Source organism: Pelobates fuscus, chromosome 2, assembly GCF_036172605.1.
Source record: "Pelobates fuscus isolate aPelFus1 chromosome 2, aPelFus1.pri, whole genome shotgun sequence".
Lineage (NCBI taxonomy): Eukaryota > Metazoa > Chordata > Amphibia > Anura > Pelobatidae > Pelobates > Pelobates fuscus.
In genome coordinates, this window is record NC_086318.1 from 249,630,375 (window position 1) to 249,770,303 (window position 139,929).

At 42.8% G+C, this 139,929-nt stretch overlaps 1 protein-coding gene across 2 annotated transcripts; it reads right to left on the reverse strand.

The window, feature by feature from the left end:
• Positions 1-7,602: 7,602 nt before the first annotated feature.
• On the reverse strand, positions 7,603-78,897 carry KATNA1 (katanin catalytic subunit A1). Of its 2 annotated transcripts, none has more exons than XM_063441218.1 (11): positions 78,709-78,897; positions 56,509-56,671; positions 42,782-42,939; positions 41,975-42,158; positions 33,017-33,135; positions 31,222-31,327; positions 30,522-30,680; positions 26,218-26,344; positions 19,066-19,200; positions 13,556-13,682; positions 7,603-8,438 (listed from the first exon to the last, which is right to left on the reverse strand). In XM_063441218.1, exons 2-11 carry the CDS (start codon positions 56,668-56,670, stop codon positions 8,240-8,242), a joined length of 1,476 nt encoding a protein of 491 aa, XP_063297288.1. In that variant the 5' UTR covers position 56,671; positions 78,709-78,897; the 3' UTR covers positions 7,603-8,239. The 2 variants fall into 2 exon arrangements, with proteins under 2 accessions (XP_063297288.1, XP_063297289.1); XM_063441219.1 differs by lacking the exon at positions 78,709-78,897 and adding an exon at positions 54,889-54,915 and having other exon boundaries at positions 56,509-56,550.
• Between the last annotated feature and the right edge of the window lie 61,032 nt (positions 78,898-139,929).

The following is a 139,929-nucleotide window of genomic DNA, read 5'->3' on the forward strand; positions in this document are numbered from 1 at the left end:
TTTCCTCTCCTCCTTTCTCTATAACAGGGGTAGTCAACTTTTTAATACCTACCGCCCACTTTTTAATTTTTTTTTTTTTAAAAAAAATGTACTTAAATGTATCATTTTTTCTATTCTATTTTTTTCTATGTGTGTGTGTGTGTGTGTGTGTGTATGTGAGGGGTGCAGTGTGTGTGAGAAGGCAGTGCGTGAAGGGTGCTGTATTTGTGTGTGTGAGGGGTACAGTCTACAGGGAGTGCAGAATTATTAGGCAAATGAGTATTTTGACCACATCATCCTCTTTATGCATGTTGTCTTACTCCAAGCTGTATAGGCTCGAAAGCCTACTACCAATTAAGCATATTAGGTGATGTGCATCTCTGTAATGAGAAGGGGTGTGGTCTAATGACATCAACACCCTATATCAGGTGTGCATAATTATTAGGCAACTTCCTTTCCTTTGGCAAAATGGGTCAAAAGAAGGACTTGACAGGCTCAGAAAAGTCAAAAATAGTGAGATATCTTGCAGAGGGATGCAGCACTCTTAAAATTGCAAAGCTTCTGAAGCGTGATCATCGAACAATCAAGCGTTTCATTCAAAATAGTCAACAGGGTCGCAAGAAGCGTGTGGAGAAACCAAGGCGCAAAATAACTGCCCATGAACTGAGAAAAGTCAAGCGTGCAGCTGCCAAGATGCCACTTGCCACCAGTTTGGCCATATTTCAGAGCTGCAACATCACTGGAGTGCCCAAAAGCACAAGATGTGCAATACTCAGAGACATGACCACTGAACAAGACACACAAGCTGAACCGTCAAGACTGGGCCAAGAAATATCTCAAGACTGATTTTTCTAAGGTTTTATGGACTGATGAAATGAGAGTGAGTCTTGATGGGCCAGATGGATGGGCCCGTGGCTGGATTGGTAAAGGGCAGAGAGCTCCAGTCCGACTCAGACGCCAGCAAGGTGGAGGTGGAGTACTGGTTTGGGCTGGTATCATCAAAGATGAGCTTGTGGGGCCTTTTCGAGTTGAGGATGGAGTCAAGCTCAACTCCCAGTCCTACTGCCAGTTTCTGGAAGACACCTTCTTCAAGCAGTGGTACAGGAAGAAGTCTGCATCCTTCAAGAAAAACATGATTTTCATGCAGGACAATGCTCCATCACACGCGTCCAAGTACTCCACAGCGTGGCTGGCAAGAAAGGGTATAAAAGAAGAAAATCTAATGACATGGCCTCCTTGTTCACCTGATCTGAACCCCATTGAGAACCTGTGGTCCATCATCAAATGTGAGATTTACAAGGAGGGAAAACAGTACACCTCTCTGAACAGTGTCTGGGAGGCTGTGGTTGCTTCTGCACGCAATGTTGATGGTGAACAGATCAAAACACTGACAGAATCCATGGATGGCAGGCTTTTGAGTGTCCTTGCAAAGAAAGGTGGCTATATTGGTCACTGATTTGTTTTTGTTTTGTTTTTGAATGTCAGAAATGTATATTTGTGAATGTTGAGATGTTATATTGGTTTCACTGGTAAAAATAAATAATTGAAATGGGTATATATTTGTTTTTTGTTAAGTTGCCTAATAATTATGCACAGTAATAGTCACCTGCACACACAGATATCCCCCTAAAATAGCTGTAACTAAAAACTACTTCCAAAAATATTCAGCTTTGATATTGAGTTTTTTGGGTTCATTGAGAACATGGTTGTTGTTCAATAATAAAATTAATCCTCAAAAATACAACTTGCCTAATAATTCTGCACTCCCTGTATGTGTGAGGGTTGATGTGTGTGGGGGGTGCTGTGTGTATGTGAGGGGGGGCAGTCTGTGTGAGGGGTGCAGTGTGGGTTTCTGTGTGAAGGGTGCAAAGGGTCTATGCTGTGTGTAGGTGGGTGAGGTGTGAAAATCTTAATGTCTCCCCTTCCTTTCTTCTTAAATGTTACCAGGGAGGGGGGACATAATTCTGCAAGCCCTGGTGTTCCAGTGCTGGCATGTCCACTTTAGCCTGCAGCTCCTCCGGCTGTCCTTCTGCGAGCACAGCACTGTATCGAAGAGTTGCCATGGTAATATGCGGCAACGCTCCAACCAGCCTGCTCATGGGAGGAACACAGGGCCTCCCAGGCCCTTCCCTCCTTCTGCTGGAACTAAGTGCAAGCGGGACAGTGAGGGAGATCTCCTCACCAGCCCGACAGGGCTTACAGCAAGGCTGGTTCTGCATGGGCCAGCAAAGGAGATTAAAGGATCTTCTATGCCGGCCTTGACCCATGGCCATGAAGGCCCACCAGGTGATTTCAGCAGAACCCACCACCACCCACCTGAAATCCCAAAGTTGGCGGTAGGGACCAGGATTGACTACGCTGCAGCATGACTCATCTTCCTGTCTGCCCACGCCCACCCTATGTTAGTCCCTACATTGGTTTCCCATAAGATATAGGGCTCAATTTAAGATAATGGTAATTGCTTACACATGTATACACAATGCTGCTCCAACCTACCTGTTGGGAATAATACACTTTGCATATACTGACCCAAAGCTCAAGCTACAACCGACAGGATGTTCAGTCTGTTTAAAATTGGCTAACTTGGAGCATGTCAGCTATTTGAAATAATATACTTTATCTATATACAATGCTTAGTAAATATACCCCTAGACAAGAGCTATAGAACATCGTGTAACAAGTGTTAGTGTTATATCCTGTGTGTTTCTGCTGTTGAGCTTATTTCCTGTTTTTCTCTCTTTGATCATAACTGCTTAGTAATGTGTAATTTAGAACTGAGTAATAAATATATTTAATTCTTAGTGCGCATGCATATTAATTTGAAGTGCGTAGTTCTAGTGAAATTTAGCTTTGAGCAAGGCCCGAACATGAAGATACACCTGCAAGCTTGCTATAGGTTAAGATAAGATAGTTGATTTTATTACGATTGGATAATGCTTGTAACGACCACCCCTGTTTCCTGCTGTATATAACCTGTTACACAGCTTATTAAATGCTCAGAAGTCACGTTGAACCTTGCATTGTCTTGTCTCATTCATTGGGGCTCCTCCAAGCCATGTGGTTTGGAGACAAGAAGAAATAGTTGCAAATTTATACAAATGGAAATTCCTGACAGATAAAATTCCTCACAAAGACTACCTATTTTCACTATTACACAAATATGTCTAGGCCTCTAAGCTCTGTCGAAGACCTACGTTTATCCTCTGTTTGTACTCCTACCTCTGATGCACACCTTAAAGACTTCTCTAGGGTTGCATCACTCATATGTAACGCAATTCCCCTCTCTGTTAGACTTTCACCCAGTCTCTACTCCTTCAAAAAAAAAAAATCTTTGAAAACTTACTTCTTCAGGAAAGCATATCAATCAAACTGTCAACAGCTTTCCCGCCCCACACCCTAATTCCTCTCTTGCAACTGTCATGAAAACAAAAACACTAACTCCTCAGCGAATACCATCCTAGCAACCTATGTTTTTACACTACCCTTACCTTTTGAGTCACTTTATCCCACTAACTCTAGCATGTAAGCCCATTGAGCAGGGCCCTCAATCCCCCCTGTTCCTGTGTGTCCAACTCGTCTGGTTACAAATATGTGTCTGTTAGTCCACCCATTTTACAATGCTGCGGAATTTGTTGGCGCTTTATAAATAATAAATAACACTTTAACTATTATAAATAGTATGGCGCAAATGGGAGAAGGATCTTAGTACATGCAGCAACCAACACAAACAAATCCTGGTAAAACGATTTGAACATAAAATAACTGACAGTAGTGATGGTGCGCAACAACAAAAATCGTATTCACTATGGACCTCTCAGAGAGTAAAAATACTCCTGTGTACATGAAATGAGGTGTATACAGAGTGAAGGTATTATAAGTAATTGAAACAGAAACAGTGGTTGTGGTAAAACAAAGCACAATCTGTAGGTATACTTGCAAACATGGAAATCACGCTGACTGACACCTATTAAGGAGAAAAAAACAGAGACAGAGCTCCTAGTGCAGCATAGTAATTCACTTATATAATGAAGCAAACAGAAGTGCCCTTAAGGTATTACACTCACAAGATTGGAGTGGTAAAAGCACCATTCGTTGCTATAGCACTCAGGGAGGATCAGCCCCTAGAGCATGGGCCCTCAAACTCCAGGCCCCCCAGATGTTGCTGAACTACAACTCCCATGATTCTCTGGCTATCTATGTAATTCAAAGAATCATGGGAGTTGTAGTTCAGCCACATCTGGGGGGCCGGAGTTTGAGGACCCAGAGAGGGTGTGGGATCCATGGAAAAGAAGCTTGCAGAACGGATCTCAGGTAAGTATACTTTATTAGTAGCAATTTAAAAACAGCAAAACTTGTTGTGGAGGTAGCTAGTCCGCTCACCAGCCTCAGAAAACCGCAAAGAAAGTTCCATATACTCATGCAATGTAAAAATCCTCCGGCTGCTGTTGCTGACTGTCTCCAATTCACTTACTGGTTCCGGGTTCGTGACGCGTTTCGCTCCTCCCATGGCGCTTTGTCAAATGCCCGTTTGACAAAGCCCCATGGGAGTGGCGAAACACGTCACGAACGGCCATTTGACAAAGCCCCGTGGGAGGGGCGAAAAGCGTCACGAACCCGGAACCAGTAAGTGAATTGGAGACAGTCAGCAACAGCAGCCGGAGGATTTTTACATTAGAGAAAATGATAAATAAAAATCCAGCTCAAAGTCAGATTAGCCATAAATTTTTTTTTATTTTTTTTTTAAAGAAGTATGCTTAATCTGACTTTGAGCTGGATTTTTATTTATCATTTTCTCTAATTGGATACTCATTTTTATCTAATTCATCTTTACTTTCATTTTATCTTTTATCTTTCCATTAGTAATAGGCTATGCCCTTAGAAATGCAGGTAGGGTCCCTTTTAGAGAATAGATCACTCTTATGCTATAATGAAATGGTTAATAATTTTTATTTATTTTTTTCTCATTATATACTAGCTCACTCATAATAAGGAGTTAAGTAAGCTTAGGTCACATACTCATCAAGATTGACTTATTTTTTTTTTTTCCCATGATCTGAACGTTAGGGATCGACCGATTATCGGTTTTACCGATATAATCGGCCGATATTCGGTATTTTCGGCAATATCGGTATCGGCCAATAGGGATAACGATATTGCCGATAATACCTCCCAGGACCGCCAGGCTCATTACAAGCCAGGTGGTCCTGGGGGGGGGGGGGGGGGGGAGGGGGCGGGCAGCAAGCGTTTACTCACCTTCCAGCAGCTCCTCCAGCTCCCCAGTGTAAATCTTGCGAGACCCGCGGCCAGCTCTGACGGCCGCGGGTCTCGTGAGATTTACACTGGGGAGCTGGAGGAGCTGCTGGGAGGTGAGTAAACGCTTGCTGCCCACCCCTCCTCCCCCGCCCCACAGCTAAGCCAATGCCACTGGACCCCCCTCCCTGGCAAGGCAACAAACAGGGAGGGGGGACAACAAAAAAATAAACAATAATAATTAAACATATAAAACAAATATTAATTTAATATAAAAAAAAAAAATTAATAAAAAATGCCCCCTCACACATACACTCTATTATTATACACATACAATATACAAACACACTGTGTATATAATTCAGTGTGTTTGAATAGTGTGTGTGTATATAATGCAGTGTGTTTGTATAGTGTGTGTGTGTGTATATAATGCAGTGTGTTTGTATAGTGTGTGTGTATATAATGCAGTGTGTTTGTATAGACACACACACTATACAAACACACACACTGCATTATATACACACACACACTATACAAACACACACTACATTATATACACACACTATACAAACACACTACATTATATACACACACTATACAAACACACACTGCATTATATACACACACACTATACAAACACACACTGCATTATATATACACAAACACTATACAAACACACTGCATTATACACACAATATACAAATTGTCAAACACACTGCATTATACACACACTATACAAACACACTGCATTATATATATATATAAACACTACACAACACACTGCATTATATAAACACTGCATTATGTACACAGTGTGTTTGTGTAGTGTGTTTATATAATTCAGTGTGTTTGTGTAGTGTGTTTATATAATTCAGTGTGTGTTTGTGTAGTGTTTATATAATGCACACTACACACACTCTGCATTATATATACACTATACAAACACACTACATTCACTATACACACACTACACAAATACACACACTCTGCATTCCTTATATACACACACTACACAAACACACACACTTTGCATTTAGTATATACAGCATTCACTTTACACACACTGCATTCACTTTACGCACACTACCCACACACTACACAAACACTCTGCTTTCATTATATACACACTAGACAAATACACACAGCATCCACAACACTCACACTACACAAACACACACTAAACAAACACTGCATCCCCTACACACACACTACACAAACATACACAGCATCCACTACACGTGGCATGTATATTTTGTGCATTTACCTTTAGAACTAGTTTTTATTTTCCAAAATGGTAAATGTACAGAATATCGGCAAATTATATCGGCTATCGGCCTGAAAGTTCACAGAATATCGGTATCGGTATCGGCTCTAAAAAATCAATATCGGTCGATCCCTACTGAACGTAATCATTTATCTCTTCGGTTGCAATTTAGAAACCATCATTTCTTTTAGCTATTATATATTACAATAAGATTAGTGGAAGGAATTCGTCCATTAAACTTCCTCTCTTTCTACCTTTATCTTACTCTGTCTAAATGGATCGTTAAATAAACAGCAGTTACATTTAAATCCATTCAAGCGGGTGTTACTATAGCAACGGAGCTAAACAAAGTGAAAGTTAAAATGTGCCGATAAGAACGGCTAGTAAGAATGCATAATTTAGAGTGAATTATGGTTTATGTGATAAAAGCTGTCAGCAAATACATCGTTGTTACACTGTAATTGTAAGACACACTGAGATGATTTGAAATGTGCTCCGGGTGAAAGGAAACCGGCAGATGCTATATAAACGAAAGTAAGCAGACAGACCGCATCCATTGATAAAGCCGCCGAATGCGGAGAAACGCATCTGGAGGGGTCTGAATCTTATCACTATCAGCCATCATCTATCATCTTTGTTCCAGTAAAGACCATTGTTTGAAACCTCTGCAGCACCAATATTCAGCTGTTTCGGAACGCCAAACATTTTTAAATAAGGTCTGGACTTTTTAGTCGCTTAATCTGTGATTTTTAAAAGACCAATTATACATACAAGTGGAAAGTTTTTTTTCTATATTTTTTAAATATCGTTAGAATAAAACTGATTTTTAACTATCAATCTTCAATGTGGTAAATGAAAAGTACATGGTATATTGAGACCCCTTTTTTTCTATCTTTTACATATATATGGATCCATGTGATGGAGTGGACAGCTTAACACATTTCTTTGGGACACCCTTACTGGACTTTTATTCATTTTCTCACATTATTGTATTGAATTAAGGTTTTTCTGTATTTTCTGTGATATATGCTACTTGCTATACAGCATTATTTAGAAGAGAAGGGTTTTTAATAATTGAAATTAATAGTTCTAAGCATACTTATACACCAAGTCAAAACAGACTGTGATTTTATTAAGAATCATGGTTATTACAAAAGTTATTTAAAAAAAAAATACAGCAGCTAGTGTCTTACAACTACAAAAACCAATACATCACGTTGATCTATTATGTAACTCATGTGATGTTTAATGTTGTAAATCACACACAACTTGTTAATATATTAAAGTGTATTTTTTAACATTGGGTAGATACACTTGCACAAACTGCCAATATTCAATAAAATGCAGAGGTAAAACCTGTCTTAAATGCTGCTGTCCTTGTTTCCATCAGTCACACCCTTTTATTCACTGAGCTAATGCACCCAATATCCCAGAGCACCCTCTTACATTACAGGTTACATGCATTAGACCGCCATAGAACATTATGTATAGCGAGTCCAATATAATATGTTCAGTGAATAGTAGGGTATGACAAAAGATGATAAAGGCAACAAAATAAAAAATTTAATAAAGTGCCTCTCTCAAATATCCAGATTATCGTAGTGTGAGAGAGAAGATCCACTAGTCAGAAATGTTATTCAACATTATTATAAGCTTGACTGAATATATCTACAACACAGTAAAATAAATCAGCAACCAGATAAGTTAATTTGTTTTCTTAATTTTTGGTAGTTATTGGTTAATATACTAACAAGATCCAAACTCTTCAATCCATTTTTCATATTTTTCTATGTCCAAGGCAGAGACAGATTTTGATACTTTCTTTAAAGCCATTTCAAAATCTTCCATTGTGGTAGGCATATGCATGTCATCTTTTGAAAGATTTCGTATTTGTTCAGGTGTTAAGCCTTCTATTCGTCTCCTCATTGCCATTAAGGATGCATCTCTGTGAATGAGTAATAATTTATTATGAGTAATCATGATTTTATATACAGTTTTGTTGCTGAGCCTCTTCTGAGCTTGGTTTCATGCCCGTGCTGAATAAATTTTATTTTACTGGGATCAGTTCACTTTTCTAGAACAATCTAGAGCAGGGTTGGCAACCTTCAGCACTCCAGATGTTGCCTTAATGCTGGCAAAGCATCATGGGAGGTGTAGTGCAAAACATCTGGAGTGATGAAAATTGCTTACCCCTGATCTAGAGGGTAATACAATTGTATCAATTATCAGACATAGATATTTACAAACCATGAAGAAAAAAACAGTCTGGATTGATACACAAATTAAAATGATGTAACCGGATTTTATAAATTTGTAAAAATAATGAAAAATGTCAAATGGCATGGGATACAGAGTTTTTTTATACACCTCTCCACATTTTGGAAAGAAAAAAAAAAAGACCAAAATAAAAGTTATAGAAAATATTTTATATCAACTAAATAATCTAGCGCTAAACATCCGGATTAATAAAATACACTTGCACAGTTCCTCAAATAAAACAATAAGTGTTTACTTATGCTTTACAATTCCCATACTAAGTGTACATCTCAAACCTTTATGCAGTCATTTATGGACTGTCAAAGCTTGTAATATATGAGTTACCATTATGTTGACTATCTCTTTCTGAACTAAGGCGTCTCTTTAGTAAAGAGTAGTTTTTGGTTTTATCAGAGTCTATAAGGAATTATAAACCGCGGCTAGCAGAATTCTTGCAAAGCCAGAATATTCATAGATATAATATTTGATATGGAGGGTGCTTTTTAATGCAAGGAGATATATCACTGCCATTCTGGGGTCGAGAGTTGTTTTTTTCTTGTTGCAAAATTGGAACCTTTTTTTTATTTTTTTGGATCAACAGCAGAAACAGATGTGAGAAAGGCTGAAATAAAATGTGTCCATAAAGTTCAGCCTATCTAACTATATATGAGTTAAGGATTGATTGGCATAATTTAGTTAACACTAGCAGAGACTAGGAATCTATTGAAATTGGAGCCCCTACCAGAGCTTTTACACATAACCAAAGGAAAAGCAATACTACTTCTAAAAATGTAAATTAAAGGGACTCTCCAGGCAGCCGAATTTACTTACCTGGTTCCAGCTCCGGGAGCCTCAAAATGACGAAATAGGCGGGCGCGAGCAATCCCTTGTGCGCATGCGCGGCTTCGCCACACATGCGCACATACTTCAGAGGGCGGCATTCATGCCGCCCTCTGAAGTCCTGAGTGCACTACCGCGCATGCGCGGCCGCGAGCTGAGCTGACTGACAGCTCAGCTCGCGGTCTTTGCCCGCACCCCTCCCCTGCTGACAGGCTGGAGAGAGAAGGCGCGCACACAGTGCCTTTCTCTCCTGCACACGTCAGACTTATTTTAATACGTCTGACGTGTACAGGGCCTTTTTAGGGCCCTGCATGATAGGAAGTCCCTCTGGTGGCCGTCTGAGTGAAAACTCTGAAAATACAGTGTTTACATTAGATTGCCTGCAGGGAGCTATAGATCTCACCTGAACAAATACATTAGGCTGTAGTTGTTCAGGTGACTATAGTGTCCCTTTAAGATTCAGTGTCTACAGTGTGACAAACAGGAATATTAGAGGGGGAAAACTCTGGAGAGAAGCCTTATTTATTATTTTCCATGAACTCTTATTTAGAAAATCTCTAGAATAAATTCTCTATCAAATATAATTTTGGGCTACTTTTATTTAGAATCAACCCATTGTGGAATTTATATCAGAATAGACTCTCTATGAGCATATACAGATAGTTAGATTTACAATGTATTTATTTTTTTAATCAAAAGTCATTTACTGACAGTTTAACATGTGTTTTAAATATAAGAACCAAAAAAGGGGGGGGGGGGGAGGGGGAGGGAGGGAGACCCTATTAAAACATACAGAGAAAATCCCTCTCGCCCTATATAGAATTCATACCATGCAAGTTTCTATAGGTGACAATAATACACCAATCATCACTGGCAACTCCATAATTAAAATAAATCATAAAGTTACTAACAAAAATATTTGCATACATAAAATTTAATACATAAACAGAAATTGTGTGTGAATGTATAGTTTTTATATATCCATATCGTCACACAATTTAAATTTATATACACACACACACAATATTTATATACATGCATTCAGTTTTATATATGCAAATATTTTGTTTAAAACTATTTATAATAAAAAAGAAATTTAAAAAAAATGAAAAACAAAAAGCAGCTATAAATATTTTTGTGCACGTGTATATTTTTGTATTTAAAAATGGAGAATTGCTTCAGGAACTGGACAGAAGAAGTCCAACCCTGTTGCAAAGATGGACTGTGTGGATAATTAGGGCATAACCCAAATATAATTCAATGTATACACTAATAAGGAAAAAAGCTCCAAAACTGGAGCTAAAACCTCAAAAAATGACCACTAATATATAATTTCTCATGGTAAGAAAATCGTAATTAAAAATATTTGAAGCCTTTATTATTCAAAAATAATGCCACGCAACACATACAACATAGACGGTTGTGAAAAAAAGAATAAGTAAAATAAATTGTGAAAAAAAGAAAATTATAATTAAACTAGAGAGAAACAAATAGCCAGAACAGTAATCCTTACTAACTTAAACATTCAATGTTTCTTTTATAGCATCCACTGGCATAAATCTGTTTATATAGTCAGCTTTATAAAATGAATTTGTAAGAAAGTATCTTTAGAAACAAATCAGTCCTTACTTGAATTTATTTGAAACAAAGTAACTACGGAGTATATCAGAATAGAACTACAACTGTATAACCCACTCTCACTTGAAGGGGCCTCCTATGCAGATGGCAGATAGAGCACTTATTATAGAGTTAAATTAGTAATTTAGGACTTAATTACAGTAATATGTAAGATATTACAGATATATAGGAAGTTTTTTTTTTTAGATAGCACCTGTGGTCACCGGTTGCATAATGTTTCAAATAGTTGCATTAGTTAAATACATTCACAAAAATTGCAAGACTAGCCACTAGATAAGATATATGATCAAGAATGTATCTGCCACAATTAAGGTGCAAATCTACTTCTCAGATTGTTTATGAGTAACTTGTTAAATCTATAGAAATAGTACCTGTGGCAACTGGTTGCAGTAATTCCAAAACAAATTATTTTTAGAAATCACTTATTAAAGGGCTAGCAAACAGCATTTGTAATCCACAATGCTCTGCCACAATAGAGGCACACATCTAAGTGCTAAGAAGTTAGATTAAATAGTATTCAAGAGTTGCCATCAATTACAAATAGTAGGTACCCTTTTTTATTTTTTAAATATGAGTTACACAAATTAGAGGAGATTATAGTAGAGGTATAATCTAATATAGCATACCAACATGTATATGGCTAAGAGTATCAAGATTCCACCATATGAAAACTAAAACCAGGGCACCCGTTAAATCTTTATCAAGATCAAACAAAAGACATTAAAATAGCTCATGAGTTGCATTTTCAGTTGAATTTGGGGAAACTACTTGAAGCATTTGCTGTGTTGAGCTATTTCAATAGCTTTTGTTTGATATGTTTAAACTTGCGAACTATGCTTCCAACGGTTTCTCTAGGAACATTCAGTGCCTTAGCTATCTTTTTCCTTGTTTGTGAAGGGCGATGATCTCTTCTCTCAAAGGGACACTATAGGCACCCAGACCTCTTCATCTCATTGAAGTGGTCTAGATGCTCTGTCCCAGGTCCCTTAACTCGGCAAAGGTAATTACTGCGGTTTTTAAGAAACTGTAATAATTACCTTTCAGGGATAACTCCACCTCTAGTGGCTGTCTACCAAACAGCCACTAGAGGGACTTCCGTGCTGTTAAGCGACCTTTGGTCGCCTAAATGACACTGGACGTCCTCACACTATGCATGAGAACTTTCAGCGGCATCCGAATAGGAAAACATCGTGGCCTTTGTGAACCATTCTTTTAAGTTAGCCATATTTCTAACATACAGTCAAGCATGCAAACCCCTGACCAGTTGAGGTATTTCAAGTGTTCCAGTTCAAGCCCACCTGGTGCAACTAATGAAGACCTTTATTATTTGCATCAGGTGTGCTTGAGACAATACCTGTTTTGCATATTTGTTCTGTTGTGAGGGATTCTATTCAGGGGGTTGAAAAATTTTGAGACTGGAGAAACTGTAAGTTTCATGTTCAGTTGAATTTGGGGAAACTACTAAAATTTCAATTGCTTTTGTTTGATTGGGTCTGGTTGTCAACGGGAGTGGATTACAACTGTTACATATTTTTTCACTGGTTTAGTCATGATGGGGGTATTATTCACCTCTATTTGAATACATAACTGTGTTTTCCTCCTTTCTCATGGTTTACTAGATATGACCCTTTGTTTCATTGACTATCTCGCAATCCTGCATGCATGCACTACTGAGGAGGATTCTTTGGTGGGATGTGAGGTATTTCTTACGTCACTCAACCTCACTACCACGTCCTGGTGTGCATATAGTTTTGGTGGTAGCATGCTTTATCATCTTGATAAAAATCTATGTCAGAGAATGAAACGTCAACTTATTTCATTTGGATATATTCGCTGAATGAACAGCATAATTTCATCACAAATACAAATCCCTGAGTCTGCCTCTTCTTGGTGTATATATCTATTTATATATATATATATATATATATAGACATTTCTCTCAGGAAAATACACTGGAACTATAAGAAGTATGAGGAAGACAGTTGTTTAATGAAAGGGTCTATAAACCAATAAATGGCAATTGCTTCTTTATATATGCCCCCCCCCCACTCCCCCCAAAAAATAATTAGCAATAAAACAAAAGTAGCAATTTCTCGTGCTTTCAATTCTCTGATTTTGTTACTATGACATAACAAAAATGTGCCATTTAATGTGACACTGCTTCTTTATTCAGGCATAGAGAAGAGTCAGCAACCAACCATACAACATTTCAATATTAAGCATATATATTCCCTGTATGTGGGGGCACAAGGAATTTCTACATTCGTGTTTTTTGTAAATTCTGTTTTTCAGGTTTTAAAGAACGGCAGTTTTCTTCCTAAGGCATACCTGCAAACATTTGTAATATCTGCACCAGAATAACCATCCATGTTCTCTGCGATGTTCTCAATATCAACATCATCTGCAAGTTCCAATTCTCGAAGATTTATTCGTAAAAGCTCTCCTCTCCCTTTCGCTGTAAAAACATTCACACAATAGAAACATGTTACACTTTGGAAGAAAATGAGACAAGTTAAAATAAATACTACGTGAGCCATTCAAGACCTGCTTTAGTTTATAGTTTGTAAAAACTACTGTTGAATTCATGCTGCTTGTGTTATAGAATGCATTCTTTGTAAGCAGTTTGTATTATAGAATGCATTTTTTCATTTTTAAGAAAAAAGGGAGGGGGGCACACACCTTCATATTGATTACCTCTTCCTTCCTAAGGTAGCTTACATTTTAATTAAATTAACCCACTAAGTAAAGCTTTTGTATTCATGTACGAGTACAGCAAACATTCATCACACCATTAAGCCTTTTAACCTCTTAGTATGTGTCCAGGCAGGGCACAGAAGCACAGAGCTAAATTTGCTCGCCTCAAGGGTGAAATTCTAAAATATTAACACTGACACCGACAGCATTAAAATGAGTGTGCCTGCTCCCCTAACAGGGACAAAGAGTTCCTGAGGCCTGCACCTTGATCTTGGGAGGCATCCGTGGTCTGTCTCCCGCCGAGTCTGCGACAAAACTGCTGCATGGGTCCTGCTTCCCCCTCTCTGAAATGGTGGGACCAAGCCGACCACATTGGCCTATAGCACTATACCATGGCTCAACTGGAGGTGTTTGACACATTCGGGGCTACTTTAGAGAAGTGTAAGAAGCTGGCAACTTTAGACACTTTTCGACTGGGGTATTGGAAAAAAATCACAGGGTGAGGCCTGAGAGAACCCTCACAGGTGATTTGACTTCAAGGACAACTGTCACGTCCACTCTATGCCTACCTGGGCCTAGGGCAAACCAGGGATCAGCCCCAACACACCAGCTACACAAGCAAAGGAGCACAATATACAAGCGACGACATCTACACAAGCCTTACAGAGCATTCCCCATTTTGCAAGATGGGAACAACTTGGTCTCAGGGAGTTCCTTTTTGGTGGCATTGCAGTTTTGCTGGCTCTAGAACAGGCCTGGGGCAGAGGGGTACCTCACCTCGGTACTGCTGTGCTACTCATCTTAGAAGTCTGTGCAAACATGCAAGACATATGCCAAGCCAGGGCATTGGCTGACTGTCATTTTCTCTGAGCTGGCCTGCCATGATTGTTATTGATGCAGATCCCCTCTCATTGACTTGTATACGAGCGATATATAAGAGGCATTTCATTCTCATACTCATTAGGTTTTGTTTTATTTTGTTTAGTTGCTTTTGTTTTCTCCAACACCTGTCAGCTAGTTCAGCTTGTATGTCATGTCATTCTCAGTGGTGTATTTAAGATTTGTGCTGTCCTAGGCATGTCGAAACTCAGGCACCCCCCCTAATCTAAATTTGCCCCACCCCTTCCTGTTTAGGACCAAAATGCACTTTGACTGACAGGCACAAACTGATACAACCACTCAGTGACATGCACACCCTCTCAGATATGCATACATACTCATTAATTTGACACACACAATCACCACACAAACTAACAGACACATGCACTTACTAATAGACACTCACCCACAGACACAAACACACAAACTCACATTTACACACACATTCACTCACAGACACACACACACTGACATACACACACACACACTGACATACATTGCCTCACACACTAACCAATTTATTTTTTATTTTATTTTTATTAAAACCCACCCAGCCTCCCTACCTTTGGGAGAGCTGGAGTGGATTCTTTACCTGGGGGTAAAAATGTACCTGGTATCCAGTGTAGGTGCTGGGCTGTATGGCCAGCTGAGCAGGCAGGAGTCTGGTCAATGTTGGCGGTGAGGGAGCTATGATCTTCCTGCTCAGCTCCCTCGCGCGCTGCTTAGTGATCCCGGAAGCCGCAATGATGTCATATTCCAGCTCCCGGCATCACAGCTGAGCACTAAGAGCTCAGAGGACAGTGCTCCCTCACTGCGGTGATGCAAGGCTCCTTGACCCAAGGCTCAAGCTACAGATGACCTGATGTCCAGTCTGTATTTACTTTAAAGGATCACTATAGTGTAAGGTTTTAACCTCTTCAGCGCCACAGGGCACTATAGTGTCAGGAAAACCGCTTTTGTTTTCCTGACACTATAGTCATCCTTTAAAGTAAATACACTTACTTTAAATACACTTCCCTCTCCTCCCCCAGCGATGTCAGCTCCCTCTGCAGACGTCATCGGAGACGAATGTGCATGCACGGCAAGTGCCGTGCGCGCATTCAAGATGTCAATAGGAAAGCATTTCTCAATGCTTTCCTATGGACGCTGTGCATGATGGATGCATAATATGTCTCCAGCGTCACAGATGCGCCTCTAGTGCTGTCCGGAAGACAGCCACTATAGACTGGCTTAACCCTGCAGGGTTAAAACCTGAGGGGCCTGGCACCCAGACCACTTCATTGAGCTGAAGTGGTCTGGGTGACTACAGTGTCACTTTCATGTTATGCTTTGAACTTTTAGTCTAATTTTCAGTGTCTGACAAGTAAGCATAAATTCTTTACTTGTGACATTCTGTGGTTTCTGAGGAGACTATTGCAGCTTCACCCTCAGCACCCCTTCTTATGTTCCAACTTATGTACTAATTTTTTATATGTAACCATTGTAATATGCTTAGTTCTGTAAATTTTATGGTACAAAGAGCCTTCAAGCATCCTGTTTTTGTCGCGCAAGTCACAAAGCTGTTTTACCAAGTACTATATAGTCTTAAAGCAAACCAATAAAAAGAGGAAGTAATCTTTGAATCACAAAGTGCCTGGTTTCATTTGATTGCTTCACTGAGCGGCTCGAACTTATGTCAAATTTGGTTTCCCCAAATTTGTTTTTTTGAACATATCTTTGGGTAACTTTATATCCGTATCACCGCTCACCTGTAATATTGGAAGCTACCCACCTTTTTTTTTTCGTCTTTTAGTCCCTAACTAACCTACTACTAAATTCCCTAGTTTACCCCTAACTTCCATCTACCACAGCCAACTAAATGACACATTTAAAATGAATCAAATTAAAAAGTTGCAATCTGGTTGTCTATTCACGGTTGAAGAAATAACCTTTAGTGTTGGTTTACTTACAGGTGATACTCGAAAAATTAGAATATTGTGCAAAAGTTCATTTATTTCAGTAATGCAACAGAAAAGGGGAAACTAATATAGGAGATAGACACATTACATGCAAAGCAAGATAGTTCAAGCCGTGATTTGTCATAAGTGCGATGATTATGGCTTACAGCTCATGAAAACCCCAAATCCACAATCGCAGTGAATTAGAATATTACATGCAATCAATAAAACAAGGAGTGTACATAGAACAATATCGAATCTCTGAAAAGGTTGATAGCTTGATAGCTTCCATGCCTCAATGCTGCGTGGCATGGAAGCTATCAGGCTGTGGCACTGCTGAGGTGTTATGGAAGACCAGGATGCTTCAATAGCGGCCTATAGTTCTTCTGCATTGTTCGGTTTCATGTCTCATCTTTCTCTTGGCAATGCCCCGTAGATTCTCTATAGGGTGCAGGTCAGGCGAGTTTGCTGGCCAATCAAGCACAGTAATCTCACGGTCATTGAACCAGGCTTTGGTGCTTTTAGTAGTGTGGGCAGGTGCCAAGTCCTGCTGGAAAATGAAGTCAGCATCCCTGTGGCGGAACCAGCCTCGTCCCCTGGGCATTGGAGAAGACTGATTGCCAGCCTCCTGCCCTGTGACTATGGCCCCATGTTAAAATGCTTGATTTTCCCATGCAAAGACCCGAAAGCCGGGTCATTCGGTACTTTCCCTATTTGAACAGTGATACCCCAGATAGCTATGCCATGGAGCCCATTCGTATAACGAAAGACTATGTGAAAGACTTTGGCTCCATGGCAATTAAACTGTATGTATGTTATCTGAGCGCCATTCAGTAATAATGTGCGCTCAGATCTAAGCTATCAGGGGATATGCTGAATGTACCTGTTTTATGCAATAGCTGCACAGTTTATGCATATTTATGTATTTTATTGTCTTTTGCTACCATGTGGCTAATGGAGTGTTGCCTCTGTCCTTGGAGATAATTGGATTACTTCCCAATTATCTCCAGGATAGAAGACTCTGTGGAACCGGTTTTGGGCAGAAAAGCCATGCTTCATTTGGTCACAAAGGACTTCGATCTAACTTTTGACTCACTGGACCAATTTGTATGATTTTGACGTATGTTTGTATGTGGAGTATGCTGATTCTGAAAATGTAAGTTATGTGAATGTGATGCATACTTTTATAGTTATGAATATTGTGTAAAACTGTGTATTTTCCTGCCTGTGATAATTACATTAACCCATTGTGTAAGGTAATTGTATCACAGGCAGAGGGGAGGATTTTGTGTGGGAGTGTCTGAGTGTATTGTACGTGTTTATTGGTTGTTTTACAAAACCTTGTGGGTGGTACTAATGTGTAAGAATGTGTATATAAGAACAATAAACCCACAGCTCTTTGAGTTCTACTTCACCCTCAATTTGGAGTGCCATTTCTTATTGGGGGAATCTGCTACAGGGATTGCTATGCTTGTCATACTCCCTTGCTATGTCACTACTAAGCTCTTGTAAGAGCTTGTTCCTGTCTTGCTCAAGAGGAATACGAAATCTGAAGCCCATGTCCAGGATCCGTCTGTATGTGGTGGCTTTTGATGCACTGACTCCAGCCTCAGTCCACTCCTTGTGAAAGTCCCCAACACATTTGAATGGCCTTTTCCTGACAATCCTCTCCAGGCTGCGGTCATCCCTGCTGCTTGTGCACCTTTTTCTTCCACATTTTTCCCTTCCACATAACTTTCTATTAATGTGCTATGATACAGCACTTTGGGAACATCCAACTTCCTTCGCAATTACCTTTTGAGGCTTTCCCTCCTTATAGAGGGTGTAATGATGGTTTTCTGCACAACTGTCAGGTCAGCAGTCTTCCCCATGATTGTGATTCCTACTGAACCAGACAGACAGAGACCATTTAAAGGCTCAGAAACCCTTTGCAGGTGTTATGGCTTACTTAGCTGATTTGAGTGGGACACTGTGAGCTTAGAATATTGCACCTTTTCACAATATTCTAATTTACTGAGATTGTGGATTTGGGTTTTTCATGAGGTGTAAGCGATTAGCATCGCACTTATGACAAATCACGGCTTGAACCATCTTGCTTTGCATGTAATGCGTCTCTCATATATCAGTTTCCCCTTTTCCGTTGCATTACTGAAATAAATGAACTTTTGCACAATATTCAAATTTTTCGAGTATCACCTGTACATCAAAATATAAACAATGTTTATCCACTTGTTCAAAAAATAATTTCTTGTTTTATAGATGAAAGTACCACCATTTATGACAATATATAGATTTTTTTTTTTTTTTATTATAGAGCTGCAGAAATACCTGATGGCAATGGGATATATATCCGTTTCTCCAAGCGCCTCCGTAAGGCCTCATCAATATCCCACGGAAAATTAGTAGCTGCAAGCACCATTACCATTTTTGATGGATCTTCGCTCTCCGTTGTACCACCAACACCTAAAACAAATAAGAAATATAGATTAAGTCTCCAAAACAAATGTATATCCTGTGTACATAGTGGACCTTTCTTACAAAAAAAAAAATATACACATCTAATCTATAGATATATTTTTGCCAGTTTAGTGTAGGACTAATGATGGCCATCATAACAATCTGTTCTTTAAAGATTTTATTCCATAACAGGATGTTCTTCTTTATCATGAACACCATGACCACATTGAGCTGCCATGCTAAAGAAGCAGGGCATCTTATGCTGGCTTAAGTTATTTTGGGACCAGATTGAGATGTCAGCAAAATGTTCTATTAAGTCCTCAAAGAAGAAACATTTATTATACCGGTGCAAACAACTGAATTTCACCCCATCAAATGAAATATCACTGAAGCAATTACTGTGGTGAAATGTAAGCACAGGTAACTAAAAGCACTTTAACTGGGCCTAGACAATGCAGGTAAGTTGCTAATATCCCAAGTCACTAATGTATATGCTTCCAACAAGAAAGTTAGAAATAACACATTTCCTCTTATTAAAAGCATTAATATATGGGAACGAGACCTCAATGAGACGTTCCCTCTCCCCCTATGGCTAAAGGTCCTCCAAACCACTCGCTCCTCCTCTCACAACCTCTTCCTCTGGGACTCGTTAATTAAGGAAGCACAGAGTGCCATACATATAAATGACAATGGAGAGGGATCAGATGTGACTCTTTGGGCCACTTTTAAATGTATAATGAGGTGGTGTTTTTGTATTGAAACTGAGAGGCAACAGAAGATTAACCTTGACGATAAACTACTTCTAGATCTAAAGATCATTAGACAACAAATAAACAAAAAAAACAAAAGGATTTAAGAATATAATAATATTCAACGAGTAAAACAGAATTGGCATTACAGTAACAACAGAAGTGGAAAATCTCTAACTAATAAATTAAAACAGAAATGTGAGACAAAAATCATAAAAAAGATCATTGTAAATAATCAAATACATCTTAACACCAATAAAAAGTCAAGGCAACAAAACAATTTTCTTCTCGCTGATTAAACTCCGAAAAACAACTAAAGAACAGCTAGACATCTCAAATAGACCAATATCGATAAGCGTAATTAAATATGTAATCAATAATTTAAAGCCAAACAAAGCGCCAGGACCTGATGGATTTACGTCTACTTTTTATCGTAAATGTCATATAATAATAACTCCACTATTAGCTCGTGTTTTTGCTATACTACCAACACAACACCATTTACCAGAGGAATATATCCAGGCCTCCATCCTCCCTCCATCCTTATTACAAAAGAGGGTAAAGACCCTTCCAAAACATAACTATAGACCAATATCATTGATAAATTTAAAGATCTGTTCAAAGATTTTATCCAGATGTAATACCATCACTAATTCATGGAGATCAGGCAGGGTTTGTCAGGAATAGAGGGGCACCTTACAACATTCGTAGAATCCTCAACCTAATCTATGGAGTCGAGGCCCGGAAAATCAAAGCAACCTTTTTTGCCTTTGATGCTGAAAAAGGCATTTGATAGACTGAACTGGCAATTTATGGATTTGGTACTACAAAAATTTGTTCAAATAGGCAAAATTAGAGATAGCATTATGATCCTGTATACAAATCCAATGGTAAAGGTTTTTGGTGCGGTTTTGGAGTCAAAGTATTTCAATATTAAAAATGGGACAAGGCTATGGAGCCATTAGTAGTTCTAATTAGACAATCAAGAGAAGTACATGGACCACAGGGTCACTGTTTGCAGATGATTTCATTAATACCCTGTCAAACCCCCTTGACTCTATACCAGCTGTGATGAAACGGATTAGGGAATATGGTGAATTTTCCAAATTAAAACTAAATAAAACTCAGACTTTGACAAATGAGGTTACTCCTATAGATATTGGTCAACGTTAAGCTTTCTACAAATTTAAATGGGATGGCAGAAAAATTGACTATTTGGGAGTGAAAATTACTCATTCCCTGGATGATGTAATTAATTCTAATTATCTAAGCCTCCTAGATGAATTCAGAGAATATTTTAAGAAAAGGAGCAAGATCAAACTTTCTTGGATGGGTAAAATTGAATCATCTATAGCATGTTTGCTCCCAAAACTAACATATTTGTTCAAAACTATGCCAATAAGAGTGAGTAATAAAATATTGAGTGCTTTCCAAACTGCCATTTCTAGATTCATATGGTCAAACAAGAAACCTAGAATCTCTCAGAAAATTCTCAAAAAGATCTTAAATCGGATAAACTATATGAGTGTTTTTGGATAGACCCCTGTGGGAAACAATCACGACTCTCCTAACCAGAATACTTGACAAACCTGTACCCCTGGACCCGTGGGCCCTTCTACTCTCCAAACCCTTAGACACCTTCACCCGTAGCGAAAATAAACTCATCGCAAGAGTGGCCCTAGCCACACGCAGAGCAATTGCGGAAACATGGTCCACACAACGTATACCCACTCACCCTCAAATGCACACAAAAATCACGGACAGCGTAGATATGGACAAACTAACAGCGCAAATACACGACACCCCTAAATCATTTCACAAAGTCTGGGACCCGTGGCTAGAAGGACACATCGCCCTCCCATGGTGACCTACGAGACCCCACGAACAAACACCACCACCACCAACATACAACAAGCGATGCGACTGACGCTCACCCAGACAACCCCCAACCCAACCCAACCTACCCGGGGCTCAGAGAGCATACCCAGGAGGGCAGCATTTCCTCCCTCTAAGTAGTCTCTCTCCCTACCCCCCTAGGCACCTCCCCCATCTACCCAACAATCCTCTCGACTATAGCACCCAACCCAATTGCCAGGCTCTGCTGACATAGCCGTAGCCAACGAACAACCTAAGGCTGCAACCTCTACAACAGCTGATCCCCCCCAAACAAAAGAACGACCACCACCAAAACACCTGGCTTAACAAACTCACAAACTATACCACCTTCAACCTGGACCGCTACCTAATTAGAAACATCATAACCAAACCAAACCACGACCTCCTCAACAACACATGACCATTGATAACATGACCTGCAAGGTCGCACGCACGACCTCTCATACACGAAGGTCCTCAAAGGAAGGTATAGTGTAAATTACCAAAACACAATGCCAGATTTATGTGCAAACAAAACAATGTCGTACCCTACTGTTATCACCTAAATAACCAACTTCTTTTTTCTGTAAAAACGTTCATACGACTTTTGAATATGAAAAATGAAAATAAAGAATCTTTAAAAAAAAATTATAAAAACATACACTAGAGGGTGCCAAACACCAGGAAAAATAAACATCAAAGTGGGTATTAAGTTTTAGTAGAATTGTAGCGCCATCAAATTCCATAGCGCTAGATATATAGTTATATACATAGCACGATGGGATCTATTGATTCAGAAAAGAATTGTATAAAATAAATAAAATAACAGATCATGGTACATTTATTTAATCCACACATTTATAAAAACTATAAAAATTAACTGACAAACAAGTATGTATGTGATGATACAGACCCCTGGAGCAGCCTCTCTTTTAGGTGTATATGCCAGAAGGGATCATTGCTGAGACCGGGGTCAAGCAAGTGACTACATCTATCCTAGAATGCTGGTCTCAGTAGGGGAATCTCATGGAGCGATGCTAAATACATGGTAGTAGCGAAACGGAATAGGGTTATAAACAGGGCATGGGTAGGCAAAGAGACCTCAACAACTAGAGCAGGAGCCAGGTATTGCCCCCCTCCCCCACCCTCTAACCCCTTGTCCCTGCATTACAAGCCAAACTACTGGGAGTTCATAGAAGGCAGGTACCAACCCATTTTTCTCCCAGGCAAGTATTGACCCTCTCTGCCTGTCTTTCTCCCAGGCAGGTATCAACCACTGTGCCCTGATGTCTAAGGACACTGCCTTTACAAAAGCACATGTAGCTCATGACCAAGTGAATCGCTCAATGCTGGCAGATACGAAGGTGCTGCCACAATCTTACCAGGAAAGGAAAGCAAATCAACATGAACATGAAAATTAACCCATTTAGGACGGTGTGATTTGATTCCTGGGGCTCCCCTTTGTCACCTGGGGCCAAAATTAGTGTCCTCAGGCTGACCGATGCCCTGTTTGCAGGCGTTTAGATTCAAACAGGCAATTTAATTCAGAATGGCATGTAGCTCCTTAATTAAGCTTCTAAATGCCTATAACTATATTGTGGTGTTGGCAGTATTAAATACCTGCTCACACCAGGAAATCCAGGTATCAATAGATACCTGGGGGTCCACTCAGTCAGTTGGGGCTACTTTTGTGGCCCCAGACTGACAGGTGAGCTGCATGCATAGCTCAAAGTGAGATTTGCATGCAGCTCTTTAAATGGGGATTTAAATCCCCATAGACAGTAATGTAGTGTAAGCAGGGTTAAATCCCTGCTCACACCAGGACACCCAATTATCAATAATTACCTGGGGGGCTTCTCTCTGTCACCTGGGCCATTTTTAATGCCCCAAGCCTTTCTGATGAGCTGCAGGCAGTGCTGAACGCCATAGAGAACCCTGCAGCTGAGCGATCAAGCTCAGCTGCAGTAATTCTCTTACCAAATGTGGTGCTTTGCGTTGCAAGGGTTGAAAAGATCCTTGACAGTCACCCACTATGCCTCAATGCCATTCTAACCAGTGCTGGGCATGGTCAGTTGCCCAGCACAGATCACAATGCATTGGGCATACAATCTTCAGTGTGTATGTACATGTGTATGTACAAATAAAAAATAAAATAAATAAATAAATAATTCGGTAAAAGTGCCCCAGTGGCAATGTTAAAGGGAAACTCCAGTGCCAGGAAAACGATCTGTTTTCCTGGCACTGGAGGGTCCCTCTCCCTCCCAAGCCCCAATCCCCGGTTACTGAAGGGGTGAAAACCCCTTCAGTGACTTACCTGAGGCAGCGGCGATGTCCCTCGTCGATGTCTCCGCCTCCGCGACGCTCCTCCTCTTCATTGGGTCGGCCGGTGGGCGAGACTGATCTCGCCCACCGGCCGAGGGGACCTAATGCGCATACGCGGCAATTCCGCGCATGCGCATTACGTCTCCCCATAGGTAAGCATTGAAAAATCATTTCAATGCTTTCCTATGGGGTTTTGAGCGACGCTGGAGGTCCTCACACAGCGTGAGGACGTCCAGCGATGCTCTAGCACAGGTTTCCTGTGCTAGAACCCAGGAAGTGACCTCTAGTGGCTGTCTAATAGACAGCCACTAGAGGTGGAGTTAACCCTGCAATGTAATTATTGCAGTTTATAAAAAACTGCAATAATTACACTTGCAGGGTTAAGAGTAGTGGGAGTTGGCACCCAGACCACTCCAATGAGCAGAAGTGGTCTGGGTGCCTATAGTGTCCCTTTAAGGGGGTGTCGCCACCAGAGCCAGATGCCATAATCTGTGGCTCTGATGGGACCCCCGTCCACAAAGGATATCTCTGCCAGCTCTAACAAATGGACTCACTGGATAAGTTTACAAAATAAACCGCTAAAGTGCAATGTGTGTATTGAAAAATAAAACAACACAATAAAATTTGAAAGAAATTGGTGCTAAAATGGATATACAATGTATGCTCAAAATATACAACATAACTTACCCCATTTAGTCTACTTTCACAAATTGTATGCATTTATAGGGTATTTTGAACTGTGAAACTGCAACAATTAGACATAGACCCAGCAAATTAATCAGTCTTGCAAGAACATTTACAACTAACAGGTGGCGCTGCACAGGCCCCACAGCCAAATTCACCTAGTTAGTACAGAGCAACAGCAGGACAAGAAAGCACACCAGACACTTAACAAATAACATTACAATAAAACACACCCTGCACCTATAATGTGCACAGGGCGACAGACATCTGGGGAACCACATGAGGTGCCAGACATACAAAATTCCACAGCTCCATCCAAACACAGTCCAACATAATCTCAGTCCCAAGTGGAGCAACTCTGGGAATAATGGAGGCCAAATTTGAATAAAGTAGTTGCCAAAGGGAAGGGAGTTCATATGTTTCCAGCAACTGTCACAATGCACATAAAGAATAAATGTGCAAAAAAAAAACCCAGCTCAATCTGTATATAGTAAATCCCCACCGCAAGTAAGCTAAACAGAAGCTCTCCAACTGATACTGGAACCTCCCAGTCGCGACTTTTGTTTGGAAGACTGTGCGGTGGGATCTACAAGCATTTTTTACACGTTATTATTTATGTGCATTTTTGTCTGTGAGTGTGCTTTATATAGTATTTATGAATGTGAGGATTGAATAAACATACTGTAGCATGATTTTCTCTATTTTATCTTAATTGATGCAATTCTGCAAAAAACAGCTTGAGAATTGAGCGGGGACCCACCCAAAGTCAGGCTATTTCAGCTGCTGCCCGTTCTCAGTATTCTCTTGCGACCCATTTTTTTTCTTCTTTTTTTTCCACTATATTTAGGGAAGCTAGATGGTAGTTTTAACACTATAGGGTCAGGAATACATGTTTGTGTTCCTGACTCAATAGTGTTCCTTTAAGTAGAAGTATAAATATTTCCTATATCTTTATCACACAAATCACTTTTTGATTTTGAACTGATGGAACAATCTGGATGTAAAATGGCTAATGCTTCAATCCGTATTTGCTAAAAGTTACACCTTATACTATAAACATGCATAATAGTTGCCTTTATTTATTGTATCAAGCCCATTAACTAAAATAAGCTATAAAACTACCCCTATTAAATGTATGAAGGACAAAGTTAATCTAAGACATCCCATACCATCTATACTGTGTCATTCCTCCGCTGCTGGGTAAAAACAAAAAAATCAGATCCGTAATGACCCTAAGCTAAATGCACTGCTTACAATCAATTTGAAACAGTTTTAGAAAGGCTGAACAGCTGGTAGGTATGCAACAGGGAATCGAAGTGTGAACGACATCGCCGTTATATTGTGGGAACTGGGGAATAGAATAGATGCCTTCTTATTCATAAATTATTATTACCATCCATTTGAACCAGCAGTTCGGATTTAACTCTCCTGCTTGCTTCATGCTCTTCAGAAGTACCTCTGCGACTGCATATGGAGTCAATCTCGTCAATGAAAATTGTTGTTGGTGCATAGAACCTAGCCTGAAGAAGACAGAAACCTGAAAATTTAATTTAAATATAACTTGTGCTTTGACAACTTTTTTACATGATCTTGCAGCCTTTACGTAAACTTAATCCATCTACATTAATTGTACTAACAAAACAGTATTCAAATAGAATAGACAAGAATTGTTTTTAAATCTTTTGGTGGATTAGTCAAATGTATGCAACAGCTCCACCTTCACTACTCCTGGGCTCCCCTTTTGCAAACCTGCAAAAATGTTTGGCAATGATTATGTTGCTGAAGTAACTTCAATGGTGCTGTTAAAGTGATGTTATGATGGGCTTGCTTATATGACCTAAAAAATTACTGAATTAATAGATTGTTGTTTTATGCAATGCAATCTACGTGAGGACTACTACTTTGCAGCAGATAACTACACTAAATGGATTTTCTTTGTATATGAGTTGAACTGAGGCTTCGCTCAATTTATGTGGGAAAAAAAATAAAGAATTTTGTTTCCCTCCTTTGAAATAGTAATTCGGGCTCTTATGTGTTTTACTCACTGACTAAGTGATATATTTGTAAATTTGTAGGTATACACAAAGTGGAGTTTGAGGGTCTGCGCAGTATTTTAGCTGTTCCTAGAACTGCAGTCTTCTGGACATTGATCTCAGATGATCCACCTGGAATATGTTGAAGCCACTCCCCCAACTTGGGAGTCACAGCCCCAAGTGCTCCTATCATAACTGGGACAACTACGGTCTTCACTTTCCACATCCTTTCTAGTTCTTCTTTCAGTCCTTGGTATTTGTCCACCTTCTCATGTTCCTTCCTGCTAATGTTAATGGGGATTGCCATATCCACCACACAGTCTTTCGTTCCTGGTCTACCACCACAATGTCTGGTTGTTTGGCCAGCACTTGCTTGTCTGTCTGGTTCTTGACGTCCCACAGGATCTTAGCCCTGTCATTCTCAACTAACCTTTGTGTTATCTCCCATCTGGACTTAGGCAGGTCCAATCCATATTCTGTGCAGATGTTTCGGTACACATTCCCAGCAACTTGGCTGTGTCTCCATGTATGCTGTTCCTGCTAACATCCCGCTACTAGGTGCTGGACTGTCTCAGAGGCCTCTTTGCACAGTCTGCACAGTCTGGTGTGGTAGATTCCAGCTTCTATTGATCTGGCACTGAGTGTCTGCTCCTGTGCTGCAAGGATTAGTGCCTCAGTGCTGTCTTTCAGTCATGCCTATTTTAACCACTGGTAGGATTTTGTCATGTGAGCCACATCTACTATTAGCTGGAGAGGTTTGCCAAGGAATCTCCTCTTTTTCTGCATCCTCGATCTGTGGAAGTCTCAGGCATTCCCTTAGCAGTTCATCTTTGGGAGCCATCTTCGTGATGTACTTGTGGATGCTTCATCCAAGACTGTGGCCTTGACACTCATCAGGCCAGGACCTCCTTCCGGCAGGTGTACAGTCTCTGGGTGCTGGATTTCAGGTGGAATCCTCCATTCATTTTGAGTAGTGTCCTAGTCTTGACATCCATGTGACCAATTCTTCTCATGGCCAGGTTATTATTCCAGCTGGGTACCTGATGACCGTTAGGGCATATGTCCATCTTTTGCTATCATTCCCCAGCACTTCTCTAGTCCGAACGACATTCCAATGTCCTTGCTGTATATCCTAGTTAGGTGGATCAGTGAGTCAATGTCTTGCTCATTCTTGGCATACAGCTTGATGTCTTCCATGTAGAGTAGGTGGCTGATGGTAGCTCCACTCTTGAACCTGTATCCGTATCCACTCTTCTTGATCATCTGGCCAACTTCCTTTCGCGCTGTCTTTATCATGGCTTCCAGTCGTAGTCTCCATGGTGGGCATTGCTTCTCTTTGAACCTTATCTTGTAGTCAAGTAGCTGAAGGACCACTAATGCTGTGGCATATATGAGCCTGTTCATTTCTGTGATTGTGCAGGATGGGATTTTTTTCTAGGATCATTTCCCTTATATGTTTTGCCTTCTTGGGGTATGGATTCAGGTTGACAATTCTCAGCAGGTAAGAATGTGGGTATGGGAATGTCTTCCTCCTCATGGTGTATGGTTGATTTCTCCTGTAGTCCATTTATTTCCAGTGGTGACACTAGATTTATCTTGAAGATGTTCAAACGTTGTGTAACCAGCTGTTTTGGTGTTAGGGTAGATGATGGTCTCTTATTCATCCATAGCTCCCACATACGTTTCATGTAGCCTCTCTCAGTGGGTCTGCTATTGTAGTAGCATTCAAGCAGGTATAGGTTCTCTCTCCATGTCCAGAAATGATTTGTTCCAGTAGCCCACTTGTCATCAGATTGCCCTGGTTCCCCATCATCTGCATCTGACGTGAACATTGTTAATCTGGGCGACGTCCGGGCCGGCATTACTCTCTTGGTTTGTGTTGCTCTCATATTATTGAGGTGGGCAGGGTATATATCATTAGGTGACTTGTCCAGGGACACTTGTTAGTGTAGTGGGTGAGATATATATGGGTGTAGAAACAATTGCACTCCTGGGACTTGGTTGAAGTAGTAAAATTTAGCTTTTATTTATTCCATATAAAATATCAACGTTTCAGCCTGTCCTGATGAAAGCTCCATGTTGGAGCTGAAATGTTGATATTTTATATGGAATAAATAAAAGATAGATATAGATATAGATATAGACATATATATCTATCTATATCTATATCTATATCTATATCTATATATATATATATATATCTTCAAAGGTCCCTGCACTCAAACTTTAAGGTTTTTAAAGTAGTAAAAAAATTTCCTTTATTGCATTTTCGTTAAAATCTGATCGACGTTTCAGCCCTCCATCTGTGGCTTTCTTCAAGATCAAAGATTTGTTGATCCTGAAGAAAGCCACAGATTGAGGGCTGAAACGTCGATCAGATTTAACGAAAATGCAATAAAGGAACATTTACCACCACTTTAAAAACAGTGAGTGCAAGCCTCTTACTATCCATATTATATACACACACACATAATGCTAATCCATGATGGATCAAATTATTTGTTGATCATAAGTTGACTATTGTATGCCGTCTTCCATGACTGTCAACTGCTGTAGTGCAAAGGCTGTCTTGATGATGATATGGAATCTGTGCTACTATGGACTACAACTCCAAACATGCAAGTGGCAGTGTGTGATATGCTTACATATTTTTCTGTGAATCTGCATGTTTCGCACCCCTAAAGGACCAGTCTCTTCATTTCATTTCATTTGTTGATACAATAAAGTAAAGGTTTTTTCACCCCCATTTTTAATTAACAGCTATAAATCATATTTTCTTTCATATCTATCAGCATTAAAAATTATATCAGTTCATATCTTAGTGCCTGTGCTCCCAAGTTTTATGTTAACATGAACACACCGTAACCAGAAGAGATTTCACACGGATTGCTGGGAACAAAATAATGTCTTTTATTTATATTTACTATTCATGTCTATGCAGATGTTTATATGAACAGAGAGATCTGCATCATAATTTTTTTATATACATTTTAGCCTGAAGACGCAACAACAAAGTTTTATCCATTGGATGTGTTCAATGCACATGACAAATGCAGTAAAGGTAAAATTATAGCATCCCAAAACACAAAGTTAATTAACATATATATGTAATCGCAAACAATACTTTGAAAATACATACATATTAAACAAACACATAGCAGCATGCATGACTATCTGGAAAGAAGTTCTCTCGCACTACGAGAAAGACTATTGATCCTGGCAAAATTTCACAAAAGAATAACGTTGTTCATGTGATTTTATTGTTCATTGAGCTAACTGACCAATATTAGGTAATGTTTAGAGTGTTCCTTTACTACACTAGGTGCCAGACAAGTCCCCATATACAAGTAAAATGAGGTAATCCAGAGGAAAGTCGTTATTTTCTATCCAGCGTGAGTTCACCCGTAAAGCACACCAACAAGCTGAAATGCTTCAGGAGGCTGGACTGCCCATTTAATCTTTTACTGAAGATGATATAAATAGGGTGATTTATGCAGTGTGAGCATTTAAGGTATTTTTAGAACTTAAAAAAATAGTGGTACCCGTAAATGACGGCCAGTGCTGAGCATGCTTTCATCTAGTCTAGTGTAATGGAATCATGGATTTCAATTTTGATAAAATTATGGAAAACAGTAACGCAATCAAATTGAATCTATATGCTTACCATTTCAAACAATAAGCGGACTAGTTTCTCAGATTCTCCTCTGTACTTGGATGTTAGAGTTGATGAAGAAATGTTGAAAAATGTAGTCTTGCATTCTGTAGCTACTGCTTTTGCAAGAAGAGTTTTCCCTGTACCCGGCGGTCCCACCATAAGGACACCCTTTTGAAGACAAATTTAATTTAAAGATATATTGATAGATAGATATAGATGGAGATAGATATACAGAGATATGTAGAGATGTCATCCAGTTAAAAGAATACAATACCCCAACACAACATACCACTACAGTGAGCAGGAGTGCCCTGGCACCACAATGTAATTTCTTATCTGGGGTCTGGCAGGTGTTGGCCCCTGCCTATCTGCAACCAAAAGGGAGTGCCAGAAGCTAATGCTAGGAGCAACAGTCGGCTCTGCTGACCTAAGCTGTGCAGTGCAAGGCCAACTCACGAGCTGAAAGAATCAGCTGATTACGTTTAGTCAACGAGCCAAGCCCTGCAATGCCGAGCTTAGCTCAATTGAGAGAGCTTCTGACTTCAGAGAAGATACGGTAGATGCGACTGGCGGAGTCCAGGTAAGAAGTTAACGGACTACTAGGGATCATATTGACAAGATTTACATATTGTAAATCGCTAAACAGTAATCCCCAAATTCTCTGTGTTTGAAGTTTGAAGCTTGTCTCACAAGTAAAACATTATGTCACCTTCCAAGGTCGCCTTATCCCTTTAAAAAAGTCTGGCATCCACATTGGTAGCACAACAGCTTCTTTTAACAGTTTCTTGGCTTCTTCCAAATCTGCAATATCTTCCCTGAAAGATAAGTATTAACATTTTAAATATGTATGTTGCAGGTACATCTGAAAAATAAATGGTTTATTCTATATACCACTATAAATATCATACAATTCACACTGATATGGCAAAAAGCAATCAGGCATATAGATTATATTTTACAGATGACATTTTGGGGGAGGGGGGGGGGGGGGGGGGGGTTAATAGCTTTATCATTCGATCCAAAACTTGGAATCAATAGCTAGCACACATACTGGGAGCAAAATAGCAGTTTGGTGTAATGTTTACTGTTTAGGGATACTTAAAAGAAATTTTAAAAAAAGTTAATTTTTTTTTTTCTAATACAGCAGCAGTAGTAGTACAGGAAATGTTCTGTAAGAAATATAATTTCATCAAACATAAAATGTTACAATATCTGATAAATAAAAACTGATCAAATACCATGAATATGGGTAATTGCAAGATAATTTTTTTTGTTTTTTAGCGATGAAGCTCTATATAGTTTTTGTGGTTTGCATTTTTGCTAATCAGTGTGCAAAGAACCCAACAATCAAATTAACTAGTTGTTATCATTAACATTTATATAGTGCCAACATATTCTGAAACGCATTACAATTATACAAAGGGGATATTTGAGACAATATATATATTGTCAGATGTTTTGCCCAAGGAAATTAACCGGTGAGGTGGTCTGACCATTTCCTTTCTCAACCTATAGCAGGGATAGACAACCTTCGGCACTCTAGATGTTGTGGACTATATCCCCCATAATGCTCTCAAAGCATTATGGGAGGTGTAGACAAAAACATCTGGAGTGCAGAAGGTTGTCTATGCCTGACCTATGGATTAAAGAGCAGGAAAGAGGTGGGCTTTCACAGTTTTTTCAGGCAAATGCAGAGTCGAGTATTGAACCTTCGCAAGGAAAAAAAACTCCAAAAAGCAATTCTATACTTCATTATGTCTTCTTTGCCTAGGAAAACATACACACACACACACACACATAATATATATATATATATATATATATATATATATATATATATATATTATATCTCAACAGAGTTGTGGTGGGGGGAAAAGTGTGGATAAAAACCCCTTACATCTGAAGTGGATAGTTAATGCATTGCTAAACACAAATACATACACCAGTCAAGACATAATACTTGCTTTTTCCACAGAAATCTCACTTTAAGGGATTCTGGGAAGGCGTATGCAAATGAGCTCAACAAAGAACCACATTTTTGCCTCATAATTCCACTTTGTACATGGATTCCTTGGAGTATGTGCTCCTCTTCCGTTGTGTACAGCAGACACATACAAGAAAGAATCCATGTATAAAGTGGAATTATGAGGCAAAAATTTGGTTCTGGTTTGTGGAGCTCATTTGCATATGCCTACCCAGAATCCCTTGCAGTAGTGAGAACACGTTGAAGTGAGATTTCTGTGGGAAAAGCAAGTCTTATGGCTTGACTGGTGTGTGTATTTGTGTTTAGCAATATATACACACACAAACACATATATAAACACAAATTATTAATATATATATATATATATATAAAACCAAGAGGTTTAGGCCTAGCTGAAGTGTTGTTAAATAAAACTATTACATTCTGTGTATGTATGTATGTATGTATGTATGTATGTATGTATGTATGTACACACACGTATAATTTGCATTAGGGGTTAAAGTATGCAAAACATACACACCATCGGACATTGGGGTTCTGTGAAATTATGTCTTTTTCTAACATTTCCACAAGATCTTTGTCGTAGCCAGTGCCGTCAAATTTCTTAGGTTCACTCTCTGAAACATTAGCGGATTTGTTCTAAGAAAAGAAAAAAGAAGAAAAAAAAGGAAAGAATTTTTTTTTTTAATCCTCTACATATTTCAAACAGCTTAAAATACTTGAGTAAACCGTATGAATCTACAGTATTAAGAAGGCAGTGCTAAATCAAGAGGTAGGTATACGTAAAACTTGTGGGAATGCTGCAAAATGAAATGAAGACTATTGTGTCAGGAATACAAACGTATTCCGGACACTTTAGGTCTAACTCGCTGTTTAGGTGGCACCCCCCCTGGAATTTGCGTTATATGTCTGTTCAACTGTAATTCACCTCTTTCATATTAAGTGCACCCATACTAATTATATATAATTTTGCTCAGGAGAGACAGGGCTCTAATTTCTCATGAACTATTCATATATGAAACATAACTTATTATGAATACAATTTTTAAAAAAACTGAGAAATTAAGATTTTAAAAACAAATTGTAGTTCCGCCTGACATTTTAGCTGTAAATGTTATGATACTGTTCGCTTTTACTGCAATAAAATGCACATATTTGTATTCAGCAATATCTCTTGAGTAAAACCTTACCCCCCATTAACAGATTTTACAGTGTATTGGAAGGTTACAGGGTCAAATATAGCCCATTCCATTTTTAATTTTTTTTCCATTAAAATTTGCCAGATTAGTAATGTTACCTTTGAGACCATGTGGTAGCCCAGGAATGAGAATGACCCCCATGATGGCATAACATTTGCCAAAGTACACAACCCAAGGTATTGCAAGTGGGGTATGTCTAGTCTGTTTTAGTAGCCACTTAGTCACAAACACTTGCCAAAGTTAGCGTTCATATTTGTTTTTGTGTGAAAAAAGCAAAAAACAGATATTCGGCCAGTGTTTATAACTAAGTGGCTACTAAAAATGACTGGACATACCCCGTTTGCAATACCTTGGGTTGTTTACTTTTGCAAATGGTATGCCATCATGGGGGTAATTCTTATTCCTGGGCTACCATACGGTCTCAAAAGGCAAAATAACCAATCCGGCAAATTTTAATGTGAAAAAAATGAAATGCAAGCCTTATATTTGACTCTCTAACTTTCTGTATCCAAAGATTTGATGCTTACATAAAAAGCACTATTTGAAATACATTTTGAGTCCTTTGAGTGCTCTCCATCAAGATATTGTACATATTTAAGCCGGGGATTGCACCAAGGCAACAAGACCGGGAAATGTGAGTGCGGGACACGTGGATTTGTATACATATATACACACACACACACACACATCATTTATATGTGTGTGTGTAACTTCATTCTAAGTGTATAATATATGTACTTATATTAATATTAAAATACATTATGTATGGAGCCAAGTGTGTGTATATATATATATATATATATATATATATATATATATATATATATATATTGTCAGGATATTTATATCGGCAGACATTCTGTGCTATGATAGAAATTAAAAGTGTATTTTGCCTGAATCACTCAGAACAGAGCAGACTCCATTTTGGATTTCAAGCTAACAAAGACACAGATTTCTATCCTTTCTGTAACGCTAACTACGGAGCTGGGAGCTTAGGAATGTTTGTATATACAAACCAAGTGATAAGAAATGAGAACGGGGGATGGATTCTCTGTCTAGATGCTAATGCGATAGAAATAATTCTAAACGCAGACATTAGTGACAGAGAAGATTAGTAATTAATTTTACAAGATTCCCATTGTAAGTGAAAGGTAAAACTTAGTTTACGAACTGTCATATTAGAAATTACAGCAGGAATTGGAGACACACTGTCTGAAGAAAACCCTTTGAACTGACGAGTAAACTTAAATTATATTAACCATAAAGATAAGCTAAATAACTTCAGAATAGCCACCAGGAAAAGTTAACTCTTTCCTGAATAGGAATGTTTAGTGGGACGAGACTGCCCTCTATAGACCAAATACTTAAATTGCTATCTGGAAGGTAACCACACCTCCAGTTTCCCTATTGGTCTGTCACCTAGTGACGAACAGAGAATCTTTCCCTTTAAAAAGTTAAGACAAAGGGAAGAGAGAGGTAAGCAAGAAAGGGAAGAGGAGGGGCAAAGCAGTCGGAAGCGGGCGAAGTCAAAGAGTCGGAGTTGAAGTGAGTTGGAGTTTGGGTTTCAGATTCGACCATGCAGAGAAATCCATGACAGATATCCACTCCAGGGCACGCAGAATTTCTTACACACCAATCACACATCCATTCAGTTCCTGAGACTACCTACTCATCTGATGAGAATGTCTACTCAACTAGTAATTATACTGGTTTCGGGGGCGGAGCTTGACAGCCGAGACAAACGGTCGCACTACTCTGGAGCTCCGAGGCCCAAACAAGAAAAACCTGACAAATACCCATATAACCGGCAACTGAACCACGGCAGAAGCCCCCGGCCCACACCCTAACAACATGGGTCGCAAAACAAACAAAAAAAAAACGGGGAAAAACAACCCGGGACTCACCATAGGAGACATGTGGAGGCAGGCCCGAGGCACAAACGAAGCCAACATGGCGGCACTCCACGGAGGCTTCTCAGACTTCTCTGACAACCTCTCAGGTGAGGAATACCTACCAGCCCACACAGCAGGATGGCCCTCACCACCGACCAATGCCACACCGGATTCCACACCTGTGACGCCCCTAAAATTTGATGGCAGGGCACTGAGTTTTTACGCCGACCTCTCCAACGGCACCTTGGCTTGGAGACGGTCCCTCCAGCCACTCACCACCCTCCTCCGCCAAAAGGGCCTCAGTTACCGCTGGCGACCATCCCACACCCCAACAGTCCAACAGGGACCTGACTCGCATCAGGTACGGGACTTGTGTGATGCGGCACCACTTCTACAATCATTAGGCCTAACTATGGACTCCCTCAACCCAAAAGGCCAGAAGAGCCCAGTATCCCCGCAGCACAGATGGGACCCAACCAGAACTGTCCCGTTCATCCCACAATGCCTCACACCCGACCCATACGCTACTATTACCACTTGAACAGCGACGGACGACCACACGGAATACCTGTCGAGACGGCCAGAACATTTACACCGAACATACGGTAACCCGCCCCTCAAGTGTCACCAAGACGCGGTCGGGACAGTTGACACACAGCTTATCAATCCCTGACTGAACTGTGTTTAACGTTTCCAAATGTTGATGCCATGTCTAATGTCAAACGTTGATGACATGTCTAACCCCTATTGCCCCTATTGCTTATTGGTTACAGTTACACCCTACTTATGCTTAACTTGAAGTATATTAGCCACAGCTCTATACTAACACACATATCTTTTAAATGCAACCAACAGGCAAAAATGAACACACACATAGCAGTTATAAAACACCTTACAACCAAACATTAATTAAGGTTATAAAGGGCAGAAAGCCTATAATAATGTCAAGTACTAGCCAAGTCAGAAAAAGTTAAATCATAATAAGGGTTTGCACAGAGATGATAGAAATGATCTGTCATGGTACAAGCTAGCTAATATATACTCACTTACCACCAGAAGCTGCTGTGTTTATTGGGTCCTTGAAAGTAATGCCTCAATGTATTTCTGTTTCCGTTTTCATAGGACACATTATTTTATTTAAGCAAAAATTAACATTTTGTTGGAAAAGAATACACTTAAAAATATATATGTCTGTGATTACCGAACGTGTTTATATTTAAAAATGTGCGCACATCACACTAAGAAGGTCAACCATGCAACTGTCCGGCTAGTAAAAACTAGTGTAGCTATGTCGGTGATGGTGTATCATGCATTAAGCATTTTGTTAACGTTGACACACTTATTAACCACCTTGACTCTCCCACTACCTAACCGCTAGACCGAATACCCATTCGCTACTTACATAAAGTTTTTCTGGTTATAACTTCCTATTACTAACAATGTTCAGGGCTGCTATATAAATCTATGATATAAGCATTAATACTATATCAAAATGTGCATTTCTCTTGTATGCCATGACGTTGGACATTTGTATTGACTATGTAGATTTGTTTTGCTGTTGTGGCTCCACAGACCACCTGTATCTCACTGCACGAAAAATAAAATAAAGAATACATTAAAAAAAAAAAAAAAAAAAAAAAGAGGGAAAGGAGGCGGAACCCCTCAAGCATTATCATGCTTGAACCCAGGGGAACTAAATTTGGACAACCCCTATACTTTAAGCACCCTGTCAAGTTAAACTAACAGGCAGCCAATCACCTCAGCAAGTTCGGGGCCCTTGCCCTAGCATACCATCCATGAACTCAGCGAGCCACGAGTGTCCCCGAACCTCAGGCCCATGCTAGGTTAATCCTAGTCGGCCTACGCCGCACGTCCCTAGGGTTAGACTGGACAATCCAGCATGTTTATTCACAGTTATCCTATACTTTTATTTTTGTTTTTTGTGTTTGAAACATGTGCCTAACATTAACCTCATAAGCTTGGCCTGCTCCTCAAACTGATGTGTTGTCTCCCCTTCTGCCCAGATAGTGGAAGTAAACGCAGTCATTGTGGGAGGTTAAGACATGCAAACTGAGATATGTAACTACTCTGTTCATAAATGTTGTTTACGCTACTTTAACCATAAAATAACAGTGCAGTATGCTTTAAATCTTTGTACAAACCAACACTGACTATTGTATATTTTCGATGTACCTTATTCTTGTCATTGCCAAATGATGTACTCACTACTGCACTGCCAAAAATAAAAAATAAAGAATTTAAATAATTATACTGGTTTCATTTACCGGTAATTAATCTAAATTAATTAACATTTTCTAATAGCATGATATATGACTGGATAAATCACGATTAGATTTCGATATTTAGAAATCTTAGTTAACTAAGAAATATATAGTTATAACCATTCCATTCTGCAGATGGAATTAGAATAAGTATGTATTAATGTGACATATCACATGTTAGCATATCGTGATAATTATCCAGGTGTATTGATTTGCTCTAAAATAAGATAAAATATCTATTTAGGCAAGTTAAAATTCTGCTTATAGAACATGGTAGATTACTCTTATTGGATGGTTCCAGGAAATGACTAATGAGTTGGTTTAGGTGTTATTTTATTTAAAATTACATGAGAATAGGTCTTAATTACCTAGGAGGTCTAGCCAGCATTGAAAGGGTTATTCTAACTGTTAGTTAAAGTTTTATGGCCTTACGCTGCAAGCTGTGTGAAAAAGCTTTTCTGTGTGTGTAAACTTTCACTTTCTTTTTCTGTGAAGCCCATCATAAATCTTGTCTTGACAATACTGTGTCAGCCATTGGAATGTATTGCCATCTGTATTGCATGCTATGTTATACTAAATATTCATGGATTATTATCACGCATGTTACTTATAATTATTATTTAATTTGTCACAATAAATAGTATCTATTTTTACAACAAATTGTGATTTTATTTATATGGAATACATTTCACTTACATGATAATGATCTTTGGGATCTGAGAATTGAAATAGTGGGCCATTCTCAACTGTTTACTATTATTATCCCATAAATATCCCCACAATATACACACATACATATATACACATTATATATATATATATATATATATATATATATATATATATATATATATATATTCAAGAAAAAAAGAGAGCACTCACGAGACTTTAGACAATGTTTTTCGTGAGTGCTCTCTATTTTCTTGAATTTATCTTTAACGGTTTGGAGATTTTGCACCTGAGCATATGAAAGACTGGGAACATTGAGTGCTGGGATCTGGGACTTTTTTATATTATATTTATATAATACACACACACACACACACACACACACCAATTTATTTTTACATGTTTAATTTTTTTTGTTTGTTTTTTACTCTTCCCACCAGCAGGGGGACTGTCTGAAAGCCCAGAGAGTCTCCCTGTTGGCAGATCCACAGCCAGCTATAAGGGGGCCACGTGATCGCTCTTTGAGAGTTATCACATGGCCCCCAGGGGCCTAATTTGCCGGGGGAGGGCTGACTTGGATGCCATGCAGTCCTCCCGAAGAAGATTGCGGTGGAGGTAAGTAGCTGGAGGCTCCAGGGGGCTTAAGCAGTTACAGCGTTCTATGCCACCGCAACGGCTTTAAGGGGTTAAAAAGCCTACAGGGACAGGCAGTACACACCAGAACAATTACATTAAGCTGCAGTTATTCTGGTGACTTTATTGTCCTTTTATTTATATTGCTAATAGCAGAAAATATTAAAGGCATATTTATGGCAAGGGAATGATAAGAAGGTAGGCACCACTTCGAGTTTACAGCTGCTTCTGCTACGAACTGAAGCCTAACCTTGAGCTACTAATAGAGCTGAACTACAGAGTGAGCACACAAATCTGTACTGCTTCTCAAACCATAGCTAAATAGCTGCATGTATTTCAAGTCTCACCCAAATGCCTTTTAAATAGCTGGAGCTGAAAGCATCTGGGTGACCTGAAGCGCATTCAGTGGTCTGTCCTTTATGTAGGTACATGTAATAAGCGCTGATAATATCAGCCTACATACTGTTTTTTAGTACTATGTAACTTAAGTAGATTAATAAAAACTAAGAGAACGTTACCTGCGCTCTGGCCTAAATCCTCATGTACATTTAAACAAAATGGAGGCTCTTTAGTTTTATTCCAATGGCCATTTGAATATATAAGCTCACCAGCCACGTCAAGGCAAGCCTCAATAGGTGAGTTCCTACACTAGCCATTAGATATGCTGATATCAGCCAAGAATCTCCAGTGAGACAGGAAGGGGTGCATTATAAACCCTTTCATATTTAACCCTTTAGAGGGCTTCTACACATACAATAAACTTTGCTGGTATCAGACAAAGTGTAAACATCTCTAATGAGAAAGGAAGGGGTGTTTTATAAACCCCTACATACTTAACCCTGAATAGGGCAAGAACACATACAAATCACCTTACTGGTATCAGCTAAAAGGCAAATTTCTCTGATGAGACAGAAAGGGGTGCTGCCCCTACATACTTATAAACTCTTAATAAGACAAACATGGAGAGGCTGGCAGCAATGTAACATAACTGTGTGATACAAACAAACAAGAATCTCCAGTGAGACAGGAAGGGGTATTTTATAAACCCTTTCACATTTTACAAGATACCAGCAAGGTGATATGTATGTTTTATAGCCCTATTTAGGGTTAACAAGTATGTAGGGGTTTATAAAACACCCCTTCCTGTCTCATTAAATATGTTTACACTTTGTCTGATACCAGCAAAGTTTATTGTATGGTTAAAAGCCCTATAAATGGTTAAATGTGAAAGGGTTTATAAAATACCCCTTCCTGTCTCACTTGCTTTGACGTGGCTGGTGAACTTATATATTCAAATGGCCATTGGAATAAAACTAAAGAGCCTCCATTTTGTTTAAATGTACATGGGGATTTAGGCCAGAGCGCAGGTAACGTTCTCTTTGTTTTTACTATGTATTTTAAGCTGTTGGATACTAAGCTACTGCTGCAAGCGCAAGCTTTATCTTTGTGTTAAGTACGTAGATTAATGTCTTTCACTGCAGAGCTTCAGTTTACTACTGAAGAGCAAGGAACAATGCTTACCCTGTTTGATATTGTACCCGAGAAATTAATGACTGTACAACAAGGAGAATGATCATTTTTTTTCCTAACATTTTTCTATAAGCTGTGGTAGTGTATGATTAATTTGCTTTGGGTGGCAAGACACTGTTATTCTCCACTGATCACAAATATATTATTTTTAGATCAGTGCTGTACATGTTTAATGTAGAGGGCTGGCAGCAAGCTGTAATTCAACAGAATTGCAGGTTAACAAACCATTACATGGCCTTCAGGTCTCAAGTATGGCAGCAATGTTCTAGAGCTAACAGCATGCATTCAAGGTGCACCAATCATTTTGACATGTAAGATTTGCCTCAACCAACCATAGGACAAGCAGATACGGCAAATATAAAAAGATATACAACAACCCTGGACTTCTCCTTATAGGTTACACTGTTTGGAGGAATGGTTACTACAGTAACATGAATAAACTACACATAGCACAAAAATGTATAAATAAAAATACACTCACACAAGCAAGTTCAATTTCAACTCAAGGTTAAAAACCATATATGGACCACTAGTCCATTGGCTGCTTTGCTAGAAAACAGATGAAAATAGAGATGTCTTCTTCTGTCATTTCTAGTGCATTTCAGCACTTTAAACATTACTTCATCAGTGTATAAAGGCTCAAGAATTTGCTAGCAGTTTTTACACTAAGTAAACTGTCTAAAAATGTGGGTTAATTAAGAACTCCTTTCACTTACCACATCAGATATTGGTAGGGCATGGTAAGAGGGAAGAGGTGTTAACACACCCAGTGTTTGGACCAATTTACTTGGTATATAAAACGTCTATCAATGTCTTAGTCATATATAATCATGAAGAAGTCCTTTTAAAGAGAAAAAACACATTGGGATGGAGAAGGTGGACACCATAAGTGACAGGATGTAGAATTATCTAATTTCAACTGTTTTCCAGCAATGCAGAAGCATTGATGATCTATATATATTTTAACCTTGAGATGAAATTGTAAATGTTTGTACAAGTGCTCTTAATGTGTGAGTGTAACTTAGTGTAAAACTGTATGAATAAAAATCATTTAAAAACTATATGCACTTTTGTATCTTCAGTGCAAATACTAGCAGACATCAGGACCATTAAATTCCCCTATAAACTTCTTGTATCGATGCCTCCTGCGGTGGAAAGTAACAATTTTTGAAGTGCAGCAAACACATTTTTTTCAATTTTTTGAGTCAGATTTACGTAGCATGACGTTACAGATACCAGAATTACTAAATACATAGTTATGATTATGGACTACCTTCTCTTCTTTCATTTTACTCAATTGGTCCTTTCTTTCAATTGCTCGGGAAGGTTTTACTCTAGCATTATTGGAATTTTTTGAAGAAGGATTTGAACATTTTGCAGCTGCACTTAGACGGTTATTATGCACTCTGTTGTCATTGTATTGAGCAGATTGTCTTTTCCTGACACCGGGTGAAGGCCTTGAATAAAATTAGAAAATTGAAAATGCAGTTATTCTAGTTTCATAATATTAACATCAATTTAGTTACATTCTGAAATTCTGCAAACACATCCAAGGATGCCTACAAGTTACATTTCTTACAAAAAGGCATACTTAAAATTGTCGATTTCTATTACAGATAGAAAAAAATATATATACTCAGATGTGTACTGCAGTCTACAATGGTGCCAGAAACTTACTGCTTTCATTCACATCTGACACCACTTTAGAAAAGTGATGTAAATGAGGTATTTTAGCATTCTGCACCCCAGCATTTAAAATCCCATTATAAAGGTTAACTGAAGACCAAGGGAATGCTAGGCAAAGGTGGCTATCACTGTAACCATGTTGGGAAAAGCACCATTGTTAATCAGATTCACATGTGAGGTCTCTAACAAATAATAGTGGGAGCAGTGTCATATTTTTGTGATGATCATATAGCCAAAATGATTCATACAGTCACTTGTATGTCACTGAATGAAAAAAAGCCAATATTTATATCAAAAAGAAAGTAAACATAAAGTAGACTGATCACACTGATGCAACAAAATGGTGATCTTGAATGGGAACAAAATGTTACACTGTAGTCAACCACTGAAATACCTTCGTTCAACTGGTACTGGCAAGGACCAGACCTCTGCATCTTGAGCTGGCAAATCATGATGTGCTGCTTTTACTGGTGAATTATCCAGCTTAAAACTTTCCAATGTGGACATGATGTCTTTCACATGCTTAGCTTCTACATTTATTTCTTGCCAAACCTGTGGAAAATATATAATGTATTTAGAAAAACACAAACACCGTTACCTCAGTGTACAGGTTTCCAACCATAGGACAAGCAGGTACGGCAAATATAAAATGGGATACAAAAACCCTGGACTTCTCCTTATAGGTTACACTGTTTGGAGCTTCGGTTACTACAGTAACATGAATACACTGCACATAGCGCAAAACTGTATAAATAAAAATACACTCACACACTAAAAACACTTACATAAGCAAGTTGAATTTCAACTTAAGATTAAAAGCCATATATGTTTTTTGTTTTTTTTAATTATATAGTTGTATGGCTCTAAATGTTCAGGATATAGAATGGCACAGAAAAGCACTGGTGCATTAAAAACGATGATTTGCGTCAACAATTTATCCTCAACAATCCCCTAAATAGTTTTGTATGACCACTTTTAAATACTTTGGTTACTTATTTAAAAAAAGCTCAGATTTGCATAAAACAGACTACAGTTGACCTATTCTGACATTTACTTTGTTTAGCCACCAGTGACAAGCAAGATTGAAAACAAATGTCATTGCTGTATTAGTCTATTCTGCGTTTTCTCTGCTACATAGTATTAAATTTAAAAAAAAAGTAATTTCCTGCTCTTGTACAAAACATGTAAAAAAAAAAAGTTTAAATACACATCTTTGCTGTGAGCAAATCAAGATACAATGTATAGTATGAAAGATACATTGCAAAGGTACATATTCAAAAAGTACAAATATTCAACAGCACTGACTGCTACTTTTAAAATGGGATACACAACAAACAGTTGACTGCAACTCATTTTATTGGCATATATATATATATATATATATATATATTTATTTATTTTTTTTTTTTTTTACTCAAAAAACGCATACAACATAGATCAGATATATAGTCACATATAAAAGGTGGATATATTATCTTATTTTAGTGACCCATACAAGGAAAAAAAAAAAAAAAAAAAAAAAACATGCAACACATTTCTCATTTGAAAACCAGTTATAGAAACAAACAGAGCTATGGACACTTAACCCCTTAAGGATGCAGCTTCAGAAACTGGACTTACCCTTAAGGACACAAGCAATTTATGTAACTTTTGTCTGTTTGTGTTCAACCTCAGTTTGCATTTTTCTTATTTATTGCACCAACACATATTATATACAGTTTTTTTAACCCTTTCAGGACCGCGGACGGTTCAGGACCGTCAGCGGTAAAACGTGCGTTTGGACCGCTAACGGTCCTGAACCGTCATAGCGAAAAACGGGCTGCAGGAAGCGATCAAAGATCGCTCCTGCCAGTACAATGCTGTAACTATCTGCTAGACATCCCAGGCAGATAGTAACAGCCAATTACGGTGTGTGAGCGATCCGCGATCGCTCACAATTGGCTGCTGTCAAAGTGGGTGTTACAAACACTCACTTTGACAGTGATCTCTGCCCCTCTCTCCTCTGTAGCGTTTTGTGAGGAGAGAGAGGCAGAGATCGTGATAGTTTGTTGCAGCAGAAGTGTTCCAGAGTATCTAAAGTGAATTAAAAATCAATTTTAACCCCTTCCCTGCCAGATCTGTTTCAGCAGTGCATTTGTACTGTCGGTCTTTTTTTTTTGCCCTTAAAGGGTTAAATTTGTTTTAAAAATATTTGTCGTAGTCTGTCGTAGTCAGTCAGTTTCCTTCCCCCAAATCTCCATTAGATTTTTGTGACAGGAGTTAGTTTAGGGATTGCTGTTTAGTCTGTTTTAGTTATAAAAAAAAAAAAAAAAAAAAAAAAAAATTTTTGTGTGTTTGTAATTTGTTTTAGTCGTGTGTAAAACATGCAGCGTATGAATAACTTGCAGGAGGCATATGCCTTCTTGGCGTCAGACTCTGACGCCACTGACACTGCGTCAGATTTTGACTCTAGTCTAGTCAAGACGACATGTCATCTGTGTGTGAGCCGGCTGAAGAAAGAAGCTGTGCTTCCTCTGCTATGCCAAATTTGGAGGAGGACTGGGTACCTCCACAGTTAGCCGAGCCCAACGTCCCCCCTTTTAGTGCCAACGCAGGCATTAATGTTAACGTGGATGGCTTCTCTCCAATGCAGTATGTAGAACTATTTTATGGGGATACCATCTGGGAGGAGATTGCTTCCCAGACTAACTTGTATGCTACCCAATTTATTGACAACAATCCAGGTAGCTATACAGCCAGGGAGCATGACTGGCATCCCACAGATGTCCCAGAGCTTAAAAAATTCTGGGCTCTTACAATGCTCATGGGGATTATAAAGAAGCCATCGATTCGCTCATACTGGAGCACCAACCCAATAATGTCGAGTCCAGTATTCTCCCAAACCATGCCTAGAGCCAGATACGAGTTACTGCTGAGATTTTTACATTTCAGTGACAATAACCTCTGTCACCCTAGAGATCACCCCCAATACGATAGGCTTTATAAAATACGCCCACTGCTAGACCATTTTCAGGACAAATTTTCGGATGTTTATACCCCCCAACAAAATTTATCCATAGATGAATCTCTAATGAAATACAAAGGGAGATTAGGGTTCAGACAATACATCCCCTCAAAGCGCTCTAGGTATGGCATAAAACTGTACAAACTGTGTGAGAGCGAAAGTGGATACACATTTGCCTTTCGTGTATATGAGGGGAAAGATGGTCAACTGGACCCTCCTGACTGTCCTGACTCCCTGGAGACAAGTGGGAAACTTGTATGGGACCTACTAAACCCCTTGTTTAATAAATGTTACCACCTTTATGTGGATAATTTTTATAGTAGTGTCTGGCTATTTAAAACACTTTATGCTTTACAGAAACTGGCCTGCGGCACTGCCAGAAAAAATTCGAAAGACTTTCCACGATCTCTCATAGATGCAAAATTAAAAAAAGGCGAATGTAAAGCACTTCGCAAAGCTGAGGTGCTTGCACTAAAATTTAGGGACAGGAAGGATGTCCACATGCTCACCACCATCCATGACGAACGCATGTCAGACGTCTCTGTCCGGGGCAGAGTAGAGTCCAAACCGGTTTGCATCAGGGCGTATAATAAGTACATGGGTGGTGTTGATTTGGATGATCAGCTGATGCAGCCATATCTTATTTTACGAAAAACCAAAGCATGGTATAAAAAGGTGGCTATCTATCTGATGCAAATAGCAACCCACAACTCATTTTTACTTTTTAAAAAAAAATAATCCAGGGAAAACCACCTTTCTCCAATTTCAGTTGAAAATAATTTCTTTAACAATTTATGGAGATGGACAAGTTCCAACAACGGTGCAAGCTGAGTCCAGACATTTTATTTTTAAGTTACCGCCAACTGCTAGAAAAACCCCCCCCCAGAAATGTTGCCGGGTCTGTTTTAAAAACGGGAAAAGGACAGACACCCCTTTTCACTGTCCTGATTGCCCTTCGAAACCAGGACTCTGTGTAGGAACATGTTTCAAGCTGTACCACACAGAAAAGTTGTAAGAAGTGTTCCTGAATTTTTATTTTATTTTCTGTTTCTTTGGAAAGCAGCCATTTTTTTGTTAGTCAGTTTCCTTCCCCCAAATCTCCATTTAGATTCTATTTGCAGGAGTCAGTTTAAAGATTGCTGCTAAATGTACATTTGCTACCTGCACATTTGGCCTAACAAGTTTTCTGGCAGTAACACATAACCAGCTGACGTGTGCATAAAAACCAGAATAAAGAAAATACCACTACACTTTCTTTGGGGGGCAAAATGGTTGGGGGAAAGAAGTCAAAACACCCCATCCTCTATAACATTTGATGTCTACTTTATAAAAATATATACTATACATATTGTCATGATGGTAACATTAACTGGGGTGGACAAAATTATGTCAAACTGAAGATAGACCAAGCATACCTATATATCAAGTTGAAAAACTGACATGTACAAGTTCTGATTGTTGCCTTTTGGCCCCTAAACAACCCGGCAACCATATACATGGGGGATATCACTGTACTCGAGAGATGTTGCTGAACATATTGGGCAGTGTTTGGCAGTGACACATAACAGGATCTGTTAATTCATGCCTAAAGTACAAGGTGTGTGACAAAGAAACAAAAAAAGATTACTATCCAAAAGTTTGACAAAGGCTGGTGGTAGAATTCAGTGCATTCAAAGTGTTAAAATACCACCATTTAAAATGCCCTGGGTTGTCTACTTTTCAAAAATATATGGTTTGATGGGGGTAAAATACATTGGCTCAAATGGGACATGGGCGCAGGTTGATTACATGTCAAAATTCCAAGTTGGGAAACTGATAAGCGCACCTGCCAAACGTGGCCTTTTAGCCCCATAAAGAACCCGACAAGCCTATGCATGGGTGGTATCACTGTATTCAGGAGATCTTGCTGAACACATATTGGGGTGTTGTTTGGCAGTGACACATAACAGGATCTGATAATTCATGCCTAAAGTACAAGGTGTGTGAAAAAAACTGAAAAAAAATTACTAACTCAATGTTTGACAAAGCCTGGTGGTAGAATTAGTGCATGGAAAGTGTGAAAATGCCACCATGTGAAATACCCTAGGGTTTCTACTTTTCAAAAATATATGGTTTGATGGGGGTAAAATACATTGGCCAGCTTAAAAAATGTCCCAAATAGGACATGCATGCAGGTTGACTACATGTCAAAATTCCAAGCTGGGAAACTGATATGCGCACCTGCAAAATTTGGCCTTTTAGCCCCCAAACACCTATACATGGGGGGTATCCCTGTACTCGGGAGATGTTACTGAACACATATTGGGGTGTTGTTTGGCAGTGACCCATAACAGGATCTGTTAATTCATGCCTAAAGTACAATGTGTGTGAAAAAAACTGAAAAAAAATTACTAACTCAATGTTTGACAAAGCCTGGTGGTAGAATTAGTGCATGGAAAGTGTAAAAATTCCACCATGTGAAATACCCTAGGGTGTCTACTTTTCAAAAATATATGGTTTGATGGGGGTAAAATACATTGGCCGGCTTCAAAAATGTCCCAAATAGGACATGCATGCAGGTTGACTACATGTCAAAATTCCAAGCTGGGAAACTGATATGCGCACCTGCAAAATTTGGCCTTTTAGCCCCCAAACACCTATACATGGGGGGTATCCCTGTACTCGGGAGATGTTACTGAACACATATTGGGGTGTTGTTTGGCAGTGACACATAACAGGATGTGTTAATTCATGCCTAAAGTACAATGTGTGTGAAAAAAACTGAAAAAAAATTACTAACTCAATGTTTGACAAAGCCTGGTGGTAGAATTAGTGCATGGAAAGTGTAAAAATTCCACCATGTGAAATACCCTAGGGTGTCTACTTTTCAAAAATATATGGTTTGATGGGGGTAAAATACATTGGCCGGCTTCAAAAATGTCCCAAATAGGACATGCATGCAGGTTGACTACATGTCAAAATTCCAAGCTGGGAAACGGATAAGCGCACCTGCAAAATGTGGCCTTTTAGCCCCCAAACAACCCAATGCACCTATACATGGGGGGTATCCCTGTACTCGGGAGATGTTGCTGAACACATATTGGGGTGTTTGGTAGTGACACCTAACAAAATCTGTAAATTTATACCTGAATTGCAATTTATGTGAAAAAAATAAAAAAAAAATAAACTACCTATGCAAAGTTTGACAAAGGTTTGTGGTAAAATGGCAGCATAGAAAGTGTCAAAATATTCTTAGATGAATACCCTGGGTTATCTAGTTTAAGAAAAATATATACATGTGGGGTGTTTTTTGGAGATTTATGACATAACAGTGTTACAATGTCACTATTGATACATTTGAAAAATGTAAATTTTGAAACCGCAATTTCCTACTTGTACTTATAGCCCTATAACTTGCAAATAAAAGCAAAAAAACATGTAAACATTGGGTGTTTTTAAACTAAGGACAAAATGTTTAATCTATTTAGCAGTTTGTTTCATTCGATTTTGTAGATCAGTAAAATATTTTTTAAGTAGAAGTCAAAAAACACGTTTTTTGTTTTTTTTCACCATATTTTACTATTTTTTTTAAATTAAATTATATGACATGATAAAAATAATAGTATGTAAAGAAAGCCCTTTTTGTCCTGAAAAAAACAATATATAATTTGTATCGTAACAGTAAATGAGAGAGCGGAAAATTACAGCTAAACACAAACACCACAAAAGTGTTAAAATAGCTCAGGTCCTTAACGTACAAACATCGCAAAAACAGTCCGGTCCTGAAGGGGTTAAAGGACAACGAGGGTTATAATCTGATTTGACATATACATATATAAATTCTTATTTATTAGAAAAAATTAAAAATAAATGAAAGTTTTTTTCACAGTTTAGGCTATAATAACGTGTGTATAATAAGGGCAGCTTAAGGAAAGTAATTAAAAAAATATTCAATTAGTTCTGATTTTCAGAGTACATAATATGTATTTAATATTTTGAAAGTTAGAGGTCAGAAAATACAAGGAGTAAATAAAATTTTAATGTGGAGCTATTTTGGAATTTGGTATGTTTGTCTTGTAAGCTTAATAGCGATCACAGAAAGCAAAATTGCTGCACAAAAGTATATTATATATATATATATATATATATAGATATATATATAAATCTATATCTATATATCACACATCATAGGCTATTTACCTAAGGGAATTTGGAAAAAATTTACGTAGCCATTTCACCACCAATCTCTGCTAAATAATGTAGTAAAATTGTGTTTTTTTCCGGATTTCTAAAATACACACATAAAAGGTGTTTTTTTTATGTGTATTTCATAAAGCTGATGTATGCTACAGCTGCAGAAAACCCCATATTGTGTTCAGTCATAACTACTGAGTAAAACGATACCCCCAATCTATGCCTTTGCCACTATCCTGTGAAGTTAAAGTGTCATAAAAGAGACCTGACCATTTCAGTTTTCACAGTGATAATTTTGATAGATGATTTGATGGATGCAAGTCTCATTTTGGGGCATTGTAGCAGTTTGACTGTTGAATGTACCCCTCAATGACCTACCATTTGTGAAAGTAGACAATACAGTGGTGTATATTCTGCCTTAACCCCTTAAGGACACATGACGTGTGTGACACGTCATGATTCCCTTTTATTCCAGAAGTTTGGTCCTTAAGGGGTTAAGGTGATGGCATTTTTTTCAACAGTTTATGTCAAACTTTGTGGGAAAATATTTTAGTAAATGGATTTGATGTGTCTATATCACCTTTTAGGGCATTGTAGCAGTTTGACGGTTAAAATTACCCCATAAATGCATAACATTTGTGAAAGTAGACACCAGGGGCTATGTCATATGGTATATTTTGAGCTTTATTATACAGTTATTTTAGCACCAAATTTCATTCAAATTTTATCGTATTGTTTTATTTTTGCATTTTTATACACACATGTTGCATTTTAGTGGTTAATTTTGGAAACTTGATATATGCTACTGTAAATTAAATCACTAAATTATTCTCAGCTATGTTTCCTGAGTACAAAATATTTGTATACCTTAGCCAGGTTTTTGTGAAAAAAATACCCATGCTGAATATTCCTCATAGAGATGCATTGATTCAATGAGGAGGTGTCGATTGGCCAAAACAGTGTTTTGGGGGGCGGGGCCAGCACCAGCAGACCCATGGAGAGCTGGAAGTAAGGAGAGTTTTAACCCATTCTAAGAGGGCTAAGGGGGGGCGGGGGGGGAGTCACCTAAATGGTGGGTTTTCACTATAGGGTCAGGAATACATGTTTGTGTCCCTGACCCTATAATGATCCTTTAAAGGAAAACCTCTTCTTGCTGTCAGGGTATTTATATTGGCAGACATTTTGTGCTATGATAGAAATTAAAGTGTATATTGCCTAAATCATTCTGAACAGAGCAGACTCCATTTTGTTATCTTCAAGCTAACAAAAGACACAAGATTTCTATCCTTTCTGTAAAACTAACCACTTTGCCAGAGCTAAAGGAATGCATAGTATAAACAAACCCAGTGATACAATGTGAGTCTAACAGAGAAGGGGGATGGAATACTCTTCTTAATGTTAGTTTCACACAAGAAAGCCAGACACCAGTGACCAGATAAGACATAGTAATTAATTTTACTTTCTAAATTTTACAAGATTCCCATTGTAGTGAAAGGGGAGACTAAGTTTACAAACTGTCATATTAGAAATTATAGCAGAATTTGGAGACACATAGTCTGAAGAAAGCCCAAAGAAAACTCTTTGAACTGACGAGTAAACTTAAATTATATTAACCATAAAGATAAGCTAAATGACGTCAAAATAGCCACCAGGAAAAGTTAACTCTTTCCTGGATAGGTATGTTTAGTGGGACGAGACTGCCCTCTATAGACCGAATACACCCCCAGTGTTTCTATTGGTCTATCACCTAGTGAATTTTGAAGTTAAGACAAAGGGAAGAGAGAGGTATGCAGAGAAAGCAAGAGAGTGGGGTACAAGGAAGTCATCAGATGAGTGTCTACTCAACTGGTAATTATACTGGTTTCATTTAATTAATCTAATTTAATTAAAAAATTCTAATAGCATGATATATGACTGGATAAATCACGATCAGATTTCGATATTTAGAAATCTTAGTTAACTAAGAAGTATATATTTATAACCATTCCATGCTGCAGAAGTATGTATTTATGTGACATATCACATGTTAACATATCGTGATATTTATCCAGGTGTATTGATTTGCTCTAAAATAAGATAAAATATCTGTTTAGGCAAGTCAAGATTCTGCTTATAGAACATAGTAGATTACTCTTATTGGATGGTTCCCTGGAAGTGACTAATGAACTAGTTTAATTGTTATTTTATTTAAAATTACATGAGATTAGATATTAATTACCTAGGAGGTCTAGCAAGCATTGAAAGGGTTATTCTAACTGTTAGCTAGTTTTATGGTTTTACGCTGCAAGCTGTGTGAAACTTTTTCTTTGTCTCTGTGAACTACCGTCATAAATCTTGTCTGGACAATTAAGGCTGTTAGCCATTGGAAGATGTTTTTACATTACCATATTGTATTGCATACTATGTTATACTGAATTTTCATTGATTATTGACAGACATGTTATTTATTATTATTATTTAAATTGTCACAATAAATTGTATCTATTTTTATAACAAATTGTGATTTTATTTATATGGAATACATTTCACTTGCACGATAACGATCTTTGGGATCTGAGAATTGAAATAGTGTGCAATTCTCAACTGTTTACTATTATTATCCCATAAATATCCCCACATTGCACAGGAGAAGTTGTAAATGCTTTTATATACAAAACAGATTGCAATTAACTGGAGTGCTGCAAACCCCCCTCCCCCCCAAAAAAATCAACAAATAAATATCAAAACTTATTTGCTTTAGAAAATGTATGCAATAGAAAGCGGAAACAAACAGCACACCTTCCGATTTTACAGTCAATACATTTTAATGGCATCATAAAAACAACATAACATATGGAAGTTTTAAGCCTAACCAAACACTATGCTAAAGTACTCCAATATAAATAGTAGGAGAGTTCCAAGAAGAATATTACTAATTGTATGGATTATGGCACAAAAGCTCCTCTATTACAGTTCCTGCTTAGGATCTTCTGGCTCTCCTACATTATTAGAGAAGGTGGGGAGCAGAGTTCAAGTAAGCATTCAAACCGTTCAAAAACATACGATGGGGGAGGTGCCAGGGCACTACGGTAGTGGTTATGGTGCATGGGGTGTTTCTTTAAAGCACTGTTTTTTAACCCCTTAAGGACACATGACATGTGGGACACGCCATGATTCCCTTTTATTCCAGAAGCTTGGTCCTTAAGGGGTTAAACCAGTCCTTGTTAACCACCAACAGTCCATGTTTTCTCTGTATCTCCATTGAAATAGAAAAGGTAAATGCAGAGTGTTTGTTGCTGGGCCCAGAGGACTGATTTGGGAACCAATGCTTTAAAAGGAAACACTCTGAACATCATAACAACTTTGTCTCAATCCATCTCACCTTAAGGGGTTAAAAATGAACAGCTTAAAGGAAAACAATAGGCTAGGAATACAAACTTGTATTCCTAGCACTATAACTCCCCCACGCAGTACCCTTCTCACTTACCTGAATTCAGCATCGATGTCTAACAGCACTAGGTCAGGCTCTGCCTTGGCTCCTTCTTCCCTGAAGTTGTCAGGGACCTAATGTGCATGCGCAGTGAGCACAGCAAGCGCATTAGGAAAGCCTAGTATAATGCTTTCCTATGGGGTTTTGGGTGACGCTGGATTTCATAGCGAGAGGATGTCCAGCGTCAGCAAGGCGACCAAAAGTCTACCAGGCAGCAAGTAGAGGTGGAGTTAACCCTGAATAGTAATTATTGCAGTTTATCAATAACTGTGATAATTACTATTGCAGGTTTTTTTTTTTCCATATTTATATTTCTTTATCATATTTCATAATAGAAATAAAAAAATTCCATTACATTGAAACAAATTTGACAAACATATATAGTGTGAGATGTATACAATACATTCAATTCAGACAATTTATTATTCAGTGATTAATGTGTCTTGCATGGGGTGAGTCAGCCTCTGTTCCGTCATTATTGCAGGGTTAAGGAGACTGGGATAGTGCACCCAGACCACTTCAATGAGCATAGAGTTATGGAAAGCCAGGGACCCACATGCAGTGTTGAACTAGTTGAAAATGGTTTAACACTGAATGGAGGCACAGTGCCAGGAACTCCAGGCACCATAACCAATTTAATGCCGTGAAAAGCCTCTGACAGGCTTTTGTTTTTTACACATTTTATGAATGGGGATCTAATAAAATAGAGCATCAGCTTAACAAAGAATTGTGACATGAGACAATGCTTGTTAGAAGACAGCTACATGCAAACAAAAATGTAACTGTTAAATGATGGGCGAGTGGGGGAAATGTAACTTTTCTTTTTTATATTTGGTAAAATATTAGAGAAAATTATTACATTTACAACTGTATTGGTGTACTACATACGGTGTTTGATGAAAATCTGATTCACAACCACAACAGACTAGTTGAAGTTGTTGCGAACATAACCCAAGAATCACTGTTTCTAAAGTTTTGGGGGGTTCCCCCCCCCCCCCTTTTTTTTTTAATGCTGACTGGATAACAGAATCTTTCAATTGAGAATCTGTTACAAAACACTCAACATATTTTACTCAACCTCATTATATACATTTCAGTTTTTGAATGGATTGCAATTTAAAAGTTGTACAGTTGGTTATAGGGTGTAGATCAGTGGCATTCATAACCAAACATCATGAGAAGGCATGCCCATACCGGGAAACTTTTCTAAGAGGCCGACAATAGGTTGACATAGATAACCATCCCTCTAATATCCTATGACAACAACAAAAAAAAGGGAGAGGACACAAATAGACTGGGATTGTCCCGTCGAGGCGCATATATCTGGAGCTGAATATAAGCTCCAGAAAATTGTAAGTGCAATTTTTCATTTATTTACTATCACCAACAGTCAATATACTACACTATACTTGTGTCCTCTCCCTTTTTTTTTTTTTTTCTCTGAGCTTGAGAAGACCACCATAGGCGCTGCTTCCTGATAGTACCTTCCATACCTACTGTATTACCAGAAAAGAAGAGACTCTGGTTTCTGGGAAGTTCTAGCAGCCAAAAATACAAGCACTGATCTATTCCACCCCCATTGCATCCTATGACAACACTGCGATATCATTGTACATTAGAATATGAAAAAGTTTTCTCCACAATTTGGAACCTAATAACCTTACATATTGAGCCGGTGGCTGCAGTAGAAACCATAAACCTCTAAATCAAAACTGACAGTTCCCAGGTATGGGCAGGCTACAAAAATAACTACATATGTAAGCACATGACTGGCAAACATGAGGACAAATTACAAGCAGACACTGATGTTCATGCATATGTTGAAAGTTTAGTCAGAGTAACAAGATATTCTTACCTAAGTCACCAATATCTCCCAGTGAAGCTGCGTTGAAGGATAAAAAAGTCAATCTATTAACCTTTGAGTATTTAAAGGCAAGGTGAGAAAATCTGTGAAAGTCAGAATTCTAACATGTTTTTCCAAGGTACTTAAAGGTCTTCTGTTACGCTTAGGATATTGATGAGATTTCCGGGAGCAACAACACAAAGCTCTTAATCACATAAACTACGAGTTGCATGCAAGCTCACCTAAGTGCAGTGTATAGTGCTAAATTATGACTAGTGGCTTACATTAAAAGTAAAGGTGTACCATTTGTGTTTAAATGGCTTCCATTGACTTTAACATGAAAAGAGTAAACTGCATACTTCCAACAGCATAACGCTAAACCTTTATCTTACCTTTTGTATCTTTGACCGAATTGAGAGGCTCTAAACTGAAAGTGAAGCAGCCCATTTTCGTGAATGGCTAACCATAGCAACCAGCAATAGACTGAATCTATAGGAATGAGTAGATAGGCATTCAGCAGATCTATGGCTACCCTGAAGTAGTCTCTCTTAATGACATACAGAGCAGGCTTTATAGCTTTTAAAATATATATATATTTTTTTTTTACCAGCTCGTTGACTTTTTCAAATACAAAATAGGTCTGAAAGAGCCACTGAGCTTTTATTCCCCAGGGAAAAAAATGAAAATCCACCATGGTCTTCCAACTGGAGAAACAGACTATGTGACATTCTTTTCCAGAAGATCTCAAACTTGACAGTGAATCTTTTGAGGAAGATATTCCGTTTCATTGTATTATGGTCTAGTGGATTCTAGTACCCAAGGGTCACTGATCGATAATTCACTTTTTTTTTTCCTAAATGAAGCGTGAGATCTTCCTCCCACAGTAATGTTGACTTCAGAATGTCTACTCTGATATTTCCTTGAATACTGAGACGTCTTCACTGTCTTCTGTTGAAATTAAAGGGGCCATGCCATATTCAGATCTTGAAGACTTCCCAGAAAATACATTTTTATCCCATTGTTCTTTTTGATTGATCTCTGTAAGACCTTTCTTTCAACTGAACAGTTGTGTGATAAGACATCCAGAGCAGAATAACAAAATCTGACTTTTTTTTCAAATTGAAGATCAGAGTGAATGTTGTGGCAATGTTGTGTCAGGAAAGTTTTCAAATTACCCGGCTGAGCTACTTGAAACAGATAATGAGCTATGGCCGATTGCAGTAGATGCCCAGTAGCCACCATCCACATACATCCATATAAGCGAGGATTGGATCACCCATGATATCAGCAAGAGTGAACAGCAGCTGTGGCAAGACAGTGCACTGTGAGCTATAAGTCAAGTAGAAACTCTAAGGGTCGGTTACATATTTCAGGTGAAAGTAATGCAAAAATTCTACAGGATTCATAAACTTTCTGAACTATATGGATTACAATGTATAACCTACCAGAAGCTGGTCCTTCTACTTGAATATGAACAATGTGCATTTTTAAAATGAAAATCCATTCTCTCAGATAAAAAATATCCAACACAAAACAATTAAATAGCTCATATTGATATGAGCCATATTGAGCACACCACAATATTTAATTATTTAGACACATCTATTTAGGCAAATATAAAATAAGTCTTACCTGTTGCCATTTTTGCTGCAAATAGGTATCTTTAACAGAGTACACATATTTGTTCATCTGGTCCAAAACACCTTGATAGTAGACCATGGCAGAGTCATAGTTCCCCAATAAGGCATATTCACGAGCTAGCTTAACATTCTCACTTATCATAAGAAGGCTCATCCTGAATGATTTAAAAATGAGAGCAGGAATATTAGTCTTATAGCAATTAAGAAGATTTTATAAAAAAAAAAGGCATTTAATTTAGTAATCTAGCAATTATGGAAACAAAAGGAAATTGCAAATTTTTATTTTAGAAAAGAGTTGATCAAGTTTTCTGAGTTATTTGATGCAAAGATTTGCATTTCATTCAGTTAGCTACAATTCACTGTTTAGTGAATAAAGCAAAAAAAAAAGGGGGTTTAATTTTCAATCAGATGTTAACTTACTTCAGAAGTTTTTCTCTTGTGCACTGTAAATTGAACTTTATACACACACACACACACACACACACACACACACAAGGCTTCTGCAATGTCTAGCAAGCTATTAAAAGCACAGGAGATAAGACATTATACATTAAACAGAATCAGCAATAAAGGAAGCGTAAACATTAGATGACTTACTACAGGAAGTGTTGTGTAAGTCACATGCTGGGAGGTGTGACTAAGGCTGTATAAACAAAGTAATTTTACTTACTCCTAAATGGCAGAGAATTGATTCAGACACCAAAATGCCTTAAGCTAAAGTTGTTTTGGTGACTATAGTGTCCCTTCAGGCCTTAAATTTGAAATTCACTTTGAATTATAATTTAATAAGTAACCATGTGCTTGTTTTACATACAAAAAAAAAAACACTAGATTTTGTATGTCTAAGAAGACAAAGGTGCCTCGGAAGCTTCCTTAGAGCAAGAATTACAAAGCTTTCTCTTTGAACTATTAGTGTTGCATGTTACCATACTGTTGCAATTAGCACATAATAAGTATTTGGGTTTTAGCGACTCCTTTACTCTTCTCAGTGTTTTCAGGATATTCCACTGACTTGGACATCCTGAAAAGACAAAAGTAAAAAACAAACTAGGGCCATAACAAACTACCTTCTCGTCTCCACTGCATAATATAAAAATGACTGTCTCTCTCTGATCTGTCACTTATAGGGCTCCTTTAAGTAATAGAACAGAGAGGCCCATCTTAAAAAAAAAAAAACAAGCAAAAAAAAAAAAAAAAACACACCTGTAGTATGCTTAGAGCACTGGTCAGCACAGAGATATACTTTCCACCAGTTTTAACCCCTTAAGGACACATGACATGTGTGACATGTCATGATTCCCTTTTATTCCAGAAGTTTGGTCCTTAATTAAATAGAGGTTACCAACCCAGTTGTAGTAATTAGATCACATCACCTGCTTCTCTCTGTTTGCAAGTAAGTGACTATTCTAGTGTGAGGCCCCACATCCCAATAAAAAAAATAAAAGCCACACCGCTCTGATAACTTTAGTGCGGAGCTCGAGAGGAAGGCTCCTCTCTGCAATAGGAGAAGGTGCAGAACTGAAGTACTGACAGAGAGAACTGGACCACCAGGGGGGTCACCATTTTTCACCCACCCCTGCCATGGACAAAGGTATGCAAGAGGGAGGGGAAATTAACTTTCATAAATAATTAATAATAAAAAAAAAAAACAATCATGAAATTGCCCACCTACCCATACTACATCCCTGTCTCACCTCATCCAATGTGCACTACCCACACAACATCCTACACCACATTGTGTGCCCTACATTCACAACATACTTATCCCACCCCACACTGTGCCTTACACACTCTACATAACCTACAAACAGAGACACTAGATCCCTATCCCACACTATAGTGTACTCCCTACATCCATATCCCACATGACACCATGTTCCATACACACACACACACTACATAACCTACACTACATCCTTATCCTGCACCACACAATATTCCCTACACACTACATCCCTTTTCCACACCTCACTATATTCCCTACACACACACAGCAAAACCTAAACACTATATAGCTATCTCACCCCACACTTTATTCCCAAAGACCAGTTTTTAAAGGGGCACTCTAGGCACCAGAGCTACTACAGTTTAATGTAGTGGCTCTGGAGCAAAGGATTCACCCTGTAGGCTCAGCTGTGTAAGCACTGCTTTTTCTGTAACCAAGCATGTCAATGAATGGCCTCATGAGGTTGCCTCAGATAATTATAGTGATATTTTTTTATTCTGTTTAAATTTACTACCTACTTGCATTTGTTGATTGCATTTAAAGTATTGTTAGGTCTGTCTTCTAAGTTACTATCAGTAAAGACCTTATTTAAAAAAAAAATAAAAAAAATTAAAAACTATTGTATCAGGACAAGTAGATTGTCATGGCAGACAAGTAGATTGGGCAAAGGAAAGTTTTTTTTACAGTAAGAACACTAAAGATGTGGAAGTCTCTGCCTGAAGAGGTGGTTTTATCAGAGACTGAACAGATGTTTAAACGGCAACTGGATGAATCCTTGCAAAACATAATATACAGGGATATCATTTTTAATATGTGGTGTAAGCGCTTATTGATCCAAGGAGAGAAGCGACGACCATTCTGGGATCGGGAATCATTTTTTTCCTATTTTGTTGACAATTGGAAAGCGCTTCAGCCTCTCTCCGTTTTTGCGGTTGCCAAAAGAAAGCAAAAACCAAGCTTTACACAAAACAGGTTGAATATGGGCAATTGCAAAACTGAATAGTCAAATATTAACTAATTGTGGCGGACCCCCCGTGTGTGTCCCCATGAAAGGGGTTTCCTGAAACATATTCCAGAGGCATTGCCCACTGGACCTGAGAGGAGACTACTGTAAAATACACAAATAAATTACATTAACTCTCAGGTCCAGGACATACACATCAATTACACCCTAAAACATTCATTCAACACTGAGGTGCCCCCTCAAGTCCTATATTCCCGGATAGCCTGGATCTGAGCGCACAACATATCTCTAAATCGCTCAGATCCCACGAACGCAGCCGAAATGACCACCAGGGTAAAATTCAGACCGACCGCGCACGTGGTGTCTGCCCAAAAGAGTTCCATGAGATCAGGCAGAGTGGTCGGTCTCTTTCAGTGGTACAGAATACAATAAAATAACAAATTAAACTAAGTTGATCTGGTATGCCTACTGCAACACACATGCATGAGGGAGTCTGACTTATAGTGAATAGCTCAAACTGGATACAGGTAGAGATTTCACCAAAAATCTGTCTAAAGTAATAAAATAGTTTGGTGGACACCTGGAGTCAAGTGCAATGGGTCCAGGAGCTAATTCACTAGAAAAAGGCTTTGTGTATATTCAGATATTCAAAGATGAACTGCAGCGTTTACATATATGGGGTGTACGTCTTTAAATCTGCTAGAGGCAAAGTCAATTTACTACACACCAAATACTATACTTTGTGCAGAAAGATTTAGACCATGTAAATGATATAGAAAGACAGTATAGGGAACTGTACGTCTTTAAATCTGCTAGAGGCAGATAACATCTATAACAAATTAAACTGTTCGTACAGATGGTTGTCTTGTGTCCCTCATTCAGGAGTTTGACCCCACCGAATGCCTTTCAGTTCTAACCCACTGTCCAGAACTTTGATGGAGGTGGAAGTTGTAGCGGTGTTCGAGCCATCGAGTATCCGATTTTAGTTCCATACACTCGACGACCAAACACGGCTGTACGTGTTTGCGACTAAAGATGGCCACCGCCACGTGTTCGTACCAACGAACGGCGACCACCTAGCTGACCGTTAGAATGTGTTGGTACAAGTGCTAATGAGGTGTTAACAGGGGTGATGGAGGTCAACAAGCTGCACACTCCTCATACGGGTGGTCTAGACATTCGGGGGTTTGTTCGGTATTCAAACCAAATAATGAGAAAAGCGAAGGGGAATGCAATGTACCAAAACAAAAAAGAGAAGACAGCAAAGTAATCGTAATCCAGGGACAGGGTGGTCTGTCACACTTTACTACTATATATTTACTACATCATATAGATTTCCCTTGCTCACTGCCAGCTCATTTACCTAAATACTGTTCATGGACAGAATCTACTTGGTCTTTGACCACTTATACAAGCATGAGGCTGGGCACGTTTATTACTGACTGGAAAAATATTTTACAGGAGAAAAAAAAAAGATGCCTAATGGAATGTGTTTTATCTGCATTCCTATCTGCTATTAAAAGATGGTTACACAGGGGAAATAAAGAGTAATGTGTACAATTTCCTGTTTGCCTTCAAACCAAAAACATTGTAGTCACCTTGAGTCAGTTGCCTCCATGAATGAATACACTGTTTAGCCATCATAGAGCAATTACCCTGGAAGAGCAAGTTAATTGTTCTTGCACATCACCATGCAAATATGAATTATAAGAAAATTATATAGTTGTAAAATCTGTCATGAAATCACACGTGATTTCTACTGTTGTGTCTCCATATATAATTAAAAAATAAAAATCATTACCAATGAGAGTGTCATACAGTTAAAGGGAAACTGGAGTGCCAGGAATACAAAGCAGTATTCCTGATACTCTCTCTCCCCCTGCCTCCCGTCTCCCCGGTAAATAAAGGGTTAAAAACCCTTTTATTTATTTACCATTTCCCAGCGCCTATGTCCCACGGCGCTGGGTCAACGCTCCACCCCCTCCTTCGTCTCAAGATTAGCAGGGTCTAATGAGCATGTGCGGCAAAGGCTGTGCGCGCATCTGACTTCCCCACAGGAAATCATTGAATCAATACTTTCCTATGTGGAAAAATCTGACACTGGAGGTCCTCCTGCAGAGCGCTGTAATTACCATCCTGTAATTACCAGGAAGGGTGGTGACAGACAAGAGCATGGGCTGAGAACCACACGGGGGATTAAAATAAGTGGGAAGGCAACCAGTTTGAATAGGTCTGGTAGTGTCCCTGTCCATGCTCCCCAGGGCGGCCATCATCTTACTGCAGTTCCTCTCTGCTCCCTCACGCACTATTTAGTGGGATTTGTCGAGCTCTGCTAAAGTCCCCAAAACCACTTAATGTAGTGGTTCTGGTGCCTGTAGACTGTCCTTGCAAGCTTTTAAATGTAAATGCTGCCTCAATGAGGAGCTACTGGTTAGCACATTCATGGATTGAGTTTTTTGTTTTTGTTTTTTTTGCCATAACCAAATGCAAATTAATAAAATGTATGTTGTATTTGATGAAGGGTGTGGCGGCATATTCTCAAGAAGTTAGGTTATCACTGCCAAGGTTGTCCCTTCCCAGTGTTTGTAGTCTCCATTCACTGTAACACAAGCCCGCCCAGGTGTTTCTGTGTATGGGAGATAATGGAGTCAGCTCTCTGTTAAACTAATGATCTCCAGGACAAAGAAAGCCAAACACACAAAAACCCAGAAGATACACATAACAGGGCTTGACAAATTTGCTTGAAATCTAGGAGGCAGATTTAAAAAAAAAATAAAAAAATTAAATTCTTTATTTTTGTAGTGCGGGTAGTTACAAAGTTTCCACAAACGCCACAACAGCATATATCAACATATAAAAAAAGTATGACAGTGGCTTGCATGATCGCACATTTTCTTTTTTTTTTATTTTATACATAAGCAGGGTTGTAATTATTGCCTGTAGTACATTCATCATTTAACATTAGTAGTTTGTGTTAACAAGGCATTAGATTAGTTTATGCATTAAAGTATTGTAGTTGCATGCAAAAGGTTCATCACATGGCATGAGCTAGTTATGGCCGGCTAGGCAGCGTTTCTGAGTGACATCCTATCTTATGCGCTGTATCACGAGTTTAACAAGTTTTATCACGTTAACGCTAGGACATATGTATGTTTAGGGCCGTATACAGAAAACAGTTAGTGCTGGGTAAAGCTTAAGTACTGCAACTATTGTTAACTACACTGAGTATTGAGTGAAGCAAGTGGTGTAGTAAACGCTTGTGTGAGATATTGTCCACTTGAATTTTACTTAAAGGGAAACTCCAGTGCCAGGAAAACAATCAGTTTCCCCTCTCCCTCCCATCCCCCAATCGCTGAAGGGGTTAAAATCCCTTGAGTAACTTACCAGAGGCAGCAACATGTCCCACGTCGCTGCTTCTTCCTCCGCCGCCGCTCCTCCTCCTCTGTATTACGTCGGCCGGTGGGCGAGACTGATCCCGCCCAGCGGCCTGGGGAGACCTAATTGCCGCGCATGCGCATTAGAGCTCCCCATAGGAAAGCATTGACAGCATGAGGACGTCCAGCGATGCTCTAGCACAGGTTTTCTGTGCTATGATGCAGGAAGTGCCCTCTAGTGGCTGTCTAGCAGACAGCCACTAGAGGTGGAGTTAACCCTGCAAGGTAATTATTGCAGTTTATAAAAAAACTGCAATAATTACAGTTGCAGGGTTAAGAGTAGTAGGAGTTGGCACCCAGACCACTCCAATGGGCAGAAGTGGTCTAGGTGCCTGAAGTGTCCCTTTAAGAAAACAATAACACATGAAAATAGGCTTTATAAGCGTGCTTAGTGAAGGCTCCAGGTTAGTAGGAGCTTTACTGGTCAGTGACCCGATTCCCGTGTCTGGGAAACGGGAACCCTGGATGTGGGGCTCATGGAGGCCCACCAGGTCAGGGTATGGCTGGTGCCCCGAGGTTCTTCTCCGGTGGTCCGAGGAGGGGCTCTCCGCCTGTTTCGTTTGCGTATATATAACCTTGCTGCATCTCGGTCAGCATCGCGGCAGGCATCATGAGTTCTTTTGTGCAAGGTTGCGCTTTGCTGGTCTAGGGTTGCCGGGTGCTGTGTGGGAGCGCGGGTGCTGGCGCCCGAGGTTTCCCGCCATTGCGGTGGTCCGTGCTTGCGTGGCCGGGTGGCCGCCTTGAAGGCCTGCAGTGGGAATCCATAATAGCGTCAACGGGTCTCAGGACGGATCCATAAGGTCACCATTTGAGCCGCTTGAAGGTAGGACACTCCTCTGGCACATAGTGTCGTGTAGAAGCTCAAGCAGAGTTGGTCCAGGGTTTCCAGGGGGTGAGATTGTAAATGGTTTCCAGTGTCCATAAAGCACCAGCAGAGCTACAGAGTGCTGGGCAGATTTTCTCGGTCGCCATGCATGGTGCATGGTCTATTAGAGCTAGTACTTGCATCATTTAGTAAAACAGCATGAAATTTTATATTAAACGATTAAGCTAACAACAAGTTTGTAGGTACAACATGAGTTAGTCGAGATATTGTTGTTGATTAAACTAGTGGCTCGTTTTTAAGTTAGATATCTTGCAGGCTATACAGGCTAGACGATATGAAGCTGGAGTAAATAGAACAACTAGTATGAGGGAGTTTCTAAGCTTGGTCCCATATCTGATTTTGTGGGCAGCAGTTTAAACAAGGCAGGGGTATACGCATCTTACAGGTGAGAAAAGGATCTATCGTTAGTTATGAACATTAAGAGTAACAACACTGAGCTTTGATATAGTTGCTGTATGGGTGCTGTGTTGTGGCTAAGTCCTGCTTAACCCTTGCCAGTCCTGGGTGTGATGATGCCTTGAGGTGTAGCAGGTGTCCAGGGAGCCTGCAGCTCTGGCATGGAGAGGTAAGAAGGGTGCTCTGGTTGCTCTTTGGATGGTGATGCCGAGTAGTGTTGTTGCAGCCTGAGGTTTACGGGCATCTGCCCTGGATTTGGCCCCTTTCTCTGGGTACACTGTGGCTGGCTATAAGGCCTCTGGGTGACTGCTGATGGGGCAGAGTGGAGCTTCAGGTCAGGGGGACGTCTTGGTCGTTTGGTGTTTCGTAGGTGGGAGGTTGGGATACGGGAATGTAGTGGTACCTTGCGTTTCAATATCCTCAGTGTCCCCTGGTATTGCCAAACCAGTTGAGTGTGTCATAGTCATCTTCTGTTGTCACATGGATTATCAGTAGACTTCCAATTACAAAAAAAAGTCATGAGGTTTAGCTGCAATCTGCATACAGAGGGTAGGATAACCAGATAAGTGCACATAGTAATAGGGGAAATAGTTCCAAGGGAAAAGGGCAGGGTAACAACTTTTTTGACCCATGGACATTAAACACTATTAAGAGCACCTTAGTATTACGCCTCAGTACCCAACATGGTGTGTTTTTTTTTTTTTTAACTTGTATTAGAAACAAATAACTCCAGAACGTTTCCAACTGGAACTTTTTTGCAGTCTTAATATATGCTATTTCCCTGTCAGCTGGCCAGTAATCAAGGACCATGACACCACCATTGGTCACTTATTGAATAAAGTGGGATTTGTTATCAAAAGGTTTGCATCTTAGACAATAAACTGGATTCCTTGAAATAACTTTTGATCCTCTATTGTCCCCAATAACATGTACGGATATATTTTCAGTTTTGTGCAGATAGTTGCGTATTATTCTCGATATTTCTTTGTATCTACAGGGTTATCGTGATTATCATGATCACCCTTCTTACCTCTCCATGCCAGAGCTGCAGGCTCCCTGGACAGCTGCTACACCTCAAGGCATCATCACACCCAGGACTGGCCTTTGTTCACACAGTGTAAACATGTGGATACAATCCATCATACCAAACTTCTCCAGAATGTATGATATGAACCTCTTTTGGTTCTCCCTTACTAGACCATCACCTTGTTCAAAGCCAAAGCCTATGAAGTGTTTTACTCTTCCAAAGTCTTAACTGTAAGCATTCTTTTTACATCCTATGAGAACTTCTGTCCATAATATCACCATAATTTTTTAATCTTCATACTCAAGGTTAGATCTTTTTCCCTTTTAACAGATAATAGGGAGATTCTACTAAACGTCTGTTAAAGCACCTGTTTTGTATCTGAGCAGAAGTCATTAGTGCGCATGTCCATATTTTCTGATGGAATTTACTTTTAATTAACAGACATCTTGCCATTTCAAGTAGTGTTCTCCAGTTTCTCTCCACAGTTCCATTTTAATAATGTGAGTAAGGTGCAGAGGTCACATGTCTAATACTTTGCTTGTTAAGTACTGACCGAAAACTCCAAGCAATTAAGTCAGTACCAATGTCAGATTTATACATTATGTTTCCATATGGGGCAATAATCGGTAATTATATTTTCAGCGGAAAACACTTTTATCACTCTTATTTTTCAGGAAGTATACAAACACAGCTCCTGAGTAGTCAATCAGTGAATGCCATGGCATATTTGAAATCTTCTCAAGTTTAATGTTTCTAGAGGACATGCTAAGTCAGTATGCACCAGTTCTAGTGCGATTTTGCACTGGCATCAGACTATTTGCTTATACTCTTACCAAATTTTCCATGAGCACAAATTTTGATCAGACCTATACATTTTACGCTTATTTTTGTTCCTTCCACAACATTCTGTAACTATGCAATGTCCTTGTAATTACAGTGGCCTAGAATTTTGTGCTAAATTTTAATACTGTAACATCCATGACAGGGTGATCATTGTCAGCAAAAGTTTTCAATAGTAAAGTCCAATGTATTTTTTTTTTTATTATTATAAATGTGGTGTTGTACAAACTAGTTCATGTTTACCTTGCTTAAAGCCATATACAATGCTTTCTTTAGGGTGGATTTCCTTTACTGTCATATAGGCAACTTCACCTCTCCTCAGTGCCACACCTACTGTCGTTTTTCCCATCTGCAAGCTCTATGAAATGTTTCTCTGATTTAAAGTAGGGATGCACCAAAATTTCGGCCAAAAACAGGCCTATCCAGTTTCGGCCAAAAATTGGTCAAATTTGTTGAAATTAAATGTTTTATTTTTATAGATTTTTATGTTTTTAGTAGTGCATAGTTTAAAAGACATGCCTGCATTAACAATTCAGATGATTATATATCACAATGAAATATAGTAATGATAAGTCAAGAATACTGCACTTGGGACCGGGGGGGGGCACACACTATAGAACAGGGGAGGTGGGGAAAGAACACTATAAGACGGGGGATGGGGGGAAAGAACACTATAAGACGGGGGATGGGGGGGAAAGAACACTATAAGACGGGGGATGGGGGGGAAAGAACACTATAAGACGGAAATGGGGGGGAAAGAAGACTATAAGACGGGGGATGGGGGGGAAAAAACAACACCGGGACAGGGGATGGGGGGAAAAAACAACACCGGGACAGGGGATGGGGGGAAAAAACAACACCGGGACAGGGGATGGGGGGAAAAAACAACACCGGGACAGGGGATGGGGGGAAAAAACAACACCGGGACAGGGGATGGGGGGGAAAAACAACACCGGGACAGGGGATGGGGGGGAAAAACCAACACCGGGACAGGGGATGGGGGGAAAAACCAACACCGGGACAGGGGATGGGGGGGAAAGACAACACCGGGACAGGGGGGAAAAGACAACACCGGGACAGGGGGGGAAAGACAACACCGGGACAGGGGGGGAAAGACAACACCGGGACAGGGGGGGAAAGACAACACCGGGACAGGGGGGGAAAGACAACACCGGGACAGGGGGGGAAAGACAACACCGGGACAGGGGGGGAAAGACAACACCGGGACAGGGGGGGAAAGACAACACCGGGACAGGGGGGGAAAGACAACACCGGGACAGGGGGGGAAAGAACACTGGGACAGGGGGGGAAAAGAACACTGGGACAGGGGGGGGTAAAAGAACACTGGGACAGGGGGGGTAAAAGAACACTGGGACAGGGGGGGTAAAAGAACACTGGGACAGGGGGGGGTAAAAGAACACTGGGACGGGGGGGGGAAAGAACACTGGGACAGGGGGGGAAAAGACCGGGGGGGCACACACTATAGAACAGGGGAGGTGGGGAAAGAACACTATAAGACGGGGGATGGGGGGGAAAGAACACTATAAGACAGGGGATGGGGGGGAAAAACAACACCGGGACAGGGGATGGGGGAAAAAAACAACACCGGGACAGGGGATGGGGGGAAAAACAACACCGGGACAGGGGATGGGGGGAAAAAAACAACACCGGGACAGGGGATGGGGGGAAAAAAACAACACCGGGACAGGGGATAGGGGAAAAAAACAACACCGGGACAGGGGATGGGGGGGAAAAACAACACCGGGACAGGGGATGGGGGGGAAAAACAACACCAGGACAGGGGATGGGGGGGAAAGACAACACCGGGACAGGGGGGAAAAGACAACACCGGGACAGGGGGGAAAAGACAACACCGGGACAGGGGATGGGGGGGAAAGACAACACCGGGACAGGAGATGGGGGGGAAAAACAACACCGGGACAGGGGATGGGGGGGAAAACCAACACCGGGACAGGGGATGGGGGGGAAAAACCAACACCAGGACAGGGGATGGGGGGAAAAGACAACACCGGGACAGGGGGGAAAAGACAACACCGGGACAGGGGGGAAAAGACAACACCGGGACAGGGGGGAAAAGACAACACCGGGACAGGGGATGGGGGGGAAAGACAACACCGGGACAGGGGATGGGGGGGAAAGACAACACCGGGACAGGGGGGAAAAGACAACACCGGGACAGGGGGGAAAAGACAACACCGGGACAGGGGGGGAAAGACAACACCGGGACAGGGGGGGAAAGACAACACCGGGACAGGGGGGAAAAGACAACACCGGGACAGGGGGGAAAAGACAACACCGGGACAGGGGGGAAAAGACAACACCGGGACAGGGGGGAAAAGACAACACCGGGACAGGGGGGAAAAGACAACACCGGGACAGGGGGGAAAAGACAACACCGGGACAGGGGGGAAAAGACAACACCGGGACAGGGGGGAAAAGACAACACCGGGACAGGGGGGAAAAGAACACTGGGACAGGGGGGGAAAAGAACACTGGGACAGGGGGGGTAAAAGAACACTGGGACGGGGGGGGTAAAAGAACACTGGGACGGGGGGGGTAAAAGAACACTGGGACAGGGGGGGTAAAAGAACACTGGGACAGGGGGGGGTAAAAGAACACTGGGACAGGGGGGGGTAAAAGAACACTGGGACAGGGGGGGGTAAAAGAACACTGGGACAGGGGGGGGGGTAAAAGAACACTGGGACGGGGGGAAAGAACACTGGGACGGGGGGGAAAGAACACTGGGACGGGGGGGAAAGAACACGGACGGGGGGGGAAAGAACACTGGGACGGGGGGGAAAGAACACTGGGACGGGGGGGGAAGAACACTGGGACGGGGGGGGAAAGAACACTGGGACGGGGGGGGGAAAGAACACTGGGACGGGGGGGGGAAAGAACACTGGGACGGGGGGGGGAAAGAACACTGGGACGGGGGGGGGAAAGAACACTGGGACGGGGGGGGAAAGAACACTGGGACGGGGGGGGGGAAAGAACACTGGGACGGGGGGGGGGAAAAGAACACTGGGACGGGGGGGGAAAAGAACACTGGGACGGGGGGGGAAAAGAACACTGGGACGGGGGGGAAAAGAACACTGGGACGGGGGGGAAAAGAACACTGGGACGGGGGGGGAAAAGAACACTGGGACGGGGGGGGAAAAGAACACTGGGACGGGGGGGGGAAAGAACACTGGGACGGGGGGGGGAAAGAACACTGGGACGGGGGGGAAAAGAACACTGGGACGGGGGGGAAAAGAACACTGGGACGGGGGGGGAAAGAACACTGGGACGGGGGGGGAAAAGAACACTGGGACGGGGGGGGAAAAGAACACTGGGACGGGGGGGGAAAAGAACACTGGGAGGGGGGGAAAAGAACACTGGGACGGGGGGGGGAAAGAACACTGGGACGGGGGGGAAAAGAACACTGGGACGGGGGGGAAAAGAACACTGGGACGGGGGGGGAAAGAACACTGGGACGGGGGGGGAAAGAACACTGGGACGGGGGGGGAAAGAACACTGGGACGGGGGGGGAAAGAACACTGGGACGGGGGGGGAAAGAACACTGGGACGGGGGGGGAAAGAACACTGGGACGGGGGGGAAAGAACACTGGGACGGGGGGGAAAAGAACACTGGGACGGGGGGGGAAAGAACACTGGGACGGGGGGGGAAAAGAACACTGGGACGGGGGGGGAAAAGAACACTGGGACGGGGGGGGAAAAGAACACTGGGAGGGGGGGAAAAGAACACTGGGACGGGGGGGGGAAAGAACACTGGGACGGGGGGGAAAAGAACACTGGGACGGGGGGGAAAAGAACACTGGGACGGGGGGGGAAAGAACACTGGGACGGGGGGGGAAAGAACACTGGGACGGGGGGGGAAAGAACACTGGGACGGGGGGGAAAGAACACTGGGACGGGGGGGAAAGAACACTGGGACGGGGGGGGAAAGAACACTGGGACGGGGGGGAAAGAACACTGGGACGGGGGGGGAAGAACACTGGGACGGGGGGGGAAAGAACACTGGGACGGGGAGGAAAAGAACACTGGGACGGGGGGAAAAGAACACTGGGACGGGGGGAAAAGAACACTGGGACGGGGGGAAAGAACACTGGGACGGGGGGAAAAGAACACTGGGACGGGGGGAAAAGAACACTGGGACAGGGGGAAAAGAACACTGGGACAGGGGGAAAAGAACACTGGGACAGGGGGAAAAGAACACTGGGACAGGGGGAAAAGAACACTGGGACAGGGGGAAAAGAACACTGGACAGGGGGAAAAGAACACTGGGACAGGGGGAAAAGAACACTGGGACAGGGGGAAAAGAACACTGGGACAGGGGGAAAAGAACACTGGGACAGGGGGAAAAGAACACTGGGACAGGGGGAAAAGAACACTGGGACAGGGGGAAAAGAACACTGGGACAGGGGGAAAAGAACACTGGGACAGGGGGAAAAGAACACTGGGACAGGGGGAAAAGAACACTGGGACAGGGGGAAAAGAACACTGGGACAGGGGGGAAAAGAACACTGGGACAGGGGGGAAAAGAACACTGGGACAGGGGGGAAAAGAACACTGGGACAGGGGGGAAAAGAACACTGGGACAGGGGGGAAAAGAACACTGGGACAGGGGGGAAAAGAACACTGGGACAGGGGGGAAAAGAACACTTGGACAGGGGGGGGAACACTATGGGACAGGGGAGGGGGGGTACACTATGGGACAGGGGAGGGGGGAACACTATGGGACAGGGGAGGGGGGGAACACTATGGGACAGGGGAGGGGGGGAACACTATGGGACAGGGGAGGGGGGGAACACTATGGGACAGGGGAGGGGGGGAACACTATGGGACAGGGGAGGGGGGGGAACACTATGGGACAGGGGAGGGGGGGAAACACTATGGGACAGGGGAGGGGGGGAACACTATGGGACAGGAGAGGAGGGGGAAACACTATGGGACAGGAGAGGAGGGGGAAACACTATGGGACAGGAGAGGAGGGGGAAACACTATGGGACAGGAGAGGAGGGGGAAACACTATGGGACAGGAGAGGAGGGGGAAACACTATGGGACAGGAGAGGAGGGGGAAACACTATGGGACAGGAGAGGAGGGGGAAACACTATGGGACAGGGGGGGGGGAAACACTATGGGACAGGGGAGGGGGGGGAAACACTATGGGACAGGGGAGGGGGGGAAGCACTATGGGACAGGGGAGGGGGGAGAAACACTATGGGACAGGGGAGGGGGGGAAACACTATGGGACAGGGGAGGGGGGGAAACACTATGGGACAGGGGAGGGGGGAAACACTATGGGACAGGGGAGGGGGGAAACACTATGGGACAGGGGAGGGGGGGAAACACTATGGGACAGGGGAGGGGGGGAAACACTATGGGACAGGGGAGGGGGGGAAACACTATGGGACAGGGGAGGGGGGGAAACACTATGGGACAGGGGAGGGGGGGAAACACTATGGGACAGGGGAGGGGGGGAAACACTATGGGACAGGGGAGGGGGGGAAACACTATGGGACAGGGGAGGGGGGGAAACACTATGGGACAGGGGAGGGGGGGAAACACTATGGGACAGGGGAGGGGGGGAAACACTATGGGACAGGGGAGGGGGGGAAACACTATGGGACAGGGGAGGGGGGGAAACACTATGGGACAGGGGAGGGGGGGAAACACTATGGGACAGGGGAGGGGGAAAACACTATGGGACAGGGGAGGGGGGGAACACTATGGGACAGGAGAGGAGGGGGAAACACTATGGGACAGGAGAGGAGGGGGAAACACTATGGGACAGGAGAGGAGGGGGAAACACTATGGGACAGGAGAGGAGGGGGAAACACTATGGGACAGGAGAGGAGGGGGAAACACTATGGGACAGGAGAGGAGGGGGAAACACTATGGGACAGGAGAGGAGGGGGAAACACTATGGGACAGGAGAGGAGGGGGAAACACTATGGGACAGGAGAGGAGGGGGAAACACTATGGGACAGGAGAGGAGGGGGAAACACTATGGGACAGGAGAGGAGGGGGAAACACTATGGGACAGGAGAGGAGGGGGGAAACACTATGGGACAGGAGAGGAGGGGGAAACACTATGGGACAGGAGAGGAGGGGGAAACACTATGGGACAGGAGAGGAGGGGGAAACACTATGGGACGGGGGGGGGGGAAAACACTATGGGACAGGGGAGGGGGGGAAACACTATGGGACAGGGGAGGGGGGAAACACTATGGGACAGGGGAGGGGGGGAAACACTATGGGACAGGGGAGGGGGGGAAACACTATGGGACAGGGGAGGGGGGGAAACACTATGGGACAGGGGAGGGGGGGAAACACTATGGGACAGGGGAGGGGGGGAAACACTATGGGACAGGGGAGGGGGGGAAACACTATGGGACAGGGGAGGGGGGGAAACACTATGGGACAGGGGAGGGGGGAAACACTATGGGACAGGGGAGGGGGGGAAACACTATGGGACAGGGGAGGGGGGGAAACACTATGGGACAGGGGAGGGGGGGAAACACTATGGGACAGGGGAGGGGGGGAAACACTATGGGACAGGGGAGGGGGGGAAACACTATGGGACAGGGGAGGGGGGGAAACACTATGGGACAGGGGAGGGGGGGAAACACTATGGGACAGGGGAGGGGGGGAAACACTATGGGACAGGGGAGGGGGGGAAACACTATGGGACAGGGGAGGGGGGGGAAACACTATGGGACAGGGGAGGGGGGGAAACACTATGGGACAGGGGAGGGGGGGAAACACTATGGGACAGGGGAGGGGGGGAAACACTATGGGACAGGGGAGGGGGGGAAACACTATGGGACAGGGGAGGGGGGGAAACACTATGGGACAGGGGAGGGGGAAAACACTATGGGACAGGGGAGGGGGAAAACACTATGGGACAGGGGAGGGGGAAAAAAATTATTTGAAAAGCATATGCAAAAATATTAAATTAAGGCCTGAGTGCCACCCCCAACCAAGCCTGTATGAAGGTTTGAAAACTGAGAATTACTTATTGTGCTGCTCCTCTCACTTTTGATCCCACCTTTTTGGTCGGGATCAAGAGAAACATTGGGAGGCTAGTGAGCATGCACAGCATAACTGTCTGCTCTGTGACAATCAAATGTTGATTTGATTTAATCTATAATAATATTTATACTTAAATCAGGAAGGCACCTCCATGTTAAAACTTCAATGAAACACTGTTGCCCTTTTTGGACATGACGCGAAGGAAGGTGTGGCGTGTCAACGGAGAAAACGTAAGCTATGTGAACCAGGAGTGACAGCTGATGGTGCGAGGGAGAGACCGTTTTAGGACGTGGCTCTGTCGACCTACGGCTAATTTTTTATTCAGACAACCATGAATACACTTGATGAGCAGTGGCACCAATATTCTCTCATATACTCTTTAGATGTCTGATTCAAACAAAGCAAGTGAGTGGAGGTGAAATATACCCATCTGTATCTACCAGCTTCAGAGACTGGAAACATTAAAAAAAAAACAGCAGGCCCAATAAGAATCATCTTGGAGGCCTTAAATTTCAAAGATGTTTAGCAGCTACCCAAAGAAAAATCTCCAGCAGTACAGATAAGTGACATTCTTTATGAAAACAACTGAAAGCACCCAGGGTGCAGGTTATATTTTTAAGCTGATATTTCAATACTATGCTGTGGATACTATAACAAATAAATAGTCAAGTAAAGCTTTGTAGTGGTTATGGTGCCAGTAGTGCCCTCCCAGAGTAAATAGTCAAATTGTTTAAGAACAGTATAACAACTTACCTGGGATCTGCAGTAGAGGATGGGTGCAGTAGTGTGTGTGAGGGGTGCAATGTGCGTGGGTTGCAGTGAGTGTACGGGGGTGCATTGTGTTTGTGAAGGATGAAGTGTGTGTGTGCGTGAGGGGTACAGTGTGTGTATGGGGGGGAGGTTTTATGAGGGGTACAGTGGGTGTATGTGGGGGGAGAGGTTGTATGAGGGGGCAGTGTGTGTGTGTATGGGGAGGGGCAGTGTGTGTGTGTGTATGGAGGGGACAGTGTGTGTATGAAGGGGCAGTGTGTGTGAACGGGGTAGTTATTGTGTCTCTGTGGGGGTAGGAGGGCAACTAAATAGATATAATTTTTTTTTTTTTAATTATAAATAGATTTTTTTCATATCCCCCCTCCATGCTTACCTTTGCTGGGGAGGGGGGGGGGGGGAGTACAAGGCCATCCCTGGAGGTCCAAGTGGTGAGAGTGAACTCAGGAGATGGAGAGACAGCCTCAGGAGCTGCTAGAGTTCACTCTTGCGAGATTCGGAGCGTTGCCATGGTAACCGCGTCAATGCTCCAAGCTCGCAAAAGTAGAACCTCGCGGAGCTGCAGGTTAGAGCTCCCCCAGGTCCTCTCTCCCTCCCTCCCCTGCCGACTGCCAGCATTACACTGCTAGCAGGCCAGAGAGGGAGAGCTGTGATCTCCCCTCTGGTTGTGCAGAGCAGACAGGGGAAGGAGGCACAGTTCCTGGTGCTATGATCATTTGATCATAACACCGGGAAAATATCTTGCGGCGCCACGGTGTGCCTGTACCAGCGCCCCAGCACACAGTTTGGGAACCGATCATATGTATTTCTAATGATCTAATTTGGTTAACCACTTGTTTAAAAACAGTTCGTGGTAACAATAAAGTTTTGAATAACATCAACATGAACAACATGTTCTGACTCTGAAGAATGCAAAATTACTATTTACAAAAAAATATTAATCATTGCATGCATCATGAGTAAAAATACAAAATACACCTTTCATCTTGTTTTAATCTTGAAAAATGTTAATCTCAAAGTCTTACATCTGTCATAAAACATGCTGCAACAAGAGAAGGGAGGTATAAGTGCAAAAAAATTTATAATCGAAGGACGCTGGCCCGCCTATCATGCATAATAGAGGTTTTCATATGGCTTCCCAGAGCGTAAACATAAGTGCTCATAACCACTGTAACCTCATACATAAATAACGCCCTTTTGTTTAGTCAAGCTTCCAAGACTGAATCTATTTAGATTTAATTTTTACCTACAGGTTTGTAGCATAAAAAAAAAATTTTTACAAAAATTTTACACATACACACACACACACACACAAAGAGCTGCAAATGCCACTGCTACTATAGGTCCACCACCTAATGCCCCTCAACCTCACAGAGGAAAATTATGCTTTTCCTGGCCCATGCACAAGTACTTGCAGACTACCTTCAAAAGGTTCCCTCCCAAATTTTAGTGAAACCAAGAAACAGAAATGCTAACATTTGTCATACTACAGGGACCCATTAAAATATGCACATTAAAATGTAGAGCTTACGGTGTGGTTTTTAGTGTACTCTCTAGTGAGCCAGAGCGCAGCTTCTAGATGTTCACAGCTAGCAGTCAGAATCACTGAGTGCTGAACTGCTAGGGGGCGATTACGGAGTTTTGCAACCACTAGAGGTGCAAACCTCCCACTCCCACTTCAGGATCACCAGGCAGTTAACCCCGGATGGATCCCTAATAACATAGTACATATAGCCAGAAAACGCAACACACACACGACACAAACTCCACACTGTGACAAAGTGAGAATCTATGGTAGGAATCAGGTCGACACACAGAGTAGTTCACAAGACTGAGAATTTTTGCAAAATAAATCTTATTGGCAAAATTGAGGTGAATATAGCCATGTTGTGACTATAGGCGAGAGTTAGACAATTTTTCTAAATAAGCTGTTTTTGCCTCAATTTTTTCATTCAGATTTAATTTGTGGAAATGCAGAGCTCAGCAAATTGGCCTGTCAAGGGCTCTCGGCAGGGGTCCCAATCTTTGTAAATTAAATTATTTTGCTTCAAGACAAATAGTCACAATGGACAAGTAGATTTAGTTACCACTTTATTCCCTTAGACAAGTAGATTTTTTTTAAAAATGCCCACCCCTGTACTCGCACTTCAGAAAATTAGATGTGATACATTAGACGCTGACTGGAGTGTTCCGGTTCGGGAAGCAGCGATGCCGACCCTCAAAAGTCTTGCAGAGCGGTTACGGCCTAGAGCAGACCCCGGACAGGAGAAACGGACGATCTCCTGCCCCATGTCTCAACCTCCAGCAGGAAATTGCAGAGTCACGTTACCCCCCCCCCCCATGTTAATTTTGTTATAAGTGGCATCAAGTTAGCCCGTTAGGGGCAGTGACAGTTCATACCACACAGATCTGGCATGCCAAGTTCCCTTCTGCGGGCAGAGTTCCAGTCTGCCAGGGTACCATGTCTAATGTCTCAATAATCTTACTTCTTAATCTTAATCTTGTTTAGTACATTCTATATCTATCTATCTCAATATAGTCATGTCTGACAAGATATGCCATAAAGGAAGCGTAGATTTATTTATCATACTCAGACGACTGTATATAGCATGCCTAGCTTGTTTAACTCCTTTTTTATATACACTGTTCTACTTGCTCATGCATTTCTATGAAAATGTAGGTTTTCCTGTTTCTATTATAAAAATTGTGCATGCCTCTCTATTACCACAAATGTACAGCGGGATGCTCTGCCTGAGGATTGCCTTTGGGGTACCTCAAGTTTGTATGTAATCTTCTGCACTGCAAAAATACAAAATAAAATACAAATTTACATTAAAAGATGAGTGGAGAAAAAAAAAATGTTTATTCACAAAACATCGAATTGCTAAGAATGCTAATCGTTATTGAGTTTTTTGGGGGGAAATTCTTTGTGAATTCCGTACAAACACTGCTTTAGTGAATATCATAGGAAAGAAGTGTCTGTATCATTGCACACAGTACAAATGTGCATTAAAGATGGGTATGTGCTTTCATCACCTCCCTATACGCACACCTAAGCTCCAATAGCACCGACTGGTGGGGAACTGCACTACACAACGCAGTGGGAATCAGACCTAGGAGAGGTACTAGAGGGCACAGAATGGAGGGAAATCTGGGAAGCAAATAAAGCCACCTCAATATGCGTCACACAGCAAGAACAAGCATACAAAACCATGCTTAGATGGTACACCACCCCAGTAGAGATGTACCACATGCACAAGACCCCAGACGACTTGTGTTGGAGGGGTTGCGGACACAGAGAGACATACAAGCACATGTGGTGGGAAAGCACAGGCCTTCTGGAGGGAGATGGGGAGCCTGCTGGACAAGGTATTCCAGAGACAAGTGAAAATAGACCCATGGGTGTTCCTATTATCCAGAACATTAGACGACTGGCCAAGGGGGGGGGACGACAAAAACTCATACACAAACTCACCTTGGCAGCCAGGCTCACCAAGGCACAAGCATGGCTCAAACCTGACATCCCCCAGATAAATACACAAAATAAAAGACACCCACGTCATGGACCATCTCACGGCACTGGTGAGAGGTACAACAAAATCATACGAAAAAGTCTGGGAGCTGTGGAAGGCCGGGGACTGGGGGGGCTAGAAAAGGGAGCTGGGAGGGGGTAACCCCTCCCCCCACACCTGGCAAAAAGATCCCCACCTCGGGCGGACCGGTCCAGGGGCCCGCAACCCCCAGGTGCTCCAGCCGGGCCGACCGATCCAAAGGAACCCAGAATCTGTCTACATGAGTCGACCGAATCCAACCGGAACAACTAAGATACTCCGAATCCCACCATGAGAGTGATCCCCCCCCTAATCAACTCCCCTGTTTCCCTTTTCTTTACTTTCTTCTCTAACTTTTCTTTCACCGTTGCTGGAGAGAGTGGCCATAGCTCACGTACAAAATAACTACGCAACTCAACCGTGACTTAATGGTGCCCACAACGGAGGGCACACTATACAATGTACTGGTTCTGCCACCATGTTAAGCGTTTGGTTAACAAAAATGGTGTCGCTAACACGCAAGCGTACCCTAACAAGGGACGGGGTATTTCACAATGAGGGGCACACGACACCCATAGTATTTGTGCCCACGTTAAAAATGCAGGTACTGCGTGATGCTCATCTTGTTACCATGATGTAATGCAACGACACACCAAAAATAAAGAATTTTTTTTTTTTTTTTTATGGATATATGCTATTTATATATTTGGTTACATATATTATAAACGGGTCACTAAGAACCATAACAAAAATAATTATAATATTTGCAGTGAAACACCATTAAAAATGCTAAAGTGTTAAATTACTGTCCTGATGAACATATGAAGTATGAAGTAAATGGAACATCAAGACTCTTGAGATATAGGTTACATGTTAATTACTGGTCAAATAAAATGATTTTCCACATAATACCACAAAGCAAATAGGGTTTCCCAGTTTACTGTGATAAATGTGCAAAATCTAGAGTCCAACACAGCAAACTGGAAAAATAGAGTATGGTAAACTTTCCAGATGTTTGCAACACTGTTACTTGCACACCACAACTAACAGAAAAAGTAGAAAAAAAAACGCCAAAGAACATATAAATTCAATCAGTAAGAAACACTCAAATTGAAATGTAAAACAGTCCAATTAGAACAATATTTTACAAAAGGTTAAGCTCAGTTTTAAATATTGCAGATTAATGGATAGAAGCATAATCTGTTGACATGATTCTGTAAACATAAAATATACTACAAAACACAGCATCATACACATTGCAAACCTAGGATGCCCAACATATGTCAGATGAGCTCATGTAGACGACACTTTCCTTGATGCACAAAATCCAAATGGAGGACATGGCATTGTAAGCAGCACAGAGGAATGTCCAAAGTGGAGCAATCACCATGGAAACCAATGGATTGCTCCTGCTCAGTGTTCTACTTCTAGAACCGTGTGCTTCCTCAGCCTGGATTAGTATTAAGGCAGCATTGAAAGTGAATATCCACCAGCAGCCCCCTCACAGACAGCTGACAGCAACACTGGCACACTCCTCCTTACCTGAGCTAAGTGTGGCCACTCACTGATAGAGAACCCGGTGATGTGAAAGGAATAGGACCACACAGACACTTTGTCCCTATAGGGAGCTCTGTACACAGCAGTAAAACTCTTCAACTCCTGAACATCTACTTCTTCTCCATAATCCACTCTGTCTCTTCCTCTCCACCTCTTAGTTTGAAAACGATCCTAATGACGTCAGTTCCGGATTGGGAGCGTGCGCAAAATGACGTCATCCTGACGTTCGTGCGCGTTCTCGGCTACCGAATCCGCTCCTTGGCCTTCTACACTACAGTTTTCATCAGACCGCAAAGCGTGGTCTGTGAAAGATTTCCTCAGGCGGTGTTTGTAAATCTGATGTGATAACTACTGTGTGCTGAGAGCCGATGGGTGCTCAGAGAGAGTTGTGGGAAGTTTAGCACAACACGTGCGAGTAGCACTCTTACTTTTACATAAAATGAAGATGTAATCTGTGAATCATATGAGAAGTTGAGATATGTGTCTGTATAACGGAGTCAGGTTAATATTTTTGAGAGGGAGAAAAAAAAAAAAACAGCTGCATTGGCCGGGAATCGAACCCGGGCCTCCCGCGTGGCAGGCGAGAATTCTACCACTGAACCACCAATGCTTGCTTAAGATCCTGTACTGTAGTAGTAGACATAACCTCGAAGCTGGTGATGTACACTAATTCATAATATTTCTTTCTGATTTCTATAATGTGTTTTTTTTGGCTCAACAAAAATTAAAATTTGGAAAAGCAAGTATGTTTGTCTGAGAGGGATGACTATTCCAAATATGTTTGTCACTGAGATCTTTTTGTCAGTTCTGTTACATGTTTGTCCATCTGTCATTTTTTTTTGTGTCAATCAGTTTTTATTTAGTTTTCAAAGGTAACAATAAGAGGTACAGTAGGTACAATGCTTGTTCTGTACAGTGGTGACATTGGTAGACAGTTAAACTGAAGGTTGGCAATCTGTACACATTAGTGGGGTAGGTTTAATGACGTGCAGGTTCACTTAGTAAATCGTTTCTGAAGGTAGGTCGAGCTCTGACAAGCAAGTACACGGTACAATGAAGAGTAACCCTCCAGACCTGGTTTCAACCCATCTCCCTATGCGTCAGGTTTTGTGTGTGGGCTCAAAGATTAGAAACCGTAAAGGTATAAGTGTTCCTATGCTGATGTTCTAGTGAGTGTGTGTGGCACAATTTTAAGGTAGGATTCACCTAAGGCCGCATTCGGTTTAGCTCTGGTTATGGTTTGTTCATACATGTGGACAAACGCCTGAGATAGTTATCCCGTGTTCTGCCCAGTCTCCGTCCCTATAGTAGTTAGCTTAAGTCCCACATCGGTCTGGGTATTTTGTCTCTTGGTTTATCTGCGTCCGGTGTCTATGAGGGTTAGCCTGACATCTATCAGGACCGTATCTCGACCTTCCTCCCCCATGGGGCCTATCGAACCTAACGGTACAGTAAGTGTCAGGGTCAGTCCTGTCGGTGGGAGGTGGTAGCCTAGGCGTTCCTTGCTGCGGTCGTGTCCATCTCCCTGGTCGGATTCCAACCTGTCTGGTTGTTCCGTCACTCGTCTGGTATGTCGGGGGGAGGGGGGGGGTGTCCAGTAGGAGGTGGTTGTAGCGGGGCAGGGGGTTGGGGGGGAAGGGCAGGGGTCAATGTAGCCTTAGGCCAACAGCCCGGGTGAGGTCCCCATGGGCGTGCACTAGTCTCATGTTCGGACAGCGTACGGTCGTGGCCACACGTCTATTCGTACTGGGTCCAGTCCCCCGAGCCCGGCATGCCCCTGTGCCCTTATGCTCTTCCCGTAGAAATGTAATGCCTCCACGGGTACCATTGTAGGGCGCACTTGTCCGAGCGTCCCTGCAGGGAAGCAGTCAGTATTTCCATCTCATAAATTAATTCTACTTTGTCAACCCATTGGCTGAAGGTGGGTACCGAAGCCCTATTCCAATGCAAGGGGATCAGCGCTTTCGCAGCATTCAGCATATGGATGGTCAGTGAGTGTTTATATTTCCTGGTGGGGACTGGAGTGTGGTGTAGGAGCATCGTCATGGGTAGTAGGGGAAGATCGCTTCCAGTGATTTCCTTAATTTTCGAGTTAATCTGCAGCCAGTATGGCGCTAGTCGGGGGCATGACCACCATATGTGCAAGGTCGTTCCTATAGCCGAGTTGCATCTCCAGCATGAGCCCGCGTTGTTGTCGGCGAAGTGTCTCAGGATATCGGGCGTGCGGTACCAATGGGACAACAATTTATAGCCAGTCTCCTGGACCTTCGAACTAATGGAGCATTTATGGGTGAGTAGTACAATCTTGTCCCATTCTTGTTCCGTGAGTTGCGTACCGGTTTCCCGTTCCCATTTGCCTCTGTAGCCCACGGGGCTGTTGTCTATGGTCCCTCGAAGAGTCTTGTATAGGAGTGATACCCCGTGGTCTATGTGAGCTCGGTTTGTGCATAGCCGCTCGAAGCTAGTGAGTTGTCTGTGGAGGTGGTTCTGACCCGCAATTCTAGTAACATACGTCCGCACCTGGTGGTAGCGGAATTCGTCCAGCTGTGTGGGTCGTGTATCTCCCAGTAAGTCGGGCAGTGGTCTGAGTGTTCTCCCTGTGCACCACCGACCCACGTAAATCCAATCGGGTTGCTGGAAGCCCTGGAAAGCTGCTGGGGGTAAACCTCCCGTCAACTCCGGGTTGTGGGTGATAGGGGTCAGGGGGTTCGGTGAGGTAGTTAGTTGCTGAGTGTGGCGGGTTTTGCACCAGGTCTTAAGGGTCGCGTCAATCATGGGGTTGTCTATGCGTAGCTCCGGGAAGGTGGCTCGTCCCAACCACAGTTTAGAGGGAAACTGGCCTTGTGTTTGCTGGAGTTCCATGGCCACCCATTGTTTTGGACTGTCACTGACATGCCAGTCCACTATTCTGTGTAGATGTGTGGCTTGGTAATAAGACTGAACCAACGGTAGTCCCAGCCCGCCAGCCAACTTAGGACGTTCCATGACTGTCCTACGAATGCGTGAGGCTCTGTGATTCCATACAAACCCGCGAATGGTCGAATCCGCTTCCTTGAAGAACGAATGTGGTATAGATATCGGCAGGGTGGCGAAGAAGTATAGCAGCCGTGGCATCACATTCATTTTGACCGCGTTAATACGGCCAAACCATGTGATGTAGCTTGTCGTCCAACGCTGAAGGTCTTGCTTTATGCACTTGAGGAGGGGAAGGAAGTTCAGTTGGTAGACCTGCGATAGGTTTTTTGGTAGCCAGGTACCTAGGTAGCGCAGTTTCACCGCGCACCAGGAGAAGGAGAATTGGGCACTAAGTCTACGGACGTCTTCTTCGTTCCGCATTAGTGGCATCGCTTCCGACTTATCCAGGTTGAGTTTCAGATTGGACACCTGCCCAAACCTGCGGAAGGCCTGTAGAAGGTTGGGAACGGAGATCAAGGGTTGTTCAAGGAAGAACAGCATATCGTCAGCATATGCCGCCACTCTGTGTTCCACCTTACCTATGCGAACCCCCGTTATGCCCCCATCCCGTCTGACCGCCCCCAGGAATGGCTCCAGGGAGAGGGCAAACAGGAGGGGGGACAGGGGACATCCCTGGCGGGTTCCGTTACGTATGGGAAACGGTTGTGACAGGCCTCCGTTCACACGAATCCTGGCGGTCGGCGTCGAGTACAGGGCGGAGATCCAGGTGCGCATATGTGTCCCAAAGCCGAAATGCCGTAGTGTTTCATTTAAGTATATCCAGTCTACTCGGTCGAACGCCTTTTCGGCGTCCGTCGAGAGTAATACGGTGTCCCGGTCTTTGGATCTCGCATAGTGGATAACGTTTAATGCGCGGATAGTATCATCTCTAGCTTCCCGCCCTGGAATGAAGCCGACCTGATCCGGGTGTATTAGGGCCGGTAGAATCCTGGATATTCTCAAAGAGAGAGCCTTCGTGAACAGCTTCAGGTCTGCATTAAGCAGTGAGATCGGCCTGTAGCTGGAACAGAGTGAGGGGTCTTTCCCTTCTTTGGGGATCACTGTGATCGTTGCCGCTAGGGTGTCTGAGGGAAAGGCTCCGCCATCACGTATGGCATTGAGGCTCGTCAGAAGCCTGGGCATAAGAACCTCCTGGAATGTCCCCAGGTACGTCAGAGGGAGGCCATCTGGGCCCGGTGCTCGATGAGGTTTTGAGTGTTTCAGGGCTGCCGTAAGTTCTACCAGGGTCAAGGGTCCATCTAACTCCTCCGCGAGGTCCGGTGTGAGTTTACGTGTGACGGTTTGCGATAGGTAGTCCGATACCCTCCGGCGGTGTAGTCTCGCCGTGTCTCCTGTTTGGGCCTGGGACTGATGGTAAAGGTCCTTGTAGTACTCCCTAAAGGCTTCCATGATTCCCTCCGGCATCCTTGTGGATCGTCCCTGTTGAGTACGGATTTTGTGTATGTGCTGGGATCTCCTCTTCTCCCGAAGCATTTTCGCTAAAAGTCTGCCGCTCTTATTGGAATGCTCATAGAAAAATCTCGCAGACTTCCGCAGGGTGTGTAGCAGGCCCTGAGACAGGAGATCCGCCAGTGCCCTGCGGGCTTCTGCGAGTTGTAGGTATACATTGTCATCTGCGGAATTTTTGTGTGAGTCCTCTAGGCTGGCTATCCTTTTGGTGAGATCAGAGATGTCCTTGTTCCTGCTTTTCCGACGCTGTGAGCCAAGGGCTATGAAGTGTCCTCGGATGACGCACTTATGTGCCTCCCACAGCGTTAGGGGGGACACGTCCTCCGTTGTGTTCGTGTCGAAGTAGTCGGTGAGTGTCCGGCAGGCTGATGTCCTGGCTTCCAGATCATCTAGAAGGGTCTCATTGAGTTTCCAGTGGCGCTCCGCAGGTCTAAACAGCGGGGATTTCATCCGGATCAGGATGGGCGCATGGTCGGATTGATGCATTATTCCAATCTTCGCGTCTTGGAGGTGGGTCAGTCGTTCTTGAGGCAAAAATACGTAATCGATTCTGCTATAGCGCTTGTGGACCGCGGAATAGTACGAGAAGTCCTTGTCATCTGGGTGTGCGACTCTCCAGCAATCTTGGAGCCCTGATTTGGCTAAGGAGCGTCGCATTGAGCGCAGGCAGTGCTCCGGGATCGCGCTTGTGCCAGTTGAAGAGTCCACGCTTGGGTCAAGCGGGGCGTTAAGATCACCAGCCATGACCAGCAGGCCTTCCCTGAATCTCTCCAGTTTGGCCAGGGTTTTAGCCAGGAAGACGTGCTGCCTACGGTTAGGGCTATATACGCATGCAAAAGTATATGGGGTGTCAGCAATGGTACCCTTAAGGAAGATATAGCGACCACCTGGGTCCTTGCATGTTTCTTTGAGATTAAACGGTATCGTGTGTGCGAATAAAATCGCCACCCCTGTTTTTCGTGCGTCTGGGTGATTTGCAAAGTAGCCCTGCGAAAAGCGTCTATTTGTCAGTGTCGGCGCATCTCTCTCTCTAAAGTGCGTCTCCTGCAGGAACGCAACGGACACTCTCTCTGCCCAGAGCCTACGGAGGAGTTGCGCGCGCTTCTCGGGTATGTTAAGCCCACGAACATTGTGCGACCACAATGTAAGCTGCGCCGGTCGAAACTGTGCCATGCCCGATTGATATAGGGCCCTCACTCAGGTGTAGCGTGGGCCAGGGGGGGAGAGGGGGGGGGAGAGTGGGGGGTAGTCTAGGAAAGTGTAAACGTCCGGGATTGGGTAGTCCGTGAATGTAGTCAGAGCACCGTCGAACCTCGGTCAGGTGAGGTTGTTCGGGGGCCGTCTTTGGGTCGTCCCTCAGAACTCTGGCCGGTATTTACAAAGTAGGTCAGTTGCGTGGGGTGCGTGGAAGGCTCCCTACGGGGTATGTCGTCCCTCTGTGTAGGTTGTGAAGTCAGCCGCCTCCATCGGCTCCCTCCCCGCCGGTAGTATCAGCTGTAGGGTAAAAAAATGTTTTTCTGTCATGTGGGCCCCTCCGTCTCGGGTCGTATGGGGAGCAGTCGCCCAACCCAGACCCCGCTCGCGTTGTGCGCGAAAGTCGGTGGCCGTCTACTTTGTGGGGTTCTCCGACTCATCGGGCTTAGTTCTTTTTTGTCGTGATACCTGTCGAAGCCTACAGTCAGCTGACAGTGTGTCGGACCTCTATCCAACTCCCTCCCTTCCGGGGCCCGTATAGAAGCATGGCTAATGAGGACCATAACTTCCTCCGCTTCCCTCCATGTGGTGTCTCGTACATAGGGCCCTTAACGTACATTGCTGGGTAAAATGATAGCTCAGCAAGTAAACAACTCCTATTCGATGCAACGGTAACAATATAGGTATAGATTATACATATTGCTAGGTAAAATGATAGCTTGACAAATAAACAGCTCCTATTCGGTGCAACGTTAACAAAACGGGAACATGGTGTACACAGTGCTAGGTAAAATGATAGCGTAACTAATAAACCGCTCCTTTTCGGTGCAACGTTAACACTGCAGGCACATATTACACAGTGTCATTCCGTGAGCCCCCCAGAGACGCCGTCGCCCCGCGCCCCGCCCAGCCAGGCCGCCGCAGACCGTTGGTAGGCGGCAGAGCCTGGGTTGGGCAACCGGGGCGGGGTGGGTGCGTGTCTTGCCCCCATAAGCCCCCCTCCCCGACTGCAGCCCTCCCCTTCCCGGTCCCTGTGTGGTTTCCATGTTGGCCATTTCTTATTTATTCTCGGGTAGGATAATCAAGCCTCTATGCAAGCCTGGGGGACCTGCCGTCCCCTCCCTGGAGATACCCAAGGTTCTGTGATAGACAGCAGTTCACAAACACTTAAGTCTTTCAAGGGACTGTCTCATACACATCAATCCTCAGGGGTATCCCTTCCCCGCTCCCTGTCCCCCACCCAAACCTCTCTATCTTCCCGGGGGTAGAGATAAGGCCCGAGGTGCGTGATTCCCGGGTGACCCGGCTTGTGCTGCTAATTCCCCTGCTTTACCCCTCCCAAACCTTCTAACGGAACCCTCGGGGCTTCGGGGAGGCAATGGCCTGGTGAGGTGGGGGGGATGGTACATACCCTGGCGGGATTGTCCCTGCGTCCCTCGGCCGCCATGTGTCCTGCGGGTTCATGGGGGGGGGGGGGGTCGCCTGGGGCCTTCTCATTGATCATCCGGGGAGGTGTCAGAGAGAAAAAAACAATTTGGAAGGTCAGCTCAGCGGGGTTCCTACGTCCCCGGGGGGGTCACGCTTCATTCACTCTTCAGGTGCCACAGGGCCGCCTCTGCGTTGGATCGGCCTCGAAGTTGCCCCTTCTCGGAGGATATCTGCCGGTGTATTCGGGCCTGTGGGTCTAGCTGGTGGGTAGTCCAGGATCCAGTTTGTCACATGTATGTCAGGCAGGTCTAGGGCCCGCAGGAAGCGTGGGATCTCATTCGGCCACCTCAGGATATGCCAGCGGTTTCCTACCCTGGCCTGAAGACTGAACGGGAATCCCCACTTGTATGGGATCCTCTTCTCTTGCAGTATGGAGGTGATTGGCTTCAGGGCACGCCTAGCATCTAAGGTGAGAGTGGATAGGTCGTGGAACAGCGCTATTTGTGAGTCCAGGTATCGGAGTGAGCGTTGAGTCCGAGCCACTCTCATGACAGTCTCCTTCAGTTGGAAAGACCGGAGACAGCAAATCAGGTCTCTAGGCTGGCCGTCGGGGCTCTGAGCGCTCGGTGAGCCCTTTCAATGCCAAAGTCCGGCGGTGCTTCGGTGCCAAGGATTTGGGCAAATAGGCCCTCCAGCAATTCCCTGGGTGTCTCACCCTCCGACTCCGGAACTCCCCTGACCCGGATATTACAGCGACGGCTCCTGTTTTCCAGGTCTTCAACCTGGCGCCTCAGGTCCAGTAATATGTTGCCCTGTCTCGTGGCTGCTAGTTCCGCTGTCCGCTGGTGTTGTGTGGCCTGTAATTGGTGCACCTCCAGGGTGTCAACTCTTTGTTCCAGCAGTGTGAGGTCTTGCCTGACCGCGGTGATTTCTTCCCGGATAGCGGTTCGGAGTTCTGCGACTAGTTCCGATTTGTCCCTGCGTGTCAGCATGTTAGCAGCTATCGCGGCCAGATCAGCGGAGAGCCTTGTCAGGGCATCTTCAGGTGGTCCATGGGTAGGGGATCCTCGTGGAGAGCCCGCGTAGCTACTTGAGCCCGGGGATGCGGGCGCCATCTTGCCGGGGCCGCGTGTTACAGCCCGCGGAATCGGCGAGGACAGATATTCGTCCATCGGACCCGCGGGAGGTCCCGTAGAGGGGTTAGCCGGACCGGGGGTGGCCCCACGCTTGGTTTTCCCCATCTGTGTGGGGGGAGATAAAGCTTATTTACTGTGCTTCGGCGGATCGGGGCCTAGGAGCTCAGTGTGTCTGCGTCCTACTTCATGCTCAGCCGAGCCACGCCCCCCTCCAGCTGTCATTTAACACCTTCTCTTAAAGAGATACTCCAGGCACTCAGACCACTTCTGCCCATTGGAGTGGTCTGGGTGCCAACTCCCACTACCATCATCAAATGCAATATTTACCTTGCAGGGTTAAGTTCTCCTCTAGTGGCTGTCTACTAGACAGCCACTAGAGGGACTTCCATGTTCATATAACACGAAAAGTGTTTTAAGCAATGCTGGACGCCGCCGAAATCCCCATAGGAAAGCATTGAATAATGCTTTCCTATGAGGAGGTCTAAGGCGCATGCGCGGCCATTGCCGCGCATGCACATTAGGTCTCCCCTACTGGCTGACGTCGCCGGGGGAGGAGAGTAGGCAGAGCCTGACCCAGCGCCGAGGGACATCGGCGCTGGACTCCGGTAAGTCACTGAAGGGATTTTAACCACTTCAGCAACTTGGGATAGGGGGTGGGAGGGAGAGGGGCACTCCAGGGTGCTGCAGTGCCAGGAAAACGAATATGTTTTCCTGGCACTGGAGAATCCCTTTAAAAATAGGTTTGCCGCCTTTTTTTGGTAAAAATGCTGGTCATAATTTGCATAACTAATTATATCTACAACTTTATATAGTAAATGAAAGAGGGTACAACATGAAATAAATGCTAATCTGGAATTATGAAGGTCATATACATCATTCTGAAATTAATAGTGTATATGAAAAACCTTAATTTAGGCCAGTTGGTGATAATGTCTAATGTCAGCGGCACTGTCATGGCCGAATCCAGTTTTTTTGTTTTTTTTTACCCTCCTCCGACTCCATTACATCTAATTGCCCTGCTAGTCACCGCCAAATTCCCCTAACTCCCCCATATTACCTATTTTTTTTTATCTTCATTTTGTGCCCGGACCTAGGTCCTGGGCGCCACCATCTTTCCGAGGGCAGATGAAGTCCCTGTGGGACACGTCATCTGCCCATACTAGATAGCGCTGTGTAATTCCCCCACACATGCCCAGTTAAACACTTGGGCATTCGCTATTGTCCAAAAATCAGACGGGAATTTCGTATATTCATTCATTAGAAAGACGAAGGAATGAATAGAAATTTCAGACGAACAAACAAATACCATCTTTGTTCGTTCATTTAGTTTATTACAAGGCAGGAGCTACCCCCGCGCAGCTTCCTCCTTGTAATATGTAAAAAATAGAATCGTCATGGAGCTGTGCTCCCCGCCACTTCCTGGGACCCCCATATTATCATAAGGGAGATTGAAATCACCCAAATTCCCCTACTCGCTATGCTGCGAGTATGGACATGTCTACTAACTGCTCACTGTTGTAAAAAAAAAAGCCCCCCCTTCCTTCGAACAAATGGTCCCATGGTGGGGCATCCATTAACTAGCAAACCCCCCTTACCCCCACCTGTGCCCCGCGAGTGGGGGCTATGCAACTAAATGGGGGTCATAGGGTCCCCCTGGGCCCCCACCCAGGAGCAGCGGGTGGGGGCCCTAAATGAAAATGAGGGGATACTTATTGTCCTCCCCCCGGGCCCCACCAATGGGCGACGGATGGGGGCTAAATGTAAAAAAAAAAACCCAGGGGTGACTAAGGGTCCCCGAGCCCTTAGTCACTCCCCCACTCAAACTTTTATTTAAATAACGACCTACCTAGTTGAGAGAGAGGTCTCCCGTCAATAGCGTCAACAGCTAGAGGTGAAGATTTCTCCTTGATGGGTATAGTGTGTTTTTTTAACAAAACACATGGCAATAAAGTTACCTGCCGCATCTGAGTCTACCAGGGCTCTGCATGAAAAGTTTTTCTTGTCGCAAAGGGTGACAATACTTTGGTTATTACTAGAGGACATATCCATTACACCTAAGACCTGTCCCCTTGAGGTTCTTAGGTGAGGAAGTTTTCCGGGCGCATAGGACAAGTATCTCTCATATGTCCTTTTATGCCACAATATAAGCATAGACCCTCTCTTCTCCTATACTGTTTCTCTGCCTCTGACAATCTCGTAACCCCTAGTTGCATTGGTTCGAATTTAGGTTGCACCGGGAGGTCAGGTACAGCAGGTTTTTTTCTCTGCCTCTGACAATCTCGTAACCCCTAGTTGCATTGGTTCGAAATTAGGTTGCACCGGGAGGTCAGGGACAGCGTGTTTGGAGAATCGAGGTGTTAGTGATAAGGTCATACGTCTGGTTATGGTTCTAGTAATTTCTCTGGTACTAAGTCTATTATCAATCTGCATCACAAAGGTAATACATTTGTTTATTTTTTTCAGTAGATCTTTGGCAGCAATTTTGTCAAGTATATTCTCGGTTAATCCTTTTTTAAAAGCAGCGATTAATCCGTTGTTAGTCCAGTCTACCTAAGGAGCCAAGGTGCAAAATTCGATGGCATAATCTGAGATAGACCAGTTCCCTTGCTTGATCTGCATTAAGGCAGGGGAGGCATCATCCTCCCTGCCTAATGGTTCAAACATTAATTTGAATTCCGCCAGGAATTCCTGGTAATTATAAGAAATACTCCTATTACTTTCTCATAATGGATTGGCCCATGTTAAGGCCTTGCCCTTAAGTTGGTTCATTAAATACCCAATCTTAGCTCTATCCGTGGGAAATGAACCAGGTGAGGCCTCAAAGTGGTACAATTTGATTGAGGAATCCTCTACATTCAAAAATATTACCATCAAAATGCAGAGGAAGAGATAGGGAGATAGTAGGTGCCTTATATACTATAGGTGGAGATACAGTAGGCAGTGGTGACCAAGTCGGAGAAGCCTCAGGCTGTAAATAAGCCGTCTGAGTAAGGAGCGTACTAAAAGCCTGGGCAACTTGATCCACATGGTGATCATTCTCCTCTAGCTTTCTCTCGCAAGCTACTATGTGCTGACACAATTCTGCAGGATCTATGGCCATGTCGTATTGTCAGGATTGCTAATTGATCCAGACAGCAGAATTGTATCACACCTAGGACTAAGGATAACGTCTAACCGGACCTTAGAATGGCCGGACTTAACGTATCCAAGAATAGTCAGAATACTTGCCGAGGTCAGGTATACAGAATCAGACACAGCGATGAAAAAAAGCCAAACGTCAAGGATACCAGAAATCAGAACGAAGCCAAAGTCAAATACCAAAAAATCAAGATCAAGAATGCACTCTCGGATTACCATCAGACAGAAACCACGATAGGGCAACGAGAGAATGTAAAAAGTAGTTTAAATAACCCTCCCGTTTATCCAATTAGTTGTAACTGGCCTTTGACCCGAAAACATGCACGCGAGTGACATCACACGCACGCCAACGTCATCATCAACGAGGGCGGCCATGGGACTACAAAGTGGCATAGATCCACAGCAGCCGGCGTTCCTAGACATGCTGGGTTTATCAGGTATCTGGGCGCATGGTTGCAGATGGGCACAACTATTCCTATCAGGATGGAAAATACCATTATAAACATTTCTATGTGTGAATCCATAACATTAGGGTACTCTTTTTGGGTGATTTCAACTGTCTTTTGGATCCCACGCTAGACAGAACAGTTTAAACAAAAAGGAAAATCAGAGCTATGTTGCCAATCTTGATAAATGCTTTAATGAAATTCTATGACTTAACGGTCTCAGTGATGTTTGACGGGTTTGGCATCTTGTTTTTCCTTACCCAATAAGGTATATTACAGAATTGATTACTTTCTGTCATGATCTGTTCTGCTCTGTTCTGATGTTTGGACTTGGCTTCTGGTATCCAGTACTCTTTTTGCTATTCTTGCTTATTTTTCCTTGGTTTTTTGGTTTTCTAGTCTATGTCTGGTTTTCTTTATGCTGGGATTTCTGGGTTCATTCCTATAGTTCGTCCCTGAATTTCCCAGTCTCCAGGTTTCCTTTAAATGTTTGTTTTATGTTGCCACACCCGTTTGTTTTCCATCATTCACTCTGTTTCAGTGTTCCTGCAGGCAGCTCCTCAAAGCTTCTGCCCTTTCTTGCAGGTAAGTGCTATATATGTCTACTTAGGATGTTTTAGCATACATTAGGCAGTGTAGGACCTGCCAGATATGGGGTACATTGGCGTTGTTGGCAGGCTTATGCAATGTATGATCATATAATGTGACTAAATCCCCATGATTTTCATATGTCGTACTTAGTTATTTCTCCTCTTGTTTTGCCTATGTTATCTGGTCTTGTTTTAGTTTGTTACCTAGTCCATGTACAGTCCTGTCTAGTCATGCCCATGTTATGTTCATGTTTTCCTCATGTCTTGTGTATATGTTCTGGGTTTAGCTTACTATCCTTCTCTGGTTCTGGGTTCTCCTAGTTCTGTCTTGCTTTCATGTTTTGTGCCTATCTCTAGTCTAGCCTTGTTTCTAGTACTGGATACAATCTTGCTGCAGAGCCTCCCTATTCAGCTCCTGGGAGGTCTGCTTAATTTCCAAGCTCCTAGTTCCTGGTATCCGCTTAAGCTGATTCAGGGTCTTGGTATGTGGCTGCACAAACGCTGGTGCTCAACACCAGGGGGCGTGCGGTTACCCTGCACCAGACCCTGCTAATCCACCTCCACGCTGAAGACTCCCACTTAACATCAGGCATATTGGGTCCTGGTCCACGCACCACCGCCCGGACAGTGTCTGGGTCCCGGGCACCGGACTGCCACCCTGACACTTTCTGGCTGAAAGAGATATGCTTAAATCGATTAAAAGAAACTCTGATCACAACAATCCCTTGTTTGGATCACAATGCAATTATACCCTGTTCCAAATCATTATGCAAATTCTATTTAAGTGTCACAAAGATTAAATATTTTGTTTTTCGGTTTAACTCATGGATGGCATTGTGTCTTAGGGCTCTTTTAATCACTGAAAACAATCTCGGACACCTTGATAATTAGATTGCCAGGTGAGGCCAATTTAAGGGAAAACTACTAAAGGAGGGTGTTCCACATTATTAAGCAGAGCACCATTTTCATGCAATATGGGGAAGAAAAAGGATCTCTCTGCTGCCGAAAAGAGTGAAATAGTTCAATGCCTTGGACGAGGTATGAAAACATTAGATATTTCACTAAACTTAAGCGTGATAATCGCACTATTAAGAGATTTGTGGCTGATTCAGATCACAGACGGGTTTGTGCAGATAAAGGCACATTGAGGAAGATTTCTGCCAGATCCATGTATCGGATCAATAGAGCAGCTGCTAAAATACCATTACATAGCAGCAAACAGATATTTGAAGCTGCTGGTGCCTCTGGAGTCCCACGGACACCAAGGTGTAGAGTCCTCCAGAGTCTTGCAACTGTGCATAAACCTTCTATTCGGCCACCACTAACCAATGCTCACAAGCAGAAACGGCTGCATTGGGCAGAAAAATACATGAAGACTAATTTTCAAACAGTCCTGTTCACTGATGAGTGCCATGCAACCCTGGATGGTCCAGATGGATGGAGTAGTGGATGGTTGGTGGACGGTCACCCTGTTCCAACAAGGCTGCGACGTCAAGGCGGTGGTGGAGCCATGTTTTGGGCCGGAATCATGGAAAGAGACCCTTTAGGGTCCCCAAAGGTGTAAAGATGACCTCTGCAAAGTATGTGGAGTTTCTGACTGACCACTTTCTTCCCCGGTACAGAAGGAAGAACTATGCTTTCAGTAATAAAATCATCTTCATGCATGACAATGCCCCATCTGATGCTGCAAAGAATACCTCTGCATCAATGGCTGCTGTGGGGACAAAAGGAGAGAAAGTCATGGTGTGGCCTCAATCCTCCCCTGACCTCAATCCTATTGAGAACCTTTGGAGCATCCTCAAGCAAAAGATCTATAAGGGTGGGAGGCAGTTTACATCCAAACAGCAGCTCTAGGAGGCTATTCTGACATCTTCCAAACAAATTCAAGCAGAAACTGTCCAAAAACTCACAAGTTCAATGGATGCAAGACTTGTGAAGCTGCTATCAAATAAGGGATCCTATGTTAAAATGTAACGTGACCTGTTAAAATGTTTAAAAAGTTAAAATGTTGTTATAAGTTTGATTGAAATAGCTTTTGATTTCAGTAAATATGCTGCAAACACAACAAATGACAATTTTCGGTTCTTTACAACCTACACTTGCAAGAAAAGTATGTGAACCCTTTGGAATGATATAGATTTCTGCACAACTTGGTCATAAAATGTGATCTGATCAGCATCTAAGTCACAACAATAGACAATCACAGTCTGCTTAAACTAATAACACACAAAGAATGAAATGTTGCCATGTTTTTATTGAACACACCATGTAAACATTCACAGTGCAGGTGGAAAAAGTATGTGAACCCCTAGACTAATTACATCTCCAAGAGCTAATTGGAGTGACATGTCAGCCAACTAGAGTCCAATCAATGAGATGAGATTGGAGGTGTTGGTTACAGCTGCCCTTTAAAAAACACACACCAGTTCTGGGTTTGCTTTTCACAAGAAGCATTGCCTGATGTGAATGATGCCTCGCACAAAAGAAGACCTACGATTAAGAATTGTTGACTTGCATAAAGCTGGAAAGGGTTATAAAAGTATCTCCAAAAGCCTTGCTGTTCATCAGTCCACGGTAAGACAAATTGTCTATAAACGGAGAAAGTTCAGCACTGCTGCTACTCTCCCTAAGAGTGGCCGTCCTGTAAAGATGACTGCAAGAGCACAGCGCAGACTGCTCAATGAGGTGAAGAAGAATCCTAGAGTGTCAGCTAAAGACTTACAAAAGTCAATGGCAAATGCTAACATCCCTGTTAGCGAATCTACAATATGTAAAACACTAAACAAGAATGGATTTCATGGGAGGATACCACAGAGGAAGCCACTGCTGTCCAAACAAAACATCGCTGCACATTTACAGTTTGCACAAGAGCACCTGGATGTTCCACATCAGTACTGGCAAAATATTCTGTGGACAGATGAAACCAAAGTTGAGTTGTTTGGAAGAAACACACAACATTATGTGTGGCGAAAAAGAGGCACAGCACACCAACATCAAAACCTCATCCCAACTGTGAAGTGGTGGTGGGGGCATCATGGTTTGGGGCTGCTTTGCTGCATCAGGTCCTGGACAGAATGCTATCTTCGAAGGAAAAATGAATTCCCAAGTTTATCAAGACATTTTGCAGGAGAACTTAAGGCCATCTGTCTACCAGCTGAAGCTCAACAGAAGATGGGTGTTGCAACAGGACAATGATCCAAAGCATAGAAGTAAAACAGAATGGCTTAAACAGAAGAAAATACGCCTTATGAAGTGGCCCTGTCAGAGTCCTGAACTCAACCCGATTGAGATGCTGTGGCATGACCTCAAGAAAGCGATTCACACCAGACATCCCAAGAATATTGCTGAACTGAAACAGTTCTGTAAAGAGGAATGGTCAAGAATTACTCCTGACCGTTGTGCACATCTGATCTGCAACTACAGGAAACGTTTGGTTGAAGTTATTGCTGCCAAAGGAGGTTCAACCAGTTATTAAATCCAAGGGTTCAAATACTTTTTCCGGGGGGCGTGGCCGACCGGACATGGAGTAGGTCGCACATTCACGAGGCTCTGCGACCCCGGCTCCTAAAGCCCCTCATCACTAGCCCTCCTGCAGCCAAATATAGGGAAATCTAAGCGCCTGGCGACCCCTGGACCCTCAGGGTCGACATCACCGGGCGACCGGCGGGTCCCATGGACGGGTTCCTGTCAACCCCGGACAGCCTAAGACCCATGCGCCCGACAGACAATATGGCGCCGGACTCACCGGGCGCCGGCAGCACGGCTGACTCTCAGGCAGGATCGATGCACACAGACACGCTATCACAAATTTCGGCAGAGCTAGCTACAATTGCCTCAAACATGATGACCAAGGCTGATAAGGCAGCTTTGGTGCAAGAAATGCGATCAGCCATACGAGAAGAGATCCAGGAAGTGCGGAGTGATCTTACCGCCCTGGAGCAGCGAGTTACTGAATTAGAAGCAGACTGCTTGCAGGCAGCCCAACACTCCCAGGCGGCGGATAACGGCACTTCAAGGCAAGGCACGGTGCTCCTGGACCTGAGGAGAGAGGTTGAAGATCTTGACAACCGCGGACGCCGTAATAATATCCGCGTGACGGGCCTAGCTGAACAAGCTGGTGAGGATCTTATAACCATATTAACGCGGCTCTTCACGCAAATACTGGGGGAGGAAGCCCCTGACGCCTACCACATTGAAAGGGCCCATAGAGCCCTCCGCCCTCCAAGAACCAACGGTCTCCCCAGAGACATCATATGTTACCTCTTATCCTTTCAACTGAAAGAGGCCATCATGCGTGCTGCTAGGATGCAGGCTATCACCTTCATGGACACGCAGATCTTACTATTTTAAGACTTGTCCCCCCTGACGCTAGAAGCTCGGAGAGCTTTGAGGCCACTTACCTGTCTGCTGCAAGACAGGCGGATGCCTTACAAATGGGGCCATCCATTCAGCCTGCAGGCCCGGAAAGACAACACCTGACGTACAATGCGATGGCCAAATGACGTACCTGGTTTCCTCCGAGCTCTAGATCTACCGGCGGTAGCAATTCCCATCTGGATCCTCATGGGCCCACCGCAACAAGCCGCAGACCCTGTCAGACAGCCGCCAGCGGGTAATGGGAGGGGTCGACCCCCAAGAAGAGGAGGTCCAGATGGCCCGGAGGAATAGAGCTTTAAAGCACCCAGATCATGCTAACCCTGAGGACTATGAACACCTAACCAGCCAGAGACAGGCCCGCGGGACTTGGCCTACCACTCACCCGGACACCAACACCCAGGACTTGGCAGTGCGGATGCCAATAGCGGTATGTACCCCACACCACTACCGTGTAGACACCCCCGGCCCACCCTGAGGTCCCCGCTGACTTTCAACACTGAGTACCAAGTTTCCCACTCACAACAAGCCCACACCCTGTTGCGGGCTTGGCCCGCCCTGAGTCTTTGTTGCTGAGAATCCCTGGCCCAGGACTAACAAGGCCAAGCTACACGGGTAGGGAGTACCGACGGGGGGGGGGGGAAAGACTTGTTTGGGAGGGGGACCAGGTCTTGAACCCTACCCACTCCCACCCTGGATCACAGCTCATCTGGCAGCAGACATCTCCCAAGGAACACAAGCGGCCCACGAGTCTGGACATAACTTTGGCGCAGGGGCTCATGTGAAGCGCCCACCTTGCTACGCCCTAAGGTTCACAAAATTGGTTACCCCTGACCGATCCCCTTGGGACATAAAGTTAACTGTATAGAGGGAGGGGGTGGATCCGGGAGGGGAGCTGGGAGGGGGGGCCTACCTGGCATGGAGAATGTGTCCACAAGCCCTGACGAGTGGGATGTGCTCTGACGGACCCTGTGACCCCTGGACCCATAGCTCCCACTAACTAGGCCCACTCAGGGGACCGAGGACAGACGCGAGACCTAGACGCATACTAGCCCCCCGGAAGACACGAGGGGACGGACGGGTCCCTGGCAGACCCAAGTGGGGACACACTGCAGTGACGGAAGGGGGATGAACCTGCCCGGGAGGTAAATGGGGTTCAATAGGGGGACACCTGAAGGGGACCCCGGGGTAAGCGCTTGGTTGCCTCAGGCCCTCACCATCATGGATGGCTCGGGTGGCCCACAGGTCTATGCCACAGACTACCTTTCATACTACTACGGTTAACCACCATGGGGAACCTGGGTGGGAGACAGGTGACCGGGAGTGGGTGGACGCCCACGGGAGGATACAGAGCACTGGGAGGCTTCTGATGGACCCACGGGGACATACTGCTCAGCCTACTGTCAGTAAGCTGTCAAACCGTTTAAATGTCACTTCAGCAGAACCCCCATAAGCAAAATTGCTTCAGTTAAGAGCCAATCCGGGGGGGAAAGACAGGTGCCCGGGAGTGAATGTGTACCCAGGGGGGGATACAGGGCAATAAGAGGCCTCTAGCTGGCCCTCAGGGTATTTCTGATCTGTTTAAAGTAACTAAGCTGTTGATTTGTTAGAATGTACCTTCAGTTAAGCCGTCTCATGCAAAAACACTTCTGTTATAAATTGTTCACTTATTTATTTGTTCTGTCTTATGAATGTGCAGCCCACAGAAGAGATGTTCAGTCACGTAAATACTCCCCCTAGGCTCAGGAACAATGTGCAATTCCACTGAGCCGGACGTGAGCAGTAGCCTCTCGACACCTCTTACTTCATACCGGCTGCTACGGCCCTGCGCAGCGGACCCCACCTGTAAATTTGATCGAGCCCAGGGACCCCGCCGATTCCGGAAGGGGCGCGTATACCCTGGTGCACCTGACCGATCTAGGGTCATAGTTGTCTACCCATACTAGACACCCCCTAACTCCCCCCCGCCCATACTGCCATAACTGACTGACCCTCTTTGATTGACACACATTACTACCCACCCCCACCCTTACAGCCCCCCCTTCCCTCCCTATTATCCTTTCTGACGGTCTCTGTCACCTCCCACCTCCCCCAATACACTTCTCATTCACGCTCTCCTCCTAACCCCTCCCTTCCCACTACATACAGGCACTCCGCAGCAATGTCATGGGGATTCCTACCAGCTCCACTCAGGTTCTGGTCTAACAACACCAGAGGCCTCAACATTCCTGAAAAACGCAAACACCTCCTGCGGAAGCTGTGGCATTCCTGCAGGAGACACACTTCAAGGAGGGGAGCCCCAGTGATGCGAGACGCAAGATTCCCCCAGGGATTCTTTGCAAACCACCGAGATACCAAACGTTCGGGTGTGACCATCCTCTTAGCGGGAAATGTACCATTCCGGTGCACCGCTACCAAGGTAGACCCGCAAGGGAAGTACCTTTTCTTGAAGGGAACTATAGCGGATCGCCAGTACACCCTGGCCAATGTATATTGCCCCAACCGCGGCTAACACACATTCTTGGCCCGAACGCTATCACGCCTGGAGAAATTTAGAGAGGGGCTCCTGATATTGGCAGGGGACATAAATCTCCCCCTAGACCCTCGGGTGGACACGTCTCGGGGGTCCAGCGCCATACCAGACCACTGTGTGCGCAGGACCAAACAAGCCCTGAATAGACTTGGCCTGGTCGACTGCTGGTGGGCGGCTCACCCAGACGTGAGGGATTTCACCTGCTATTCGGCCCCCCATAACCGGTATTGCAGGATAGACTACATCTTCGTGGCGCAGGAATACCTCCATCTGCTCATGTCCGCAGATATAGGGATCCACGGAGACTCCGACCATGCCCCTGTGTCCATACAACTCAAATCGCCCCTCTTCAAGCCGAAAGAACGCCAATGGAGACTCAACGACAATGTACTAACAGACGCGGAATGCACAACTCACAAGCACTCACTCAATACTTTGAGGATAATTCCTCCCCCGAGGTCACACCGCTGATCACCTGGGAGGCGCATAAATGCGTAATTAGAGGGCACTACATCAGCCTTTGCACACAACGCAAACGAGAGAGCACCAGACTAGTCCTGGACCTAGTCAACTTACATAAACAGGAACTGACAGAAGACATATACCTGCAAATGACGGATGCGAGAAGACAACTCAAGGACGTACTCTCCCAGAAACTGCTTAACGTGATCCGCAGGTCTAACCGCTATTTTTATGAGTACTCCAACAAATGCGGTAGAATGTTAGCCAGAACACTGCAACAGAGGCAGAGGCAAAACCACATACACAAAATCAATACACAAGACCGGAAAGAAGCACGACTCCCGGCGGAGATTATGCGGCGTTCAGGAACTATTACACGGACCTCTACAACCTGGCTGATACGTCTAGCACCCACGACCCAACAAGACACGGCCGCGACCTGATAGAATATTTCTCCAGACATGTCTCCCGGAAAATTACCCCAGAGAAAGCCGCAGACATGGAACAACCTCTGTCTCCCGAGGAACTATACGCGGCGCTCAAACTGACCAAATCCAACAGAGCGCCGGGACCAGACGGCTTCCCCGCAAGTTACCTTCGCACTTTTAAAGATATACTACTGCCACACCTACTGACGGGCCTCAATTCGATCCTCGAGGGCCGGAATTTTCCAATCGACTCGCTCCGTGCCGTGGTAACGGTCTTGCCGAAAGAGGGGAAAGACCCAGCATGCTGTGCAAGTTACCGCCCCATCTCCCTCTTAAATGCGGACCTGAAACTATTTGCGAAAGCCATGGCTCTCCGCCTGGCCGGGGTGCTCCCTGACCTGGTGCACCCGGACCAGGTGGGTTTTGTCCCGGGCAGGGAAGCCCGGGACAATACTATCCAGGCACTTAACATCATCCTCTCGGCCGGAGAGCGGGGAGAGGGACTAGTCCTTCTCTCCACAGATGCGGAAAAGGCCTTTGACCGAGTGGATTGGGCATACCTCGCAGCCACGCTACAGCACATGGGTGTCGGTCCCAATCTAAGGACCTGGATAGCAGCATTATACACCAATTATACACCAATCCGATGGCGCGAATCCGAGTCAACAGCGCCCTCTCAGACCCGTTTCCCATACGGAATGGCACGAGACAGGGGTGCCCCCTTTTGTTCGCCCTCTCTTTGGAGCCACTCCTGGAGGCGGTCAGAGCTGACGGGGGAATCTTGGGACATACAATAGGGAGAACGGAGCACACGGTTGCGGCATACACCGACGATATGCTCGTCTTCCTAGAACGGCCGCTGATCTCCGTGCCAAACCTGTTGGGGCTCCTCCGAGAGTTTGGGAGGGTCTCGAACTTGAAACTCAACACAGAGAAGTCAGAGGCCATTAACATCTCGATCCCAGCCGAATCTGCGTTGCACCTTCGATCCCAATTCAAGTTCAAATGGTGCGAGGCTAAACTGAAATACCTCGGTATCTGGTTGACTAAAAAGCTTGCACACCTCTACCAGGCAAACTTTGTCCCTATCCTGACCACCATCCAGGCCGATATGCAAAGATGGACAGACCTCTACATCTCGTGGTTTGGACGCATAAATGCGATTAAGATGAACATCCTACCGCGTCTTCTCTATCTCTTTCAGATGCTCCCGATATCCCTACCACGAGACTTCTTCCACGCTATATCCACAGCGATTCGGAGATTGGTGTGGAATTCTGGGAACACCACGAATCAGTAAATACCGACTGGAGCAACCCAAACAGAGAGTCGGTGCCGGACTTCCATCGATCACGGGATATTACCGAGCGACGCACCTGCTGAGGGTTGTAGACTGGCACACCCAATCGACGGACAAACTATGGGTACGGGCCGAGATAACACAGGCAGAGGGGAAAATCCCTGCGCAACTATGGAGATCGGGAATCTCACACACCGCCCTCCATACGGGGAACCCCCTGATTGACGCAACCGTGAAGCTATGGTGCACTCTTCGCTATCTGCAGCAGCTGACTACCCACACCAGCCCACTAACGCCCATCTCATGTAACCCAGATGTTGGAGGAGGATTGATACCAGGGGACCTAAACAATTTCACAAGATCGGACTGGATCTACATGCGCCAATGGTGCGAAAATGGCACCCTCAAGACCCTGACGGATCTGCTCCCTGACACAATCCCCACGGTCCTTGACCGGTTCCAATACATGCAGGTCAGGTCGTACTACTCAACCACGGTAGCCAAGCAACAATTTCACCGTGATCTCACGCACTTTGAAACACTCTGCGCAAGTAGGCGGCACATGGAACGGGGCATTTCGACCCTGTACACAATGCTTATAGGTGGGCGAAATGAGCCGCCTCCGAAATTTATCACCAGATGGGAAAGAGAAACCGGGGAATCCCTGACGACCCAGGACTGGGACAAGATATTTTTACTCACACACAAAAGCTCTATTAGCTCAAAATTTCAAGAGATGAGCTACAAGCTGTTAACTACCTGGTACAGAACACCTGACGTGCTACACCGCATGAACCCAGATGTAGAAGATACCTGTTGGCGGTGCAGAGAGGAGAAAGGCACTATGGTCCATATCTGGTGGACATGCCCATCTATCGCCCCCTTCTGGGAAATGGTAAACACCAAAATACGCGAAATATCGGACCCGGAACTCCCGCTCCAGACCCTCCCCATGCTACTACACCACACGAGCATGACACTAAAAACCTATAAGAAATCATTGACGAAACACCTGTTGACAGCAGCAAAATCCCTGATTCACTGTGGAAACAAACGGCAACCCCCACCTTCCAGCAGTGGGTGGATAGAGTAGGAGAACTTCGTACCATGGAAAGCATGACGGCATCCATCCAGGGCCGCACAGAAAAATGTAACCTGACATGGACCCCCTGGCTCCTGTACATTGCTGCGGACAGAACTGTATCCTAAAACAAAGGCATCCTAAACCTGCCCCTCTTCTTCCCTCCCCCCCCATCTCCTCCACACACACCTCTTCCGATTAGAATACACACACCCCCTTCCTCTCTCTCGCCCCTCCCTACACCCTTCCCTTCTCCCTCATCCCCGCCCCTCACCCATCCGGACCATTGCTGGACCAGACTACCTCACTTTTAGATATGGACCAGGACATGCATGCCATGACAGATCAACGCACAGACGCCACAGCCCACGCAGGCAATGGGGAGGCTGACAGACAAAGACACACATAATCAGACTATAATACCGCGTGCGCCTAAGTCCCTAGATGCCCACAGACTTATAACTACACATATTCGGGACATCGCAGTAGGACCAGCCGCATAGGCACTCCTGCCCGTCTAACCCACACACTGACAACCCTCCACCAGGACGAACACACTTGAGAGGCGCAGTAACCATACAAAAGTGGTCGACCATCTCAAACATTGACGAGAACCACTACGTACGATATGTGCGTCCAACGCTACTTTGAAAAGTGGCGATAAGCAAGCAAACTCAATTCATGCCGATATAATCTAGATGATCGCAGGGAGCTAAAAGAGGGACAGAATTTAATGTACTGATCCTGTGACCCTCGATGTTCGCTATAGCTAAGGCGACTCTCCTACCCCTGACTAATCTCCTTTCCCTATTCTCTCCTATATCCCCATCTAAACTGGATAATAACAGATAACCGAAGAATATCAAAAACAAACAATGAGAATAGTAGGGGACAAAGAAGTCAGATGGGCTGTATTTCACAGTTGTTTTATGGACAGAACTGTATTATAAATGTGATTTTTATATAGTTCTTGAATGTACCCTGGAACGTGACACTAACTCAAAGCTATTGTGCTCTTCTTTCTGTAATTTCCTGTTTTTGAAAACGCAAAATAAAGATCGTCAAATAGGTTTTCCACCTGCACTGTGAATGTTTACATGGTGTGTTCAATAATAACATTCATTCTTTGTGTGTTATTAGTTTAAGCAGACTGTGATTGTCTATTGTTGTGACTTAGATGATGACCAGATCACATTTTATGACCAATTTGTGCAGAAATCCATATCATTCCAAAGGGTTGACATACTTTTTCTTGCAACTGTATAAAGTGTTTTGAAACTTACTGTGCGTAATAATTTGGAACAGTGCATTGTAAGTTTTTTATGTTTAAAAAATACTGTTATCATTAGGAGGTTTGTTCAATACAATTTGAATTGTACTCTTAATAGTTGATAACATGAGAATTATGCTGACTGTTATTTACATAAATTATTTAGGCAAATAAGAAAAATATCATTTGCATAATAATTTGGAACAGGGTGTATACTGGTCATTAACAAATATGCCAAAAATAGATCTAATTGGAGATTAAATGACCATATTTTGCAAAACAGAATTTAAAAAAAAAACGGTTTTCCTGGCACTGGAGGTTCCCTCTCCCTCCCACCCACCAATCCCCGGTTGCTGAAGCAGTAAAAACCCCTTCAGTCACTTACCTGAGGCAGCGGCGATGTGTCTCGTCGGTGTCTCCTCCTCCGCGTCGCTCCTCCTTCTTACTCAGTCGGCCGGTTGACGAGACTGATCCCGCCCACCGGCCGAGGAGACCTAATGCGCATGCGCGGCAATGTCCCTTTAAAGAAAAATAATCCCCAGATATTTCATATTCGACTATGTGGTGTACTTATAAGTGTACAATAAGAGGCCACCTAATTAAATTGGGCACTCAAGAAAAACTTTGGAATAATCAGAAATTAGCTGAACTGGATGTTGCCCTTGATGATTTGGAAAGACAAAACAAGAGTGATCCCTCAAAACAAATAGCTGATAAGATAATGGTTGTCAGGGAGCAAATCAATAACATTTTAATTAAATTAAGAAAGCCAATTGCAATCTTGAATGCCTCAAGAGAACTTGGTACTATAGAGGGAACAAAGCCAATAAACTATTAACTAACTAAAAAATGATAGAGCAAAAAAAGTGGTTGCAAAGATCATCTGTCAGGATATACTAATATGCCCAAACATGCAGAACTTAAATAGAAAATAAAGAAAACCCTAAGACGTATTACCAGGCCTTAGAATGGCCGGATTTAACGTATAAAAGGAAATACACAAGACAGGCTGAGGACAAGAATACAGAATACACAAAACCATAAAACAAGCCAAAGGTCAAGAAATTCATAGATCGGATAGTCAGTAGGATAGCCAAGGTCAAAATACACAAGAAACAGTATCGGAAACGTGCTCTCGGATAACCAGAATGAAAACCACAACAGGGCACAGAGAAATGGACAAAAAATGTTTAAATAGCCTTAGGTGCTCCCTAATTGGCTGCAGGGAAGCATGTGACAGTGAACGTATGTGTGTGTGTGACATCACCCACACGTTCTAAATGGTTAGGTAATGGAAGGGTTAAATATGACCCTTAAAAGGTTCTGTGACGAAACGCCTTTTGTCACTGGATTTTTAGGTAACAAGCTGCCCTTGTCCCCTGGCTGTTGGAGGAGCCTGATTGCCAGCCTCATGACTATGGCCCTGGGTTGTATGGCCTTTTACAAACCTTATTTGGGCTAATGATTTTTTATTATGTTGCTGCTGGCCCTTTAAGAACTATGGGGAAGGATTGGTACTTGTTATATGGCACTTCGGATGCCGCCGAAGTCGTCGAAGTGGCCACCATTCGACAAAGGAACACGTGGCGGCGGCCATTTTAATTTAGTCGAACGCGGTCAGCGGTGTAAGCTAAAGAATCTATGGAACTAAAATCGCATGCGCAAATATACCAACACCGCTGACCCTTACCGTCACCTCCACTTCGACACTTCGGTAAAAGTCGAAGTACGTTCGACAATTTGAACAGCCGGTTGCAATGTGCTATTTGCGCGAACGGACCGTTCGTGCATTCGAAGGGGACTAAGACGTTTTTCTGTAGGAAATTGACCGACCGCACAGCCTAAATCGATGGAACTGTTTTGGGCAGGGAAATGTGCTTGCGGTCGGTCATAAAGGACTTCCACTTACCTTTTTATGTACTGGGGGATTTGTCTGATTTTTGGTTATGTCTGCATTTAAAGTATGCTGATTCCGAATATGTATGTTTTATGTGAATATGATGCATATTTGTAAAGTTATAGTATCTGTATAAAAAGTGTATTTTTCCTGCCTGTGATAAATTACATTAACCCATTGTGTTCAGTAATTATATCACAGGCAGAGGGGAGGATTTTATGTGTTTGTGCTGGGTGTGTTTTATGTTTTACTGTACGGGATTGGTTACATGTTGTCCCTCCCTGTAGGATGTCCCCTTGCATGGGGACTTGCATAAAAGTCTGTGTGTGTTAATTAAAGGCAGATCATCTTGGACCTTCATGAAGTTTCGGCTCATGTTTGGGGGATGGGAGAACTACACTCTGGGGATTGCTATAATCTCTATACTCCCCAGGGTATGATCACTAAGCTTGGCTAAGGGCTTGTTTTGTTCCTGCTCTCTGGAATTCGAAGAGGCCCACCTATTGGAAGCTGGACCCTGGTCTTGGGTCCAGAGTGGGTGGAGACCGCGAGACCCCAACCAAGCTGCGGCGGTTCGTGGGGTCTGCAGTGGTTATGGTGTCAGGCAGAGTGCTTGGAGTCCTTGGAAAGCACTAGGAGCATCCGTCAGCGGAAGGTACCCGGTCGGGGGGCCAGTGGTTCCATTACAGGTTCTAACTTGCAGCGGCCAGTGTCTCTAATGTTTACAGACCCGACCGCTGTGTAAGGGGAGAAGTGCCTGTCAGAGAGGCCTGGAGCATCGCAGGAGGAGGTAAGCAATAAGTGGCATTCCCATTACCACGTGGGAATGCCGCCACAAGGAGATGCGCCCCCCTGGTCCCAGTACGCTTCCAGGCATGAACGGACCCGGCGAGTGCCTGGAGACAGGGCAAGTATTCTGCGGCATTCCCTTTGTGATGTGGGAATGCCGCCACAACAATTCGCGCCCACCACGAGGAGCGGAAGAAGCCGACCTGGCAGGCGGCATGACAGTACCCCCTCCCCAAAAACCGCCCACCAGGTGGGAAGGGGCCGGCTTATTGGGAAACCGGACATGAAGAGCACGCAGCAGCCTAGCAGCATGAACGTCAGAGGCTGGAACCCACAAACGCTCCAATTAATTAAATACTGTAACACTTCTACGCGACTACCTGGAGTCCACAATAGACTGGATCTCATACTCGTCCCGACCATCGACAGACACATGAGAAGGACGAAACGCTTGGTGTAACAATTACACAACAGAGGCTTGAGCAAGGACACATGAAATACATAAGAAATACGCAAGACCAGAGGGAGTATCAAGGCATATGACACCGGATTGATTTTTCTAAAGATTACATATGGGCCAATGAATCTGGGAGCCAACTTTATAGTCTGCACTTTCAATCTAATGTTGCGAGTGGAAAGCCAGACCTTGTCCCCAACAACATAACTAGGGGCCATAGAACGGCGTTTGTCTGCATGAGATTTATAATGAGAGGAAGCCAAAGACAATGCACGCTGTACAAGCTTCCACCTGTCTTGAAGATCATGAAGGTGTTGATCAAGAACCGGTGATTACGTTTCATGAAACTGGGATGTCTGCCATATGTAATGAAGAAAGGGCTATGCTGTGAGGAGTGTTATTACGTGCAAATTCAGCACAAGGAAGAAGGTCATAGTTATGTGATATGAAACATCTCAAGAAGCCTTCTTTAGATTGATTAACCCTTTCCTTTTTTTCTTATATTCTTTATTTGTTTTTCATTACAATAACAGACAATACATTACATAAACATTATAAAAAAAAATCCATAATGTAAACTTACTCATTCAATCAAACATCCTGACAAATACAATATTGTGAAGTAGGACCCAAGCAGAGAGAAAAGTTATGTGATATGAAACATCTCAATAAGCAGGGCAGTCTTTAAGGAGGGGCAAACGGGGCAGCTGCCCTGGGCCCAGTTACTCATGGGGGGCCCAAAGCAGCTGCCCCGTGGGCCCCGCCGCCTGCAATAAAAAAAAATTTAAAAAAAATATCTCCCTACCTAATGGGCCCGCGGTGCTAGTATTGCGGCTCCACCGGAACCCGCACACTAAGGGGGCCCACCGGGTGGCCCATACCCTTAGGGCCACCCAGTGAGCATGTTCCAGCAGGGGTCCGGTCGGCGCTGTGGCCCTTTAACAGCACGACCGGGCCCTTGCTTAACGGCTGCATGGAAGGAAGTGACGTCCGCGAATCACTTCCTCCCACCTCACAGACATCGGGCCTCGCGGGAGGCTGCTGAGCCAGCATCCAGTGAGGAGGGGGAGCAAGGAGAGCCAGACCCCCAACTCCCAACTACCCCAGCAAGCACACTGGACCCCAGGGAAGGAAGCCTCTTTCAAAGGTAGGAAACTGAAGAGTGTCTGTATGTGTGTCAGTATGTCTGTGTGTGTTGAATGCAACACCGCCACCACACACTGCCACTGTCACAACTCACCACCACTGTCACCCCACAATGTCACTGTCACCCCACACTGCCACAGTTTCACATAAAGTAAAATATAAGGTGAGTTGGAGGCTTTCCATTTTAATGCATTCTTTGCTGTGTTATAAATGGTTTGTTTTTCTGACAATTAGATGAGAAACACGGATTTACCAAACCAGGAAACTGGGGAAACTGAGAATAAATTGCAAAGTTTAGGCTTAAATACCCAGACCGCATAAAAATTCTATATCTCAGTTACATAATTGAGTGTTTCAGTATGTATGTCTTTGTGTGTGTCAGTATGTATGTGTGTGTCAGTATGTATGTGCCAGTCAGTATATGTCTGTGTGTCAGTTTGTATGTCTATGTGTGTGTCAGTATGTATGTCAGTATGTCTGTCTATGTGTCAGTATGTATGTCTGTCACAGTGTCAGTATGTCTGTCACAGTGTCAGTATGTCTGTCACAGTGTGTGTGTCAGTGTGTATCTGTATGTTGTCAGTATGTATGTATCTGTGTGTGTGCCAGTGTGTATACCTGTGCATGTATCTGTATGTAGCCAATGTGTGTATCTGCATGTGTGTCAGTGTCTATATCTGCATTTGTCAGGTTATGTATCTGTGTGTCTGTATGTTGTCATTGTGTGTGTCTGTGTATCTGTATGTTGTCAGTGTATCTGCGTGTGTGTCAGTGTGTGTGTCTGCATGTGTGCCAGGTTGTGTGTCTGTATGTGTGTGTGTAAATGTGTCTGTATAGCTGCATCTGTATGATTGTGTATATCTGTGTATCTGCAAGTGTTTGTGTGTGTATGTGTATCAGTGTGTGTGTGTGTTTGTGACAGTGCATGTGTATTTGTGCATACATCTCAGCATTCAACACTACACGCAAATACACACCTGCATTCAAACTTCAACACTACATATAAACACACCTCTTTTTTAAACAACAAATTATATATAAACACACCAGTGTATTCATAAACCAACACTGCACATAAATGCATACTTGCATTTAAATGCCATCTCCACATACAAACACACCCCTACATTCATACAAACATACTTCATACAAAAACATGCTTACACTCAAACACACTAATACTGCTCAGTGCTAAATACAACCCTGCATGCATGGGAAAATGGTAGCGCCCCAGCTGTCAAAGCATTGTTGGAGTTGCATGACAGATGGGGATCTACCTTTTACCCCCTCTTGCCCAAAATAATTCATGCACCAGAGCCCTCTCTACTTTACGTCCGCCTCTGCGTTGGGGTGGGGGGCATGATTGCATGCCAGGGAGGGGACGACAGGGTTCAGGGGGCCCAAGCAAATGTTTGCCCAGGGTCCAATCCATATTAAAGACGGCCCTGTCAATAAGCCTTCTTTAGATTGATTAACCCTTTCCTTTTTTTCTTATATTCTTTATTTGTTTTTCATTACAATAACAGACAATACATTACATAAACATTATAAAAAAAAACATCCATAATGTAAACTTACTCATTCAATCAAACATCCTGACAAATACAATATTGTGAAGTAGGACCCAAGCAGAGAGAAAAGAGAGTAAATAATCTAATACAATATAACTACTTGTTCCGAAATGCACTACCCACTTTATTATCCTAGCAGGGACATAACTCTTAAAAGACAGTTTTCTTTTGCTTTTATTTTCTTAGCCGAAGACTTATTTCTCCAGCATATCCCCAGTTCCATTTCCAGTTGGAATATTAATTGGTTAACCCAGTGATAAAATTCTATTTATTTGATTGTTTCCATTTTCTTGCTATAATAATCTTCAAAGCTAGAAAACTATGGGTAACTAAATAGAAATTTATAGCAGTTAGGTCGGGCCAACCCAAGTGAAGAATTGCAGTAACTGGGTTTTTATCCCTTCTAGTTTAACTAAAGTACGGTACACTTGATCCCAAATTTGTTTACATTTTGGACAGTTCCACCAGATATGTAAATAACTCCCAACTGCACATGAACATCTCCAGCATATATTTGAGACATTAGTATCTATTTTATTTAGTCTAGTAGGTACCAGATACCATCTGTTGGTAACTTTATAAAAAATTTCAATCAAAACAATGTTATGAACATTTTTCTTTAATTTTTGTAGAGCTTTTCCCCATGTGTCAATTTCTATGGACAGATTACACTAAGTTTCCCACTTGTTCAGAGCATTTATATTGATATTATATGGAATTGATCGAGACAACATATAACATTTTGATAATAATTTTCTAGAATTTGTATGAGTAAATATTTGTTTAAAGCGGCACTGTCATGCCGAATCCGGTTTTTTTTTTAACCCCCTTCCCGCCTCCACTACATCGAATTGACCCACTAGTCACCCCCAAATGCCCCTAAGCCCCCCAGATTACCTATTTTTAAATCTGTATCTTCTGCCCCGATCTTTATTCAGGGCGCCGCCATCTTTGTGTGGGTAGGTGAAGTCCCTGTGGGACACGTCATCTACCCACACTACACAGACTGTGAGATTCCCGCACATGCCCAGTGAAACACCTGGACATGCGAACGGGAATTTCATCTATTCATTCATTCATCAGACAGACAAATGAATGAATAGAAAAAATCAGACGAACAAACTAACACGGAGTATCACTGAGTATCAGTGTTCGTTTGTTCGATCAGTTTATTACAAGGAGGGAGCTACCGACGTGCAGCTCCCTCCTTGTAATATGTAAAGACAGAAGCGGTGGGGAGCTGTGCTCCCCACCACTTCATAAGCCCCCCAGGTCCCCCCCCTCACTCTATGGGGGTCAATATGACCCCCATAATAGCACAAGGGAGATTAAAATCTCCCCAATGCCCCTACTCGCTATATCGCGAGTAGGGGCATGTCCACTAAACAGTGAGCAGCCTGTGGGTGGGGGCCCTAATAAAACAATAAGGGGGGGGACCTACTGTCCTCCCCCCGGCCCCCACTCCTGCGCGGTGGGTGGGGGCCCTAATAAAACAATAAGGGGGGGGGACCTACTGTCCTCCCCCCCGGCCCCCACCCCTGCGCGGTGGGTGGGGGCCCTAATAAAATAATAAGGGGGGGACCTACTGTCCTCCCCCCCGGCCCCCACCCCTGCGCGGTGGGTGGGGGCCCTAATAAAATAATAAGGGGGGGGACCTACTGTCCTCCCCCCCCCTGGCCCCCACCCCTGCGCGGTGGGTGGGGGCCCTAATAAAATAATAAGGGGGGGACCTACTGTCCCCCCCCTGGCCCCCACCCCTGAGCGCTGGGTGGGGGCCCTAAATAAAGATAGGGGGGGGGACCTACTGTCCTCCCCCCTGGCCCCCACCCCTGCGCGGTGGGTGGGGGCCCTAAATAAAGATAGGGGGGGACCTACTGTCCTCCCCCCTGGCCCCCACCCCTGCGCGGTGGGTGGGGGTCCTAATAAAATAATAAGGGGGGGGGACCTACTGTCCTCCCCCCTGGCCCCCACCCCTGAGCGGTGGGTGGGGGCCCTAAATAAAGATAGGGGGGGGACCTACTGTCCTCCCCCCTGGCCCCCACCCCTGCGCGGTGGGTGGGGGCCCTAATAAAACAATAAGGGGGGGACCTACTGTCCTCCCCCCTGGCCCCCACCCTTAGCGGTGGGTGGGGGCCCTAAATGAACCCCCCCCATCAAGGTGACTAGGGGTTCCCAAGCCCCTAGTCACCCCCCCCCCCACCCCAAAACATTCTAACCCCTACCTACCCCCCTCACCCTAAAAATAGTGAGGGGGGAATAAAATAACTAACCTGTAAAAAAAATAATTAAACTTACCATTTGACGTCTTCTTTTTTCTAAATTCTTCTTTCTTCAGCCCCCAAAAAGGCCAAATAAAAATCCATCATACCCGTCGCACTTTAAAAAAAAAAAAAAAAAAACGAGCGCAAAAAAAAAATTAATCCATGTTCACCCATGGAGGGCACGCCGCGTACTGAGCTCCGCAGGGCGGGTCAAGGCTTATATAGCCTTGCCCCGCCCTGCAATTAGGCTTAGAACACACTGATTGGTTGGTTTAAGCCAATCAGAGTGCTCTGTGTCATTTTACAAGCGTGGGAAAATTCCAAAGAACTTTCCCACGCTTGTAAAATGACACAGAGCACTGTGATAGGATGGTTTTCAAGCCATCCAATCACAGTGCTCTGTGTAATTTTACAAGCTTGGGAAAGTTCTTTGGAATTTTCCCACGCTTGTAAAATGACACAGAGCACTGTGATTGGATGGCTTGAAATCCATCCTATCACAGTGCTCTGTGTCATTTTACAAGCGTGGGAAAGTTCTTTGGAATTTTCCCACGCTTGTAAAATGACACAGAGCACTGTGATTGGATGGCTTGAAAACCATCCAATCACAGTGATCTGTCATTTTACACAGCGTGGGAAAGTTCTTTTGAATTTTCCCACGCTGTGTAAAATGACACAGAGCACTCTGATTGGCTTAAACCAACCAATCAGTGTGTTCTAAGCCTAATTGCAGGGCGGGGCAAGGCTATATAAGCCTTGACCCGCCCTGCGGAGCTCAGTACGCGGCGTGCCCTCCATGGGTGAACATGGATTAATTTTTTTTTGCGCTCGTTTTTTTTTTGTTTTTTTTTAAAGTGCGACGGGTATGATGGATTTTTATTTGGCTTTTTGGGGGCTGAAGAAAGAAGAATTTAGAAAAAAGAAGACGTCAAATGGTAAGTTTAATTTTTTTTTTTTACAGGCTAGTTATTTTATTCCCCCCTCACTATTTTTAGGGGGAGGGGGGTAGGTAGGGGATAGAATGTTTTGGGTGGGGGGGGTGACTAGGGGCTTGGGACCCCTAGTCACCTTGATGGGGGGGGTTCATTTAGGGCCCCCACCCACCGCTCAGGGGTGGGGGCCAGGGGGGGAGGACAGTAGGTCCCCCCCCCTTATTATTTTATTAGGGCCCCCACCCACAGCGCAGGGGTGGGGGCCAGGGGGGGAGGACAGTAGGTCCCCCCCCTTATTATTTTATTAGGGCCCCCACCCACCGCGCAGGGGTGGGGGCCAGGGGAGGAGGACAGTAGGTCCCCCCCCTTATTATTTTATTAGGGCCCCCACCCACAGCGCAGGGGTGGGGGCCAGGGGGGGAGGACAGTAGGTCCCCCCCCCTTATTATTTTACTAGGGCCCCCACCCACCGCGCAGGGGTGGGGGCCAGGGGGGGAGGACAGTAGGTCCCCCCCTTATTATTTTATTAGGGCCCCCACCCACCGCGCAGGGGTGGGGGCCAGGGGGGGAGGACAGTAGCCCCCCCCCTTATTATTTTATTAGGGCCCCCACCCACAGCGCAGGGGTGGGGGCCAGGGGGGGAGGACAGTAGGTCCCCCCCCCTTATTATTTTATTAGGGCCCCCACCCACAGCGCAGGGGTGGGGGCCAGGGGGGGAGGACAGTAGGTCCCCCCCCTTATTATTTTATTAGGGCCCCCACCCACAGCGCAGGGGTGGGGGCCAGGGGGGAGGACAGTAGGTCCCCCCCCTTATTATTTTATTAGGGCCCCCACCCACCGCGCAGGGGTGGGGGCCAGGGGGGAGGACAGTAGGTCCCCCCCATCTTTAACCCCCGCGCAGGGGGGGGGGGGTGGTTATTATGTGTTTTTTTTGTTTTTTTTACAGTGAGCAGCCACAGGCTGCTCACTGCTTACTAGACATGCCCCTACTCGCGGTATAGCGAGTAGGGGCATATTATTTACTAATACTAAGTAATCTTTACTTAGTATTAGTACATTTGGCTTCAAGACCAATTCAGGTCTTTCAGCCTTTTAGTAGATAGCTCCCTGATACCGTGGGAATTAGGGAGTTATCTACTAAGCGGCTGCAAGATGCAGCCACAGCAATGAATAGCATCGGAGTTTCATTCATTAGAATGAAATTCCGATACGAACAAAGTACCGAATTGCATCCTAACACCAATGGAGAAACTCTTCTCATTCTGTTAGGATGCAATTCGGCAGTTTTGCCGGCGTTCTGTCTAAGTGACAGGACTTTCGGCAATACTGACAGGAAGTATTGTGGGAACTGGGAGGAAAGCTAGGGATCATGGGAAAATTGCTCTGACCAGCGGAAATGAAGCACACTTTGCTCCTCCGCTGGTCAGAGCTGGTCAAGCGGAGGAATCCTCCATAAGGCAAAGAGTCCCTACTTTGTCTTATAATTTTAAAGAAAACTAAAGAAGAATGGAAGAAAAGAATAACAGATCCCGAGAGAGGGGGAGAAGAGGAAGAGATTGAGGAAAGGTAAGTTCGGCATGACAGTGCCGCTTTAATACAAAAAGACCCTCTATTCTTCCCCTCCACATAATTCTTAGAAAGAAAAGATTTCACCCTTATATAACTGAATGTTTCTGAGATTGGTAGGTCATATTCTAGCCTTAAAATGGCGAATGGTTTAACTAAACCTCCTATCATAATGCTTCCGATCTCTCCAATATTCTTTTCTTTCCAATGGTCTAGGTTTATATCTTCTATAAGGGATTCTAAAATCTCTATTTCCATGAAATCATATATCTTGCCCCTATGGTTCATTTGCTTCCTCAATTTAAACCATATCGGAAGAGTTTGACAAATTATTTTATTTTGAGTTTCTTTTAGGATTAAATTTCCTTTTTCATGCCATAACATTTTAATTAATTTCTGCTTAGTCAATGATAAAGTCTCAAGTTTGTACCATCCTGTATTTATTGCTTCTTTTTTCATTAAGATTTGTATATGATGAACCATGCTAGCTTCGTAGTGCTTTCTAATATTGGGAAAATTCATACCGCCTTGCCTAGGGGCCCTCGTCAACTGGACTAGATTAATGCGAGATCTTTTTCCTTTCCATACAAAATTCCTAAATGTTCTCTGAATTAATTCTAACCAGCTAGCTGAAAAAATATGTCCACTTTGGAAGAATATACGCATTTATTATATTTATTCTTCCAGCCCAACTCAAAAATATACTATTCCATTTTTTCATTGCCAAATTTGTTACTTTAATAAATCTTAAGACATTTTTTTCAATAATGTTTAAATTGTCTGACAGTATAACGCCTAAATACTCAAAGCTTCCCCTAGCCTCCTTAAAGCTGTAATTTCTAATATTTGTCTCTTAACTTCAGAATCGCATTTTGAGAACATTGCTGTTGATTTATCTATGTTCATCTTGTAATTCGACACTTCACTATAATAATTTATCTCCTCCATTAGATTGGAAATAGAGGTAGAGGGATCCGTCAACGTAATTATTGTGTCGTCAGCGTACAGACACACCTTTTAGGTCCCCTGATGCTACAGGAATTTCTTTAATGTTCTGATTAGATCTAATTCTGGCTGCAAAGGGTTCCATGGAGATAATGTACAATATTGGTGAGAGCGGGCATCCCTGACGGGTGCCATTATTTAGCTCAAACCAATCGGAACATAAATCTGCACCTACTACCCTGGCCATGGGGTCTTGATATATAGATTTAATTGCGTCCATCATCCATCCACAAAAGCCCATGGCTTCCAGGACCTTAAACATATATCTCCACCCGACCCTGTCAAAGGCCTTCTCTGCATCCAATGACAGGGTCAGGAGAGGCGTATTTGTTCTATCCCCCCAATCCAGTATGTCTATCAGTCTCCTGGAATAAGCATTTGCCTGTCTAGAGGGAACAAAGCCGATTTGGTCTTCATGTATAAGGACAAGCAAAATAGATTTAATTCTTTCAGCCAAAATGGCCGAAAACAATTTAGAATCTACATTAATTAAAGATATCGGGCGATAGTTTTTTAATTCATTAGGGTCCTTATCTTTTTTAATAATAGGAATTACATTTGCGTAAAGCATTTCTTTGGGTCCAAATCCTTTCTCAACTATCTCATTACAGACATTAACTAGATGTTCACATATTAAATGAATGTATATTTTATAAAAATGGTTTGTCAACCCAACTGGGCCTGGGGTTTTATATTTTTCTAATCTTTCGATAGCGGTATATAATTATTTTCTCGTAAGAGGGATGTTTAACTTATCGTTAAGCTGTTTAGGAATTACTGGTAAATCAATATCTTTCAAGTAATTCTTTATTTGTTTTTCCCCTACTAATTTAGGAATGTTATATAAAACTTCGTAATAGTTCTTAAAGATTTTTGCTATGTCTTCAGGGTTCTTAAACTCAATCTGATCTTTTTTAATGCTTGTTATCCTATTTGACCCCTTTTTTTCTTCAACTTATTAGTCAACCACTTTGTAATTTTATTGTTATCATGATAGTAATTTACTTTAATTTTTTTCTAGATTTCTATTAATTCTTTCTGTTTCTATTTTATTTATTTTTTCTTTTATATCTTTTAGTTGTGTTATTATTTCATTAGTAAGGGAATTTTTCATATTTTTAGATATTTTATAATATTGGATATAAAGTTCTTCTCTAGTTGCACCCCTTTCCCTAGGGGTTCACTCTTTGAGATATTATCATCCAATTGCCAGGTATTAAAGTTTTTTTTTTTTTTTTTATCCTTTATACTAAATATGTTATAACTATGATCCGCCCATGGGTTTCCAACTATTTCTATTTTTTTTAATCTGTTCCACCAAAGAGTTCTCTCCCAAGATCAAGTCTATTCTGGAAAGAGACTGATTAACTCTAGAAAAATGAGTATATTCTCTTGCCATAGGATATAAAACGCGACAGATATCCATAAGACCACTCTCTCTCATAATATTTCCCATAATTTTTGATTGTTTCTTTATTTGTCTGTTTATTTTTTATTATCCTTAATTTTTTTGTCTACTGAAATATCTGGAACACAATTGAAATCCCCTGCAATTATTAGGATCCCCATTTTTCCTTTGTCGATCTTATCCAATTTTTTTAAAGGTATTTTGTAGGCAAGATATTAGGCAGATATATATTACCAATAGTATATATTATTGATTCTATTTTACACACTAAAATTAGATATCTACCTTCCTCATCCAATTCTAAATGTATAATTTATTTTTTGATCTTTTTAGAAAAAATAATAGCTACTTCTCTCTTTTTTTCCCCTTCCAAAGATGCATGTAAGACCTCTGTATTTTGTTCATATCTCCATCTTATTTTGTCCTCCCTTTTCCAATGCGTTTCTTGAATCATAGCTATTTCTATCTGTTCTTTTTTAAGTAGTTCAAATAGGAGTTTTCTTTTATAAGGGTGTATTTAATCCCTGAATATTCATGGTTATGCACTTCAGAGTAATTCCCTATTTCCTTCCCCCTTTCCTCCCTGTGCCCTCCCCCTTCACAACATACAACCATACAACATTCATCCAACAACTGAGAACAAACATTGCCCTCAAGAAAAATGGCAGACGCCATCCCAAGAAACGACAAGCCCACTTCTCGGCCAGGAGTCTGAGAGGATATTCCAGACATGTGACTATTTGGGTGGAGCCCTATCAATGTGGGACGGACTTATACACGCAGTCTAATTTTGTACGTTGTTCACTTCCGCATGTAACGTCACACGCATGAACCGTCGTGTGTGATGACCTCACGAAATTGAAAATATCATTCACAGTTGAGTCCCAACACTCCCACTGATACGAGCGCCGTGATTGGATGTATCACAGACGCCATTCACCAATCAACTCCCCACTATGGGGTATTTAAATTCAAACTAGCGGGAGCCTAGCAGCCGGGCTGAACGGACGCATGCTGGTGGAGCTCCTCACAAAAAGCCAGAAATAAGCCTAAATAACGAAATTACATCCTACAACTGCCTACTTTTCAGCCCCTGTACAGAGGACTTACCACAGTGTAAGTGCGTCCGCAAAGCCGCGGCAACCCACAGCGACGACGTACCGGGGATCGACCTGAGGCCTACAGGCGGCCTACCCAGCCGGCACGGGGGAGGCGGCCGATCCCTCTGCTAGCTGCTGCCAAACTCCTTGGAGGTCTCCCCGACACACACTCACCCCCCCCCCCCCCCGCCGGAGAGGGACATCCCGGCTCAAGCCTAGGCACGGCAACGAAATCAACTCACCGACACTGCTGGTCTGGTGTGCCACATCATGGCGGACGCCACGTGCCAGCCAGAACGAAAATTCACACTGCCGCCACTTTCGGAGCGTCTGGACCGACTGTTAGCCGCTTTCTGGGCAAAGCTCTCCGCTCCAGCAGAGACACAAGCAGCACCCCCCTCCCAGGTCACCAAGCCACAACCCGCAGCTCCAGAAAGGGGCCACACTAAAGCCTGGAAAGCTGGAAGGAGAAGGCGGGAAACCAGACGCAAGTACCAACGGGTCGGCGACAGACCACCAGCGGTGAGTCACCTAACTAAAAGGCGACATACCCCAGGTCTGCCCGCTTACACCCCCCCTTCACCCAAGGTGATCACTACCCCTCCCAAGCTAAGAAGCCTTTGCTTAATAAGAAAGGGGCGCGAGAGGGTATCTCCTTGCCACACTGCCCAGACAGAGTGTCCCAGCCACCATCAGCTTTACAACCCTTGCCTGAGACAACAAGCCCACGACAGGCTTACTACAAGTCAGGGGACTCTAGCCACCATACCCCCAGACTCCAACCCGGTTGGGAACTTGAAGGACATCAAAAGCGGGGACCACTGCCTCACCACAACTGACACAGACCCGGATGAGGGCAGGAGATGGGGACATACCACACGCTCGGAACGCAGCAGGGCTGCCCCAGATAAATCCCGCAACCAACCCCGAGCAGAGCCCAGACAGGGAATCGGGTGAAGAACCTCATAAGCAAAGGACAGCCGGATTAATAGATGCCGACCGCAAGCTACCACAGCCGATGACTAGCAAATATAAAACTGGACATTAACAATAGCAAATGTTTAGCTTTCACCATGTCTACATCATCTTGCCTTCCCCACTTGCACCTGCATAGCCCAGCATTTAGACATAAATGCATAGTGTATATGATGTATATCAAGACATAAAGTGATCATAGCTCATGGTCTAAACATGCACCTGCGAATGTTTGCCTAGACGTTTAAATGCATTAACCACCATTGATAGTACTACTTCATCTGCATAGATAGCATCTAAAAAAGCATAAGCCTACATGAAAGCTAAACCTGGCGAGCTCAGTAACGCGCTGCCCCTTGAGGGCTACTCTTAAGCAGGGTGGAGAAATCTGCACCTGACACTCTCTCACATAAGCCTGTCATTTAATAATCGTATTAAGCATGTATAATCTACCTTTTACTACCGTAGGATCTCTAGCCTGAAATGTTTTAAGTCTTACAATACAATATATGAATCAGCCTGTTTCTTTAAACACAAAAAAAGTGCAATTGTTACACATGTCATAGCACTGTATGCAAATGTTTGACCATTATAAGCTTGCAGACGCTGTCGTGGCTAAGCAAGCCTGTTTGTTACTCTTTTATTGCACACTAAAATAAAGAATTTAAAAAAAATAAATAAATAAATAAATTCAAACTAGCAGCATTTCTAATTACCAATTGATAAAGCCGAATTATACAAGTGAAACACATCTTGGTCCCATCACCAGCACTTAAGTATATTAATTTTATTGTTTTATAGTATATGTTACAATAAATGTTACTTTTTTACTAAGAGGTCTGGAGAAACATCTATGCTGTTTAAAGAAGGGCTGTGTCACTCTAATTTGACACAATATCCACATACTTGGAGCCCAGTTATAGGCTCCTGATAAAGTGAGAAGCCAATTTTTATTTATACTCTGCACTTTATTCTATCAAGGATTTCTGCACCAGGGTCAGCATTACTTCCCTGTTCTCTCCATTTTTTGTCTTCATTTTGAGGTTTTCGCCTAATATGGACGTTTAGGGTGTGTGTCACCTTAAGGACACAAAAGCGGATAAGATCAGAGCCGGTCCTTAAGAGGCTCTAGACCATGTGAGTGAATCCAGTATAAGATATTTCTCTCACCACTATACCGATCATATTGCACCATATTTTATATTTCATTTTTAGGATTTTCCCACTTATTACCTATATCTCCTGAGAATTCCAGGAGTAAGTGTTTGTTTATTTGTTAACGCGCTACACACTTTTTCACTATTTGGCATTTATTTGCACAATAGCGTTTTTTAACACATTGGATTTCTAGTAGGTTGGAGAGTTCCTATTTTAGTGTGGAAGCTGCTATCACTTTTTCTTGTACTGTATTGTATTTTATTTTATCATAAGCGCCTTTTATCACAGAATATTCACTCTTTACGTGACTGTATGTGACTGTCTGCCTGTAACAGTGTGCGTGACTGTGTGTTACTGCTTGTAACTGACTGTGTGTGTAACTCTCTACCTGTAAATGTGTGTATGACTGCATGTGATTATCTGCATGTGACTGTGTGCGTGTGACTGCTTGTAACTGTGTGTGACTGTCTGCCTGTAACTGTGTGTGCGGGGGTTTTGTAGAAGGGGGCAGGTTTTAAAAAGTTAACAAATTTGTGCAATACATTTAAAAAAAATGTAAAAAAAGAACACATTTAAAAAATTTAGTAGGTGTTTTTTTTTTGGAGGGTGGGGGGGGGTGCCAAACCCAGGACCCGCCCCTGGTGCCACATGCTCTAGGTACGCCCCTGCCTCCTCCTAATACTGATCCTCCTCTCTCGCTCTCCCTTCAAGTCAGTGATAAGCCCATCTTTGCAAGCACGCTGTCTTGGCGTCATACTTGACTCTGGCCTCACCTTTGAGCCTCACATCCAGTTCGTTGCCGAATCCTGTAGATACCAACTTTAAAACATAGCCCGCATCCGCCCTTTTCTTACACAAGATGCTACCAAGGAGCTTGTCCATGCTCTAGTAATTTCCCGCATGGGTTATTGTAACCTTCTACTGATTGGTCTCTCCAAAAGCCGTATTGCCCTGCTACAGTCTGTAATGAATGCCGCCGCCAGACTTATTTTCCTCTCTAGTCGGTCCTCTCACACCTCACCCCTCTGCCAGTCCTTACATTGGCTCCCTGTATCATATAGGAGTCAATTCAAATTGCTAACCCATACATTTAAAGCACTGAACAATTATAGCCCCTCTTATATTTCTTCACAGATCCAAAGGTATGCCCCTCCTCGTTCCCTCCGCTCTGCCCGTGACCACCTCCTAACTGCTGCTTGCACCCGGACGGGCAACTCACACTTGCAGAACTTCTCACGGGTGGCTCCTTTCCTATGGACTAGCCTGCCTACCCCGATCAGACTCTCCCCTAGTCTTCAATCCTTTAAGAAGTGCCTTAAAACCCATCTCTTTAGGAAAGCTTATGGCCTCCTAGAGTAACCTCTACCTTACATACCTGTCTCTTGCTCTCTCCTATAGGGCAGTGCTTTCCTCTCTCCTCCAGCTCTGCTTCACTCCTACCCTATTTGATAATGTGTCTTATACCCCACCTCCTATAGACTGTAAGCTTGTTTGAGAGTGCACTTGGGCGGACTTAAAGCAAATACTTGATCTTAAAGCAGGACCTGTCTTGACAATAATAATTGCCCAATATACTGATGTCCATGAAGAGGATTTAAAGTAGGGAAATGGGTAAGACTGACTGTTGGTGAATGTCAACCGTGATGGTGGGCGGTACGTGACGCACGTAAGCGGCAGGACCGCGCGTCTCCATGGACCAGGAGGTGGGGCAAGTATGCAGGTGAAGCAAACGAGGCAGCGAGGACGCCAGGCGGAACGGCGCTGAAACTTTTAATCAGCGAGGTACGAGCAGGAGAAGCGGCTGAATAGCTGCCACAAAAGCTGCTATTAAGATACAAGCCGATATACAGAGGTATTTATCCGATATCTGCCCTGACTTCCACGAGTAAGATAAGCGGCTGAGCAGCTGTTACAAAGCTGCTACAATGTTACAAGTTGACATATCGAGGCATTAATTCCCACGAGCAGGATAACCGGCTGAGCAGCTGTTGCAAAGTGTCTACAAAGTTACAAAGTAGATACATGGAGGCATTTATCTGACACTGATTCCGACTAACTATCCGACCAACAAGAGATCTTGGGGGCTGCTGATATACTGAGGAAGAGAAGACGCTGAGCTTGATTTGGGCTGATAAGTACATATAAATCTCCAGTCTGAAGGTATTTACGTTTACAAATAGAAGATTGATTCTGGCAGTGATAGGGTGGGAAGGAAAGTGGTCCCAGCGGGCATAAAATACATTTTGTGTTTAAAAAAAAAAAATATATATATATATATATGCTTCTATTATCCACTGATCTCTTTTTTATATTTGACAAACAAGAGTTCATTTTAAAGAGACAGTTGTCTGGTGTTGCAGCGAAGAGGAAAGGAGACAACTGGGTTAAATGTGATAAAGCAATTTAAATCACACAGTCATCCTTAGTGGAGTGTAATCTAGCGTTTAAAACAGTGAAGAGGAAAAGGAGAGAACTGGGAGATAACAGGTCGAAAGTGACAAAGTGACTTAAAAGTGACTTAAAAGTGATCTAAACCCCACAGCCATCACTAGTGGAGTACAAAGTTTAAAGTTCACATCCTAGGAGCGCTAGAAATACGTATGGCTACTAAAAAAGAGAGAGCCAAAAATATGGAGAAAAAGAAGGCAACGATTGGTGCATTTTATTCACCTAAAGCTGTTTGCACAGAACCAGAGAGGCAACGAAAATCTCTGCCTCTAGAAAATGTTCAGCTTTCTGCACATCAATTATCCAATATATCGGAGGACGATTTACCACACCTGTCAAAAAACCCACAGGGATTGACGCAACAACTCTTAACCCAAATGCTGGACAATCTACATAAAAAGATCCAAACGGACATTGAAAATAACTCTAAAGATATTAGATCGGAAATCTCCATCCTCTTTGAGAAATTCTCAAATCAGGCAATCATATTACAAAAATTACAAGAGGAATATGAACAAATTAAAATATCTAATATACAGCTAGAGAAGAGATTGCAGGATACTGAGACCAAGCTGACCGACCTAGAGGACCGCTCCAGGAGAAACAACGTAAGAGTCAGAGGCATACCGGAATCAATCTTACAAGAAGACTTATATTTGTACTTGAACAGTTTTTTTTCAAAAATACTATCCAGACAGACGCTGGGCCCTGAGACCTTCGAAAGATTCCACAGACTGGCTAGACCAAATGGAACCGACAAATCCTATCCAAGAGATGTTATGATTTGCTTCTCTAGTTTTTGGATGAAAAACCAAATAATGCAGAAGATAAGGAATGGGATCCTAGACACGGAAGAATGGAGACATTTAAAAGTTTATCAGGACTTATCTCAAAAGACAAGACAAGCAAGAAGAACTTTTTCCGAAGAAACGGTTATCCTCAGGAATAAGGAGATCAGATACAAGTGGCTGTTCCCGACGGCAATTATGGTCTTCCTTAAAGATAAATCATATATCTTCAGAGACAACTTGGCACTAAAGCAGAAGATGACAAGTTTGAAACTTATCCCTTAGTCAAACCGAACTCCTCCTCCTTCTCCTTCTTTTTTTTTTTCTCTCTCACATATAGAAATGTATAGAAATGGTAAAATTTATAGAGGGGTAATCACTATAATATAATATACATATAATTTGACTTAGTAGTATGAAGTGAACGAAAAAGAAGTTTATAACACTTATAAATCTAGAAATAATTTACAAGATTTCTTGGTACGGGTAGAAAAGGTGTTAAACTGTTTTAGGAATGGCACAGGCGCTACCCACACACGTATATAATGAATATAATTATAGATTCACATATAGAGCAACAATTATAGATTCACATATAGAACAATGTATAGGGAAAATGAGTATAAAGCATATGTTACACTTATTGACACATTATTTAATGTATTTGAATGAAACGAATGAAGTGAGTTTCACAATAACCACAAGCTTATAATCACATAAAGGGAGGAGAAGGGAGACCATAACCAAGGGCTATGGAAAGGGAGTATTAGAAGATAAAAATAGGAGGATAGAATTGCCCCAGATAAAATAAATGTTAGTAGAAGGGGGACTTAGCAGATAGATCTTGTGGTAGGATAAAGGGAAAGAACATCGTTACGCCTCTAGAAATAGGATTTGCAAGAAAAAAGGGAAATGAAGGGCAGAATCATTTGAAGGATAGAGGGAGTATAATAAAAAACAAAATGTCTACTATCCTGGTCCAGGGTCCTGCGACGGCAGCAGGGTCAAATATGAAGACTGAACACAGAACTTCATATTATGGATTGAATGTGGTAATAGAAAGTTGGAGTTTCACCAGGAGGTCCAAATATATAGGACCGACTGGCGAAAGTATGAATGGATCTGAGTGTTGGACGCTATCTGAGGGGAGGATAGAGGGGATGAGGGTGTGGGGTGAGCTGCGGTAGTATGTCATTAAACATACTATCTATAAACACAAGGGGCTTAAATTCAGGTCAGAAAAGAGGCTACTTGTATAAATTATTGATTGATAGTAAAACAGATATCGGTTTCGTTCAAGAAACACACTGGTCTAACTCTACGCCTAAACTATGGAACTACAAAAAATTCCCAGTGGTCCATAAATCTAATTTGGTGGGAAATAACAAGAAAAGAGGGGTGGCAATTTTTTTTACAGGTAGCTTAAAATATGAGCTGATCTATGAGGAGACTGACCCTGGTGGCAGGTTTCTTATAGTGATAGTTCGAATTAATGATATTTTGTATACTTTAGTAAATGTTTATGCTCCAAATCAATCCCCATACAGATTTTTGGGAAATTTGATGCAAAAGATTGACCGCGTATCGTCTGGTAGCCTAATCATCGGGGGGGACTTTAACTGCATCATTGATGATAAAATAGATAGGAATAGAATCAAGTCCGTTCACAAAGACGGCAAGCAAAGAACAGGCCTATCAATGATGCAGACTATTTTAGCAAAAAATTGTTTATATGATGCCTGGAGAACGTCTAATCCAGAAGCGAGAGACTACACGTTTTTTTCAAATGTTCATCAGACATACACTAGAATTGATTATTTTTTGGTAAAACCTGAAATTTTGGGGCGAGTTAAGAAGGTGACAATTGGACCTATAACATGGTCCGACCATGCACCTGTAAGTTTAGTCATAAAAAATAATCCTGAATATAAATGTAGAGACAAATGGAGACTTAATGAAAATCTACTAAAATCAGAAACTAATGTAGAAGAACTGCGCACTCAGACTAGAGAATTTTTTTAACTTAACGATACAGGGGATGTCTCCAACGCCATGTTATGGTGTACTTTTAAATCATATATGAGAGGATGCCTCATAAAAATGGGCGCTATTATAAAAAAAAAGAAAGGAAAAGAGCTCAATGAGCTTTATATTGATCTGGCAAAACAAGAACGCCTACATAAACTTACCATGGATTATAAAATTTTGGAGGATATTAAAGAGATTAGGGGAAAAATATTAGTAAGAACTCAAGAAAAGATTAACAAAGCTATGCTAATTCTAAAACAGAGATGGTACTATGGAAATAATAAAACAGGGAAAAGTCTTTCAAATAAATTAAAAAATAAAAATAAACTCCAATCTATAAACTATATAACAGTTGGAAGTAAAAAAATGTTTTCTCCAACCCAAATAGCTAAAGCATTTGAAGACTATTATAAAAGCCTATACAATATAAAATTTAATGAGCCAGCTGAGGGCGAAACAAAACAGTTTCTGGATAAACTGAGCTTACCAACAATATCTGTGGAGAAATTGAGCCAACTAAATGCCCCTTTTTCTATTCAGGAGATTAGTAATACCATTAAAGCACTAACAGCAGGTAAAGCACCAGGCCCAGATGGCTTCTCTTCAATCTTCTATAAAAAATTAAGTGATATAATCTCTCCATTTATATTAAGAACATTTGAAGATTTTGCCAAACATAAAGCCATCCCAACGGAATTACTCCAGGCCTCCATAATACCAATCCCTAAGATAGACAAGGACCCTACGTACACTTCAAACTATAGACCAATTTCTCTTATCAATTTGGATATCAAAGTATACTCTAGAATTTTGGCCGATAGACTAAAACTAATCATACCCAATATTGTACATATAGATCAGAGCGGGTTTGTAGAGGGTAGGGGCACATCTGATAACATTAGGAAATTACTGAATGTCCTATATCATGCAGATCAAAGTTTGTCTCCTTTTGCTGTGGTTACCCTCGATGCCGAGAAGGCCTTCGATCGGGTTAACTGGAAGTACATGGAGGAAGTACTGAGGGCCTTCGGCATCGAGGGTTTCTTTAAGGAGTGCACAATGGCGCTATATAAGGATCCTCAAGCTAAAGTATCAGGATACATGTTTCAATCAAATTGGTTCCCTATTAGAAATGGGACGCGACAGGGATGCCCTCTGGCACCCCTGTTATATATCCTTTCCATAGAACCGTTGGCAGCCGCGATTAGACAGAATGAAGACATCAGCGGGCTAAAAGTGAATAAGATGGAGAATAAAATTGCATTATATGCAGATGATGTTCTACTGACCCTTGCAGATCCTATTAGATCTATCCCAGCCGTATTTCAGCTTATTAACGTGTTTGGTTTACACTCAGGTTATAAAATAAATATAAAGAAAACACAAATCCTGATAAAAGGCCTAAGTGGATCAGGTGTAGACAAACTCAAAAAAGATTTTAAATGCGATTGGGAAGCAAGAAATATAAAATACTTAGGGGTAAAACTTTCTCTAGATTATAAAGAAACTGGAGAACTCAATTATACTGATATTGCCATCCACTTTAGGAACATCTTAAAAAACTGGCAGGGATTGGAACTTTCTTGGTTGGGTAGGATTGAAGCAGTAAATTTCTATCTCCTTCCTAAGTTGACATTTTTATTTAGTAATCTCCCGCTGAGGGTGTCATGCCAGACGATACGCGGTCTTCAAAGGCAATTATCAAATTATATTTGGCAAGACAGGAGACCTAGAGTCTCATTGGAAATACTACAGAGAGACTGGAAAGAAGGGGGGATTTGTTTCCCAGATATACAGAAATTATATATGAACAATATGGTAGCACACCTAATTAAGTGCGACAATTTTACAATGGCTAGACCAAACTGGTTAGATATTGAAAAATCAGATCTCGGTGACATAGAACCTCTATCGCTGTGATGGTGCGATAGTGAATTTCTAAAAAATATAAGATCTAGCAATCCGATGAATAATACAATGATTTATATCGTTAAGCACTTGAAAAAGAAATACGGAATAAAACACATATCACTAAATGCCCCATTAACAACCGTAAAACTTTATATAAAGGATATAAATATCCAAGAATGGGAAATTGGTGGAGTAGTAAGAATAGCGGAACTTTTAAATAATAATAAAATGTTGCCATTTCCAATATTACAATCCAAATATAACCTCCCTTCGAAGGAAATTTTTAACTATTTAAGAATAAAATCCTTCACTATGGGAAAAGACTTTTCGGAAAGTTCCCTAATGGACCAGTTTGTAGAATTTCATCATAAAAAAAAAATTGCTTCCAGATATAATCAATTCGTAAGAAGTCAAAGGCAAATAGATAAAGCGCCAGCAATGAATAAATGGGAGCAAGAACTTCATTTTTCATCCTCGGTGGAGGACTGGCTGTTGGGTTTACAAGCAGTAAAAAGATATATACACGGGGTGAACATACAGGAAGTGTACTTCAAACTAGTATACCGTTGGTACCTGGTGCCTACTCGCCTTCATAGATTTCAACCCACACTCTTACCAGATTGTTGGAGATGTGGTAGGGAGTTAGGTTCATTCTCCCACATCTGGTGGGACTGTGAGGAGCTGAAACCTATGAAACTAATCCTAGCGGAATTGGTAGACTTTATGTTCGAGGTTCGGACTGAGATCACGCCTCAAATGTTTTTGTTTCATTTAGATTTACCAAAAAGCAACATAAAACTAAAAATTCTTATGATTCACATCTGTATGGCAATAAAAATAGTTATGGCCAGAAATTGGAGAAATATGGGTGCGTTAAATTGGCAGGATATATGTACGCAGATTGATTACCAACGTAGCATGGAAGCTGGGATAGCCCTAAACAAGATATCTAGAGAAAAATATAATGAAGTCTGGGCCCCTTGGGTTAGATTTATTAACTATAAAATTTAAACCACCCCCTGCCCCCCCCCCCCTCACATAGATAGCTACCCGTAGGCAGTAGAGAGAATGGGATGTATGCTTAAGATGTATGGTATGGTTTATATGGCTGTAGATACAGTAGAATATTGGTAGATGTCTATTAGAAACACGGCCCTATTGTTAATTATAATTATTATTATTATTGTATTACTATTGTAAAGATATCTTTTGTACTGTGTTTAAAATTTATAGTTGAAAACTGTATCCGTACTTGAATGAAATTTTTTAAAAAAAAAGGAAAATAAAGATTTATATATATAAAAAAAACCAAAAAAAAACTGACTGTTGGTTTAGATCTAAATCAGCTTAAGGGAAATCTTATGTTATCTTAAAGATTGGGCTAAGGTAAAAATCGAGGAGTTAGCTCATAAATTAGGAGGCATTGTACAGGGAAAAGATGAATCTGTAGAAAAGTTTTTGTCAGGTTACAGATAGCTTGGGAATCATTGGCCTATACAGAAACTGAAGTGACTTCCACACGACTTCTGATAAATTGTTTTATGGATGGTCTCTTTGTCCCCATCAGAACAGTTCTCCAAAACGCTAGACCAGAATGGAGAAGCCTTGACCATGGCTCCCTAGTTAAAGTAGCAATGGGTGTAGAAGCCAACCTAAATAATAGGAAAGGAACTACACCCCTTATGGCATTAACTGCCCCCAGATCAAGTACAGAAAGGAGACAGGTTGAGTGTTGGAATTGTCGGAGGTAGGGACATATTAAGCGCAACTGTAAATGTCCTCCTAAAAATAGGAACAAGCAGAACAATTCCTACGACTCTCATGACACTCCGTTTCCACCACACCCGCCCCAATAGGAAATTGAAAACCCAGTGTCCCTGCATGCTTTAACTATTCCTGACGTACTGTTAATGTTACATTACCAGGTGATAGAATAGTCTCTTTTCTGCTAGAAGTGGGGCAGTCCGTTCTGTTGTGCAGGAGAAATATATATTTCCCTATGTGAAATCCAATGATGTGTTATCACATGTGGATGTAGATGGGACCCTTGCAGAAATCCCTCTAACCCACCAAATAAAGCTTAAACTCCATGACTCTAACTCTCTCATTACCAGATTGCTTGTCAGCCCTAATGCCCATGTCAACTTGCTAGGCGGTGATATTCTGTCTGCTAATAATGCCAACATTCAGATCAGTCTGTCTTGAGAGGTATCATTGTCCCTGCCCCTAGAGGACAATTACCTGATACCCCTTGCCAATTTACTAGCAACCCTCACTTTGCCCAACCCTGTGACAGAACCTACCATTGACTTGACCTCAGTCCCCAACTATCTATGGGCAACAGGGAAGACAGACACAGGCAGACTCTGTGCCCACAGTCAAAATGACTCTCCTACCGGGCGTCACCCCTCCCTGTCAGAAACAGTATCCCCTTAGCCCAGCACAAGATGACGCCATTTCTCAGTCCATCCAGGAATTGTTGCAGGCAGGTGTAATTGTCCCAACCACCTCCACTTGTAATACCCCCTGTACCCCATTAAGAAGAAACAGGAGAAAGGCAAGCCAGTGGTATATCGCATGATTTAAGAGCTGTTAATGCTGTAACTGAGTTAATTGCCCCAATGTTCCCAACCCTCATACACTGTTGTCACAGATTCCACCTTCCCTAAATCCTGGAATGGTAGGGGGTACTTGAGGACTGGGTTGGGAACCCTGCTCTAAGGTGTTTACTGTCATTGACCTGGCAAATGCATTCTTCTCTGTTCCCTTGCACCCAGACAGTCAATTCAACAATACACATGGACGTTCAAAATTCCAGGTGTTCAAAATTCACCTACCATGTATAGCATGGCAATGGCCCAAATTTTAGAAGCCTGGTCAAGGGCAGATGTGTTATTACAATATGTTGAAGATTTGCTTTTATGTTGCCCAGATCAGAAATCATGTACAGAGCAGACCCTGTCTTTACTAAAATTTCTAACAAGCAGGGTGCAAAGCTACCAAGGCCAAACTGCAGGCATGTGTTCTTACTGTTATCTTTTTAGGACATTGTATTTCCCAGATTACAGAAAACCCTTCATCCTGTTTTGCCCCAAGCAAGCTGGTTATGCAACAGCTGTCCCTATGCAGGACCACAGTGGGAAACAGAGACCTACTACTCTACCAGGTTACTCCCAGTTGCCAGAGGTGCCCCTTCTTGTGTCAGAGCAGTAGCTGCTGTTACGGCTCTGCTGGACAAGGCCACAGACATTGTCCTAGACAATCCTGTTACCATCTACACTCCACATGACATTAACTTTATCTTGTCACAAGTCCAGCTCAAACAGATATATACTGCAAGGCATCTCAGATGCAGTGTGCTCTACTCATGCCTCCAAACATAACTTTGCAAAGATGTATGGTGTTAAATCCATCTACATTACTTCCTCTGGATTTAAGAGAGAGAAGTGGTGATTGTAGTTCTAATCTTTCTTTAAATTACCTGTCACCAGACGAGTTAGCTGAAGCCCATGTACCACATGATTGTGCAGCATTAATGGCACAAGAGACAGCAGATTTTACGCATGTAAGTCTCCATTATCTAATCCAGACTTTGAGGTTTTTTTTTACATGGTTCTCGATTTGCCAATGAGAAGGGTAACTTCTATACTGGATATGCGGTTGTCTCTGCACACAAGGTAATTAAAGCTGAACCACTCGCCCCTCACCTCTCGGTACAGGAGGCTGAGCTGAAGGCACTTACTGACATGTGCAAACTGGCCTCTGGTAAGACAGCTAATATTTACACAGACTCTCGCTATGCCTTCGGTATGGCCCATGTTTTTGGGCCTATATGGCAGGCTCGTGATTTTCTCACCTCAGCAGGAACTCCAATCAAGGAATTCTGAAGCCGTGAGTGCCCTTCTGGACGCTATCCTGCTACCCACTCAAGTAGGCATCAAGGTGGCAGCTCACGTGACGATCACAGATTAAATTACAAGAGGAAACCACAAAGCAGACAAAGCTGCCAAGCAAGCAGCAATCCAACTTCATCCTTCCACACTCTCAGATAAGACTGTTGACTACAATATATTGTTGAGCATGCAGAAGCAAGCAAGCAAAGAAGAACAAGATCTCTGGAGAAAACAAGCCGCAGAACCTGATGATGACAAGATGTGGAGAAAAGGTAAAAGACTATGTTTACCACAAATTCTGTACCTTATGATGGCCCATGGACCAACCCATTTATCCAAAATGAACATGAACTGTATAGTAAACGCCTATTGGGTGGCGCCTGGGTTTACTGTTGTAGCAGCTAAGCACACCCAGGCTTGCATGATTCGTGCTAGAAACAACCCCGGAAAGCTGTCAAAACACCAGGTAAACACATGCCAAGGACACTTTACCCATTTCAGAGACTGCAGATAGACTATGTGGCGAAACCAACTTCGCCACTGTGAACTGGAGAAGCCTGGTTGCCCGCCTGCTGCCTTTGGACTATGGACCAGACTTTATGGGAATGTGATACCCCAGATAGCTATACCATTGAGCCTATTCATATAATGAAAGACTATGGGAAAGACTTTGGCTCCATGGCAATTAAACTGTATTTGTGCGGTCTGCGTGCCATTCGCCTAATAATGTGCACGCAGACCTGAGCTATCTGGGGATATGTTACATGTCTGTGTTTAATGTATAAAAAGTAACTTTATGTATTTTAAAGTGTTTTACTGTCTTTGTGGAACCATGTGCTCAATGGAGTCTGCCTCTATCCCTGGATAATTGGATTACTTCCCCCCATTGTCTCCAGGATAGAGGCCTCTGTGAAACCTGTGTGAGCCAGATTTTGCCATGCTGCCAGGGGTTTTAAAAGATACTTTACTAACTTCTGAACCCCATGTCTGATTCATGCCATTATTTAATATGTTGTTCCCCAGAATGGATTGATTGTGGATATGTATTTTTATGTGAATGTGATGTATGGTTTTAAAGTTACCGAGTATGTGTGGAAACTGTATTTTTACTGTATGTAATAATTATGTTAATTGCTTATCTGAGGGGAGGGGATGTGTGGATTGTACGGTTACTTGATTGGTTGTTTTATGCCTCCCCCCTGGGTGTGTCCTGTATGTGCACAACTGTAATAAAAAGCAGGCTGGGTGTTCCAGACCTGAGAGTTCCTGTTTAACCCTCAAAATGAAGTGTCGTCTCGTTCTTGGGGGGAATTGGATTGTAAGCTGACTGCCAGGAGTGTAAGCGGATTGTATGCTTTTCTTGTTCAGCTGTTCCAGTTCGGAGTGTTATCTTGTATCCAGTTCGGGAGTTTGGTGTTCTGCAGTAGCTGTGCCTGTCTCTCAAAAAGGGGATTATCGCCTAAACGGAGTTTATTCCCTTTTATGCTGAAACGGTCCGTTACAATTGGTGGCAAGCGGCGGGATCGTTCCTACAACCAGAGGGACAGCTACAGGCAACATCAATTCCTGGAGTACAAATTGAGGGCAACGCTAGTACCCGTACAGCGACCCTATCTACGAAGGAATTCGGAAAAATGGAGGAGAAGCTTCAAGATACAGTGTACAGTTACGTACGCCTGGGGTCTGGAGTAGTCCCAGAGGAGGACATGAGGTACAGAGATATGGCCAGAGCCAGATTGTGGGACGAAGCCCTAGAAGAAGTACAGTATTCACGAGGGGAACGGCGCCGCAGCAGAAGGCAGCGAATTCTGGCTAGAATAGCAGAGCGGATGCCCCTCCTGAGAAAACAGACCACAGAAAAGTGGGTGACTAGACTCGAGATTCTAGTATATGCAGAACTGGCGCTAGACGACGCATACCAGGCGATACAATGGTACGCAGCTCAGTGTGTCTCCGAGATGGCAGAGTATGAGTTCCCAGAAGGCGGAGATTACACTGACCTTGGCCGATTTTGGGATAACATTGACGATGAGGACTTTGGGAAAGTTACAGACTCGTTTTTGGGACCTGTACTACGACCGAGAGGACATGCTGGGTCTCCCTAGCGCTATTGACCTCGAGGCGGACCTACAGTATTTGGTCGCCGAGGAATGGAACCTGGAGGGGGATTACCTGCGACTCATCAATGAGGCCCGGGAAGCGACAACCGGTCCTCCTTCCCAACAGCAACCAGCGGTACCCGAGGTAGCAGATCTCCTAGACTGGTCCTGTGAGCAACCCCAGCAGCAAAGTGATATGCCAGGAAGGCAGTGTGAAGTGCAGGGAGAGGAGAGCAGCGTCCTCCCTCCCCAGCGGCAGGCTGAGTTACAGGGGGCAGAGGTAGTTGTTCCTGCCCCCCGGCAGCAAAGTGATATGCCAGGAAGGCAGTGTGTGTCCCAGGGAGCAGAAGGTGCAGTCCTTCCTCCCCAGCGGCAGTGTGTACCCCAGGGAGCGGAAGGTGCCGTCCTTCCTCCCCAGCGGCAGTGTGTACCCCAGGGAGCTGATGGTGTCGTCCGTCCTCCCCAGCGGCAGTGTGTGTCCCAGGGAGCAGAAGGTGCAGTCCTTCCTCCCCAGCGGCAGTGTGTACCCCAGGGAGCTGATGGTGTCGTCCATCCTCCCCAGCGGCAGTGTGTAACCCAGGGAGCAGAAGGTGCAGTCCTTCCTCCCCAGCGGCAGTGTGTACCCCAGGGAGCTGATGGTGTCGTCCATCCTCCCCAGCGGCAGTGTGTAACCCAGGGAGCAGAAGGTGCAGTCCTTCCTCCCCAGCGGCAGTGTGTACCCCAGGGAGCTGATGGTGTCGTCCGTCCTCCCCAGCGGCAGTGTGTAACCCAGGGAGCAGAAGGTGCCGTCCTTCCTCCCCAGCGGCAGTGTGTCCTGCAGGGAGCAGAGACAGTCAGTCTCGCACCCCAGCAGCAGGACAAGAGAATGAAAGGAGAGACAGCTGGTCTCCCTTTCCACCAGCAGAGAGAGTGGCAGGGAGAGGAGCCTGCTAACCCTGCTAGCAGTGATCAATATACAGGTCACAGTACTTTACTGTGATTTTATTTTTATTTTTTTACATTCAAGGGTTAAATTTTATGTTTTTTTGTAACTCTAAGGGGTTAAATTTTATTATTTGGTTTTATTAATTTGTGATTGTTATTTTGGTGGGTGGAATTTAGTGAGAATTAGGGAATAAAAAAAAATAATTACATTTTTAGTTAGAGTTTTGTTAGCTGTGTTAACTGTATTAACAATGTTTAAAAAGTATAGCGCAGAGGAGGCTTATGCACTGTTAGCGGCCGACTCAGAGAGTGACGCAGGGGACAGTGACTATGTGCCAGATACTGCAGGACCATCAGGGGAAATCGACGATTCCCCTAATGCTGAACATGGCGCAGATGACTGGGAACCCCCTAATAGTTTTTCACTAGACATCCCAGTGTTTACAGCCAATCCTGGCATACAGGCTGACCTGTCTGCCTATAGTGCGCTGGATGTTATGCAGCTGTTCTTGGGGGATGAGATTTTTTTTTAGTCACCCAGACTAATCTCTATGCGGAGCAGTATCTGGCACGCAAGTCAGACTCTCTTATCTCCAGGAAAGAGAGATGGAACCCAACCAGTGTGCCAGAATTGAAACAATTCTGGTCACTGACCATGTTAATGGGGGTAATTAAAAAGCCCACAATTAGGATGTATTGGTCTAAATATCCTATTTGCAATACCCCCATTTTTGCCAAGACAATGACGAGGGAAATATATGAAGACATACTGCGATTTATGCACTTTAGTGACCATAACAAGTGGCCCCCCAAAAGGTGATCCGCAGTATGATCTTCTTTAAAAAAATACGCCCTTTAATTGCCCACTTTAACAGTAAATTTGCCACTATATATACCCCCAATAAAAACATTTCCATTGACGAGTCCCTCATGAAGTTTAAGGGAAGATTGGGGTTTAGACAATATATCCCATCCAAAAGATCACGATATGGGATCAAATTTTATAAACTGTGTGAAAGTGGCAGTGGCTATGTATACACCTTCCGTATATACGAGGGAAGAGATAGCCACCTTGATCCCCCAGGTTGCCCAGATATAGTAGGGACAAGTGGGAAAATTGTCTGGGACTTAATAATGCCACTACTTATTAAAGGTTATAATTTATACATTGATAACTTTTATAATAGCATCCCACTGTTAAAAATGTTGTACTGCTTAGAGACCGTGGCCAGTGGCACTATTCAGAAGAGTCGCACAGGTTTCCCAAAGGCTCTAGTGAACAAAAAAATTAAAAGGGGGGAAACAGCAGCTCTGTGCCAGAATGAACTGCTGGAACTCAAGTATAGGGATAAAAAGGATGTTTTCATCTTAACCACCAACCATGGTGAAAACACTCGGAGGGTCGCAGTTCATGGCAGAGAGGAATGTAAACGGGTGCCAGTCTGCATACGGCAATATAATCGGCATATGTCCGATCAACTGATGCAGCCGTATTTGATCATGCGGAAGACCAGGGCATGGTATAAAAAAGTGGGCATATACCTGATGCAGATGGCAATCCACAATGCCTTTGTCATTTTAAAAAAGGCAAATGCTGGGCTGAATATATCCTTTCTTTCGTTCCAGTTTAACCTCATTACTGGGCTACTTGAGTGCCACACAAGGAGACCATCAGTGGAGCCTAGCAGAAGAATGGAGGCAGGTCACTTCTGCTTTAAGATTCCACCAACCCCTAAAAAACAAAACCCCCAGAAAAGGTGTAGGGTGTGTTACAAGAGGGGCGTAAGAGCTGAGACAAGCTATCACTGCCCTGATTGCCCCTCTCAGCCCGGCCTATGTATTGGCCACTGTTTTAAAAATTTTGACACCCAGGCCGAATAAGGAGACCAGTTTTGAGGTGTGATTTTTAGTCATCTGATTGGTTACCGAATCTTGGCTTTGTCTACCGTTTATCTTGTCTTCTCTGATCCTTGATCTCGGCTTGTCCTATCGTTGTTCCGTTTCTCTTTACTCCTTTGACCTTGGCTTGTACCTTGACAATTCTCTGCTTGTATAGCCCGGCCATTCTAAGGACCGGTATTACAAGTTTCTCTCTCTTTGTGGTCTGTCTGGGTTTTGGTTTCGGAATCCATGACAGCTTTGCCCGGGACGCAGATGACTGGGTACTACCCCTGGATAAGTTTACCCCAACTATTCCCCCTTTTCACAGCAAATAGTATGCACTTGTTCATAATTTGAATTGATGAGCTGCTTATACTTAAAAATATATGTGGCCTTTGAGAGGTAATTTGCAGTCCTGAGCTGCTAAAATAAGACTTGGGCCCAGCATCCACTTTTGAAAAATATGGAAGTGGTGTGTCTCCAATGTGCCCCTCCAACATCCACATAACCCTGAGAAAGGTAAACATGGGGGTATCGTTGCACTAAGATGATATAGCTGAGCAACAGATTAGGTGTTATACTGCCGTAGCACACATAAGGATAGCAAAATATACAGTAACATCTCCAAGTGTGTGTCAAAAAGGCAGATAAAAAGCTAATTGCAACTAGACTTGGTACAAACTAACAAAAACATGATCCTACACTAAGGTTTAGAATATGCCTTTTGAAATACCCTGGGGTGTCTACTTTAAGAAATTGTAGGCCTTTGTGGGGTAGTTTGAATTTAAAACCTAAGATGCTTGGAAATTGCACATAGGCCCAGCGTCAAAATTCAAAGTACGGTAAAAACGGATATGGCTTGGTCTCCTATATGGCACTGTAGCTTCACGAAATAGTGCCAAAGACATACAATGGGGGTGTCATTTTACTCAGAAGACTTAGCTGAGCATAATTTGGGGGGGTTTGAACTTAGTGGCACATGTGAAATATACAAAATGCCCAGTAAAAATGCAATCCATATTTAAAAAACGCACATAATTATTTTATACCACATACTTTTGGCATCTATTGGTGAAAAATGGGGGCATGTTAAGGCACAATATGCACCTTATGAGATACCCTGGAGTGTCTACTTGGGTTTTTTTTTTTGGAACAGTCAAGATGTTATAATACCCCAAATGGAAGCATAGGCTCATTAAATCCGGCTCTCAAAATTCTACTGAGAGTACTGAAAAGGACAGGTCTCCTATATGGCACTGTAGCTTCACGAAATAGTGCCAAAGACATACAAAGGGGGTGTCATTTTACTCAGCAGATGTAACTGAATACAAAATAAAACTTTGAACAGGAATAGCACACACCAACTTTACAAAATACACATGAGAAGTTCTTTGTTATAAGTTTGTGTGCCAAAAACAAAATTTTACTCCAATATTTAGCAGAGGTTGGCAGTGAAATGGCTACGTAGAAAGTGTCAAAACAACCTTAGGTAAATAGCCTGTGATGTCTACTTTATATAAAATATATACTTTAGTGTGGCAATTTTGTTTTCTTTTATGGCTATTAAGCTTACAAGACAAACATACCAAATTCTAAAATCGTTCCACATTAAAAGTTTATTTTACTCCTTGTGCTTTGTGACCTGTAACTACCACAAAAAACTGAAAATCCCAGACACATTATATATTCTGTAAATCAGAACAACTGAATGAATTTATTTTGAATTACTTTCCTTAACCTGCACTAATTATGTACACATTATTATTGCAAAAACTGTGAAAAAAAAACACACAAAGATTTTTTTTTGCATATTTCTGGATTTTTTTTATAATAAATAAGCACATATATATATATATATATATATGTGTGTGTGTGTTACATCAAATTAAAGCCCTTTCTGTCCTTTAAAAACGGTATATAATATGTGTCAGTGCAATAAATTAGTAAAATGCAAATTGCAGTTGAACGCAAACAGCAAAAAATGCTGTTGTCATTAAGTGAAAGACAAACTTCTGAAGCTCTGTCCTTAAGGGGTTAAAGAGTTTGGGGAGGGAAGCAAATAAAAACAAACAAAAATGTTTAATACAGTGGAAATTTTCTCAAACTTTGTTTTATTGACTTCATTAGATGTTACAAAGGAGAAAAACAAACAATATAAGACTTAAGACACTTTAGGCAAAAAATAAATGCATCAGGAATGTCAGTTATCATACATAACCATTACATTCAGTTATGGATATTTTCACTTTTAATATCCAGTGCTATTGTAGTCTGAATATGTTAAATAAAAATTAAAACCTAACTCCCCCCCCCAAAACAAAGAAACATAGTGTTCTATTAACAACACATCTGACAACATATCACAGACTGGTTAAAATGGAATGTTAACTTAACACATATCAGATTTCCTTTGGTTGTATTCAATTGGTAAATCACTAAGCTCATTGACTTGTCCTTACGAGGTGTTCATCCTCCTCTCCATATCCAGTGAATAACTTTCTATGCCGAGCAAAGGGAATAGGAGAAACTAGATCACACAATCCCACTTGGCACTGTGTCAGGATGTGACTGAAGGTATTGGTCTACTATATGGTGGTCAAGGAAGGTAGGATTATCAGAAAGATGTGTGTAATTTTCTATTCCATACTAGACCACAAGGAGAGTCAATGCTGCCAGAAACACTGATTCCACCACAGGCGCAATTGATGTGACTTCTTGAAATGCAGTTGCATACTGCTACTGTTTCATGAACAAAAATTAAAATGTTAACTATATTAAAATAAGGTACTCCCATGCTAAATCATATTGTAACATGTATGTGTGTATAGTCAAAGGCTGTTATATTGTGGCATTACATTTATATGTGTGAGTTTGAGAAAAAAAAATATTTTTGTACACATCCTAAAATGGAGTTTACTATAATCCAGCAGGAGGATATGAAGAACGAAAGGAAAATGCATAGAGATTTTATGTACTGTAGAGGCTTTATAAATGTGTCAGTACACATTTCAAAGGGACACTATGGTCACCAAATAAACCTTAGCAGTTTTCATGTATAGATCATACCACCGTAGTCTTACTGCTCAATTCCCTGCCAGTTAATAAACAAATAACGTTAATAAACATTGTTATTTTTTATGCTGCAGCCATCTTCATACCTCCTATGACTGCCAAGCCTGCATGAAAAAAAGGTTTCATTTCCAAATCAGACCGTAACTTGCTTGAGAAGTTTTTATATCCTGTTCTTTAAATTATATTTTCATCACACATACGAGGCTCCTATTAACCATTCATGAGATAAGCAATTCTAAATTGAACAGCCTGCACAATAAATGATAGTATAAACATATCTCACTTTACATGTGACTCACATGCAAAGAGGTGTGACTAAGGCTGCATAAACAAAGTAATTTAACTCCTAAAAGGCAAACAATTGAGCAGTCAGACTGCATGGGCATGGAATATACACCAAAACTGGTTTATTAAGCTAAAGTTGTTTTAGTGACTATAGTGTCCCTTTAAGTTAATTCTAGAGCTGCCAACAAATAACCGTTGCTAGGTCCTGAAAATATAAATATATATATATATATATATATATATATATATATATATATATATATATATATATGAGATGTGATATCCACAAACAATTTTTGGAAATGGAAAAAAAAAAAATGAAATACAATACAGAGTTGGAGAGCAGACCGATGTTTAAAACAAGCTACAAACTGCACTGCATCTGGTACAAGATTTAATGTACTGTAACATTTATAGCTAAAGGGTTACTCCAACCAACATAATCACTACAGCCTGCTATAATGGTTATGAAGTTAAGAGAATCCCAGTAATGGAGCAAACCATTTTACAATGGTATGTCCTCTTACATGGTCCTGTCGGGCACAGATGGTCCTCTGAAACTGGGTTTAAGACATCCAGCAAAAGAGTGCTGCTGATCCTGACACTCATTCACTGTTTAGAGCTCTGAACTATGAATTAGATTCTGTGCATCGTAATTTCCACAAAATGTATGTGCTGTGTTTCAAAGTGAAATGCTGCTCAGACAGACTCCAGGCACCATGACCATTTTAAGTTACTGAGCTGGTCATGGAGCCTGGAATAACCCTTTAAAAGGAACACTCCAGCTAGTTTGTTAGCACTGATGCATATTAAAACTCACAATAAACTAATCTGCTTTCGTATGCTTGCTCAAAATTGTCCACTTTGTTTGGATTGGTTTCTCCAAGTGGTCTGGGCTCCACCATTCTGCTCACTTACCTCCAAAAGTAGGGAATCTCCCTGACCAGAAACTAAGTCAGATGTAATTATCCCAGAAAGTCCTATGTACTGATTTGTAACCAAAAATCAAGGACAGATTGCACATGAATGAAAGCTGCCTGCGGCTTGCATTCGCTGGGATCATTATTTTGATTTAATTTCTTCAATTTATTAAATGCTGTTTTGGGCTGCATGGTACATGTAAGCAAGCAGTCTCTTAACTCAGTTGGAGAACTTACAAATTTTCTCACAAAGTATTGGAGGCAAGGAACGAAGTGCAATCTCAGTCAGCTTTAATTCTAATCATAAATACACCCTGGAGTGTTCCTTTACCAAAAAGGCACATTTTTTTCTGAATGAGAACAACAATTTAAGTAACAGCAGCATTATTTGAACCCATCCAGTACATCCCCAAATTTTTAAAAAAATTGTATCCCATAAAGGGTCCTTGCACTACTAACATCTTAGTTACTTGCAACAGCAACTGTGCATGCACTCTACTAAGTTTCCAAGTGGAGTGTTCCATTGTATTTTAGATTGTACTACAGAAGGGCAAAGATATAAAAACACAGTAAAGGAAAGGACAGAAAAGGGCCCGCCCTAGCAAAAATGGATCAAGAAAAGATAAAGAATATTTTGTATTTACAAGAAAATTAAGCCTTACAAGTCATAATTCATAAATACAAGTTATATAAACAGAGAGCAATGATAGAGGAAACAAACTATCAGGCATTGCTAATATAAACAGGATTTTATGTTATAATTTGGTGAAACTCAAGAATATATTTCTATTTGTATTTCAGATTATTTAATTTACACAGTTTATGTACAGAATTTAGAGTAAGTAGTGTATGCAGGGCAAAAAACTGCTTCAGTAAAATTAGAATGC

Bases quoted from the DNA above. Each gene is read 5' to 3' on its own strand.
- KATNA1 (XM_063441218.1), bottom strand. From the start codon at position 56,670: ATGAGCCTTCTTATGATAAGTGAGAATGTTAAGCTAGCTCGTGAATAT. The intron at 42,940-56,508 runs GTAAGACTTATT...TATTTTCCACAG, and splicing joins TGCAGCAAAAATGGCAACAG to GTTTGGCAAGAAATAAATGT. The intron at 19,201-26,217 runs GTAATAATAATT...TATTTGTTTTAG, and splicing joins ACTGCTGGTTCAAATGGATG to GTGTTGGTGGTACAACGGAG.